Below are 131630 nucleotides of genomic sequence, written 5' to 3' on the forward strand. Positions count from 1 at the left end.
GACTCTCCTTTGTCGACGGCCGTGCAATGATGCTCCTTTATGCACGTAATCGATGGAAAGGACACTTGTGTAAACAGAAGAAGAATTCCGCGCCACTCAAGTGCTCTTCGTTCAGCTGTTGGGGAGTTTGGATGCTTTATGCACATAAACCGCTTTTGGGCATTCACAAAAACAAAAAAACAAATAACGACTGCGACTGTACAGGCATGCTAAAAGCAAAAAGGGCGTGTGGAAGCAATAGCATGATGCAGAGGGTTACGGTCAAAAGGGCTGGCTGACTGCTTTCCACCAGCTTGGCTACAGCCGACGCCATTCCTTCACGAGTGACGTCAGTGAGCCGTCGAAAGAGAGGAGTGCCCCAATCGGCTTATCGACTGTTTCCTGCAGCTCGTCTGTTGCCATCCAACCTGTACGCAGCACAGGCCGCCCGGGGCTTCACCGCGATGAACCGATGGCCGTGGCTGCTCCTCGTGGCGTCGACCTCCTTGGGCGCCCTTGCATCAACGCAATACGGGGGTGGCTCCGTACGTGGGCGAAATTCGGGGCCAAACGTGACCTCGCCTCCAGTCCCGACAGAAACCTCGTCGGAAGACCTGGCGACGGGATTCCGGCGCTTTGCGGCAAACCTGGCAGGAAGCGTACCCCCCTGGATGAGGCAGAAACTGGTGGAGGCACCCGTGTCCATGCAGTGCTCCCTGGGTCTACTCAGGATGCTGCGAGGGTTTTCCAGTCTGGAACCATGGGCGCTTCGCAGTAAGTAGCTGCCACCATGGTTTTGTTTGAGTGCCGGGTAGTCACATCATTTCAGCGTGTACGGTCACTAAAACAGGTCTATGGCGGAAAGGCTTGTCACAGCGCCTTCAAAGCAACAGGCGGTAGGTCTCGTTGGCGGTCTTTTTAATGCTTTTTGGTGCCGCCCTAAACCTGGCGATGAAATAAGTTCGTTTGCTTGCATCAACAGTGCTGAAATCTAGAGAAGTTTCTAAAAATAATTTTTCTAAGCACGGAAAGTTTTTCCTCGTATTCTAAAACGTACGAAAAATGTGAAAGTTTCTAATGCGAGTTGTAATTACAAATTCCATCCTTTGCATTTCTTTTAAACAGCCTCTCAGTGACCGTCAGGATAAGCCTAAAATTTTTGATCAACTTTTGCAACATGTTTTATGCTAAGGAGTAAACAAACACCGGCCTGTGAATATAATTCCCACTTTTATAGAAACCTTTGAATACGTGATTTGGTGAGTGCCAAATTCTATTGCAAGCAAAATTGTAATAAGTTAAGGTTTTACAAGCTCATATACTCATTTACACGCGAATTACGTGTAAAACCATAAATTAGCTCATTACGGAAGAAATATGACAGTGCTTTTCCTGGGTCGGGGCTCTATTTAATGTTCCCATAGTTGGCACCATGAAACTAATTACTTTTTATTGACAAAATAGTTCCTATCGCCCTAAACTTCCGGTATGCGGGAAAGCTGCTGCTTCTTAGCGATAATTTAATTTTTAATTAATAAAACATACACAAGTTTGAATGCGCCGTGACAGTCTGTTTTTTTTTTGTTCTTCGGGAAAGAATTATTTATTCAAATCAGTATAGATTTATCACGGCAACGTCGCACCATTGTAATAAATACCACGTTAAAAGGAAAAAATAGAGGCGATAGCATAGTGCTCTCCTGCAGCGGCCAGAGAACCTAATCTGTTCGCGGAGCCGCGGGTTCGATTCCCAGTTGCACCACAGTTTGCTTTCATAAATTTATATATTTATTTATGGTTTGGCTCGGCTACACCCACAGCGGCGACACGGCTCATGCAGCTGCGCCATTAAGCAGCTGGCTGTACAGCAATGCGAGGCACGAAATGGGCGAAAGCACGGTTTTTTGCATGTGGACACCACCGCCACGTACCTTCAAGCGCGATTGAGGTGTCCACTCTTCCGTCTTTCCGTCTCTCAAAATCAAATCAAAGGAGTCTAAATCTTCCGCGGCGGCCTGAAAAACCAATTTCCATTTTTTAAATCTTCTGCTGATTTTGCGAAAAGGAAAGGCGAATAACTGCCTCAGTTTGTAGGTGGACGCCACCGCCTACTCACAGCCCGATGGAGGTGTCCACTGACCAAGTGAGCCAGTTATACTACCTACTCAAGAGGTTTCACATAGACACAAACCGCTGAAACCTAGGGTGTGCGGCTAGAAATCTTTTTGCAATAAAAAGCGAACAGCATCGAAATCGTAACTTAACCGCACGTGTTGGGAGAACAACCTGCCTGTTCCAGCAAAACTTTGGTCTGAGCTAGTTTCTGCCGACACATAGCTACAGGAATACAGAAGCGGAAGAAAACAAGGACGAGAAAGCTTAATAGAAAGGGATGGGCGCCAACTACCAACTGATTTATTATCTCTAAGATCAAAGCGCGCGGATAGAATCATTCGAAAAGGGAATTTCTGTAGAGACACAGACGCAAGCACAACAGGCCCCGTTGCTTAATCAAGTATGCCTCCTCAGCATCGCTGTTGCAGTTTATGTCATTGCTGTTAGCTGTGGCATTGAATACAGAGGACAGGCCTTCCAATGTTTTAGAGAACGGGCGAGACAGTATAAAACGCAGGTAAAGAATGGCTATGGTAGCCACATAGCGAATCAGTGTAAAATATGTCATTGCTGTCCTCCTTCTGAAAAAGCAATATACATAGGTCGGTCGATGGACAAGGAGGAAAGAGAGATAATGGAGGCGTACATGATAAGCAATGGGGCCCCCTTGAGCGTGAGCAAGCCGTCTGTGTCTCGAACAGATGAGAGATTGTCTTTTTGCACGGTTATATGCCCGCGGTTTAATCCGTTCACTCCCTCTGTTTGTATATTGTGTTGGTTCTTTTTGTGCCCTCTGATGTGGTTATAAGTGTTTTTTAGAGATAATAATCAGCTAGTAGTCATACCTCGGCAAATTCACGTGTGCTTACTTAAGCTCACTCACAAAAGTTTGGTCAAAATGTGGGCTCACACTCACATAGGCTCGGTGTCACTCGAATTCATGAACTCAAATTCATTTAGCCTCCCAACTCACTTGGGCCCACTCAGACTCAGAAGTGATCCGGGGCCAACCACTCATAACGACTGACGTCTCAGTCAGACTCACGACTCATATAAGATCACTCACTAATTTCAACTCACGACTCATTTGGACTTAATCATTTCGACTCACACCTCCTCAGAGCTTCCTCATTTCTACTCACGACTCACCTGGACTTACTGACATATCTTGACTCACGACTCATCTGCACTCACTCATTTCAACACCTGACTCATCTGCGCCCATTCATTCGAGCTCACTCGCACGTTTTGAACTCATTACTCTCCCAGGCTCACCTTAAGTATGAACTTAAGGTGAACCTTGACTATGAACTCCTCTAAGTTCACACAACAGACAGCTGAATCGTTTTCACGCCAAGTGTCCGAAGTTATGCACCTAAAATAACAAAAAGAAACTCTGTGGTGCGACGGTGATGTGATGAGCTCTTAACTGCAGCTAGCCTGTAGCCTGGAGGCTTGTAGCTCGCGCTCGGGGGACGTAAAGGCCGCTGCATGTTTTCGGCAACCAATTAAAAAAAAACAGTAAAAGAAGTACTACAACAACCGCAATCGAGCAAGCCATAGCTAATATTCAGCGGGACCACGCGCCACAAAAAATCAGCTGTTCTCGCTTTTCAATATCTTTCTAGAGAGCAGCAACCACAAAAATAAAATTCCTCGACACCTACATCCAAACTAAAAGCCTATTCAGTATAATGAGTGACCACGAAACTCACGTTCAGGAACGTTACGAACTGGTACCCTTCCGGCATTATGGATTCACTTAGGATGATGGGATTGTAAAACCTCACATCATGGATTATTTGACTTAGGCCCACAACTCTACCTGACTGACCAGGAGGGCTCACATCCCGATTTCAATGTTAGCTCACTCTCACACGACTCAGATCATGGTCTGAATGACAGCCCGGTCTCATAACTCACGTCGTGATGTGAACATGAGTCCGCACACAATTACGACTCAGATAATAATCTGAATATGAGTCCTGGCACACTCATGACTCAGATCATTTGAATGTGAGTCCGGACTCACTCACGACTCGGATCATGAATTGAAATGAGCCCGAGTGAGTCTACCATGAGTGCGCCAGGCGACCAGTGTTGGTAGTTGGCGCCCGTTCTGTCTGTTACGTGTTCTCGTCCTTGTTTTCCTGCGCCGTTGTATTCATTTAGCTATGTACCTCCGTGTAAGCGGGAAATAACAGTATGGACAAGGCGTTCTATGCATATGCAGGAACGCTACTTCTTTCCTAGTCTGAGCAACCGGCCCTAATGCACTCAACCGTTCTTTATCGATATGAAAGTCTTGGACGATCTTCCTTGAAAGCACCTCTCTATGATCAGAAATGACAGTTATTTCGTCGAAGCGTCGCTGGTACCAGCGTACGCTGTTCAGGAGGGGTATGTTCTGAACCTTTCATCTTCCCCTCTCTAAATCTCCCCGTCCGAAGAATTCATAGATTACTTCTTCGCGAAATGGCGGTTGGCAGCTTCGCATGCGTGATTTCAAATTTGTAGCCAGCTTCTCTCTCTTTTAAACACATGGCAAATGCCCTTAAGTTTTGCCGGGAGCTAAACAAATGACGATGATGTCATCAATGACGACGTCCCCGGCGTTGGCTTAAATCATCAACACCATTTGAGCCGATGTGGAAAGTCATGTGGTCAGGGAACCATCGCCGGCTCGTAGAGCTTCCAGACGGAACGCTGAAGCCGTTTGCCACCACAGTTGCCAGACTCAATTTTAACCGCCAAGATGAAGCAGAGATTGCCTTTCATTTTAATACAGTTACAGAAATATAACGCATTAAGCAACTCTTTCTAAAACAAATATTCGCATTGCTTGTTTTTCGTACGGTGAGCGCACGAAAGGAAACATCAGCAGTCGGAACTTACTCACTGAGGCTACAATGTTCATTAACGGGGCACACCGTGAAGGATGCAGTAAAACGCCTTGCTGCATGCTTGATTTCTCATCATTATGCTTCTTTATTGCCGCCGTTAGAATTGCTCGATATAAAGGCTCTCGTGCACCGGTCTCGTCATTGCTTCGTGAAATGTCAGCTTACAATTCATCTCTGGGACACAAGCAAGGCTTCGGATGACAGGTGACATCAAATCAATATTGATACCACCATTAAAGAGCCATCGGCTTAGGCATCGCGTCCGCCGCATCATCAGTAGGCACGCTGGGCTTCGGAGGGTCAAGTCAGGACATACACATTAGCCCTGAACAGTATTTGTATACAGCTGCATACCTCACTTCAACCCATCATCAAAAACACCAGACTGAGGTTGTGCTGCATACATCGTACAAGATCACCCGCAACGGTCCTCTACACATGTCCACTCTGGGCCAGTACTTGTGTTCTTTCTATTGGGAAACTAGCTCCTGCAAGAACTTCAAGACCAGCAGATGTCCCGACTTTTCACCACAAAATAGAGGCATTGGACCCTTTAACAAGCTTGTGTCAATCCCATTTACCTTTATTATTACGCCTTTTCATGTTCAGCTTTCTTGAGCAACAATTTTGAAAACTGAAAAATTGTAAGATACTGTCACAGAAATAATGAAGGTAATGTTCTATTCTTCTGATATGTATCAAAATATTTCTTTTAGAGTGTTTCCACCGATCGCATCGAAAGTTAAGGCTGTCACAGAAAACCAATGGGGAAAGAAAGCATTTTACGATAGCAAAAACATAAGTAGAAAAAATGTTCAGGACTGCCGTAGGGTGATCTGTGGATATATAAATTTTATCGTGAAATTTTATAATATACAAAAATTGCGTTCATCAAAGGTTTCGGGCACAAAAATGCGTCCGTGCTCTGCGTTGACTCGACTCCGAAGCATATTGCAGCCGATTCTAACCCGAGCAAACGCGCTGGTCGTGTTACCCAGAACACACATTTCTTTAATTCAGTCACTGTCTACGCAGACGCTTCCTGAGCTCAGGCAAGAACAGCTGCTTACTCTATTGCCCGTGGCATGCGCCCTGCGTCCTTACGGTGATCCACCTCCCACCGCTACCCTAGAAGCCGTCGCAATAATCACCAGTGTACACGACATCTCAAAAGCACCCACTAACCCCTTCAGCTATACGATATACACCGATTCGATGCAAGCTATACGCGCTGTTCATATGGGTGGCATTATTGCGCAACTCAAATATGATTTACAAGAGGCTCTGACCAAACTTCATCTCCACACAGCCACACTGATAAGGATTCCCCATTACGCGGGGATCCCAGGAGCTAGGAGGTGCGTCGCCTGGCCAGCAAGCAGAAATAAATCTGCACTGACGAGATAAGAGAAACTCTGCATCATTCTTTTCTCATCATTTTCTTCGCAAATCTCTCACCACACCCAACAACATATTCCCCGGCGCATATCTATTTAAATACACTACTGACCCCTGCCCTTTCCTTCCTCTACCGTCTCCGATCCTTCTCTGCATGCCAAATTGCACCGGACTCTACGCTGATCTCATCATCATCATCAACCTGACTACGGCCACTGCAGGGCAAAGGCCTCTCCCATGTCTCTCCAATTAACCCTGTCCTTCGCCAGCTGCGGCCACCGTATCCCCGCAAATTTCTTAATCTCCCCCGCCCACCTAACTTTCTGCCGCCCCCTGCTACGCTTGCGTTCTCTCGGAATCCGCTCCGTTATCCTTAAGGACCAGCGGTTATCTTGCCTTCGCATTACATGCCCTGCCCAATCCCACTTCTTCCTCTTGATTTCAGCTAGGATGTCATTAACCCGAGTTTGTTCTCTCACCCACTCCGCCCACTTCCGATCTCTTAACGTTGCCCCTATCATTTTTCTTTCCATTGCTCACCGCGTTGTCCTTAACTTAAGCTGAACCCTCTTCGTTAGCCTTCACATTTCTGCCCCATAGGTGAGTACCGGTAAGATAAAGCTGTTGTATACTTTTCTCTTGAGGGATATTGGTAGACTACCATTCATAATCTGGGAGAACCTGCCATATGCGCTCCATCCCATTCTTATTCTTCTAGTTATTTCCCTCTCATGATCCGGATCTGCGGTCACTACCTGCCCTAAGTAGACATATTCTCTTACTATTTCCAGTACCTCGCCATTAATTGCGAACTGCTGTTCTCTTGCTAGAGTGTTGAAGATTACTTTGGTTTTCCGCATATTAATTTTTAGCACCACCGTTCTGCTCTGCCTGTCTAACTGATTGATCATGCTTTGCATTCATGTCCTGAGTGACTCAGCAAGGCAATCTTACCAGCGAGTCGCAGATTACTTAATTATTCTCCGTTAACTCTTATCCCCAACTGTTCCCATTTCATGCCCCGGATTACCTCCTGTAAACAGGCAGTGAATAGTCTAGGCGAGATGGTGTCTCCGTGCTGGACACCTTTCCATATTGGAATTTTATTGCTGACTTTATGGAGAACTATGGTAGCTGTGAACTGTTATAAATATCTTCCAATATTTCCACATAACACTTTTTACACCCTGATTCCGCAATGCCCGCATGACTGCTGATGATTCTACTTAGTCGAATGTCTGCTCGTAATAAATCAACTCTATATATAGGGGCTGGTTATAATCTGCGCCTTTCTCTATCAGCTGATTGATAGCGTGAATATGGTCTATTGTCGAGTATCCTTTCCGAAAGCCTGCCTGATCATTTGGCTGGTTGAAGTCTAAGGTTGTCCTGACCCTATTAGCGGTTACCTTAGTGAATACCTTGTAGGCAACAGACAATAAGCTGATCGGTCTGTAATTCTCCAAGTCTTTTACGTCTCCTTTCTTATGAATTAAGGTAAAGTTAGCGTTTTTCCAAGCTCTAGGTACTCTCGAGGTCACAAGGGCATTGCGTATAGAGGGTGGCTAGTTTTTCGAGCACAATCTCTCCTCCATCCTTCAACAAATCTGCTTTTATCTGATCCTCACCAGCTGCTTTCCCCTTTTGCATTGCTCCTAAGGCTTTCTCTACTCCCTCCTTCGTTACTGGCGGGATGTACCATTGCGGTGCTCTACTGCATCTCCCAGGAATATTCTGATTGTAATCTCTATTGTATACATTTGTGTAAAACTATTCGGCTACTTTAGCTATCTTACCCATAATGCTAATGACATTGCCTTCTTTGTCTCTTATCGCATACATCTAGTTTTTACCTATGCGTAGTTTTCTCATATAGAACATTGCCACTTTTCGAGGCCCGTCCACGCCCCTCTTCCCCAACGTGGCGGGCCTGGCAAACCTTGGACCAGCTGACTTTAGTTGCCCTCGCACAGAATGTTCTCCGCGCTTAATGCTTCGTCTATATAAAGTTGTTTCTCACTGTGCCTACGTACAGATGCCGATCATGAAAGAAGCGTACTGCGTGTTCCCTTCCGTCCTCACTTGTACGAACTGTCTTGTCCAGTAGAGTTTCCTTGTCGATGTTTTTTTTTTTCTGGCATTCTTGTTGTCCAAGCAAGGCTAGGCGGAAGTCAGAGAGATGTCCCAGAATGTACCTCTTTTTCATTGTCATAAACATAGCTACGCATGTCTAATGCAGGACAAAGGCATTACTACGAGGGGGTACCCAAAAGAAACCGGACTTATTTTTGTTTGAACTTACTTGTTCACATTTTAAGCACAGACCTTCACTCTCCTTCAAAGTATTCCCCACTTGCAATGATACGCTTGTCGAATCTTTCATTCCATTTTTCAAAACATTGTTTAAATTCATCTTTTGTGATGCTTGACAGTGCCTCCGTCGTTTTTTTCTTCACCTCAGCAACATCAGCGAAACGCTTTCCATTCACCTATTTTTTCATTCTAGGAAACAAAGAAAGTAGCACGGGGCAAGGTCGGGAGAGTATGAGGGTTGAGGAATAGGGGTCATGCCATTTTTGGTCCAAAATTGTCGTAGAGACAGGGCTGTGTGAGCAGGGGCATTGCCATGATGGAAAAACCAGTCACCCGACCGCCACAAATCTGGCCGCTTCCACCGCACACTGTTGCCCAATCTTTTCAAAACATGCAAGTAGAAAGCCTGGCTAACTGTCTGGCACTGCGGAACAAATTCTCAGTGGACGACTCCTCTCACGTCGAAAAAACAAATCAGCATTGTTTTTGAGGTTTGGTTTCACCTGACGAGCTTTCTTGAGGCGAGGTGAATTTGAAGTTTTCCATTGGCATGATTGTTGCTTTGATTCAGGATTCGATTCAGGAACACATACGTTGTCCCCATAGCATCGTACTTGTACGTCTTTATTAATATTTCAAGTTTCCATTGAACTTTTTCCCAGCAAAAATCAGAATTTCACCGGCGCACGCTGTCAACGAAAATCAGCCATTGCAAAAACGACACTCACACAAAACAGCCGTCACTCTAAAACTCTGCCTAAACTAGTCTGACCTCCTTCAACGACGGCACTCGGCTTACTGACTCTAGAATGTTAGTTCTATGCGCTCCTAGTGGCAAAACGCGGTACCGCAGAAGCTTTGCCGACCAAAAAATTTGGTCCGGTTTCTTTTGGGTACCCCCTCGTATGATCACTCCAATTAACCCTGTTGTGACGACCCCACATAATGCGCAGGTCCACACGGGACGGAGAGGCAAGAAGACACCGTATGGCTCAGTTTAAACAAAATGATGTAATCAATAATTATACATGGTACATCAGAGGCTGGGGTGTCCGAGCTTACATGGCGACGCCGTCATGGGGGCGATGGATGGTCTCCGGAGTTGCGATCCGTCGGTGGCTGGCAGAAGCTGCGCGCCGTCCGGCTTCGGCGCTGAAGGACCCTCTTCCGTGAACGATCTCGTCCTCTCCTTGCCTTTCGTCCGCACTCGCCAGCTATATCTGCTCCGCCGGCCACGCCCGATCTCCTGTTTTTCCCGACTGGAATGTTTTTTTTTTCTTCCTCCTTTCCACGGCGGCGCCCTGCGGCATCCCCGACATCCGTCGTTGGAATGTCGTTTGTCTCCCGCCGGCAGCTTTCTTCTCGTGTCCTTGTACGGCCAGGCATTCCTAATTGGGCTGGCTTTCCCTCCGGCCGGCGCCTTTGTACCATTATACCCCTTCAGTGGCTTGCCGCCACTGGGGGCTCCGTCTAGGCGGCGCCGCCGAACGCGGACCGTTTAAGGGGTGACAAGGGAGTAGGACGGTTGAGCACAAAGAAAATTCCGCCGAAGGTATGGGCCCTGGTATTTCACGCACGGAACGTCACACTCGCTCACCCTCCAGAAGAATGTTCTCAGGTATGGGCCCTGGTATTTCACGCACGGAACGTCACACGTCACACGGAACGTCACCCTCCAGAAGAATGTTCTCCGAACATTTGAGTCCAGGCAGCTCCCCTTCTTTTTCTGAATCGCCTCGCACATTCCGTCCGACAAAACACTTTTCGCTGCACACAACACCACTGCACTGCACCATATGCCGCAGCTGTCATAACTGGCGTCTCCAGGGGCAGCACTGATCTTCTTTCACAGACAAACATGAAACTCAGCACCCAAGCCTCTCCTTGCTAGTCCAAACTGGACGAAATAAATTTACCACAGTTACAAAGGAGCTCCCACTTCCAGCACAATCACGGCACAGCCAAAAAAATATATAGATAACGAAAGGAAGTCGGGCATGTTCTGCATCCTGTAAAAGTGTCACTTAATGGCAGAAAGGTTTAACTAGCAACTCCGATATTTTAACACATAAGCACATAGCAATGTTATGAGCTGCAGCATTACACAGTCTTAACCAGTCCCCAACTCCGCTCTGTTTACGCCATTAGTCCGACTTAGCTTTCCGATTTCGAAGCGGATATCGGCGTTCATGAGCCGTACCAAGTAATTCTGTGACCCCTTGTCTGCTTTGAGACTCGCGAGGGCTCGTGGCAGGAGCCTCTCTTGGCGTTATCTGCGCGGCAACCTCGCGCGCTCCTTCCTCCAGCAATGCATGAAGTAAATCCGGTGGCATTCCTGCCGTAACCTCTGGCGCTTGCCGAACAAATGCAGGAGAGGGCGTTTCTTGCGAACAATCTGCGCGCTCCGCTTCACTTCGGTCCCCATCAAAATCTGCGCTTTCCCCCTCCTCAGTTCGTGAATACTGAACCGGTGCCGACTTGAGGCGATTTGCGTGTATCCTTATCAAGCGGCGGTTCACGTCTCGGACCCTGAAGTTTACCGGAGAAAGCTTCTCGACAACCTCGCACGGTCCTCTCCACCTCGTCTGGAACTTACGAGCCAACCCAATCTGTCTTTTGCAGTTTTCGATGTACACGCTGTGCCCCACATCAAACGGCGCGTCTCTAGCACCGCGATCGTGCACCTCCTTCCTGCGCTTCGCCGCTTTCTTTAAGGCCTCCTTTGCGATGTCCCTCGCCACTTGCAAGCGCGATTCTAGCTCAACCTTATAGTCGTCCAGTGAAGCGTATGGGACACGACGGGGGCCCTCTGGCACTTCACTAGGCTGGTCCGGGTCTCGGCCGTAGAGAAGAAAGAATGGCGATTCGCCCGTGCTCTCGTGTGCTGCGGAATTGTAGGCAAACATTGCATACGGGAGCCACAAGTCCCAGTCCCGCTGGTCGCGCGAAACAAAATGCGACAGGAACCCGGCCACGGTTTGGTTCAGTCGCTCCACCGCGCCGTTGCAAGCCGGATGGTACGGTGTTGTCTGCTTCTTAGTGATCTTAAGCAGCTCGCAAACTCTCCTCATTAGCTGTGACACGAAGTTTGTTCCCCGATCTGTCAAGAGTTGCCTCGGAGATCCATGTCGGAGCACGATCTGTTCGACAAATGCTCTTGCAACCGTGTCTGCTTTCTGATCTGGGAGTGCTACCGCTTCCGCGTATTTTGAAAGGTGATCGACAAATACTAAAATGTACCTGTTCCCAGAAGTGGTCGTGGGCAATGGGCCCATTATATCCATACCTGTACGCTCGAAAGGAGCCGAAACCTCAGGGAACGGCTGAATTGGTGCTGGCCTGCGTCCCTTGGGTGTTTTTCTTTCCAGACAGGAATGACACTTCGCACAGTAGTCTCTAACATCCTGTCGCATGCCACTCCAAAAGTACAAACGATCGACGCGCCTGCGTGTCTTCGCTACGCCAAAATGACCGGCGCACGGCGCATCGTGGAACGCGCGAAGAACCCTTTCTGTCCACGACCGAGGTATGACGACTCTCTCCCAAGCGGTTTTCTCTGGTCTCCCTTTCCTGGTTGGCCTCGTGCGCCTACACAGGGTGCCGTCTTTGCCAATGAAATAACCTAGCTGTTCGGGGTGAGATGGTGCGCCCTCTAAGCTTTCGATTATTCGCTTCAGGTCAGGATCTTTGCACTGCTCTGTGCGTAATTCGGCGGGGTCGACTACGGGGACAAACTCATCTATAGCTGACACGGCAGCTGTACGGCTGAGCGCATCAGCATTCAGATGTGTCTTTCCTGACTTGTGCTCCACCTCAAAGCAGTATTCCTGCAGCTGTAGATTCCATCTAGCGAGTCGCGAGCTAGGGTCCCTGACACTCATCACCCATTTCAGAGGATGGCAGTCTGTGACTAGCTTGAATTGGCGGCCGTAAAGGTAGCATCTGAAGTGCTTTACTGCCCAGACAACGGCGAGGCACTCCCTTTCTGTAGCTCCGTACTTCTGCTCTGTGGGGCTCAGCTGTCGGCTAGCAAAAGCCACGGGATGTTCTTTGCCCTCGATAACCTGAGATAACACAGCACCAACTGCGAACTTTGACGCATCTGTGGCCAAAACGAAGGGTAAATTAAAATCCGGGTGGCGCAACAGCGGTGCACTCATTAGCTTCCTCTTCAGGGCCCCAAATGCATCCTCCTCGTTTTTGCACCAGCGAAAGGCGACATTTTTGGCTGTTAAGGCAGTGAGCGGCTTAGCGAGCTTGGCGAACTCCTCTATGTGCCTTCGGTAGTAACCGATCAGGCCGAGAAACTGCCGGACCTGGCGGACACTAGTCGGGGATGGAAAATCCGAGACACACCTTAGTTTCTCAGGGTCCGGTCGCACGCCGTCAGCTGAAACAACGTGCCCGAGGTATTTCACCTCGTTTTTGAGGAATTGGCACTTAGAAGGCTTCAGCTTGAGACCAGCTCCTCTTTGTCGCACCAAAACCTGCTCAATATCGCGCAAGTGTTTCTCAAAACTGTCACTGTATATGATTATGTCATCCATATACACGAAGCACAGCTTCCCCAGAAGACCCGCCAGGATAACATCAGCGGTTCTCTGCCAGACAGCAGGGCTGTTGACCAGACCCATCGGCATTCTTTTCCATTCATAGTGCCCTGAGGGCGTGTTGAATGCCGTTTTCTCAGCATCTGCCGGATCCATTGCTATCTGCCAGAATCCCGCCGCCATGTCCACTACCGTGAAGTACCTGGCAGAGCCCAGCTGAGAAAGCGTCTCCTGTATATTGGGAATGGGGTATGGATCGATGCGAGTTACGGCATTTAGTTTGCGGTAGTCCACCACCAATCGATACGAGCCATCTGGCTTTTCCACCAATAGTGCCGGTGCTCCCCATGGTGACTTTGAGTGTTCGACAATGCCGCGATCAATAAGGTCCTGCACCTGCCGCTCCATCTCCTCACGTTGGGAGTAAGGAATCCTGTACGCACGTTGGTAAACGGGCGATGAAGTGCCGGTTTCTATCCTGTGCTTTATAACGCCACAGCAGCCCAAATCCAGGTTGGACGCGGCGAATACCTCTGAGTAGTCGTTCAGCAAACCAGCCAGAGCCTCCCTCTCCCTGGATTTTACGTGGGAAAGATCGAACAACGCATTTGGAGGAGCCGAAGGACTAGCATGCTCTACAGTTGCGAGTACCGTATCGGTGGGCTCATGTGTCTCTATCGCAGAGGTGAAGAAAGCCAATGTTTTGTTCCTGGGAAGGCTCAGTGGCTGCTGGCTACAGTTAACCACCCGTAGGGGCACTCTGTGGGCGTCATTAACAGTCACGAGGCACGCGGCTGCCTTCAGTCCATTACTAAGAGAGTCGACCGGTTCAAGCACTCCCACGGCGCCGCTCTCTACATCTGCAGGCACATAAGCGTACAAAATGTGTTCCGACCACGGAAGGACGACAGCCTCATCGACCAGCTTCACGGCAACCCGCGAATATACCTTCTCTAATGATCCCACTGTTTGACGGGTGTCAATATCGGTACTGCGAACCTCAGCCCTGCTCCTGTTCAAAAACGGAACTTTTGAGCCCCCCGCATTAACTTCTTCTTCAGAGAATGAGACTACTACCTTCCCTTTTCTCAAAAAATCCTGCCCTAATATACCTGACACTCAGTTTGGCAGAGACACCGAGTCCGGGCATACGTAGCAGGGGTGCTCCAATGCAATTCCGCCGAGAGTGAAGTGTAACCGGTAGAGCCCACTTATGCCAAGAGGATCCCCCGTTATGCCTACAAATTTGGTTGCCATACCACCAGACGCTTCCAACACCTCGCGATCCCCTTTCCTTCGAAGCGTGTTAAAGCTGCTTTCCTTAAGCAAGGTCACCTTTGACCCCGTATCTATCAACAATTCCATGCAACAACCATTTAACTTGCAACGCACAACAGGGCATGCCTCGTCGGCCACACAAACCACCACCACCTCATTAGCTGCTGCTCCCTCCCCACACTCATCAGGATGGGGAGGACAACCTAGTTTTTTGTCCCTGTATCTGGAGCCTCGCTGTAGGCTTGCTTAGGGCGTGTCTCGCCTGCTTCTCTTTGTGGCTCCCCACGGCGCACGTTTGGGCAGAACCTTGCGATGTGTCCGCGACCCTGGCACGCGAAGCACGCGATTTCTTCAAAATCTCGCATACCGCGCCTGTAGCTTTGTGGCGGTCTCCGGTTTCCAGCGAATGGGCGCCGTTGAGCGCCCGCTTCAACCTGGCGTTCCACCTGCTGAGATAGCAGCTGCTCTAAGCGATCTAACCGCTCTGTCAAGAGAGCAACCTCAGGGTTGGGCACCGCTCTCTCTATGACGCGAACTCTCGCTGCGGCCGCCGTTAGCGCCTCATTTCGTTCCTCATCCAATGCGGCCGCCACGGCTTGGTCGAAATTGCTCGGCTTGCGCGAGAGCACGAACCGGCGCACGGGGTCTTGCAGACCAGCCAAAAACAAAGCGGTCATTTCCTCTTTAAGTAGTTCCTCCGCGTATTTCTTCTTTAGCTGGTCTCCTTCCTCCTCCCTACTCAGCGTATCGTGCGCTAGGCGCTGAAGCCGCGACGCAAACGTTCGCACGTCCTCCCCTACCATCTGTCCGGCGTCACGGAACCTCTGTACCCGCACATCTTCTTAAATTCCGCAAATGATTTTGTGGATTTTACTTTTTCGTTTCGCCAAGCAAAATCATGAGCAGCTCCTGCCATCTTACACCTCGCCATTCCCAGCATTTGAGCATCGGACCACCCCCCCATTTTCCCAATCTCTTCTAGCATGGAAAAGAAATCGCAGACTGGAACCCCTGTCTTATCTCCCGTAAACGTCGGAATGACGCTTCCTAATGCCAGCATGCTTGCTCCGAGCGACGGCTGTGGAGTGGGAGCTCCGTCAGTTACAGACATTTTTTTTTTTTTCGCTCCAGCCTTCCGGTGCCTCAAGCCTCTCAAATGGGGGTCAAAGTCCCACAATCAGTCCCGTGATTCCCCTTTCATTACAATTTTGAAGTCATGAATGTCGCAGCATTCAGAGGACATTTGCTTTTGAGACCCCACTTCTGACACCAGTGTGACGACCCCACATAATGCGCAGGTCCACACGGGACGGAGAGGCAAGAAGACACCGTATGGCTCAGTTTAAAAAAAATGATGTAATCAATAATTATACATGGTACATCAGAGGCTGGGGTGTCCGAGCTTACGTGGCGACGCCGTCATGGGGGCGATGGATGGTCTCCGGAGTTGCGATCCGTCGGTGGCTGGCAGAAGCTGCGCGCCGTCCGGCTTCGGCGCTGAAGGACCCTCTTCCGTGAACGATCTCGTCCTCTCGTTGCCTTTCGTCCGCACTCGCCAGCTATATCTGCTCCGCCGGCCACGCCCGATCTCCTGTTTTTCCCGACTGGAATGTTTTTTTTTTCTTCCTCCTTTCCACGGCGGCGCCCTGCGGCATCCCCGACATCCGTCGTTGGAATGTCGTTTGTCTCCCGCCGGCAGCTTTCTTCTCGTGTCCTTGTACGGCCAGGCATTCCTAATTGGGCTGGCTTTCCCTCCGGCCGGCGCCTTTGTACTGTTGAGGATTTGCGGGGTCGCAGCGGAGCACCAGAAAGAGACGACCAGCGTGGCAGGCTTCTAGTTCCGAACTGCGCGTGCCGGGCGTGCGCTCCGAGCACGCGCTGTCGTTCTTTATTTTCTTTTGTCGCGGGAACGCCGATCTCAGCGCCTGCGCTTTATAGCGTCGCCGGGCGCTACAGGGCCCCCCGCCTAGACGGAACGTCGGAATGTACGTGCCGACGGGGCAGAGATGGAGTAGCCACGGCAGGCAAGCAGGCAGCTAGAGTAACAGTGTCCCCATGGGGTCGCTACAAGGTCCGGTAAGTTCAGGTCAGAGGCCGGGAAGAGCAGTCGGGTGGAGTGCGCCGGCTCAGGTGGACGAGCCTGGCTGCTGCGCAAGGGGCGAATGATGCAGGGTGCCGAGCTGACAACGGACATGGGAGCAGGGGAGGCCATGGTGGGGCCGTCACCGACTGTAGTGCTGCCCGCGGACACAAGTGTCGTCGGTGTGGGGACGTTGGAGCTGGTGTCGGTGGGAATCCGGCGCGCCGAGTACGTCGGCACAAGCGCTGGAGTGGGCGAAACGGCTCCGTGGCCTGACAGCAGCTGTGTTTTGACCATCGACATAGCGGCGACAGCTGTGACGATGCCGGAGCAAGTTGCTGGGCTCAATGCCAGGTGCTTGGGCGAAGCGGGAGTGACAGTCCGGAGCGACTGGCCAGTGCTGATGCGCGTGTGGGCATGGTCGGGCTTGAGAGCAAGCGCTGACACTGGGTCAGGAACTGTTTCAGGCAAAGTGGGGCTGGAGGCGATCGCCGTGCTTGTTACTGCTGTCATCGGGTTGGCTTTCTCAGCCTGCTCCTGATGACGAGTAGTGCTCTGCGGACCTTCTGAGGGGCTGGGAGTGTGACAAGCAGGCTTGGTCGTTGTCGAGGGCTCTTTAGCATCAGCGGGCGACGGCTTCAACCTCACAGAAGAGGCCTGCAGAGCTGTTGGCGGTAGTGACGAGGTAGATGGAGATGCCGGAAGCCTCGGCACGGCTGCTGCCGCAGAGTCGTCTTTGGCTGCAGGAAGCTCTGGCGACAAGGCCACTGAAGCGCAAGGAGGCAGAGCCAGAGACGCGGGTCGGATAGTAGTGGGAGCAGGACGCGAGGCGGAGCTCGTGCGGATCCCACCTGGTGTGGCGTCGAGAGAGACAGCCGGGCTGGAGACGCTGGACGGGAGTGGCGGCGAGGCGGCGAGGGGCTGCTGAGGCGGGCCGGGTTCCGATGAAGGCTGCGTGGGCGCGAGCGAGGCCGGTGCAGGGCCAGAGGCTGGCGGCGGCGAAAACGGGTCCGCTGCGTCGTAGAGCGGCGGCGGAACGTAGTAGGCGCCGAAGTACGCCAAGACGGCCGCACGCAGCTCATCGTATGGCCGGCCGCCGAAAGCAGAGTAGGTGAGCCGACGCAGGAGGTCGGCCGGGAGGATGTCACAAAGGACTTCGTGTTTGAACGGCTGGATGGTGATGCCGTTCAGGTACATCGCAGCCTCCAGTTGGGCGAACCACCCGCCGACGCCTGCAGGCCGTAACGCCGGGAGCGGCGGGTCGAAACTTGGGTGCTGCCAGTACGCCATGCTGGAACGCCGCTGCGATAGAAGGCACGGTTCGCCAGGTCACCACTGTTGAGGATTTGCGGGGTCGCAGCGGAGCACCAGAAAGAGACGACCAGCGTGGCAGGCTTCTAGTTCCGAACTGCGCGTGCCGGGCGTGCGCTCCGAGCACGCGCTGTCGTTCTTTATTTTCTTTTGTCGCGGGAACGCCGATCTCAGCGCCTGCGCTTTATAGCGTCGCCGGGCGCTACAGTACCATTATACCCCTTCAGTGGCTTGCCGCCACTGGGGGCTCCGTCTAGGCGGCGCCGCCGAACGCGGACCGTTTAAGGGGTGACAAGGGAGTAGGACGGTTGAGCACAAAGAAAATTCCGCCGAAGGTATGGGCCCTGGTATTTCACGCACGGAACGTCACACTCGCTCACCCTCCAGAAGAATGTTCTCAGGTATGGGCCCTGGTATTTCACGCACGGAACGTCACACTGTCCTGTTTCAGCTACGGCCATCTTATCCCGGAAAACATACTATTCTCATACGCTCATCTGCGAATCTACCGCTGCCTGTTCCGCTTGCGTTCTCTCGGATTCTATGCCATTACCCTACAACAACGTAGCCGCATAGTCGCAGACAGCATAGCCGCAAATTGAGCGCAAGGAAATAACAATAAGCGTGTAGTATTTCCTTTCGCGAGACTCAAACTCATCCCTCGGCAGTTGTTAGTGAAAATACTAAAATTTGTTCAGACTCCCAGAGCATTTTTTATTACTATTTTTGGGCGCGAAGTAATTTAGAGTTTGACTGCTACGTATGCTCACAGAACATATAGTAACCTATATGTTCTAGTAGTAACCTCAAAGTTACTACTAGCTCTGATCACCTTGGATTTAATAACAAAATACTGAACAATGCCTCTCTAAACCTCTATCAAGTATTGACATCACTTTTTTCACAATCATTATCATCTGGTACAATTCCTGATGACTAGCGTACAGCGAAAGTAATACCCATTTTCAAATCCGGAGACCGCACCATTCCACTTAACTATCGCCCTATCTCGTTAACCAGCAACATCTGTAAACTCCTGGAACACATAATTCATACTCAAGTAATTAATTATCTAAAGGAGCACGATATCATTTTCAAATACCAGCACGGTTTTCGCAGGGGTTATTCATGCGACACACAACTCGCTGGATTTACTAACGACATATTTTCCGCAGTAGACGCTGGCTTACAGGTTGACGCAGTATTTTTAGACTATCCTAAAGCTTTTGATCGCGTTCCCCATCACAGGCTCCTAACCAAATTGACAAACTTAAATCTCCATCCAAACGTTATTTCATGGATAAAACAATTCCTCGATAACAGAAAACAATTCACCTCTGTCAACGGCTTTAAGTCATCTTCTTTCCCCGTAACATCTGGAGTCCCCCAGGGAAGTGTACTTGGCCCTCTGCTTTTTTTAATTTTTATTAATGATCTACCCAAGTGTGTATCGTCTCAAATTAGGTTATTCGCGGATGATTGTGTAATATATCGTAATATTACTAATGAAAGCGACCGCCACTCACTTCAAACTGATCTTGACGCTGTAACGGCTTGGTGTTCTTCCGGGCTAATGTCTCTAAATGCATCTAAAACAAAGTTAATGTCGTTTACTAACCGTTCCACTCTAATTGCTACAGCCTACTTCCTCAATAACGATAGAGTTGAACTTACAACAACTTACAAGTACCTAGGAGTTCACTTTAAGTCTGACTTAACTTGGCATTACCATATTAACACAATCTTAGCATCAGCAAATCGCGCACTCGGCCTTCTTGGGCGTAATCTCAAACACGCGCCTTCACACTTAAAAAAACTTGCTTACATCACGCTAATCCGCCCGAAAGTTGAGTATGCTTCTGCCATATGGGACCCCCAACAAACTTACATCATAAGCAACCTTGAATCCCTGCAAAACCGTGCTGTTCGCTTCATCTTTTCAGATTATTCACGCTTCACCAGTGTCACAGCATTAAAACAACGTGCCGAGTTGGAACCGTTATCATGTCGACGCCATTTCGCTCGCTTAACCTTACTTCACAAACTGCATCACCATCCCACACTCCACGATGACTTCTTTTTGCCACACCCTGCAGTCTTTCCTCGCCGCGACCACGATAACAAAATAAAACGCATCACATGCCGTTCATTGCTCTACGCTAAATCATTCATTCCTCGAACTATAATAGATTGGAATAACTTGCCATCACACATAGCTAATGAGGTTAACCTACAATGGTTTCAGCATTCGTTAAAGCAAACCATGGACTAACAGATTTGGTATTTTTTGTTGTATTATGCGCATTTACGAATTATTTTATCTGCGTTGTTTGTTGTGTTATTTGTGTACATTACTAGTTTTAATTCATTATTACGTGTATTTTGTATCAAATGCCTGTGCCATATTTTTATGCTTGTATCGCCCCCCCCCCTATGTAATACTCTCCCACGAGGACCCTTAGGGGTATTGTAAATAAATAAATAAATAAATAACCGAAGTAACAAGCCCGAAGCAAGCGCATTGTTTTTCTCCTCGTATGCTGCCGCTAAGGTGATGCGTCTGACCATCTGCTCCGGCTGAACATCTTATGAACAGCAACTAGCACATTTTCAAAGATAATTCCGCGTATCGCTACGCCAGTGGCCGAACGGCAAATTGTCATGCGATTGGCTGAAAGGCACTCGGCGCGTGCTTCTCGACATGTTCTTTGGCTCCTTCCACTCTCCGCTGAGTCGTCTAATCTTGGCAATATACAACTGTTGTATACACTACGTGCTCGCAAGGTGGCATTCATGACCTTACAGTAAATGCCAAACGCATTTTAGCTCATTCTTCTTCTCCTAGTTGTATCTCTCTCGTGCTCCGGGTGTAGACCTGCCCTGAGCAGATGTATTCTCTGACAACTTCTAATGCTTCACCGCCTATCGGAAATTCGGAAATGGTTGCGCCCTTCCGAGACTATTCAGCTTTATATTTCGTCGAATTAATTTATAAGCCCGTATTCTGCTTTACCTGTCTACGTTTTCAGTAACTGTTAAGAAGAATGTTGTGGTTGTGCAGCCGCTATATATACAGGGTCTGTTCTGAAAGTAGTAGGACTGGTTTTTTCCTGGGCGAACGGGAGGACGAAAGGTTGTCTGCGTGCACAGGATCGGTGAAAGGGGATATTGGGAATGCTGGGGAAAATCGGAAGTCTGCTCTGGGTCGTTGAAGAGAGCAGGTCGCACGTACTGTGGACCCCTGTCGAAACGCCTCGTCACGCAGAATCATGGAGTGTTGACTGGATCAGCGATACGCGATCAAATTTTGTGTAAATCTTGATAAAACGAGCAAAGAGACTCACGACATGATTAAGGAGGCCTACGGGGATGCTGCCATGGGTAGATCAGGTGTTTTTGAGTGGCACAAGCTGTTCCAAGAAGGTAGGGAAATAGTGAAAGACGACGACCGCTCCGGACGCTCATCGACCAGCAAGACCACCGAAAATGTGCCGCGATGAACAATTTACTCAACAGTGATCGTAGGATCAGTATCAGAATGATTGCTGATGACTTTAGCATTCCTCAAACCCAAGTTTTTGAGATCGTGACAGAAAACTCAGCCATGAGGAAAGTGTGCGCGAAGTTGGTGGCGCGAGTGTTGTCAGAGGAGCAAAAGGCCAGCCGGAAATCGATCTGCCAGGATCCTCATCATCACGTGAATGAGGACCCCGATTTTTTGGATAATGTAGTGACCTGTGACGCGACGCGGGTGTTTGAAAACGACACGGAGAGCAGCGGCAGAGCTCAGAATGGCCCACCCCTTCCTCCCCAAGCCCCAAGAAAGCGCGAACGAGCAATTCCAAGGAAAAGTCCATGCTCATTTGCTTTTTTGATCGACATGGAGTCATCCACAAAGGGTTCGTACCACCCGGACAAACAGTTAATGCAGTTTTTTACGTGAAAGTCCTCAGAAGAGTGCGAAAACGTATTCTTCGTGTCCGCCCAGCCATCACCAACAAATGGCGGCTGCACCACGACAACGCGCCGAGCCACACAGGGTTCCTCGTAATGGAGTATCTTGCCTAGCACAAAGTGGCAACGCTGCCTCGCCCCCTCCAGAGCCCCGACTTGACCCCGCCAGACTTTTTTCTATTCCCGAGAATAAAGTCGACGCTCGAGGTGAAGCATCACGGATCGGTAGAGGCGGTTACACAGGCCGTGACGAGGGAGATAAACAGCATTCCGGTCCAGGCGTTCCTGGAGGCGTACGAAAACTGGAAAACTCCTTGTAAGCAGTGTGCAGATGCGGAAGGGTGCTCTTTTGAAAAATGGTAATCATTTGTACTACTATCATGTATAAAATTTTGAAAAAAAAATTAGTCCTACTACTTTCAGAACAGACCCTGTATTTTCCAGTATCTATATACATACCTCTTCCACACCCCGCCTGCTTTTAACGGTTTCTACTTAACCCTAGCATCAATATGTCCCGCTTCTGCCCACAGAGGCCATGTATACAGGCATCCCCGCAGGGGCGCCCAGTTTGCACGGTGAAATCGATCAGTTTAACAGCGCTCTGCACGGCTCCTTTGGCGCAGTGTTTGATTCCACGGGTAAGATTCCCAGTGGCCTGTTCACGGGCACGGTCACGGAACTGGGCTCCTTCGACGAGTGTTTGTCGACCGTCTGGAGAGACGACAACGGCCGCGAGGTGGTACGGGCGCAGTACTGCAGTCTCCTGATCCGCGTCGACAACGACACCTCGATCGCCGAACTGCTTACGCCGGGCCTGCTGATGACGCACGAAAAAGTAAGACGATGGCTCTGCGCGCTTCATTCCTTGATCTGCGAATTTCTTAATATCACGATGATGACAGTGAAATTTTTATGGCGCAAGGGCAATTGCTGCCAAAGAGCGCCATGGCACAATGTATTTTTCTTTTACCCAAGGTGGGGTCGAAGACCCATTTCCCAAGCATTTCACCCTGATTAAGCCGAGCACCAGGCCAGGGGAAAACCTTTACCCATTGTATCACCGGTGGGTACCCGGCGGCACTGGGGATCGAACCCCGTACCTCCCGCATGCGAGGCGGATGCTCAACCACTTATTTCTTAATATGGCTATGCGCACTGTGCCAGAGATTGGGAAAAAATATGCGTGTGTAGAGGTAACAATAGCTTGGGTTGGGCTAGTTGGTAACAGTTCTTCGAAAACATAGCTTAAAGAGGACGCGGACGACAGAGAAGCGGATGGGACAGACGCTACCCGTCCCGTCCCGAGCGCCTGTCGCGTCCATTTCTGTGTCGTCCGTGTCCTTTCTGCGCCATGTGTGGAAGGCTTATAGCTTGCACGCTTCATGACGATGTGTAATCGGATACAGCTTGAGCTTGTGGTAAAACTCCCGCTACACGTCTCTCATTACCGCGCAGCGCTGTCCGCCGCGATGTACAAATTGTCCAGTCCTTGAATATTTCGAGGGCTAGCCTTTTATTCCGGAAGATACCTGCCTATGTGCAGCAGCGGCAGTGGACACTGAAGCCTCCGCGCTCGCGGCGGCCGCAGCAGGCGAGCAAGTGCGAGCAGGTGCGAAGTTTCGGAGGACCGCAATCCTGCTCTCTCGACCCCTCGGACTTGGAAGATAGGTGGCTGCCGCTGCCAAAGGATCCCAGCACAGCAATATCTCTCCGGTGTCCTGCGTATACGCCTCCGGAACCCCGCTATTAGAAATGATCAGTAGACGAATTTCACTAAGCCCACTGCGCATGCGCGCCCTTATCGGAAGCGACCAAGCCGCGATCTTAGCTGTAGCCCCTCGCTGCGCTGCCTGCGCGGCAGCCGTTTTCCTTCGCGCCTTAGAGAGCATCAGATTTTAGTTAGGTGGGCGGATGAGATTAAGAAGTTTGCGGGGATATGGTGGCCGCAACTGGCGAAGGACAGGGATAATTGGAGAGACACGGGAGAGGCCTTTGCCCTGCAGTGGGCGTAGTCAGGCTGATGATGATGATGATGATGATGATGATGATGATGATTAAACGTATTCTCTAAAGGAACCAGAGACGGGGCAGATCTGAGAAGGGAGCCGCTTCTGCGACGCGGGGAGGTCATGACCGTAGCCGAGTCACTTGGGCTTGAAGTAGTGCATGTGGCGATAAAAACGCGCTTGTCCCTCAGTGCCACGTGGTTTACTAGAGAAACATTCCTACGCATGTCGACACACGCTTTTTCATAAGTTCATGCGCTGTTAGTTCGTGTTTCTGGCCACCTGATTTCCCGATAATTTCCCAAGTGTCATTGCCTGCGGCCACGTCACCAAACTTGTTTTTTTTTTATTTTCCAGCTTGTGTTCCTTTATATATATACGAAAAAAAATGCCAGGCGCTTGGTTTTTTATTTCTATTATGGCAACAAACATATTTTATAGAATAAACACAGTGTAACTGCCTTTATTGACCGTGACCGGAAAAGGCTGGTTGTGAAGGTCGGTTAGAGCGGGCAAGGGCAGGTGCGGTCACTGAACAGTTGATGCTCTCGTACATTGACAACATGTGCTGCTTCAGCTGCCGAATCAGGATGGTAAGGAAGAATAGTGTCGAGCGGCCAGGATGGTTCACGGCCGTACAGAAAGAAGAATGGTGACAAAACCAGTAGTGCTCTGCGTAGCGGTGTTGTGACGAAGGGGAGGACGACGTCCCAGTCAGAATGGTCGGCCGCCACGTTGTTGTTGTTGTTGTTGTAGCCTACGACAGAATGGCACATACCCACTCTGGGGGATCGGCCAAGAATCGGGTGGAAAAGGTTGGTATTCACCTGTACGTAGTAAAGGCAAAAGGAAAGCACACGGGAGAGGAACACCGGGGGAGTCAACCACAAGAAGGGCACGGAGAGGATGAAAAAAAATAAATAAAAATAAATAAAAAAATCAACAAAACTAAAAACAAATAATAATAATAATAATAACCATAATATATATATATATATATATATATATATATATATATATATATATATATATATATATATATATATATATATATATATATATATATATATATATATATATATATATATAGGAGATTGGATTGGAGAGAGAAAGAAAGAGAAAAGAGACGCCACGTACATTGACAACGGTGCTGCTTCAGCTGCCGATCGTCTTCCTCTCGTCTTGCGCCGCGCGCGGTTCTGCTGCTCCGACTGCTAATCATCTTCCTCTTTACATTTGGCCCCGGGGGAAAAAGAGCCATCCTGGCGATTTAGGGGGTCAACACGACGCAGGGGTCATAGTGCGGCTTCAAACGCGAAACGTGGACGGTCTCGCGCCCACGTCGTCGGAGATCGGGTGATGGCGTCACGGGCTCAACGATGTAAGTGACGGGCGAAGTGCGCACAAGGACGCGGTAGGGTCCGTGGTAGTTTGGCAGCAACTTGGTAAAGAGACCTGGTGCAGCAGAAGGCACACGGAGCCGAAGAAGGGATTGCGGCTGAAAAGTGTGTGTGCCATGGGAGTGGTCGAAGCGGTATTTCTGGCGCCCTTGGTCGTCGAACGTGAATGACAGGGCGAGCTGGCGGCACTCTTCAGCGTGTCTGGAGGCTTCAGATACGGTTGTGGATTCCGACGAATCAGGATGGTAAGGAAGAATAGTGTCGAGCGGCCAGGATGGTTCACGGCCGTACAGAAAGAAGAATGGTGACAAAACCAGTAGTGCTCTGCGTAGCGGTGTTGTGACGAAGGGGAGGACGACGTCCCAGCCAGAATGGTCGGCCGCCACGTACATTGACAACATGTCACCTAATGTTTGATTGAAACGTTCAATCAAGCCGTTCGTCTGGGGATGATAGGCAGTAGTGGTGCGGCGAGTAATGTTGCATTGCTGCAGGAGAGATGAAACGACGCCTGAGAGAAGCACCCGCCCACGGTCGCTCAACAGTTCACGCGGTGCTCCATGCCGAAGTATGAAATGGCGCAACAGGAAGGCTGCAACATCCCGCGCCGTAGCAACTGTGAGGGCGGCTGTTTCGGCGTACCGTGTCAGGTGGTCTACAGCGACGATGACCCAGCGGTTTCCTGCAGCAGTGTAGGGAAGTGGCCCATACAGGGCAATGCCAACTCCGTCAAATGGCGTCGATAAGCAAGGAAAAGGCTGCATAGGGCCGTTCGAATGGTGATGACCCGGTTTGCGGCGCTGGCAATCGCGGCAGGAACGGACGAATTTTAGAATGTAGTTGTACATGCCGCGCCAGTAATAGCGGAGGCGAAGCCGGTTGTAGGTCTTGAAAGCACCGCCGTGGCCAGCTTGAGGGTCGCTATGAAAGGCAGCGCATATTTCTGAGCGTAAATGTCCGGGGATCACAAGGAGCCATTTGCGGCCATCAGAGAGATAATTTCGGCGGTACAGAATCCCATCGCGAATAGTGAAGTGGGCAGCCTGACGGCGGATTGCGCGCGGTACCTACACGACAGAACAGTCGGAAAGACAGCGTACAAGAGAAGTGATCCAAGGATCCTTGGACTGCTCGTTGGGCATATCGTTCAATGACAAGGGGGCGCAGTCGATGGCGGGAGTAGAGGCACATTCGCTGGCTAGAAGTGAACGAGACAAAGCGTCGGCGTCGTTATGCTTCCTACCGGAGCGAGAGGTCACGAGAATATCGTACTCTTGAAGGCGTAAGGCCCAGTGGGTGAGGCGGCCATTTGGGTCTCTTAGGGAGGACCGCCAACATAGGGAATGGTGGTCCGTGACGACCTCGAAAGGCCGGCTGTATACGTAATTCCGGTGAAAGTGGCGGTGGACTCCGACGCCAAGGAGTTGGCAATGCGGATCAACGCATCGAAACTGTGAGTTTCCTTCGTCGCATTGTTCACGTCCCTGTTCATGTGTTCGGGCCGGTAGGACAGTTGACAGGTACGGAAGGCGGTATGGAGGGTTATTTATGCCGACCCACACTCGATGTGTGGTACCAGGTGGAGTTGGTGAAGGCGCGGTTAGCGGACCTTCAGGCTCATGGAGGAAGGAAAAAGAAGGAGAGGCCCCTTCCACACAACACCATGGGAGAAAAATGTGAGGAAATCACGTGGTTTTTTCGCGATCAGGAGGCCATCTAGTCCGGGCAGCTTAGCAACGGCGTCGTAGTTGCTGCTTGCAAACCGGGCGGTAGCAGACGGTCGCGGCGTAGCATTTGCGGTGCGGCGTAGGCGTACTTTTCTCAACTGCTCGAGTTTGTTTTTGATCGTGCTCGCAGGCTGACGTTGGCGCCGTTCACTCATATCTCAGGTGGAATTCGCTGCAAAACTCTCGTTGTTGCGTGCATTGATTTCAACGTGCTCGGCGACCACGATCGCACGGGCATTTCGTCTACTGCGTCACTGCTCGGAGCCGTCGGGAGACTACCGCTGCTCACTGAGAAGCACTCGCGCTGTTCGTTCACCAGTGATTCAATACGCCGTGCGCTAGAGAGGTCGTCGGCGTATTGTGCGGACGTTTCACGTCCTGTGCGTGCAGTGTGCGTGTACCATTCGCGCTCCCGTTTCCATCGGCAGTGAATCCTCGTTGCTATTAGGCGTGTTCTTGCAACGCTCCAGTGATCGTCACTGGTGTTAGTGTAACTGTCATTTTCGTTTTTCGCGATTGCGCTTGTGTGAGCGGAGGGGGCCATGACATGGGCGGAGGGCGATATTTTAAAGGAAGCATGCAGCTGCGCTCACTTTGCAGAAACAATTATTACCCGCCCGTTTAAAGCGTGTAACGTTTGAAGCGTCTAGCGAGCTCTAGCTTCTGGGATGTGCCGGGCTCAAGTGTATTCGTTCATATCGTGGCCAAGTCTGTTTCTGGTCGCGCGCTATGCTATTACACCGGTTTCCTGTTGCAGGTTTGCAATTGCTTTTCTATCTGATGTCATAGTCAAGAAGTGCAAAAAGGCGAAGCTCTAACTGAATTAGGAGGCCTTTTCTCACGTGTTTATTGTGCCCATGTCCTGTGATTGTGTTTTTTGGGGTAAAAAGTACTTAGTGAAATGAGGACCCACATGTGCGCTGAATTTTATTGATATCTGTGGTTATGTTGAAGAAAAATAATTTGATGCATTCGATCATTACGTACAATAGATCAACTTTCATTTTATGTGTTGTCATCACGAGTAAAGTGTGCTACTACGCAGTGACATTAGAAGCTAGTATTTCATAAAGTAGCGAAAAGCGGTGCGTACAGCTGCAGCTCTGCACATTACACATGAAACACGGCATTGAAATGATGCACAACACCGTGAAACTTATACTGCAGCCACTGGGTACTCCTAAAATTCTAGAAGTCTGAAAAGCTACGGTAATATATATTATGCACAATACTAGATCTGTGGATATGTGAAACATGCTATGTTGCCATGCTACAAAGGATGGATTTGTGGAGAGGGGCAGTCGCATTGTAAACATTTATTTCTTGGACTTTTTTCATTGAGAAAAAGATGTTCAGAATGGTTATCCTGTGTAAAATTTCAGATAAACCCTCCCCTGCTGTCTACTATATGCACTTTGGCCCTCTCCGTTTGTGTCACCTGCGTGAGTGGCTCTTGGAGTTGTGAATCAAAAGTCATTGCTGGCACGGCCACCAATACAACACGTTATGATATTACATTTTGCGTTCAGGGTCAAGAACTCAAACGTTTTAGTATACTTGCCCATCCTCACTGCTGTATACGAGAAAGCAATCCTTGCATCACCAGCCGCACGGAAACATGCTATGAAGATAAGTATAGTATTTATGGCCAATAACAAAGTACTGCAGAATTTTTCCTACCCTCACTGCTGCAGCACAAGGCAACGTTGACACAGCCAGCTTCCCAAACATATGCAATGGAAGCAGATGGCAACATTCAGCAGCAAGAGCTGCATTAAAAGGCAGGTTGAACACTAAGGTGGGGTGTGACCATGCATGGCAGCATTGTTCACGACTCAGCCGAAAGCAGACAAGTGCACACTCATTCAGTATAAAACTGAGAGGTTTGTGCTATCCTCCAGAGAGCGCGATTAAAGTGCGGCCAGTAGCGGCACACTTTCATGCGAGCATAGCATGCAAACAACCCAATATCAATAACCTTGCTCAGGGATCTCATGCATGAACCTCTAAACTCATTCTAGCAAAGAAGGATTTTTTTTACAACCTCATGAGCACATTTGACAGCTGTCCACTCAAAAATCATTATGCTCTCAAATAGAAAGTGTTGAAGAGTATCATTCAAATATAAGTCTCGTGCAAGCAAGCTGTACATGAAAGGCTTCCAGGGTAGCCATATACTAAAACATTTCAGGAAGCTTCAGTTTAAAGGCAGTACTTTGCACTGCATTAAGGTGGGATAGTTTGTTCGGAAGCTTCATGAAATACACTCTGAGATCCAAGACGCACAGCATTAAAAAGAGAAAGAAAAAAAGAAAAAGGAAAGGAAGAAGAAAAAAGAAAGTGCTTTCAGGCAATCGGTATGTGAAATCTCTTAATTTTAGAACTTTCCCCAAAGCTCTTATAAAATTTGACAAAATATTTTTGCAGAAATGACTCAAAAAACCTGAGCAACTGGTGACTATTGCATGCCATACTCAGTAAAGAATGCAGGGGCTCGTTCGGTTGAATGTGAAATTTACCGTTGATTTTATATGCAACAATTGTTGCGTATACCTTTATGCACTCGCTGTAGTTTCTACCGGCATCTTGCTTACACCTGCGATTAATTCAATCCCGGCTTTACGTATTCATTGATCACACGCGCCCTTAGGTTATTCTAAACTCAAGGTAGACACGTGCGCCGAAGCAGATGAGTAAAATTCTTTCACAATACAGCCACTACCAGTGGCGTAGGCAGAAGTTTTTTTCGGGAGTGTTATACGCCGCTGGCAAAAAGAAAGAGACCCTGCGCTTAAACAATACCTTAGAGATTTTTCTTCTTTAATAAAGGCGAAGGGTTAGTTTTGTTCACTGTAATATCTATATAAAGATATGTATGCACACAGGATCCCGAGAACTTCATTCACAAAAAACATTTATTTTCTCACAAAAAACAACTCATACGGAAAAACGTGGCTATTTACAATATTTTCGCATCATATACAACAACACAAAAGCTTCTGCTCTACGACAAAGTCATCAACTGCAAACAAATGGCATTTGTCAAAACTTCTACCCCGTACATGCAAACCTGCGGGGGCCTGTGCCCATGCGGTAGCACGCTCCTTCGTTGGCTTTGAAACGCGCGCGCAATCGGCGCGGCGGCGAAACCTCAGGATGACGTCAGCCCGGACAAGATGGCGCCGAGCTTGTTTCCGGCTTCACAAAATGTCACGTGACGGCCTCTCCTCTAATTTTCCTTCCTCCAAGTTCAGGCTCAACTTGCAGAAGTAAATGGTGGAAAAGCGCCGCTACGCGGGGAAAAAATCTCTGCCTCTTCCTTAACCGAGAGTAGAGTAAGCATGAAATGTTTACGGGCATAACACATTGGTTGTAGATGGTACTAGTCAAAATCTTGAAATGGGTCTAGTGTTCAACACACTGCAGCACACCACACTATTCTTGTTGCGTCGAAGCGATCGCCTGCAATAGTGCGGGCTTAGGTAGGCAGCCGCGAACCGTGGCGGCCTTGTACTTTCGGGAGCGGCCGCATAATCATGGCGTTGTCGGCAGGGGCGAGCAGTCTTCTGCTGTGGCGTATCACTCGCAAAGCGATCGCTTTCCGCAAGACGCTTCCTATCTCTCCTTTCATCAGGCTCCATTACTCGGCTTAAGCAGCTGTGACGTTGGCGGCAATGAAATGCAGGACGATGCAGAAGCGTACGCGGACACGACGCGACGCAGGCCTGACAACAATGTATCTGCAGCGCGTTCGAATACTCCGCGAGCGAGTATACATCTGCTTGCCAAAGGGAGAACCTTCATGAGCTGAAGGCCCAACGACCGGTCTTTTACATGCGTGAGTGTGGGACCGCAGCGCCATCCTTGGGGACGGCGCGGAAGCGCGGCCCTCTCTCTTAGACAGTCTTGTTAAATCTCGTACGGTGCCCAGATGTTTTCGTTTCAGTGCCCAGATTGGTGGAATTCAGTGCCCTGATGTTGGCTCTCGGTCTCGGCGTGACGTCACCACATTGCCCACAACGGGAGCTAAAAGCATTTCATGCTTAAAACCTCAGGATGTTAAATACGTCTTGAAGGTAATGAAGCAAGACGCCAGCAGGTAGAGCAAGAAATCTCTGAGCTCAAGGAGTATAGAAGAGCTAGTGAACTAGCGAGGGGGAACTGCTCCGTGTCCCCAGAGGAGAGGCCACCTGTGCTAGGAGGCATTATGCGGGTATGCAAGAACTCTTCTTTGTTAGTAAAGGACGTAGAGGGCGCAGGAAGTGAAAAGATTCCAGAAGGGCGCGAGAAGATCACAGCTTTTCCGCCACCGCGGGCGGCTAGCAACGAAAAGGAGCAGCCAAATCCTGATGGTCCGGGGGCAGTCGAGACTGAATTGTCCGACAACAAACAGGACAGCGATAAAATTCCTGCAGGCTCGATGACGGAGGTTGTGACCTCTTACATATCAGAAGAACGAAAGAAAAACAGCCAGGCAGTAAGTGAAAAGTGAGTCAGCTTGTCGAGAAACTGGAATCTCAGGTGAAGAAAGCATCCTGAGGGAACGCAGCCCCACGGAATTGGAGGCGGTGATCTCGCACTGCGGTGATCCAGCCGCCCAGGTTATCTCTACTCGAGATGGGACCAGGTGCGACAACGCGAGTTCAGGAATGTTGGAAGTGAGTCTGACAGTTCCCAACACGCGGTCTCAAGCAAGCTGCGAAAGAGAGCAGTTCGTTCAGCATGAAACGGCCAGTGACTACAGATGTCAGATCGGCGAGCTAGTAACAGGTGAAAATCTAACGTTGCCGCAAACACACGCTGTGTCGGCCATAGGGCATGAAGTGCCCCGTAGCGTTACTGATGGCAAGAGCCTTTCATCCGAGGCAGAGAACGGAGGTGGGCCTGCTGGGCCGACCGGGCAGAGCGCCGCGCACTTGTCGAACGCACCCGATGTATGTCCGATCAGGTCATCTGAGGACAGGGGAATGCGTGGCGACTTGCCAGAAGGCAAATTAAGGCCGAGTGACTGCGAGGGGCTCATGCAGCCCCAGAGTTAAACGGTGCTACCGAGTCGCCAAGTACCTACAATGCAGGGAGCGGAAACTTCGAGGTTTGCCCGTGCAGGAGCAGTGCAAATGGCTCGAAGTGAGACAAAGTAACAGGAGGCAGGCGCATAGCTTTCACACTGAGAGTCGGCGCTTGGAACAGTACGTTCCGTGCTGCGGTACGCCATAATAAGTGTAGCAAAGCCAGCCGCACTGGTACGGTTAGACTGGCCAGGGGCTATACTCCTTACGCAGTACGCTGTTCGTGCTGGGGCGCCGGAGAGAGCGTGCCCTTAAGGGCGTTGTGTGGTCAGGGTTTTGGACCTATCGAGGACCAGGGCGTTTTCGACCCTGGGGGGCAGCAACTTTTGAGTTATCGCCCCGTTGTGGGACCAGCCTAATGAGCAGATAGACCGTTAGGCGTTAATTGTGTCGATTGAGACACGTGGTGGCTCGAACGCACACAGGGAAGCTCGGTGCGACCAAGGAGGCTCACGTGGCCGCTTACGGACCCCATATCTGTGCTACTGAACGCTCCAGTTGCGAGTGTCGGTGTGTGTGTGGGCGCGCTCGTGAGCAGGACGAGGGTGTGCATGCAGGTGCAACAGGTCGCAGCGCGACAACTTGGACTCCGTTTTACAGCGCACAGCAAGCATGCCACCGTGTGTATTTGAGAGTGCATTTTGTTTATGTTCCTCGTCCTGCGAGGGTTTTGTTGGTGCCAGTGCTGATGTAATTACTAATTAAGTGCTGCTGTACGTACGTCGCCCTCAGGGCGATTTCATGAGTTCGACCGATCCCTTCTTTGTTGTAATTTTGAAAGTGGCATTTCAGCCCTTTGTAGAATCTTGGAAAGGGCGTGTAAGTGATCGGTAGTGTACGTGGGGTCATCGGGACCGGTGTTCTCCCTCACAACCCCGCCAGCTGCCGTCTTCAATGGACGCCACCGGCGTGATGGGGGCGGCCGGGGCGCTCAAAGCGAAGCGTCTCCTTTCTCGGAACGCGGCCGCTCGCGAATTCGCCGGGAATTACGGGTGTCCCTCGCCCTGCGTGTATTTTTGTGCGCAGGAAAGGATGTTTTACCTCGCACGTGCGGGCACGACTGGGTGTTTGCACTTGCTTTTGTTTTCTTTTTTTTGCGAGGAAGAGAATGTTTTACCTCGCACGTGCTGACATGTCTGTGCGTTTGTGTTGTTTTTACTTGTATTTTGTGGTGGAGAAGGTGATTCACCCTACGGAAGCTGGAGGGCTGGCCATGCTCTCGATGAACCAATCATGTTAGGAGTATAACATGATTGGGTGCTACTAAAGGTGGGCCGGGCCTCTAGGTCTTTAAAACCGGGCCTCGGAGCCGGAATAAGCGTTCTGCGCTAAGGTCAGATGCTATGCATCTTCGGCTGTGCCGAGTAGGGGCCTCCCCTAGTGTTAGCCAGATCCACTTTTTGGTTGTTTTGTATCTTTGTTGCTTAATTTCTCTTTTTGCCGCTAAATTTCTCTCCAGTGCCTAAATTTGTATGTGATCTAAATATCTGTATATAAATCTTCAAGTATTGCCTTTTTTATCTCTGCGTCCCAACTCATCGTAAGACCGTCTCTGACGGGGCACCCCTGGTGCGAAGATAACGATTCAGTCTTCTAGTCTACAAACTGTCTCTGGCGTGCACCTCTGGTGCAAGGAAGAAGAACCTGAACTTTACTTAAACTGTTATAAATGGTGCGCCTTGTAGTTGGGTCAAAGGCCCGGCAACGCGAGAAAAGTTCTTGACAAATCGACAGTAAATCGCGCACAGTCCGAGGAATCTGCGCACAGCTTTCTTATCGGTCGGTGGCGGACACGTCGCGATAGCAGCTGTTTTCTGCGGGTGTGGGCGTACTCCTTCCTTTCTAACAATGCGGCCTAGAAACAGCAGCACTTAGGCAAAGAGGTGTTTCTCTGCTTTCAAGGTCAGGCCTGACGACTTAACTGCATCCAGTACTGTTCGCAGCCCTTTTAGGTGCTCCTCAAAGTTCGAGGCGAAGACAACGACGTTCTTTAAATATAAACGACAAGTTTGCCACTTCTGTCCCGCCAGCACTGTATCCACTGCTCGCTGAAACGTCGCTGGTGCTGAAGACAGACCAAATGGCACCAACTTGGACTCGAAGAGGCCATCCGGATTGATGAATGCGGTCTTCTCGCGATCTCTTTCATCGACCTCAATTTAGTAGTAGCCGCTATTGAGGCCCATTGATGAGAAATACTTGGCGTTGCAGAGCCGGTCCAGTGTGTCGTCAATGCTGTGGAGGGGGAAGATGTCCTTCGTCATTGTTTAAGCGGCAGTAAACGATGCAGAATCAAAGTGCGCCGTCTTTCTTTCTCATTAGAACAACTGGTGCCGCCCAATGACCCTTCGATAGCTGAATGACGTCGTTGCGAATCATTTCTTCCACTTGGTCCCGGATGGCTTGTCGTTCTCGGGGCGACACACGGTGGGGGCTCTCCCGAAAAGGTCGGGCGTGGTGGTCGGTCATAACGCGATGCTTGGCAATCGGCGTAATGAGGTGGCCTCCGGAGGTGCGAATTTGTGGACCGCCCTATGCAGTCGTGGATTTCCTCAATTGCGAGGCGAATGCTCCATTCATAGCCGAATAATCGGCGCCCGTGTCGACTAGAGCGGTAACTTTCCGGCCGTCGTAGTCACTTCTAAGTGGAATGTCCTGGCTTTTGCGTTGCACGTCGTCCTCGGCGTCGGGTCGCGGCTTCGTCGGGTATGTGAATCGCGGGTAGTTCTTGTCATCGGGGCTTTTCTGCTTGGCGGAGTCATTCTTAAGTCCTATAGTGCCGTGGTCGAGTTCTTGTTTGTGTGCGGCGTCGCGTAGCGGGTGCAGCGTCTTCATGTGGCGTGGTCGGTGGAGGATCTTCGTTGTTTTGCTGATGAGCAACCTCCAAAGGTTGATTTCTTTCGTTTCCCCTGCGGAGGAGCCGAGACCTTCTGCGAACAGCCGCTGCGTAGCTGCGGCCCGACGACGTAAACCGTGTGGTGGACGGCGACGGGGAGCGGGACTAACGGCTAGACGACACGTACTCCATTCTGCGCAGGTAGTTGTCAGATTCCCGTGGTCGCTGGCCGGGGAGCGGTCGTGGCGCGTCGATGGCGAAAGCGCGCAGGCCGATGAGTCTGTGCGGGCAGTGACGAAGTATGTGGCCAGCAGCATATCCACAATGGAAACACAATGGGCGGTTGTCGGGGGTCCTCCACTCGTCGCATTTACTATAGTCATTGCATACCCCGTAAAGTGAGCGTGCGGTAGCTAGGGGGGCGTCGTTCTTGCAGAGCGGGTTCCCGTTGAAGAGGGCTTGGGGTGTCTCGTCGGGGCGCAGGATTGCGTAGTGCGGCGGCATATGTCATGGCCTCGGGTTGTATAGTCGGCGGAGTCGGGGTGCTTAGTGCCTAGTGCACTTTTTCTCATACCACTTCCGTGAGAGTCACTGCTTGCGGCTGTGAGGAGATGGCAGCAATGGCCGTAGCTCTTTGCGGACGATATCACGGATGATGTTACGTAGGTTGTCATTGGTTGTCGCTGAGGTGCCCGCATGGCCCAAAGAGAAGGCTGGTGGTGTCGGCTCCTACTGCCGAACCCTAATGTCGAGAGTCTTTTCGATCGCAGACGCTTCGTTTGTGAACTCGGTAACGGTCTTCGACGGGTTTCGGACCAATCCGGAGAATTCTTCTTCTCTGACTCCCCGTATCTCGAAGCGCACCTTCTTCTCTGTCATGTGAGGGTCAGCGCGTCGTAACAGAAGGCACGTCTCCTCGACGTACACTGGGACGGTCTCATTCGGCAGCTGGATGCGCGTCTCGAGCAGTAATTCGACCTTTTTGCCGCCTACAATGCTTGTGAATGTTTTCACAAGTTCTTTCCGGAATTCCTTCCACATTCGCAGGGAAGCCTCATGATTCTCGTACCACGTTTTAGCTGGGCAATTCAGGAAAAAAGAGAGGACCATAGTTGTGCACAGTCGTCCCATCGGCTTAACGTCGCCACATGCTCAAATTGGCCTAACCATTATTCGGCGCCTTCAAGGGTAGACCACTGTATACAGGTGCATCACTTGGCTGTTGAAGAACGCGCGGTGATGATTCTTCGTCGCCCTCCATCTTCGGTGGCAGTGCAAGTCCACAATGCAGCACCTACACCGGATTTCCCCTATTGTAGACGGCTGTCGAAGCGGTGAAGAAGACAGGCATAAGTTGCAAAAGAAAACTGTTTATTGTGCTGACCTGCACCCAGAATGAACTTAATGACTCGGCGGCGGCGAAGCAGCAAGCCTGTTTGGCGGTCGTCGGACAGAATTACCGCCATTCCCGGTCCTGCTCAATTTAACGCTTATAGCGAACATTTAAGATAGGTGCGCAAAGTTACGGCAACATTCTGGAACAACATAGAATCGGCTGCGCCTGGATGCGATCAATCGAGATAGACCTCGTCGCGTCTTGCATCACAAACACAGCGATAAAGCGGCGTGCTGGCAGCTTCGAAGAATCAAGAAACAACGCCAAATGGCAATGTTCGCGGCAATGCACTCGAAAAATCTGCCGCTTGAGGCTTGCAAGTACTATGTCAATTACACGCTGAAACGTTTCTGGGGCAGAAGGAAGTTCAAACTGCATTACTTTGATCTCGTACAGGCCGTCGGACGTACTCTGCAATTTGGTTGGGAAGCACAATTCGAAGCCTATAATTTGTGGCATGACGCATTCGAAAACGTATGTCTCATGCGCAACAGGTGAGGTGTATAAGATTCCCCTCAGCTGTGGTCGACTTTATATCGCCCAGACTGGTAGAAGAAAGAGCATGCGCGTTCCTTGAGTAGGTCCGGATCACCTTGCATGCCCGTTCACTGCCGCAGTTGTAAAAACTGCGATCCTAAACTTAACTCGACTATAGGAAGAAGAAAAGGGCAGTTGGAAAGGGAAATTGTCGAGGCTGTTGCCATCTTGAGGTCAGAGCCAGATAAGTGTGTAGGCACCCCTTCTGTGTCTATTTTCCAGAAAGAATTAGCGTTTCTGTCTGTGTCGCCCTAAACTGTATTTGTTTGGTTGTGAGCAGGTTGGTTTTCTCATCCTTTCTCGGTTCCTTCCCTTCCACGTGCTGATTATTTTCGTCATGCTTGCATTGAACTGTTTTCTCATGTTTCTTCATTTTATGATTCTTTCCAGATTACACGCGCGACTGATCCCTATAAGCGCCGCGGTTCTTCAATAAATGTTCAGTTGATAGTACAGCCCTGTGTTGTCGCCTGCCTCTGTCCTATCTTGTTTTGCAGTTGTGCTCCTCACGATCAGATAATTCGTCTAAGAGAAGATTCGTTGCTCCTTTATTGATGTGCTGGTATTCTGAAGTCCGCCAGCAGAACGTCAGGTTGGCCATTGCGGAAAGGGATGTTGTGTCTTGCGATGCCGATTCCTTGGTAAAGAAACAACACCCCGCTTCCCTTACTTCAGTATTCTTGGCGCAGATGACACTGCGCAGGTGACAACGACAGAGTCATCGACACGTTGCTTTGTGTGTTGTCGGTGTGACGCAAGTGTTCCTCTATTTCCCATGCTCTCTGGTCAGGTTGTAGGCGTGCTGTGTCGTAGGCGAAACCCTCTGCATGGGCATAGCTGGAGAATGTGGCAGCTAGGGCTCACGGCAGGGGAAGCATAGGGGGCGGCGTTGACCCGGGGTCCTCCAAAGGTGTGGTTTCTTCAGCGACATTTACTGAAAACTGGGCAGGCGAGTGACTAGAGTATTTGAGGTGCACATAGAATTCCAGGCGCAGGCTGATGGGTGCCTTTGGCTGCGTACGGAAGCGGCGTAAGTCATCGTCTGAGGTTCTGGGGTCAGAGTCGTCGCCTCAGGGACCCCAGTGCCTGTTTAACTTCTTTTTGATGACGTCCGTGAGCGATGCCACTCCAGGCTGCGTTGGCAATGGCAGGAGTCGATGCAGTTCGGAGACCACTTCACGTATAATCTCCCGCAAGTTCTCGCTCCTTGCAAGCGCCATTTCCGGACGGATCACACAGAGATGGGCTGGGCGGTTGCATTGGCGGGCTCGGACGTCGAGGGTCTTTTCTGTGGTAGACACTGCTTCAATGAATTCAACAGATTTGAGGGAGTTGCGAACGAGGCCAACAAACAGTTGCTTCTTGACCATCGTATCAATAGCCTCACTTTCTTTTCCTCCTTCATGATAATGTCCGTGCGCCATATGAGGCGTTTCGTTTCCTCGGCGTACACTGTCACAGACTCGTTGGGCTGTTGGAAGCGTGAGTTTAGCAGTAGCTCAGCACCCTTCTTGAGTACGACACTCGTCAAAGGTTTTACTAGCTCCCTCTTCAATAGATCCCACGTAGTCAAGGATGTTTCGTTGTTTTAGTACCACGTTTTAGCAGTGCCATTGAAGTCAAAACAGTAATATATCGAGGCTTCATGTCATTCTCCCACCTGTTGAACGTTGCCACAAAGGCTATTTGGTTGAGCCATTCTTCAGGGTATTCACGAGGGGTGCTGTTTGCGTTTATGGTACCAAAGACGCTGCAGGATGACTGTGGTCGATGCTTATGGCGGCCTTATGGTCGATGGCGACGCTTCTTTCCGCTGTCGGGCGCTCTCCGGCAGGGTCCCAAACTCAGGTACCGCCCCTTGCAGACGTCGGCTGGCTTGATGTACTGGTGACAGACCCTTCATCGTCGCCACCTTCACTTGTGACAGGGGAGGTCCGTTACAAGGACTTCCACCCGGTACCTCCACCAGATGTCACATACTGGCCACGGAATCCGCCATTCAGGAAAACAGAGAAAACGGGTTTCAAAAGAAACTATTTATTGGGCTGACTTTTGCCCACAAAAAACTGAATTACTCGGTAGCGGCGTTAGCAACAAGCGTGATTCAATGTTATCCAACAGAATCCTGCCGCTCTCAGCCGCGTTCTGGCAAGGAACCATTGTGAGCTGGCAAGGAACCATTGTGATAAGGCACCAAAGCAACTACAACAACTTGGAGCAATGTGGAAGCAGCCTCGCATGGATGCGATCATTCGAAATAAGTTTGGTTTCCACAGATTTTCCACCGAGTGCATCAGTTTAGTTTTCCTGTAACCGTTTCGCACAAGTTATGTCGCTATTTCTGGTGCTTGTGTAAATATTCTTACTACAAAAACGTCCTCATAATTCTTGCCTTTCGTATTACCTCTACGGGAAATGCTCTTTCTAAACTTGCTTCTCCTTGTTGTACGGGGCTCTTTTTAACTCCTCATTATCTTAAGTTGAGATGTAATTTTTTTTTATTTACTAAGTGTCATATTTTAGGCAGTATATGCTTTTATTTATTTAACTGTATGTGTTACCACATTAAGGCAGCTTGGTTAATCCTTCGTGCAGTTATAAGCATCGATTGCGAATACAGAGACCCGTAATTTTGCATTATGACGGAGATCACAGCCTGCACTGGCAAAACAGAAAAGCAGTAATCGTCCTTGCTTGTCGCTTGCAGGCACCCGTGCTGTTGAGCTACCAGAGTGACCCGAGGCTTCCTGGATTGCGATGGGGCATCTGCGTAGTCTCAGACTGCACTGAAGAGGAGTTGCAGGCTGTTGCTCATGCACGTACGCATCTTTTTGTTTTAGTTTATGTGGGAGGTAGCTAAAGGCTAACTAAACCAGGGTTTCATTCCTTACAATGCCTTTATGTAGGAGGTAGCTAAAGGCCAAATAAACCATTGCTTCATTCCTTACAATGCATTTATGTAGGAGGTAGCTAAAGGCCATCTAAACCATTGCTTCATTCCTTACAATGCATTTATGTAGGAGGTACCTAAGGGCCAACTAAACCATTGCTTCATTACTTACAATGCATTTATGTAGGAGGTAGCTAAAGGCTAACTAAACCATTGCTTCATTCCTTACAATGCATCTATGTAGGAGGTAGCTAAAGGCCGACCAACCATTGCTTTATTTCTTACAATGCATTCATGTAGGAGGTAGCTAAAGACCAACTAAACCATTGCTTCCATCATTACAATGCATTTATGTAGGAGGTAGCTAAAGCCCAACTAAACCATTTCTTCATTCCTTACATTGCATTTATGTGGGAGGTAGCTAAAGGCCAACTAAACCAGTGCTTCATTCCTTACAATGCATTTATGCAGGAGGTAGCTAAAGGCCAACTAACCATTGCTTTATTTCTTACAATGCATTCATGTAGGAGGTAGCTAAAGACCAACTAAACCATTGCTTCCATCCTTTCAATGCATTTATGTAGGAGGTAGCTAAAGCCCAACTAAACCATTTCTTCATTCCTTACAATGCATTTATGTAGGAGGTAGCTAAAGGCCAACTAAACCATTGCTTCATTCCTTACAATTCATTTATGTAGGAGGTACCTAAGGGCCAACTAAACCATTGCTTCATTCCTTACAATGCATTTATGTAGGAGGTAGCTAAAGGCTAACTTAACCATTGCTTCATTCCTTACAATGCATCTATGTAGGAGGTAGCTAAAGGCCAACTAAACCATTGCTTCAATCCTTACAGTGCGTTTATGTAGGAGGTAGCTAAATGCCAACTAAACCATTGCTTCATTCCTTACAATGCATTTATGTAGGAGGTAGCTAAAGCCCATCTAAACCATTGCTTAATTCCTTACAATGCCTTTATGTAGGAGGTAGCTAAAGGCCAAATAAACCATTGCTTCATTCCTTACAATGCATTTATGTAGGAGGTAGCTAAAGGCCAACTAAACCATTGCTTCATTCCTTACAATGCATTTATGTAGGAGGTACCTAAGGGCCAACTAAACCATTGCTTTCATCCTTACAATGCATTTATGTAGGAGGTAGCTAAAGCCCAACTAAACCATTGCGTCATTCCTTACAATACATTTATGTAGGAGGTACCTAAGGGCCAACTAAACCATTTCTTCATTCCTTACAATGCATTTATGTGGGGGGTAGCTAAAGGCCGATTAAACCAGTGCTTCATTCCTTACAATGCATTTATGTAGGAGGTAGCTAAAGGCCAACTAAACCATTGCTTCATTCCTTACAATGCATTTTTGTAGGAGGTACCTAAGGGCCAACTAAACCATTGCTTCATTCCTTACAATGCATTTATCTAGGAGGTAGCTAAAGGCTAACTTAACCATGGTAAAACAGCGCGGAAAAAACACGAGGACGGAACAAACACGACAACACGAGCGCTGACTTTCAACTGACGATTTATTACGCACATGTGTACATATATAGCATTCCCGCCAAACACTAAACAGAACAAAAAAAAACACTGCATCATCACTGAAAATATTAAATCTACATATCTACAAATGCATGCTCCAAAAAGGTGATTTCGCGGTTAGCCAGTGATAATGAGGGCTTACTAATGCATGCTGTACCCCCTTTGTCAATGTGATATGCCTCTACTATTTCCCTTACTATCTGATCCTTCTGTTTGAAGATGACAGATGTCTGATGAAGCAATGGGGCGCACGTGTGCTCAGGTTGCCTGCAGTGAAGCGCCAAATTCGAACCGGCTGCCTTGTCCAAAGAATTATGGTGCTCCCTCAGGCGTTCGTTTAGACATCTCCCAGTCTGGCCAACATACCACCCACCGCAAGAAAGGGGAATCTTATAAACAACACCCTCGATGCACTCAACCCTCCTCTCTACGTGTGCTGTGGTCTGGGAGATGTCTGGGAGATGTCTAAACGAACGCCTGAGGGAGCACCATAATTCTTTGGACAAGGCAGCCGGTTCGAATTTGGCGCTTCACTGCAGGCAACCTGAGCACACGTGCGCCCCATTGCTTCATCAGACATCTGTCATCTTCAAACATAAGGATCAGATAGTAAGGGAAATAGTAGAGGCATATCACATTGACAAAGGGGGTACAGCAGGCATTAGTAAGCCCTCATTATCACTGGCTAACCGCGAAATCACCTTTTTGGAGCATGCATTTGTAGATATGTAGATTTAATATTTTCAGTGATGATGCTGTGTGTTTTTTTTGTTCTGTTTAGTGTTTGGCGGGAATGCTATATAATGCCACCTAGTATTGCCAGGTGGCGCATACGAAGTAGGGCGACGACGACGAAGTTGGGCTCGCGCCGTGTGGAGTCTGTCGCTGTTGTTGCCCCAGCTTGCCTGGCCTTCCCTTTCGTGCCTGCTAATAAAGCCCCCCTTCGTCAGCAAGTACGTTACAGTCTGGTGGAGGCGCTGGGTAAGATCCCTGTATATGTCTAATACTCCTCCGCATACCCTGGGCTCCAGTCCTTCGCTGGTGGACACCCCTGTGCACCGTGCTAGCCGGAGAAACCAAGGCCTACCTCCCGAACACGGGCTTTTGGAGTCTGCAAGAGCACCCACCCATCGACCTGTTATGCCAGCTGCAGCCTACTATACCTTGCAGAATCCGCGACTGCCCAAACCATTCCATGGCAGTCAGCTCGAAGACGTCGAAGACTGGCTGGTCGAGTTTGAACGCGTGGCCTCGTTCAACAAGTGGGACGACGCAGCCAAGCTTCGAAACGTCTTCTTTAGCCTGGAGGATGGGGCACGTACGTGGTACGAGAACCGAGAAGATGCGCTAACATCATGGCATGAGTTCCGCCGACGCCTGCTGGAGACCTACACCAGCACGGATCGCCGAGAACGGGCTGAACGGGCTTTGCAGTCTCGCATTCAAATGCCGAATGAGTCTGTAGCCATGTACGTGGAGGATATGACTCGGCTCTTCCGGCGAGCTGACCCGGCCATGCCCGAAGAGAAAAAGGTGCGCCAACTCATGCGCGGCGTCAAAGAACAGCTCTTTGCAGGCCTCGTGCGCAGCCCACCATCGACCGTCGCTGCATTCCTTGCCGAGGCCGCGACGATGGAAAAGGTTCTTCAACAACGTTCTGCGACTTACAACCGGCCCGTGCATGCTGCTGCAGTCACCGAATCGTTTGCCACCGCCAGGAGCCACCCTGACGATTTGCGCGAACTGATTCGCACCATCGTGCGTGAAGAGGTCCTCAAGTTTTGCAGCCCTTCGCAGTCTGCACTTGGTTCGATTTCCGCTCTTGTTCGCGAGGAGGTGCAACAGGCGTTCAGGGGTCCTACCGTCGAAACACCACCTCTGCCGCGAGACTGCAGCCGCCCCACCTATGCCGAAGTTGCTAGACGCCCGGCTGCAGCTTCGCCACCGCCGATTCCAGTAACGCCTCCTGCACCGCTCTCCCCAGTTCCACCAGTCCCGTATTTCGACGATCGCCGAGTGCACTTGCGGAAGGCCGATGTCTGGCGCACACCTGACAACCGGCCACTCTGCTTTCACTGCGGAGAACCAGGCCATCTCTACCGCAATTGCTCTTATCGACGCCTCGGTCTGCAGGGCTTTCGAGCCGATTCGCCCAGACCCCGGTTTGGCCACCGGCCTCCAGCCATTGAAGACTTCCTCGCGGAACAGCGACTTTCAGCCCGTGCGCCGCATCAGCCGCGCTCATCTTCTCCGCGGCGCTCTTCCCCGAACCCGCACAGCTCCCCGCGAGCAGTACAGGGTCGCTCGCCGAGCCCTCGCCGGGAAAACTGAGACCAGCGACCTTCGGGGGCGAGGTCGCTGGGAGTCGCTGCGCTGAAGACCTCCCGCCGCCGCCGCTACGCTCCGACCGTGAACAGATAGTACCGTCATCTGACCAAAACAGCTGCGTTTCCTTGGACATACCTGTTCTTCTCGACGGTCACAGAGTCAGTGCATTAGTGGACACCGGGGCCGACTATTCAATTATCAGTGATAAATTGGCGACTCTTCTAAAAAAAGTCCTTACGCCTTGTTCTGTAGTGCATCTCCGTACTGCCGGTGGTCATCTCGTTACTCCAAAGGGTATTTGCACGGCTCGCGTTCAGATTCAGGGATCTACGTTCGTCGTCAGTTGTGTAGTTCTGTGCAATTGCTCCCGCGATCTCATTATCGGCATTGACTTTCTGCGGGAGTATGGTGCTGTCATCGACCTCCGCCGACGAATCATCACCTTTTCGACCAGTAACGGGACCCACCTCGCCGACTCTTGCCACCGCAGTGCCGCCCTTCGTGTTTCTGCAGACAATGTCACGTTGCCGCCACGGAGCAGTGTTTTGGTTGAAGTCACTTGCAACGACTTGCATGACGCAGAAGCAGTCGCCGAGGCTAACCGTTCACTCCTGCTTACTCAAGGCATCTGCGCCGCTCGCAGTCTGCTGACGCTTCGTGGTGGCCGGTCTGCGATCCTGGTCACTAATTTTTCTAATGAGTACCGGCACCTTTTTGCAGGAACGGCTATCGCTTCTGCCGAACCTGTTACCGATATTCCCGTTTGTTTTGCGTCCGCGGCAGCCGGCACTGACGAACCTTCCCTTGAAAACGTCGACATAAACTGCCACCTGTCTCGGGAGCAACGCCTGGCTTTGGAACAGCTGCTGAAGGAATACAAGTCGTGCTTCGCTTCCTCCTCGAAGGTTCGTCAAACACCCATCACGCAGTACCGCATCATCACCTATGACGACGCTCGCCCTATACGACAGCAGCCTTATCGTGTTTCTGCTAAAGAACGGGCGGTTATCCAAACTCAGGTTCAGGAAATGCTTGACGATGACGTTGTTCAACCTTCCCAAAGCCCGTGGTCTTCACCTGTAGTCCTTGTTAAGAAGAAGGACGGCACTCTCCGGTTTTGTGTCGACTATCGCAAACTGAACAGTGTGACCAAAAAGGACGTCTACCCGTTGCCGCGCATTGACGACTCGCTGGATAGATTACGGCGCGCTAAGTACTTCTCATCCATTGACTTAAAGAGCGGCTATTGGCAAATTGAAGTAGACGAACGGGACCGCGAAAAAACCGCCTTTGTGACTCCAGATGGCCTCTATGAATTTAAAGTGCTTCCTTTCGGTTTGTGCTCCGCCCCGGCTACGTTCCAACGGATGATGGACACCGTCCTCACAGGCCTCAAGTGGCAAAGCTGTCTTGTTTACTTGGACGACGTCGTAGTTTTTTCGGAAACGTTTGACCAACATCTCCAGCGCCTGCGGGCTGTCCTCGAAGCCCTCCGCTCGGCAGACCTTACCCTGAAGCCCCAGAAGTGTCATTTCGGTTACGAAGAGCTCAAATTTCTGGGTCACGTTGTGAGCGCTGAGGGAGTGCGGCCGGACCCCGAAAAGACTGCCGCCGTCGCACGTTTTCCCGTTCCGACCGACAAGAAAGCTGTCCAGCGCTTCCTGGGTCTCTGTGCGTATTATCGGCGCTTTATTGCGGACTTTTCCACGATTGCTGAGCCGTTGACGCGCCTCACAAGGAATACCACCTCCTTTGTCTGGACCACTGAGCAACAGGCCGCTTTCTCTACGCTCCGCCAGCGCCTTCAGACACCTCCCGTTCTTGCGCACTTCGACGAAGATGCCGATACCGAGGTCCACACCGACGCCAGTAACATCGGTCTTGGCGCGGTCCTTGTTCAACACCAAGACGGCCTTGAGAGGGTTATCGCCTATGCTAGCCGTACTCTCTCCCGCGCCGAGAGCAATTACTCCACGTCTGAAAAAGAATGTCTTGCGGTCGTGTGGGCCACCATGAAGTTTCGCCCTTATCTTTACGGCCGCCCATTCAAAGTGGTCACCGATCACCACTGCCTATGCTGGCTGGCAAATTTGCGAGACCCATCTGGACGCCTGGCACGCTGGAGCTTACGGCTCCAGGAATTTGACATTACTATTGTTTACAAGTCCGGCCGCAGACACGAAGACGCCGACACACTGTCGCGTGCACCAGTTGATCCTGCCGACGCAGCGCCCGATGACGACAGCGGCTTCCTTGGTACTCTCACCGCCTCCGACCTACTGACTCGGCAGAGGGCGGACTCGGACCTTCGCCCTCTCATTGACGCCCTTGAAGGTAGTGATACGGTTATACCTCGCCACTTCTCTCGACGTCTTGGCTCCTTCTGTTTGCGGCAAGGTCTCTTGTACAAGAAGAACTCGAGAGGCAACGATAGACCTTACCTTCTCGTCATTCCAGCCGACCTCCGATCTGACGTTCTTTTCGCCTGCCACGATGAGCCCACGTCTGGCCACTTGGGCTTTTCACGTACGCTCGCCAGAGTGCGGAACATGTATTACTGGCCTGGACTTTCTGCTGATGTCAAACGATACGTTAAAAGCTGCCGAGAATGCCAGCGCCGGAAAACGCCCCCACTTAAGCCGGCGGGTTTTCTCAAGCCCGTTACTGCCCCTCGTGCTCCGTTCGACCAGATCGGCATGGGCCTCCTCGGCCCTTTCCCCTTGTCGCAGGGCGGCAATAAGTGGATCATAGTTGCTACCGACTATTTGACTCGCTACGCCGAGACCAAGGCGATCCCTCGTGGCACCGCTTCAGAAGTCGCAGAGTTTTTCATGCACAACATCGTCCTGCGACATGGCGCTCCTTCGCACGTGATTACAGACAGAGGGACGGCGTTTACAGCGCAACTAATCGACCACATCTTTCGGCTGAGCTGCACAACACACCGCAAGACCACTGCCTACCATCCGCAGAGCAATGGCTTAACCGAACGATTAAACAGGACCCTTGCGGACATGTTGTCCATGTACGTAGATGTTCAACACAAAACTTGGGATGAGGTCCTGCCGTATGTCACCTTTGCCTACAACACCGCCCTGCAGGAAACTACGCGCTTCTCCCCGTTTCGCCTTGTGTACGGACGCGAAGTCCAGAGCATGCTTGATGCCATGCTCCCGTGCCCAGAGGATGACCAACTCGCCCCAGACGCCCAACAGTTTGCCCAACGTGCTGAAGAAGCCCGTCAGCTGGCCCGCGTGCACATCGGGCAACAGCAGAGCTCGGATGCGCGCCGTTACAACCTTCGCCACCGACAGGTTGACTACAAACCCGGTGACCAAGTCTGGGTGTGGACTCCTGTTCGTCGCCAAGGCTTGTGTGAGAAACTGCTCTCCCGCTATTTTGGCCCTTACAGAGTGGTACGGCGTGTGAGTGAGGTTAACTATGAAGTGGTTCCGGACGGTGCTGCGCAACCGCGACGCCGACAGCCCGACTCTGACATTGTGCACGTTGTGCGGCTTAAGCCGTACTATACACGGTGACGCAACCGTGCTGATGTTTTCGCCCGCTTCAGTTGCGGCAGTTTGCTTGTTTTTTTGTTTATTTTTTGTTTCACCCTTACGTCGACAGCGACAGCGCTCTTTTTTTTTCCTTCATAAGGGGGGAATAATGCCACCTAGTATTGCCAGGTGGCGCATACGAAGTAGGGCGACGACGACGAAGTTGGGCTCGCGCCGTGTGGAGTCTGTCGCTGTTGTTGCCCCAGCTTGCCTGGCCTTCCCTTTCGTGCCTGCTAATAAAGCCCCCCTTCGTCAGCAAGTACGTTACAATATGTACACATGTGCGTAATAAATCGTCAGTTGAAAGTCAGCGCTCGTGTTGTCGTGTTTGTTCCGTCCTCGTGTTTTTTCCGCGCTGTTTTACCATGGATAGTAATAACCAACTTGCCCACCTTTCTGTACTTCTAACTTAACCATTGCTTCATTCCTTACAATGCATCTATGTAGGAGGTAGCTAAAGGCCAACTAAACCATTGCTTCATTCCTTACAATGCGTTTATGTAGGAGGTAGCTAAAGGCCAACTAAACCATTGCTTCATTCCTTACAATGCATTTATGTAGGAGGTAGCTAAAGGCCATCTAAACCATTGCTTCATTCCTTACAATGCCTTTATGTAGGAGGTAGCTAAAGGCTAACTAAACCATTGCTTCATTCCTTACAATGCATCTATGTAGGAGGTAGCTAAAGGCCAACTAACCATTGCTTTATTTCTTACAATGCATTCATGTAGGAGGTAGCTAAAGACCAACTAAACCATTGCTTCCATCCTTACAATGCATTTATGTAGGAGGTAGCTAAAGCCCAACTAAACCATTTTTTCATTCCTTACATTGAATTTATGTGGAAGGTAGCTAAAGGCCAACTAAACCAGTGCTTCATTCCTTACAATGCATTTATGCAGGACGTAGCTAAAGGCCAACTAACCATTGCTTTATTTCTTACAATGCATTCATGTAGGAGGTAGCTAAAGACCAACTAAATCATTGCTTCCATCCTTACAATGCATTTATGTAGGAGGTAGCTAAAGCCCAACTAAACCATTTCTTCATTCCTTACAATGCATTTATGTAGGAGGTAGCTAAAGGCCATCTAAACCATTGCTTCATTCTTTACAATGCATTTATATAGGAGGTAGCTAAAGGCCAACTAAACCATTGCTTCATTCCTTACAATGCATTTATGTAGAAGGTAGCTAAAGGCCAACTAAACCATTGCTTCATTCCTTACAATGCATTTATGTAGGAGGTACCTAAGGGCCAACTAAACCATTGCTTCATTCCTTACAATGCATTTATGTAGGAGGTAGCTAAAGGAAAACTAAACCATTGCTTCATTCCTTACAATGCGTTTATGTAGGAGGTAGCTAAAGGCCATCTAAACCATTGCTTAATTCCTTACAATGCCTTTATGTAGGAGGTAGCTAAAGGCCAAATAAACCATTGCTTCATTCCTTCCAATGCATTTATGTATGAGGTACCTAAGGGCCAACTAAACCATTGCTTCATTCCTTACAATGCATTTATGTAGGAGGTAGCTAAAGGCTAACTAAACCATTGCTTCATTACTTACAATGCATCTATGTAGGAGGTAGCTAAAGGCCAACTAACCATTGATTTATTTCTTACAATGCATTCATGTAGGAGGTAGCTAGAGACCAACTAAACCATTTCTTCATTCCTTACAATGCATTTATGTGGGAGGTAGCTAAAGGCCAACTAAACCAGTGCTTCATTCCTTACAATGCATTTATGCAGGAGGTAGCTAAAGTCCATCTAAACCATTGCTTCATTCCTCACAATGCCTTTATGTAGGAGGTAGCTAAAGGCCAAATAAACCATTGCTTCATTCCTTACAATGCATTTATGTAGGAGGTAGCTAAAGGCCATCTAAACCTTTGCTTCATTCCTTACAATGCATTTATGTAGGAGGTAGCTAAAGGCTAACTAAACCATTCCTTCATTCCTTACAATGCATTTATGTAGGAGGTGGCTAAAGGCCAACTAAACCATTCCTTCATTCCTTACAATGCATTTATGTCGGAGGTAGCTAAAGGCCATCTAAACCATTGCTTCATTCCTTGCAATGCATTTTTTTCTAGTAGAACGCCAAGCAAGGGTTGAAAGCAAGAATTGACTTTCATTATAGAAGCGAGTGCGTGAGCAATCGCTCGCAAAAAAAACATCATTTTAAACCAAGACTGCAAAAGAAACGGCCCTTGCCAACAGGCAGAATTGACGTAAACATGGCGCACTTCGAACCACTCGGACATTGTGGTTGTGCGTTTTTGGCACCTTGCTGCTGCCCGTAGAAGCAGCAATGGGACGGGCAGATGTCACAGTTGTGTACTGTGAGTTACGAGAACGCAGAACACATGAATTTACAGCATTGCGAACAATAGCCTTCTATCAAGGATCGATTTTCTCTAGGCTGTCTGCTTTTGTCCATCGGTGATCTACGAGAGATTGAGCTGTAAGCAGAGCTTTTGCGAACAGTGTTTTTCGTCGAGAACAGCCGCAGCAGTGCGAAGTTCAGAATAATTCTGACGAAACCTGTCATAGACCTCGCGCTGCTGCCGCGGGAACGCAGCAGATCACCGTAAGCTGCACAAGCTCGTTGTATGCAGCACTTCGGAAACGCATGCGGTGTCCGCGTTCAACCTCCGACGGATACACAGCGCTCTGGCATATTTCTACTCAACCTTCAAAACACTTTTCCACAGTACCACAGTAGACCAGCCGCATTTAAGGTAGCAGCATTTTACTTAACACCGTGCATAATCCGTAAGAGTTTTTTTTAGCTGCTGCTATTCCAGCTGAGTGATGAAGAATTTTCAGTTTCAGGAATTATCAGGGCAACTAGCTCGTCGTTTTGCAGCTTTGGCCTGGCCCGCGCTTGGCATTTTCCAATCTGCAAGAAGAAGGAAAGATAACAATTTTTATGGCTCAATCCGTTCTCCACCGATTGCCAGAAGTCGCTACGAGAAGGTTAGGTTTATGTTTCAAGCGTAGTCCGGAGAAACAATTATGCCTCGCAAAAGACTCTATAAGCGTGATCGACTTTTTTATGAAGCCCTGTAGAAACGGGAGTTACTCAAATATGTAAAAATAAAAGTACTGCGTTCTTTTGGCGATCAGCTCACTATTTAGTTTCCTTAGGTGCTGGCTGGTGATTCAGGCATTTGCACACGCTGACGCGTAGCCCCACTCAACTCCCGACTGCTCATGCAGTCCACTCCAGATAGAGAAGTTCATATTATAGATCGGCTGCAAAAACAATGCTGGCACCAGGCACCAGTACGGTGAAGTATCGGCGCGCCTTTAGTGAATGGCGTGAATTGCCTCGACGGATATAGTTCTTATTTAAAAAAAGCAGTAATACTTGACTTCTGCGTGCATAACCGCTATTTCGTTATTCCAGAAAAATTACTAAATCAGCCTGTCGAAATGCATGCCATAGATAGATAGATAGTACTTTTATTCATGTCAATTATCATACAAAATAAATCAGGCTTACCAAAGCCTCAAAGGGCTTGAGTGGCAGCGCCTGGCAGGCAGCGAACATTAGCAAAACAAAGGAAAATAGAGACGTTGCACCGAACTTGGCAAAAACCAAAGAAAGCTCAACAACGCGGAGAAACAAATATATAACTATTACAACATCAAGAGGGATGACAGTAATTTGAAATAAAGACAGTAACATAGATGAAATAATTACGGGGCAGGACACACAAGATGCGCCCACCATGTCATAATTTTGCCATTTCTCACGGTAACGTTACTATAACACCGTGCGTGATTCTGTGTCCATGACCAAGACTCATTCGCATGTCCCGTTGAGCGGGTGAAAGAGGTTTGTGCCTCAGGCGACTTCGGTATCCAATCGAGATAAACAGCTTTTTTTCTTTGCTATCTGCACCGAACTTGACTCGAGATCGAAGCCTGACGAATGTTCTTTTCTGCCCAATTGTTTGCAGTAATAGGCGACACGGCCACGGTCAGCGTCAGGTACTGCATGACGGACGTGACGCCGGAGCTCACCACCTCGCAGGCCAGTGTAGTGTGAGTGTTGGTTAGAAACCACATTGCAAGCTTGCATAGCAATAGACTGATTCGTGTGTTTTAATATTAGTATGGACCACAAAAGGCTCGGCTCTTTGTCCTGCTGGCCTATATATAGCACAAAAAAGTGCTCCACGATTAATTACCGTATTTACTCACATATAAGTCGACCACTACTATAGGTCGACCCTTATACACTGGGCTCGCCGAGAAATAAAAAAAATGAATCGAATATAAGTCGACTCATATCTTTTGAAAAACATGCACATACGACGTAGGACAAGCACACACTTCATTTGACTTTAATCGCTGAAAAGCGAGAAAATATACAGAAACCTAGGCATGCGCAGAAAGAAACCTGATGTGCAATCGACAGAACAGTTCAAGATATGAAATCTCAGCTTTAAAAAGGTTCACAGATGTTTCGCTGACGCAACGTTTTCCTCTTTTTCTTATGCGGTACGCCTCCAAAAACCTTCCGTGCTTTACTATCACCGCTCCTGCACAGAACGCCGAAACATACTGCTTCCTAAGCTGTCGGCCACGATAAGACCACAGAAATGAGCGAAAGAGCAATGCGGGTACACACAGCAATTCACTGTGCGCACCCGCATGATAATGATGAAGACCTGCGTCTCGAATATAGGTCGAGGTTCTTTGGTCACGAATATAGATGGATAACTAATTATGGGCAACATTTCTAAAAAAGAAAGGTCGACTTATATGCGAGTAAATACGGTAGGCTCCGTCTCTAGTTACCAGAGTGGGCTCGTCAGGGACCTTCAGGATTCCTAACAGCAGGAAGCTGAACATAGAGCATGGTAGGACAACTGATTTGCTCTCACACAGAAAAATACACACACGCGCACGCATAAGTAGTAGCTAATGTCCCTAATGGTTGCTTAAGAATAAAAATCTATTCGCCGCACTTGCAGTCTGGGCAAGGTCCTCTAAAGGTAGCTTAGTCTCTGTAAGGGCTACAAAGAAAGCTTTAAATAAGGAAGCCTTGTGTTCCAGCTTCACATGCAAGGGGCATTTCTTTTTAAACTCCATCTCAACAAAGTTTGGTGGGTGTCGCTACATGCTAAAATGAATACAAAAACGCCCCAGTAACAGTAAAACTGATGCAAAAGAACACATCTGCACCTGCATGCGTTTTTCTATGAATATTCCTCCGACACACCTCCTGTTCGGACAAAATATCACTCATAGAAATATTTTGTGAAAAACCTGTGTTGTGAAAAGTGTGGCTTTTTCTTTCCTTTTTTCCCTTTTCTTGAGCTCCTTGACCACTTCCGCCCATGCGGCGGCTGTTGGTGCACTAATCCTTTCATGTTCCTTATTGAAAAAAAAGGCACAGATTTTCGACGACCACAGCCTTTCTTATGCAATAGAAAAGTTTATGTCAAATATGGCGGATTCTGTAACGGTTGGCATACTCCATAAAAAAAATGACTGTAGGCGAACATTCCCACCAATGGGCACGCCAAATACCTATGATTGCTGCGCTGGAAACACAAGTGTCCGTGATATGGACCCCGTGCTGCCAAAAATACGAAACGGGAAGAGACGCGGCGCCAGCTGGTAGAGAGTAATTTTTGAGTGGCGGCTGTCAGCTTTCCCGCTTCTGCAGCGGAGGGCTTAGTATGAAGGGAATAGGTGCGAGGAACAAAGGGGGAAGGAAGAGCGAAAGCAGGTGCCGGCTCATTCGCCAGAATGTAGTGATGTCAGAGATGGCATCATGTTAATGCGTATCGCTTCCTGTGAATCCTTTGCCCCTTAAGCCAGACATTTTTCTTATGCTTATAGGTAGGTGACAGCGCAAGTTACAACAAAAAATTGATGAATGCTGGTTAGTTGCAGCTACTCCATACTACTCATAAGTACAAATCACTCCGACGGGCATCAGCAATCCACCGCACTGCAGTGGTCGCTTCGAGTCGTTTTATTGCGAGGACAATTTTTTCGACTGATTAATGGTTATCTTGGTGCATGCCTTTAGTGTTGTTACTTTACACTTAAATTTATAACGAAGGTGATTTTCTTTAACGTTTGAAGATTTTTCTTTCAGAACCATGCTTGATACATGTCTGTGGTCTGTACCGATAGATTGTACACTACGGCGAACATTACGAAAGTGACAGAGCCTAGCTAAAGAGGAATAATGAAGTGAAATTTACTAATCAACTTCCATTTTTTGTTTTAAGGCAAAAGTTTATTTTACTAAATTCAAAGCCAGTTCATATAGAAGACCAGCCCATTTTTCTTTAATTTATCGCAATCAAAATGGTGGTTCGAAATATAGAAGGTGACAAATGTACCTTTGAGAACTCTTTAAGTTGGCTTTCCCGCTTTTCTTATTGTTAAAAGGCATCGCTCACGTTTGCAATGCACCGAAAACAGACGCATTTAGTGCATTTTATGCCGCAAAGGAAGTGAACGTAATTTCCGCGATATTGCCACGCGCAACAACGCCATTTTATGAATGTGCAACGCAGAAAAACCAACTCAGCGCGGTTTGGGGGTTCCCAGGTGTTGTCTAGTTCATTCCTCCAATCGACGACAGCGGCGCTTGTGTACAAAGTTTATTAACATCCACAGGCGTGCTGAAGAATAGCACACAGGCAAACGAAATGATAAAAATAAGTTTAAACCTGAAAAAAAGCAGCGCTTATCGCAACCACCTGTACGCAAGAGAAAGCAGTCATATGATGGTGGCACACTTTAAGAAAGAAAATCTCACCGTCCAACGCCCCTTCATTCCGAGGTTCTCCTCGCAGTCATCTTCTCTTTCATTATAAGGATTAGGGTAATAAGGGAGTAATTACTCACTTACGTCCACCCAAGCACAGACCATACGGCTACAAAGGACAGCTATACAGCTTTCTCAGAAAGTTCGCAGGTTAAAGAAAAATTCGTCCTGGTCCGGGGTTCGAACCCGGGACCACCGCTTCACCGGAGCAGTCGCTCTACCAACTGAGCTAACCGGGACGGCAAGTTTATGGTAGGGCGAGAGCGAATTGATCAATAACTCGAAGTGGGAACAGTGTTGGTCAAATGTTTAGGGGAAGCCCCCAAGGCGACCAGGACGAATTTTTCTTTAACTGCGAAGTTTCTGAGAAAGCTGTATAGCTTTCGTTTGTAGCCGTTTGGCTGCGCTTGGGTGGATGTCAATGAGTAATTACTGCCTTATTACAAATCTATGCCACCTCGGGGGATTCCCCTAAACATTTCACCAATGATTAGGGTCTAACGAATTTGACTAGGAATTAAATACCTACTTTTATTAGCATAAAGAACGGTCTTTTTAGTTTCGCAGTAATCTTGCACCACATTTCAGCGTATTTTTACTCCCATAAAGGAAACGTAAGACAATGCATAGAAAGAAACCTCTCCCCCGCTGAATACACGGCGGTGCCATTGATACCACAGTTGAGTGTCAGTGTCGGTTGCAAATTTAGCTAACACATTTTGCCTTCCGGGAGCATTGTGGATCATGAGGAACATTCTAGTGAGAGGCTTCGCACGACGAACACTGCGTTGGGGTATACTAAGGTGAAAAATAAAGCGACAAGTCAGTATTCTAAGGTGGACACCTCTTTACCAATGGAAAGCAAAGTAAATGTACGGCAAAAAAACAGGAACTACCTGATTTATGTTTGTTATGCTGCAGCTCAAAACCGAAGTTGCGGATACGATGGTAATAAAGTTGCCCTAATAATCAGCATATTAACTGAAAGCCACGAAGTAGATATATCCGGCCAAACACACTAGTATGTGTAAACAATGGCTTCTGGTTTAGGATTGCTAAGCAGAAAATATTGTGCGGAAGCAGAGTTTTTGCAGGTGGACACCCCCGCAATGTACTTGAGAGAGCGATTGTGGCGTCCACTGACCCAGGGAGCCAGTTATGCTCGTCTTCAACTTTTTCACCGTCAATTCTAATTTACCCAACGTACGCCGGAGCCCTATGCTCTAGTGCCGTTTTTCTGGCACTACGCTGTCCATGCAAACGCAGGCAGCGCATATCTCTCTGTCACTGCCGACACATACGAATATCAGTTTGATAATATCAAGCAAAGCCGAAAGTTGGTCAAGTTGGATAACGTTCATGATTGTCACCCAGACTTCGCGCACTTTTAGTGGGAAGCTCCCAGACACCTTTAGAGCGTGTGGGGGTAGCGGTCTCGGACTCAAAGGAGATGCCCTCGACTCAGCGTGGCAAGCTCAGCGGAGACCAGCCACCAAGTGACAAGAGGTTTTTGGGCGTTCGGTGCCCAGCTTTCGCTGGTCGCAAGCCAGAGAATGGGTCGGAGCCAAAGGTTCACAAAACAAAACAAAGCTTATACAGCAATTGAGACGATACAGAGGATTACACAATCACTAGTACAGACACATACAAAGTAATTAACAAACAATGCAACTCGGTCAAAGTTAAACTCGAGAGAGAATGCAATACAAAGGCAATATTGCACCTAAAGTGCTCTAACACACGAGAGAGGGGTAAACAAACAAAACACAATTTGTTCACCGGGCACTGCGGCAGTCCGACGACCAGAGTTCCACGACGATGCCGTCCCGCAGACTGGCGACCGTTGCCTCGTTGGTCCGATGTTGGCCGAGTGGTGTTTTCCCGGGAGTCGAACGGGCGCGCTTCGATGAAGCTTAAACGGCGGTCCGGACTGACTGATAGCTGGCAGCGTCCTTCTTTTATAGGCTCGCTCTCACGTCTGTTTGAAAGCACGAGCTGATGGGCGAGTTGGTTGTACATGATATGATTGAAACAGCGCAAGGCCGAAGGCCAAAAAAAGAGAGAGAGAGCAGAGGAAAGGAGGAAAAGGACAACACAGCGCTGAACTAGCAACTGACATTTATTTGGCACGCTGCGCGTATAAATACATTCAGGCACCAAAATAGAAAACAACGCATAGAGCAATTCATGCACCAGGATCCCTGCAAGCAAACACAAACTAAGTGTAAGTGCTGCATCAGTGTCTTTATCACAAAAAGAACTTCGCTTCCTGAATCGCACTTCTTGGCACGCGCAGCGTGCCAAATAAATGTCAGTTGCTAGTTCAGCGCTGTGTTGTCCTTTTCCTCCTTTCCTCTGCTCTCTCTCTCTTTTTTTGGCCTTCGGCCTTGCGCTGTTTCAATCATATCACGTCTGTTTGTTCTACGCGCCAAAGTAGGAGCGCACATACACGCAGCATCTCCCGTGTAGTTTCCCTTCCTTTCTCTCGCCGGCCGCGCGTCCTCATTGGTTAAAGTCAGGAGTCGTTTCGCGAAGGTTCCAGCGTGTTCTAGCGTGGCGCCGTCGTGGCGGCGTAGCCGACGTCCGAGTGCAGAGGAGGGGGACATGTTTTAGCGCACGCAAGGCTTCCCCTTCTTCCCCCGGTTAGCAGTAGAAACGACTCGCACGTTCTAGAGAGATGTTCGGCGTGGATGACTCATTTCATCGGCGCACGGCGCGTCGGTGAGCGGTGGTGGAGAGGAGAGGGAGCACACGCACACAGGCTAGGCGATCCGCGGTTCCCTACTCTCCCGTTCGTATCGCGCCGGCGAGACGCGTCCGCGCGGCGCTGTTTTTCTTTGTTTGCTTCAAAAACGCGCCGAATTTTGTGACAATGATGTAACAACAGCGCACAGGCAACACGAGGGACGGAAAGGAAACTACGCAGACAAGCGCCTGTCTGCGTCGTTTCCTTTCCGCCCCTCGTGTTCCTTTTGCGCTTTTGTTACATCATCAATTTGATAGTAGTATATGATGCTGAAGAAGGCGATGCGCAATGCGCGTTTACTGAGGTAAACAACAGCACAGCGTGAGAGTGTGTTCAAGCTTAGCACGAGGTGTTCGGGTTTTAGCTTGTGGGAGAGCCACATGATGGATCGACACGCAGAACCACCTCGTTCATCTAAGTCTTAGTTTAGTGAACAGCGCGGCTTGATGCGGGGGGATTATGCTGCGCAGGAACGGCCGCCTTAACAGTTGCTGCTTCTCGACGCATGTGTATGTCTCTCGCATTTTTCGTCTGCAGATGTAGTGCAGTGTGTACTAAGACCTTAGAATGTGTGTCGGCGTTGCGGGATTGGATGTGTGTAGGTAAAGCATTTGGCAGCCCAGCGGGATTGATTTCCGCGCAATAAAGTAAAACAACTGCGACGATAGCCTGGTGCTCCAGCGCAGTGATCAGCGAAGCTGTCTGTTCGAGCCGCCATGAGTTCGAAACCCAGTCGCAGATATTTATTTGATTTGTTTTTTATTTATTTATTTATTTATTTATTTATTTATTTATTTATTTATTTATTTATTTATTTATTTATTTATTTATTTATACTGCAGGCTGTTAAGGCCCAAGCAGGAGTGGGATAAACATACAGAGAACTCCGACGACCAGAAGAAGACGACGCCAACAGCAGAATTCAGTAGGAGGGATGCAGTAAATACAGAGCATGAAAATAAAACAAGTCGCAACAAACAACAGACAATATTTAACGGTCAAGTACTTGTTGAATGGCGGAAAGCACATTTTCGAATACAAACACATGAGGGGATAGGTTGTTCCAATCTTCTATAGTTCGAGGAAAGAAAGAATATTTAAAGTTATTGGTGCGGGCAAACAAAGGAGATAATTTATGCGGATGACAATTACTTGTTACTCTAGTTGTTTAAGGTTTCATATACAATGAAGGGTCAAGACGGAACTGAGAATGGTAGAGTTTAAAGAGGAATTTAATTCTTGCTAGCTTTCTCCAGTACTCTAAAGGTTTGATGTTGTTGATTCTCATTAATTCAGATGGGGAGTCATGTCGTCGGTACCGGTTATAAATGAAGCGAACTGCTGATCTTTGAATCTGTTCAAGTTTGCTAATGTCTTTTTTAGTGAAAGGGTCCCAAACCTCGCATGCGTACTGCAATCTAGATTTGATCAGAGTGTTGTAGGCCAGAAGCTTTACATGGGAGGGGCAGTATTTGAGCCTGTGTCTTAACTGGCCGAGTTTGCGGCGTGCCGAGGAGCAGATATTGTTAACATGAGCGGACCAGCTTAAATGTTCTGTAATCGTAACGCCCAAATATTTAAAACAGTCAGTTTGAGTTATGGGGATCTGCTTGATAGTGTACTGGTGAGCAAGAGGAGACTTTTTGTTTGTGATACGCATGAAAACAGTTTTATCTGGATTCAGCTTCATATCCCAGCGATCACACCAACTGGAAACAGCATTAAGACTTTCATTAAGCACAGCCTGATCATTGCTATTTTTAACAGCCTTGAAGAGCAAGCAGTCATCCGCAAATAATCGAATACTGACGCTTTCATGTATGTCGGAGGTTAAGTCATTCACATAAATTAAAAAAAGAAGAGGGCCTAGGACGCTGCCCTGCGGGACACCAGAATTGACAGAGAGGACCTCGGAATGGTGCCCTTCGAAATCAACAAATTGCTGGCGCTTATCAAGATATGACGATACCCAGTCAACTACAGTTCGTGGTAAACCCAGCTCGTCAAGTTTGAATAGCAGACCAGAATGAGTAACCTTATCGAATGCCTTGCTGAAGTCCAGGAATATAACGTCAATCTGACCGGAACTATCGAGAACGGAGGAAAACGAATGAATTGTGGAAACTAGTTGTGTGGTTGTCGACAGGCCTTTGCGGAAACCGTGCTGGAAAGGAGAGAGTATGTTTTTACTATCGAGGAAATCAGTGATGTAGTTGGAAATGATATGTTCCATGAGTTTGCATGAAGTGCTGATGAGAGATATCGGTCGGTAGTTGGTTAACTGAGAGCGGTCACCTTTCTTAAATACAGGCACGACACGTGCGAGCCTCCAGTCCGACGGGACATCGGCACTAGAAAAAGACAAACGAAAAATGACAACAAGAAACCGGGCAAGCGATTCAGCGTAACGGCGCAAGAAGGCGTTTGGAATACCATCAGGGCCGCTCGATGATTTAGGATTCAGATTTAGGAGCATAGAAAAGATGCCCTCATAGGATATAAATTCCGGGCTGACAATGCTCGTGCCGTGAAACACACGACGTGACACAAACACACGACACGCCGTGACACAAACACACGACGACTGCAAGCACTCATACATCGCAAGATCTTGCTCGGGGTTTACCCACCGAAATAATGCTTTCCCACGAAAAAGGGTTCAGTAAACGCGCAGCCGTGGGCAAGTTCTGCTATAGCTATAGATCAAGTGATTTTTTTGCTTGGGTATCTGTGGGCTAAATGCGGATAATTTCAGGAACATAATGAGGAGAGTCCAGCAGGAGGCTAGGGAACGTTAAGGAATATAAATGCATCAGATCCACCTGATTAATATCTCATGCCCGAGTTTCGAACATTTATTGAATCAGCAAAAGCGGTTGGATGTCAATATGCAGCGAAGAACAATGTTGCAGCAAAGAAGTAAAGATGCGAAAGTTGTGCAGAAGCCAAAATGTTTAAACCTCGTTTTTCGCTATTTTGTTCGGACGGAGGCTGCTCACGGGGGTGTCTAGAGTTATTGGTGAAGCTGCGCCATGCTCATGTCAATTTTCACTCAGCATCTTAAGCTAGGGGCGAAATCGAGGAGTGGCAAACACCTGCTATGGTGTTCACAGCCTCCGAAGGCCGCGACATGTGCTGTGAAACAAGCGAGCGGTTCGTAACGCATCACAGAAAATGTTTGTTCATTGCTGACGTTCACCCACAGGGCGATCCTGGCCACTGTTCTTTTCCTCATGGTGGCCGCCACCATTGTGGATTCCTACGCGTCCGAAGACGTAAAGCGAACCGGTGAGTAGCTGTCGGCAAAGGACGTTGGCATAAAGAAGTAATGGGCATAGTTTAGTTTCGGATCATGGCTAGAATTTATACAATGGTTCCGCCGCTTTAGATACTGTTGATAAATACATCGTTTGGCTCAAGAAGCGATTGTATTTTTCTCTTGTTCAATCTCATATAAATTATTGTCTGTTCGCATGGGGAACTACCACAAAAACTGATAGCGAAAGACTATGTGTGCTCATTCGGAAAGCTGCACGTTTATTTCAGCCAACAAATAGACAACTTAGTGCTTCTGAGCTTATGAACCGCCACAATCTACCGTCTTTCACGTTTTTATATCACCTGAAACTGAGTCTCTATAAATATAAAGAGATGACAACAAATTCTGCGGCGTTTTGTAATCTGTACCTTGATAGAGATACCGGTTATTCATTGCGCCGTACTACCTTACTGACAGAAAGGCCAAGAACAAACTATCGAACATCAAATTACAAAGTTCTGTAATTCCTATCCTGATATAATCACTTTTGCAAAAAATGTTACATCTGTATATCGGTTAAGCAAAGAGCACGCGCCCTATTGTGTCTTTCATGTTCTTGTTTGTTTTTATTGTTAAATATTCCAATGTTTCTTCATGTCGCTATTAAGCATAGTGTCATTTATGTCTCGCAGCCTGTGCTTATGTATATTGCATGTAGGAGTACATAATCCTATGATCCGATCGTGATTAGGATGTATGCTAAGGGTGATAGGTTTTATACTACTGCCTCTGCTGCGCCCGGCGAGGCCAAGACCTAGTCAGGAGACCAATAGTCTCCTTTTGTCTTGCCTCGTGGGCAATACTTGTATTGCCTAAAAAATGAATAAATGAAAATGAAATAAACAACAAGTAATACAAAATTCTGAAAACGTCATCACCTAGATTTGTGGTCGATGGTCAGGAAAGGAATCACTTGTCTTATAAACATTGCCTAAAATGGCCCAATTTCATCCTCTAAAGTTTAATTTTTCCGATTTAGGTGGTCAATGAAAATACATATAACATTTGTGTAAATTACGTCTCATTACAGCCTTCAGGGTTCACTTCCCAGTTTGGACTCCCAGTTGTCTCAGTACTGCGTGGAGACTTTTGGAAAAGCCAGTAACGAACCCTCAACCTGAAAATAGAATGCATTTCTTATGTTATTTTTTCTTTTGTGAACTATAATATTATGTGTGATATGCAGACTTTTAATGCAACAGTTTGTTTAACGAACTACGATGTTTTCAAAGTGGAAACCAACTTCCATAACGTTACTTCAGGGAACTGGCGATTCATGGACAGCTGGTGTCAGTTAAATTTTTTCGTCCATCATATACTAATACTTGCTTTCCAGTTACAGGTACCGACCATTCGTTCTTTTTTTCGAATTTAGAGCAACAATTTTGTATTGAATTCGTTAGCATCGCACCCAAATATTTTAAAACCAAAAACGTGGAGCTGTCTAAACAAACACCTTTTGAATTGGGGCCCGTGACTTTGTCACGCTGTCGATTGTGACAGCTCCCGCGTCGTGTGTTTCTATTGCGCGAATAAAGGCATTATTATTGATATTATTATGCAACACGCTTTTAAGGTTGTTTGTATCAATGTTTTTTTTTAACTCAAGTAGCGAATAAAACCTCCACCTTCTAAAAACATCAGTACGAAGCTGTACACTTACGTGGACATTTTGTGAGACTCTGGCAATATGTAAAGCCTGCACCGAACTGGTTCCATGGGAACGTTGAAGCATGAACAAAAAAAAATTGAGAAAGTGCCCATTCTGCTAAATAAAATAAACCTTGATTCAGTGGTAGGTGTTCTCGAAGACCCTGCGCCATAGGGTTTAGTCCCACTGCAGTTCTTTTGTCCTGTTGTTGTTACAGTGATTCTAAATGTGCGCTTCGCTTACTTTTGCTTGTCTCCTAAAGTTTATATTATTTTTGCTGTCGGTGCGACGAAAGGTACAAAATACTGTCCAGAAAGACTTTCGTTTGATATAGTTGGTTGCAGCCTGACATAATTTACAAAATACTCTCAGACACATGTTCTTGCCTGAGACTGTGAGTGTGGCGACATTAGACACTGAGGAGCGTTCCCTGCCTGTTCCGATAAGCGGTCGCCAGCGTGCTGCGGAGTTTCTCGGTGCCTGCCAACCTGAGGCTGCTCTCGTCCACGCCCGAAAAGACATCGGAGTCGTACGAGCTCCGGTTCGTGCACGGCGTACGGGCCGTCAGCATCGCCTACATCGTCTACGGGCACTCAAAGATGGAGATGTCCTTCGCCACGAGTAAGTCACATATAAGATTAATGTTATTTGTCGCAATCGTACGGAGGTTGCAATAAAGATCAACTTGCCCTATCTCTTCCGCCCTTCGCGTAGATATTTTCGAGGGTTGAAAAGAAACAAGCTTGGTAAAGATGTTTGCAATGATCTGGAAATTCGAGATGCTAAAATCTCTGACGAGGAAATTTCCTCTCAGGTGCGAGACGTCATCTTGCGTAAAAAGAAAGGAGAGAACAAATGGCGAGCTTCATGTCTTAAACCCTAAGACCAGATTTGGCACATTTTAAAATATGAACAGTGGCCGCCAACTAAGGCCGCCATCTAGACGTGAGTTCTGGGTCAGTCTCGTCTTTGTTTTCAGGGGGTAAATACAGGAAGATTTTTAATAACAACAAACAGGCGTGTCTTGTTATTATAGAATAAGAGAATAACAGGCGTCAAGAATAACAGGCGTTTTCTGTGCTGTAATTTTTGTACACATGTCCCTTGTAGAAATTTACTGTTGCTTCAATTTGTTACATACTGTGTCCAGAATTTCCAACACATTGTACTTCATCTGTTTTCTTTCTTTGGTTTTTCTTTTTTTTCTGTGTCCGAAGCGTTACAAACTGTTGTTGCCTTGAAATTTTGAATTTGTATTTATTTCTTGCGCTTGAACTATATGCCTTTATAATATATATCCGTATATATTTTTCCTTTGTTATGGTGATGTTGTCTCCGATACGCTGCACTGTCACCATGTTTTTACAGCTTTTAGTCCCGCTCCTACCTTTTCGAGAGGAAAGGAAATAAAGAGGAAATGAAATGAAATGGAATGAAAAAGGTGAACTATAGGATGGCGGGATGTTTCTAATTCTAGCTGCGTAAAAACCGCTTTCAAAATGGTGTGTGCGAATTTCGGCCTTATGGTTAAGGGTACAAGTGAAACGAATGACAAGCAGTCAGTGTAAAAAATTTGTACCGCTAATAATTCGGTAGACGGAAATATGTTTCGCATTGGTCAAACCACTCCTGCGTCTTCGGGAAATCTGCCCTATTGAGCGCAAGAATGTGGACCTATATCTGTGTGAGCTATTGGCGCCTTGAAATTTGTCTCTGAGCGAGGAGTTTTTGTCTGAGCGAGTTTTGTCTAAAAAACCTAAATTATATTTTCATATATGCGCCTTTTTGCGCCCTTCAAAGGAACACAAAGATGAACTTTGGTCAGTGTTGTGGAATCACTCGAAAGCCGCTAGTTCTAGCTGTTTTGCAGGCGGTGTTATTATTCTGCACACGTTCAAGATCCTTGTGATATATTCTTCGTCTATGTTACTCGTCATCACGAAATGCAATGGCGACACACTCTTTCACTTTTTTTCCCTGGGATGCATCTGTGTAAATTTCTTAATCTCATCCGCCCACCTAACTTTCTGTTGCCCCTCCTACATTTGCCTTTTCTTAGAATCCACTCCGTTAACCTTAAGGACCAGCGGCTATCTTCTGTTCGCATTACCTGCCCTGCCCAAGCGCACTTCTTCCTCTTGATTTCGACTAGGATGTCATTAACCCGCGTTTGTTACTCACTCCCTCTTAACGGGGTATCCTCCTGGTCTTAACGTTACACCTGTTCTGTTTTTCCATAGCTCGCTGCCTTGTCCTTAACTTAAGCTGAACCCTTTTCGTTATCCTCCGCGTTTCTGCTCTATACGTGAGTGCGGTAAGATAACGCTGTTGTATACTTTTCCCTTCAGAGATATCGGTAAATTGCCATTCATGATCTGAGAGAACCTGCTATATGTGCTCCACCTCATTCTTGATCTTCTAGTTATTTCTCTCTCATGATCCGGATTAGCGGTCACTACCTGCCCTAAGTAGACATATTCCCTTACTACTTCCAGCCCCTCGCTACCAACTGCGAACTGCTCGAGACTGTTGAACATTACTTTGGTTTTCTGCATGTTTATTTTAATACCCACCGTTCTGCTCTGCCTCTCTAACTCACTGCTCATGCTTTGCTGCTGATCTCCTGAGTGACTTAGCAAGGCCATGTCATCAGAGAATCGCATATTGCTTAGGTATTTTTCATTCATTCTTATCCGAAACTGTTCCCAATTCACGCGTTTCGACACCTCCGGTAAACGGGCGGTGATTAGCAATGGTTCGATGCTGTCTTCCTGCCTGACATCCTTCCTTATTCGAATTTTATTGCTGTGTTTATGAAGGACTATGGTAGCTGTGCAGTCGTTATAGATATCTCCCAGTATTTTCACATAACTCTTCTGCACCCTGATTCCGCAATGCCTTCTTAATGGTTTATGGTTTGTGGGGGTTTAACGGGCCAAAGCGACTAAGGCTATGAAGGACGCTGTAGGGAAGGGCTACGGAAATTTCGACCACCTGGAGTTCATCAATTGCACTGACATTCATGACTGCTAATTATTCCACTGAGTCAAATGTGTTTTCGTAATCGACGAACGCTATATATTGGGGTTGGTTATATTCGACCCATTTGTCTATCGCCTGATTGACAGTGTGAATATGGTCTGTCGGCGAGTTTTCTTTGCGAAAACCTGCCTGAACATTTGGTTGATCGAAGTCTAAGAGTATCCTGATTCTATTTGCTATTGCTTCGGTAAATACCTTGCAGTCAACGGACAGCAAGCTGATCGGTCTGTAATTTTTCAATTCCTTGACGTCTCCTTTCTTATGAATTAAGATAATGTGAGCGTTCTTCCAAGCTTCTGGTACGCTCTAGATTATAAGGCATTGCGTATACAGGATGGCTTATTTCTATAGCACAATCTCCCCTCCGTCCTTCACGAGATCTGCTGTTACCTGATCCCCACCTGCTGGGATACGGTAGCCGCAGCTGGCGAAGGAGAGGGTTAATTGGAGAGACATGGGAGAGGCCCTTGCCCTGCAGTGGGCGTAGCAAGGCTGATGATGACGATGATGACACGTATGTGCCCTTTTTCTCCAGCTGGGTCGACGAACACTCTGTCATATATGGACCGGTACGACTCTACCCTTTCAATGGCTGCCTTTATGGCCGTGGACACATTCTTCTTCCTGAGGCAAGTAACGTACCGGGGATGGGTGCGTCTCTAGTGTGGACGGAAATGCCTTCTCATGAACGATTTCCTGTCTTCGTGTGCTTGTAGAATTGAGATAACGCCATGCCTTATTCGCGTGAGGAAGTAGAAAGTTTAGTTTATCTATATCTGCTACTAATGTGGTGTTTAAATGTGTTAATTGAACATTATTGTTTCTTTGAGACTCGCAACCTTGACATAAGCTTATTGAGGGACGAGAAGGAACGAGCCGTTAATAAACTGCCGAAAAAGTGTTTTTCCTTTGGCGAAGGGCCATTTAAAGCATACAGCGGATTTCAGCGAAGGTCGACAGTGATTTTCGACCTAGGTAGCTCTTAACCGATTAGCCTTTCGCGACCAGTCAATAATTTAATTGCAATCTGCCACGATGGGCAAGTTGCGGTGACCTCACAAAGTCAAGCAATCTAGGTGGCAGGTTAGCAACCTGCTTTTCCACGCACAACGCCAGGGACGACGACGACGCTGGATTTTCTGCAGAACGCGAGCCCCTTAACGCTATGGCGTTAAAAATTAGCTATTAGAATTTAGCTAGTATCTTACTAACTAAGAACGCACCTATTTTTTACTGTCCGTCAGCACCACGACACTATACAAATCAACTTTATGTCTCCAAAATCCTAGTTCTAACTGTCGCTCTGGGCTTCGCAGAAACGCCCAATATATACGAATAACAAACTGTATTGGTGAATACTCAATTCATGAGCGACGTATACACTTATATCTTAGAGGACTTCCCATACTAGCCCCCAGAATTTTAAAACCTTGAAAAAGCTTTTACCTGGCGCGCAGCCGAGACGAATTGCAAGAGCATCACGATTGAAAGGCGACCGATTGAGAACATTCAATTTTTCGCGGCAACATCATCTCAAACAGCATAAATTCATGGGCCTTAATGAACACTTGGCGGCAGCACTCCTAGCGGTCACACCAATACATGTTGCACATGAATGCAAGTAGTTTGAAGTTCCATGCTTTAACTGCATCCTCGCGCTACATGACAGGCTTCTTCCATGTGTTGCATTTGTTTTACCGCAGTAATGACCCATCGGAGTTTTCTATGACAGGCCTACTTTGCGAGTGATGTTTTAGTACTCTGCACGATGCGCGCTGTAGTAATCATTTCCTGCTGCCCTACTAGAACGGTATTGGTTTAATCTCTCGCTGCAGTGGTTACCTGCTGTCCCGCACACTCTGCGGCCTGAAGAACGCACGGGGTGTCAAGCCGTTCGCTGTCATCGCATTTCGACGTTGGTACAGGTGGGTGTTGGAAACCACGACTGTTGCATATGTGACCACAAAAAAATTAAAAGGCGGGAAATAGGTATAACCTAATTATCGCTTCGATAAAAGCAGTCGGGCTCATACGTGTACGAGTAACATTCTCAGGGTTACCCGAGAAGAAAGCAGCAAAAAGAACAAAAAAAAAACAGAGGGTGACAAACAATGTAAAGAATTAAAAGAAGTCAATAAAATTGTCGCAAAGCTGTAACAGAAACGTACTTTTGGCTCAAAATTTGAAAACAATTGCTGCCATCTGCCCAGTTCCTCATGAAAGCGTATTCAATAGCCACTAACACACAAAATATGCCATGTTTAGGTGAGGAGCCGTTTCCAATAGATAAGGCATAGATAAACAGTATATAATCACGCTGTACGGAAAAACAACGTCGTATCAAGCTCTCATGAACTAGAAAACAGCGGGCTTTGGTTTACTAAAGCAAAATGTGAGCTGCCGCGGTGGCTCAGTGGTTACGGCGCTCGGCTGCTGTCCCGAAAGACGCGGGTTCGATCCCGGCCGCAGCGGTCGAATTTCAATGGAGGCGAAATACTAGAGGCCCGTGTACAATTTGATGCCAGTGCACGGTAAAAAACCCCAGATGGTCATATTTTCCAGACACCTTCACTACGGCGTCTCTCATAACAAGTGTAGCTTTGGGAGGTTAAAAACTCATGAAACAAAATGTACTGACTCCGAATTTGTAATTTTTTTCTTGAAGTAGTTAGCAACGAAAGAGGCTGCCAGGATGAAACGCGCCTTTTATGATTCCACTGTCGAAGTATGAAATCTGGTGTTAGCTTCAGCTCATCCCATTGCATTTCTGGGTGTTCCCAAGGTGACGAGACATCGGAAAGGTACGTACTACCTTGCGTTCGGAGACGAAGTCACAACACCAGTGCCGATTTTCTGCTGACAGAAGCAGTCCTGTAAAGCATATGAAGACTAGTGCTCTGGTGAGAAAAGTTTATCTCTAAATGCTGCCGCGCTTAGAAAAGTTGTGCTGATCCATGTAAAAAGATATTCGTAACGATGGGTCCAAAAATTAAAATGAAGGAAACCAATTGAGTGTTCAACAGTCTAGCAAGGGAACAGCAGTTCGCAATTGGTAGCGAGGTGCTGGAAGTAGTAAGAGAATATATATACTTAGGGCCGGTAGTGACCGCTGGTCCGGATCGTGAGAGGGAAATAACTACAAGAATAAGAATGGGGTGGAGCGCATATGGCAGGTTGTCTCAGATCATGAATGGTATTTCACCAATATCCCTCAGGAGAAATGTATAAAAGTGTATCTTACCGGTACTCACCTATAGAGCAGAAACGCGGAGGATAACGTATCTTTTCGGTACTCACCTATAGAGCAGAAACGCGGAGGATAACGAAAAGAGTTTTCAGCTTAAGTTAGGGACAACGCAGAGAGCTATGGAAAGCAACAGAACAGTTGTAACGTTAAGGGAAGGAGGCGGGCTGAGGGAGGTGAGGGAACAAAAATGGGTTAACCGCATCCTAGTCGAAGTCAAGAGGGAGAAATGGGGATTAGCAACGCATTTAGTGCGAAAGTAAGATAACCGCTGATCCTTAAAGGTAACGGAGTGGATTCCAAGAGAAGACAAGTGTAGCAAGGGGCTGCAGAAACTCAGGTGGAAGGATGATATCGAGAAATTTGCGTGGATATGGGGGGGCCGCAGCTAGCAAAGGAGAGGGTTAATAGGAGAGACATGGGAGATGCCTTTGCCCTGCGTTGGGCGTAGTGAAGCTGATGATTGTGATGATGGTGAACTTTAATTTGAGTCCACTATCTTTTAATTCTGCCCATTAATAGAAGAATGAGTAGCAAAGAAATAAAATTTACTCAACACCTTCGTCTCTCGAGAAAGGTTTCGGGTGCAGAACATCACTTCGGATCACGTACTCCAGAGGTCTAAAGTCTCCAGGACGTCCGAATAGCCCTCTCGGCGTATCTCGACGGTGACTGCCAGCGTTAGCCAGAACCCTTTTCATTAATCTCCACGTTTCTGGCCGGTAGGTGAGTACCGGTAAGATACAGCTAGACGATGATGATGGTGTAAAACATTAAATTTGCTAATAAGAAATTTTCCTCATCGGCGTGGGGCCTACAATTCAGTGCCTCTACAGCGGCTGCAGCCAGCCTGGGCGTCCACCCGCTTGCGCCGGTCGTCAACGTCCTATTTGGGCAGCACGGCTTCCCATTGGGTGGGGGTGAGCTTTGGGATAGAAGAGAATGCTGGGCGGAGTTAACATGTCCAGGTGGTTTTGTACATACAAGGGTGTTCGTTGCAATGTGTGCATTGTTAGTTTAGAGTGTGGAGTGTACTTCATGTAGGAAGCTCAAATCATCCTGTGTATCGGTTTCTAGCTGACGCCAGACGATGGCTTCGCCTCACGAGAGCTGTTTGTGCATTGGTAGATATCTGTGCCTGTCCAGCCATTGATGTTGTAGCAAAATTGCGTACTGATTCGATACTGGCTCCGGTAAGCGATTGCGATCAGTGACGGTTACTGGAGCCCGGATGGCTTTTAGGCGGGCGGCATAATGTGCATGCTGGTCCCGAGGAAGCGACTGAGGGTCAGGGCTCCAGAAGGAATGACTTTGGATGAAGTAATGGCGTAGGACGGAGGATTATGGCCAGGTACAGCGATGCGAGGCCTTCGCGGTAGTTCCGACACGCAGCTTGCGGTCCAGCTCTCTAGAGTCAACGAGTTGATATGGAGTGGATAATAAGGTACGGCTGATCACTAGCGCCTGTACCTGCCGTATGGTGTCAGCCTCCTTGAGTCTCAGATGTCTGCTGAATGACCTTACATCATATCACGAAGGATCATATGCGAAGGATCTTTGCTGTGTTCTTATCGATAAGCTGCAAGGTGTTGGTAGCCCTGCCATCTTACGTTCCGTGGACGCAGAGGATGCTTAGACGCGAGACCTCAGAGATTGGAGCGTTATCCAGGGTCACTTCGACAGCCAGTGCAAAGAGAGTATGCCCGCACCTTTTGCGGCACAAAAGAAGGAGCTCTGACTAGGCTGCAGAGCCGAGTCTCCCTCTGCGGGCGTACTCGTGGAGAGTATTGTTTGCATTTTGTAGGGCTTCTTGCGTGGCACCATAAGAGTCTGAAGTGACCTCGACGGTTCACTGCGTATGCTTGACATCTGGGACCGTTTCGAGCTTTGCCGGAAGCTTCCTCATGACAAGGTTCGTTAGGGTTAGAGAGATAACGGACCTTTCTGGTGAGCTTAGTTTAGAAGTGGGAAGTGTTTGAGTAAGGAATGCGCCAATTCCGGTCGATTCCGTGCGATCTTGGAGGAAGGTTCGCTACAGTCGTAGCTGCGCTCTCCGGAATTTGTGGTAGAGGTTCGCGAACATCACTTCGTGGCTGGCATTCTCGAAGGCACCGTTGAGGTCAAGTACCGGAATGGCGCGGGGCATTACGGAGGTATTCGCTCAAAAATCTATTCATTCAGTTATAAGAGACCTGATAGGGGAAGCCACACAGAATCGGGAAGGGCCCCTGCCTCTTCCAGGTAAGAAAGGAGTTGATTTAGTTAGGCATGATCAAACATTTTGCCGTGATATGATGTAAGCGATATGAGGCATGGGTTGTCGAGGTTGGGCGGTTTCCCTGGTTTCGGAATCACGACGATTCCTTCATGCTTCCATTTGGAGGGCAAGGTGCCACTCGACCAGTGCTAGTTTAAGTAGTCGATGAGTGCCAAGAGTCATTGAGGTTGCGCGGAAGTTTGTTTTCAATGCGATCTCGACTCGGTGTTGTGCTTTGTGTGATTGTTTGGAAGGCATTAATTCTGCCGAGATAAGGCAGTCCATGGTCGAATTTTTTCCCCCAGTGTAGTCAACATAGTGGGTAATCGGGGCTGTACCAAGCACTACTGGACGTAGCGGAGTGTCGTCGTCTTGGCCAGGGCGGCGTGTAGGATGCGCTGGCGGTCTTTCTTTGCGATCAATCTAACTGATACCGTAAGCGAGACCTCAGCTTTGCATTGTGGGGGCACGCCTACGCCGTCCCCTTCGGCTTGCTTCCCCGCGAAGCGTCTTCCCAAGTTAGTTACCTTAACTAACAAGGGACTGCGCCAGCGTCGCAGCGCCACGAGGGCCATGAACGGCGAGATTGTGCGCAGGGGGGGTACAGGATTCTCTCTTCGGCTCGTGAACTCAGCGCGCGCGGACTGTTCGGCGCAGCCCTCTGCTCTCCGCCAGCGGGGCGAGGCCTCGTGGTGGGAACATTCTCGCCCCAGCTCGTCCCGTCCGGCCTCGGAGTTTTCCTTTGCCCTACGGAGCAAAGCGGGCGGAGTGGGTGAGAGAACAAACGCGCGTTAATGATATCCTAGTTGAAATCAAGAGGAAGAAGTGGGCTTGGGCAGGGCATGTAATGCGAAGGCCAGACAACCGCTGGTCCTTACGGGTAACGAAGTGGATTCCAAGAGAAGGCAAGCGTAGCAGGGGCGGCAGAAAATTAGGTGGGCGGATGAGATTAAGAAGTTTGCAGGAATATGGTGGCCGCGGCTGGCGAAGGACAGGGTTAATTGAAGAGACATGGGAGAGGCCTTTGCCCTGCAGGGGGTGTAGTCAGGCTGATGATGATGACGGGGAGGGGGGGGGGGGGGCACGGTTACCTCGTAACCGAGCTTGTGAGTTGGACAACCTCGGCTCCTTAGCATATTTTGTTGCGAGCTAGCCTTATTGTTGTTGAGGCATTTAATAGCTGTTTGTGTCAGCCAGAGCATCTTGCTTTGTCCCCTCCCACCCCGCAGATCAAGGTCCGCCGTGGTCGGCGTGCGGTCGGGAGCACTCGCAATCAATGGGCGGGGTCCGCCGGTTTTGACCAGTGTCAGCCGTGGTTTAGAGGGGAAAACTTGTTCATCCCCTCTCCCCTAGTTACAACCCCACAGCCCAACGTTCCCCGGAGTCGACTGCATAGCTGTCGCCAGTTTCTCGCGGTTATTTTTAGCTCTGTTGCTTCTTCTTTGACCTTCGCAATGCGTAGTTTGTGTTCTCGGCTGTGGCACTGACACTTCCAACGCTTGAGAGGAATTCATGTGGCTTATCCCAGATGTAGTAGGCGCATGTTTACAGCGGGTGTTTAGGTCCTGAGTGATAGGTATTCCGTATTATGTGCCGAGGTCCACAGGTAGTGCCGTGAGCAATTCTTGGAGGAAGTGTATGATCGACTCCATGTTTTCCGGTCGCGCATTAAGGATTTCATCCCGGTCGGTGAGTTCAGTGCATCGAATTGTTTGGGGAAGTTTGTCGACTGGTACTGTGCTAAAACATTTGCAGTAATACTTGCGGAAGGTCTCCCCTGTGTTGTAGCACAGGGAATGTAGTGAATTTTGGACTAGAGTTAAGTTGGGTGAAGTGTCCCGGATGACGCTGTTGCCTATGCGCGCGGATTAGATCTGATCTGTGAGAATTTTCAGTGTCAGCGGAATTGACAAACCGCGGTATGGAGCTTAGTGGCCACAGCTGTCCGTGTAGCCTATGCCGGATGCTTCTCGTAAATGTAACCGACTGTGGTCAGGTTGTCCCGTCTTTTTAAAGTGCAGGGAAACCGAATCGTTTTGGGCACTTGGCAAGTTAAATGTAGCAAAAATATGTTGTGGGCCACGGGTTTGATGGGAAGGGTTTCACTTCACCCGTGTTCGAATGAGAAGATGAAAATCATGCGCTGGACGACAGAGTTTCTACAACTAGCGTAGCTACACGAGCCGTGTTGTCCTGGATGTTGGTGTGGCAGCCGGTCTGTGTTGATGTTATTGTAGAATCTCAACATAACTTTCACTCCATCAGGTGCAGCTACCAACCACCGGCCCACAACAAACTTAAGCGTTTCAGGTGCCGCTCGCTCGTCATTGACACTTTTGTTCCCAATAGTGCATCGAATGTCATCCGACTAGCCGGTACCGAAAATGACAGTGAATATTTTTCTCTAAGCTCATAACTCACACAGTAATATTCACTGCCATTAACGCGACGCGTTACACTATGCATTCTGCAAGGTGTGGAGGCCCTCGAAAAGGTGCGTTGTAATGACCACAGGATAGGAAGTTCTTGAATTAGCCTAGACTTGAAGAGAGAACGGAAGAAACTAGTGAGACGGAACCGATTTATGAACTATCAGTAAGACGGAAAGTAGAGGAATTCAGGATCTCGCTGAAAACCGAATATTCAGTTTTAACTCAGGAGGACGACTTTATCTTTCAAGCAACGCACGATACGCTCAGAGATATCGTTACGAAGTGCGCAACACAAGCAGGCAGTAGGAAGCATCGACAGGACAGCGGCAAACTCTGTCAGGAGAGGAAACATCTGATTACCAAACGCCAAAGAATGAAAGCACCTAACCCCACAGACAGAACATAACTCGCAGAACTATCCAAGTGACTCGATAATTGCAAGGTAACCTACATAATGAAATTTAATATCGAGAGAATTGAGCGTGTTCTAAACACCAAAGGTAGTTTAAATGCGCTCAAGAAGGAACTAGCGCGTAGGCAATATCAGACCTAATATCAGAGAGACAAAGACGGCAATGTCATTACCATTATGGACAAGATAGTTAAAGTATCCGAAGTGTTCGGCTACTCTAAAGAAGCCAAAGTAGTCAGGACGTTAGTGAGAGAGGCAGTAGCGCACAGCAATTGGACATCCCGCCAGTAACCAAAGAGGAAGTAAAGAAAGCCTTAGTAGCAATGCAAAGACGGTAAAGAAGCTGGTAAGGATCAGGTTACTGCAGATCTATTGAAAGTCGTTTGGGAGATTAGACTAGAAAACCAGCCACCCTGTATAACAAATGGCTTATGACATCGAGCGCTCTATAGGCTTGGAAAAAGCGCTGGCGTCATCCATAAGAGAGAAGACTTCAAGAACTCGGTAAATTACACGCCGATCAGGTTACTAACCGTTGCCTATAAGGTATTTGCTAAGATAATCGCTAACAGAGTCAGTACAACGTTCGACTTCAATCAACGAAATGATCAGGCAGGCTTTCGTGAAGAATACGCGACAATGAACCCTATTCACACTATGAATCATGGGACAGAGAAATGCGCAGAATACAATCAGCCCTTATATATAGCCTTCCTAGATTACGATAAAGCATTTCGCTCAGTCGACACCTGATCCTTCATGCAAGCATTGCGAAATCAGGGTGTTGTAAAATACTGAAAGATATCAATAAAACGGAGAGTTGAGCTAGTTGGTATATGTTTCTTGAAAAAAACAGCACTAAACGAAAGGACAACGAAAAACAGTACAACAGCGCCGGTCCTGTTGTACTCTTTTTCGTTGTCCTTTCGTTTAGCGCTGTTTTTTCCAAGAAACTGAAAAATATCTATAACGATTGCACAGCCACCACATTCCACTATAAAGTCATCGATAAAGAAGGGTGTCACCCAGGGAGACACAATCCCTCCAATACTATTCACCGCCTGCTTACAGGAGGCATTCAGAGGCCTCGATTTGAAACAGCTGGGGATAAGATTTAACGTAGAATATGTTTATAATCTGCGCCATTCGCTGGTTATATTTCCACGCCTAAGTCACACAGGAGATGAACAGCAAAGCTTGATGAATGATTTAGGCAGGAAGAGCAGTACGCTGGGTCTGAAATTATTATTCTGCAAGCAAAAGTGGCGTTTAACAGTCTCGGAAAGGAATAGCCCTTTAGAATTGGTAGCCAAGAGCAGAAAGTGGTGAAAGGATACGTCTGCTTAGAGTGGATACTGACCGCAGATCCGGATCAAAAGAGTGAAATAACTGGAGGGAATTTGGCAATTTGGCTATGATCATGAATGCCGTTTGACCAATATTCCTGATCTGAAAAGTATATGAAAGCTATATCCTACCGTTACTCACCTATGGGGGAGAAACGCGGAGGCTAACGAAAAGGCTTCAGTTAAGGTAATTACAACGCAGCGAGATATGGAAAGGAAAAGGATAGGTGTAACGTTAAGAGACAGGAAGAGGGCAGAATGGGTTAGCGAACAAAAGCGGGGCTAATGTGTTCCCATTCGCAATGAAGAGGAAGGAATGGGCTTGGGCGGGACATGTAATGCGAAGGCGAGATAACCGATAGTCGTTAACGATATACGGACTAGATTGCAAGAGATGACAATCCTAGCAAGAGGAGCCAGAAAGTTAGGTGGGCGCATGAGATTAAGAAGTTTGTGAGGATATGGTCGCCGCAGCTGGCACAGGAGAGGACAGATATGGAAGATGCCTTTGTCCTGAAATGGGCACCGTTAAGGTGGTGGTGATGAGGATGATCATTTTACTCTGGGTGTTAGCCTGATGAGTAATTTCTTCCTTAATCCTTTGGGCGCTGTAACAATGGTGGACATCCACGCACTTTGTACTACGGCAGGCTTGTGCTGCCCCTGGTGTTCGTTGCGTGCGGCATCTCGCTGCTGCCGCTGTTTGTGACGGGTCCCACGACGACAGCTGTCTACGACAAGTTCTACGCAGATGTGCAAGGCCACTGGTGGGCCCTTGTGTTCAACGTCCGGAACATGTTCGAGGAGCTGACTTACGTAAGTACATCCATGTCCCGACGTGACGCTATCACCGCCCGCACCTAGAACTCGTAGGAAAGCCGGCTCTGGGCTGCCTAATGGCCAAGGCATTTGCTTCTGTGCGTTGGACCGAAATTTGACCATAATTTTACCTGAAACACCAGGAAAAAAAGCGTAATCAGCAGAGTATATATATATCAGCTCTTGTGTATAACACAAAAAGAGCTCGCTGAATTATTTTACTGTTATTAGTTTCGAGAGATTTTTAAAAAGCCACGCTATGAAATTTAGAAGTACTGAGTGCTCGGAAAGAGTGGAAGCACTTTTGCTCAGAAGCCTAATAGGGCATACTGGGTAGAACCTCGCAATGAGAGCAGAGAAAAAAATAAGAAGGAAACAACACAAACGAAGTCTTTATGCTGTTTCAGTGCGCTGCGCTCTTCCACCCAATATGGACCTATACCAACTCAGCTCAAGCTTCCATCTTACTATAGGATTAGACGTTCAAAACTTTGGTTTAAACCGAAAAAAAAACAATAATAAATTACACCAACTTCGTTTGTTGGAATTATGCTTTGGCCGGAAAAGGCCAGTATCTTTTAGATCTGTGCCACGTTTTGGTGGCTGCTGAGTACAAGTTCCGAACGGTCGCAAGAGCGAATGAATAGAATACGAAATCCGTGAGCGTGGTGGGATGAAGGGACAGTTGCAATAAGTATTGCAGTGATACATATTCGGTTGTTGCTGCGCTAATTGTGCAGTGTTTCCTTCGTTCACAGGTTATTCCGTGATTGGGGGTGAGAGCAGTGTGCCACTAGCAACAAACACGCTTGCATTTACCACCGAAATCGGATAAAGTATTTCTTTAAAGAAGAGAGCGGGAGAGAAAGCCATGGCTCCACTAGCCTAGGTGAACTACGCGTACATGTTCGCAGCTGTTTTCGCTAGATTTCTTATCTTTTATTTGGGCTTTCGCGCAACCTAATCCTCAGAAATAAACTTCTCTCTATGGTTTCGCCTTATGACCTATTCACTTGAGAAGAGTAGAAATCTGGGCCAGTTGGTACATGGTGAAAAGAAGGGCCAGTCAGAACACGACAAGGACGATAAAAGAGTCAGTTGTCGTGGTGTACGTCTCTCTAGCAAAGTGGAATTCAGGGCCAGTTGGTGATTTACAGGTTGGCTTAGCGCCAGACAAACGAGGACAAGAGATGGGCGCAGGACGAGCGTTCGTCCCTCTCTTGTCATCGTTTGTCTCTGCTAAGCCAACCAAGTCAAGTCAAGTCATCTTTATTTCAACATCACAAGGATGCTAGGGGCGCAGCCAAAAAGCCTATTAAAGGCTTGACGAGGGGCTGCGCCCCGTACAAAAACTTGGTAACTTCGGCTTAAGAGTTGACTATGCAATGAAATATATTTTTAACAGACATAACAGGGCGAAATGGCACTTTCATATATGTTTAACTAAAGACTGTAGAAAAGGTGACATACGATTGCGGCAAAGAAGAAAAAACATACACGCAGTGTGGAAAACATATGTACAGAAATGCACACTTTCAGTGAGGTAATAAAAATAATAATAGCGTTATCTGCACACTGTAACTATGTTGGTCAAATGTTTAGGGGAATTCCCCAAGGTGGAGTAGATTTGTAATAAGGGAGTAATTACTCATTGGCATCCACCCGAGCGCAGCCTTACGGCTACAAAGGAAAGCTATATAGCTTTCTCAGAAACTTCGTAGTTAAAGAAAAATTCGTCCTGGTCCGGGGTTCGAACCCAGGACCACCGCTACACCGGAGCAGTCGCTCTACCAATTGAGCTAACCAGGACGGCAAGCTTATGGTAGGGCGAGATCGAATTGATCAATAACTCGAAGTGGGAACAGTGTTGGTCAAATGTTTAGGGGAATCCCCCAAGGTGGAGTAGATTTGTAATAAGGGAGTAATTACTCATTGGCATCCACCCGAGCGCAGCCTTACGGCTACAAAGGAAAGCTATACGATCGATCTCGCCCTACCATAAGCTTGCCGTCCTGGTTAGCTCAATTGGTAGAGCGACTGCTCCGGTGTAGCGGTGGTCCTGGGTTCGAACCCCAGACCAGGACGACTTTTTCTTTAACTACGAAGTTTCTGAGAAAGCTGTATAGCTTTCCTTTGTAGCCGTAAGGCTGCGCTCGGGTGGATGCCAATGAGTAATTACTCCCTTATTACACTGTAACTAATTAATTGTGTTTAGAAGGAGAGGCAAGTATGTCTCTCCTCTCGTGCTTGTCTTTTTCTGACTGCTTCTCCTCTTCATCGTATTCACTTCAGTTCCAAGCTGTCATATTTTTTTACGGCTATATTATTTCATACGGCAACCACTGCTCTAAACATGAGAATTTGTGCGTCAATTATCGAGCATGAACTGCTCTTCGTAAAAAAACACCCAAAATAAACTATACACGATTTTTTTGCGCACATGTTTGCCACGTATGTCAGCGAAAAAAAAAACGCTTATTTCTTTAAAAAATTTACCCCGAAAAATTCCGTCTGAAATAAACAGCAAAAAAATGCCCGCATCATTTTAAAAAAGGCAAAACGAAAAAGACGAACTTCAAGTTAAAGCTTCAAGGCGTTCACGCTCTTGACGAGCCGGGACGATGGTAGCAGCTTCCGTGAACATTACATATTTACCTAGACTATCTTTGCCCGCAAATATCTGCACTTGTCACGTCGCATTGTAACCGCTCGTCTTATTTGGTCTTTACATTGAAATTGTAAGAAATATTTGCTCTGCATGAAGAATATACTACTTGCGGAACAGTTCTCCACATCACTTTGCCATCCAAATGCCTTAGGGCCATGTTGAGATCGCTGGGCATTTCTCCTAACCAGAAGAAGGAAGCACTTTCTCAAAATATTGAAGCGTTGCGACAACACTGCGGGTTGCTACGGACAGTTAGTGTCGCTCGTCCTGTCCGGTCAATCTTCTATTGGTTTCCCTCGTTCGGTGACTGTGATTTATGGTGTCTCCGTCATTGTGTCATTTTTACGCGGCCACTGTGCTATTAGTTACAAGTCGGAAAAACAACTGTGCACAGGAATTCTGAAGTTTACATAATTAGCACATCGTTCATATTGCCGACGAGCTGTTTCGATAGCTCTTCAGGCGCTATTCATAGCTTTATAGCAAACCTTTACTGAGGCATGAAGAAGGTAAGTAGCACAATATAAGAAGGCCGTGGGCAAAGCATTTAACATCCGTTAACACTTGAAAAATATTGTTCCTTACCCGTACGAAAACCAGTTAGCGTGTTGACAAGGTATCAGTTTTGTTTTAAACCGCGTATTTTTAACGAGTCGCAGTTAAGTTTTGTAAGCCGCGCCGTGAGGCTTCAAGTGACTGTCATTACTGCAAGGAATTCAGAATCTCGGGCCCCGTGTTTTCGGGAATCCTTTGGCAATTTTTACTGTCGCGTGTTTTGTTGCATTTTATTCTATTACGGCTATCAAGTATAACAGTTTTCATCGCCTGTTGTTGGTTTAGGCTTCTGCCTTTGGACTGAAGCGTGTGGCGAGGTAGTGATTCTTGTTTGCATACCTTTATTCTTGCGCTGCCACATAATCAGTTTCGCTCCTCTTAGGGTCTCAACGCTCACACGTGGTACATCTCGGCAGACTACCAGCTGTTCTTTCTCGCTCTCCTCGTTCATCAGCTACCCGGGTAAGCTATTTGGCAATGGCGACATCGACTGATACGATTACTGCAGCGTGATGTTCATAGTATGCGGTCAATAAAATTTATAGACAGGGATAGCAGTTGTGCGCGATTTTCTTTTTCAGGTAGAACTTAAAAGGTGCCCATCGAGCACTCTACAGCGAGGACAAGAGATCACATTGTATAATGTATAATGTAGGCGCTTACAAACTGTCTTCCATGTGTATTTGTCATACTTAGGAATATTTAGCGCACATGTTTTGAATGCATCTCTGGACATGACAATAGTTACTCTAGACGCTGCGTTTACGGTTCAATTTTCCGTAAACTTGAGTTCATATAACGTATTCCCATATGCAGTGTTTCCATTAAGCGTAGAAAGCTGGGCTAGTTGGTTGCTAGTACTATTGTGAGACATTCCAGCGGCTAAACAGACACGGACGAAGGTAGACGAGACAGACACGACCGCCGGACTTCAACTAAGGTTAATTCCACAAACAGGTAATATATACAAAGGGGGGCGCAAAGAGAAGTAATCCCTGACAAGATAAAAAAAAAACCATTATCCAACACATGCAGAAGGCACCAGGGCCATGCCACTCATGTTTGCCACATCGGCGCACCTTCTATTTATCGCCTACCTGGCTGAATAAACACGTTTGCCTTCAGGTATACTAATTCTTTCTTGCGTAGCGCCAAAGAAGGGCTGCTGACGCAGTTTTCTTTGTCATTGGTTATGATGAACGCTTGAAATATTTCTCGGCTCTTTTGAGTCTTAAACTTACGCATCACACTTGTTCTTTCTAAAAACGCCTTGCATGCTGGTTTGCGTGAGCAACGGCGAATGTGGTCAACGAACGCTTGCTAGAGCATCGCCGGACAACTCATTCGTTATCTGACGGAGGTCATCTAGTTGACCAGCATAAAATAAGCAAAACCACTTTGATTGTTTCAAATGCGCATGACTGCAGGAGTGTCATGCTGTTGACAGACTATTACATACACCTGAGGGCAGCAACCCGCGCCGATACGAGGACAAAAAAAATTGTGGACGGGACATGTAAGGTGCACTAACAACTAGAAGTTTATTTCCTGTAACACAGATTATATATCGGCGGCCAAGCGATAAACATGAAGAAAAACTCACGTCATGCACATCTCGTGAGCACACGCGCCATTCAGCTCAGAAACGCTAGCTCCTTTGCCGATAAGGACACTGATTGGTTTGGTTGGTTAATGGAGTTTAACGTCCCAAGGCGACTCAGGATATCAGAGACGCCGTAGTGAAGGGCGCCGGAAATTTCGATCACCTGGGGTTCTTTAATGTGCACTGACATCGCACAGTACACAGGTCTCTAAAATTTCGCCTCCATCGAAATTCAACCGCCGTGACCGGGATCGAACCCGCGTTTTTCAAGTCGGCAGCCGAGCACCATAACCACTGAGCCACCGCGGCGGCGATGTGGACACTGAGGGGCTACTGATGCAGGATCCGCCAAGTTTCCTGATTTCCAAAGCTTCAAGAATACTCTGGCTATTTGTTTCTTAGCTCTTTTTAGTACGCATGTGTTCTTGAAGTCGGGTTGGCGTTTATATTTTCTGCAATGAACGATTATGTGACACGATAGCTCAATGTCTATCTTATGATGAAGCTCCTGCAGTCTATCAATCCCATGTCTTCCCGTTTATCATCCCACGCATATCGAACCACAACTCAGCCGAGTGGAGTACACATTTCTTTTATCAAAACTGACATTATTTTATCCGTGCGTCTCTCTACAGGCCAGCTGTCGACGTCCTGAGTTAACATTGACGGGCATCATTCCTAGGCGCTTCGGAGCAGAAAAAAAAATACTTTGACATCTGCCCTCTGCCCTCAAGTCATTTTTTTTAGGTTGTGCGATACAGCGCGGGCATAGGGAATGACAGTGTCGGAGGTAATGCGAGCAATAAACAGCCCCGACAGAGTTGAGGTTCGAGCTGTTTTTATTGCGCTGCTCGTGTTGCGGCGGCTTGGCGCCAACCTCTTCTTCCTTAACCGGCGCAGTGCCGTGGCCTGCCCCCAGAGCAAGAGAGGTGCTACAGCCACCCCCCCCCCCCCCCCCCCCCTGTAGAGCGGACGCCACAGGATGTACCCAGCGGACATGTTTGGAGAAGGCTGCACAGAATGGCGGTACAGTCGAAGCGAGACTGACTGGAGAGATCACGGGCGGAGGAGCGGCCATGTAGGCTGGTTTTATTTTATCAGCGGACACGACGTGTTCAGGGCCGTTGACGTCCAGTGTGAAAGTCTTCGTGGCACAATGGAGCATGCGGAACGGCCCTTTGTAGGCCGGCGTTAGGCGTGGATGGACGTGGTCACGCCGGACGAAGACGTGGCTGCAGGAGTCCAGGTCCTGGCTGACAAGCAGGGACTGAGGGTGACGGGCAACAGGGATGACAGGAGTAATGTGTCGACATGTGTTGCGAAGGACTCAGAGGTCGATGGAAGCATTACGGATGAATGGAGGGGGCGCAGGAGAGAACTCTCCAGGGAGGCGCAGGGGAACACCGTAGACTAGCTCGGAACAGCGTTCCGTTGGCTGATAAGTGGTAACGGCTGCCTTCAGTTGGCGATGCAGACCTTCCACCATGCCTTTAGCCGAAGGATGGTAAGCAGTTGTATGGGTGTGACGGACGCCCAGTATGTTGGCAAGGGCTTTGAACAAGGCCGATTGAAACAGACGGCCGAGATCGGTGGTCATAAAAGACCGGCAGCCAAACCGAGACACCCCGGCTCTCATGGAGGCCGAAACAACTGTCTGTGCCGTAGTGTGAAAGAGATTTGCGCTAGACCACCGTAGCACGAGCAGCGCAGTAAAAACAGTTCGAAACTCGTCTTGCTTGGCCGGCACCGTGCCGTGACCTGCGACCAGAGCGCGTGCGAGTAGCGCTACAGCAGCATAGTTCTTTCTAGGGGCGCTTGCTTGGGAGTGCTTTGGGATTTTTGGTTCTTTAGACTTTTTGAGCTTTTTTTCGGCGACAGATGAGATGACATGATGAAGATATCCCGCCTCTCTAAGACGACCGATTTGGTAATGAACAATCCTTTGCATTAGATGCTTACATGACTTGTTACGGGCATTGGTTACGCAGGATTGAACAATGGATCTATTAATCACTTTCGCGTCGGCTGATTCGTAAGGCACAATAGGTTGCGCGCTGTCGGTTGCTACATCCAGCAAACCAAGCCGCTAGAAAAGTGAATTTCTAAATCTAAAAATCTACAAACATTTTCAACCGGAAATTCGTCCATCAAGATTAGAGGAGACAGGGCGTTATTAAACATTGACAGCACTGATTAAACTTGGTTAGAGATTTCCTAAAAACACTAAAAAATCTCAAACAAATCTAAGAGCTTGTATGACATTCGTTTCTTCTAAGCTCTCTTTCAGTAGGCTTTCTTTAGAGATGTCGCTTAGTGCGGGAGCTATACATGAGCCTATGCACACACCATCTTTTCGCAGAAAAAGCTCTTTCTAATCCAAATACGTTGAATTGAGGTAGGTATATAAAAGCTCTAGAAACGATGCCACAGCCACGCCGCATGCGCTCTGGAAGGCCACGGCTCCAAGTTTTTTTCAATGGTGTCACTGACGCACTGCATTAATCCTTTCTGCGGTATTGAATAATACAGGTCTCAGATGTCTACGGACAAGGCGTGCACCTTTTTGGCTTAATTCTGCGTCAAAAACTTCACTACCTCTTCTGAATGTTTTACACGAAGTGTCTTGATTCGGTAGTTCACTTAGATGTCGTTCGAGGTACAAAAAACTTGATTTTGCCAAGTGCCTTTTTCTGACACTATGACTCGCAGTGGGCACACCGGTTTGCGTTTTTTTGGCCGTGAAAAACACTTTTTCTACGTTTTTTTGTCAGAGTCTATGGATTTTGTTATTTTTGTCAAGTTCATCGTATCACATAGCTTTTTGACTGTTTTTATGGCTTTGTTATAGAAACCTTTCTGCATTTCTTAAAGATTGCGTTCAGGGCATCTGGCGCTTTTGTCTTGCACAATTCTTTCGGTATAACAACGAAGCCGTCTTCCTTAGCTGAAGTTAAGAGGGACAGTGAATATTCTATGAGGTAATAAGCAGTTTTCCCTGTGGCATTTTGCGAACAAAATTCTCACATCTTGCTAAAAGATCCACACCTTCCATAGTCACATCTTCCATAGGAATCCAGTGCACGCCTTCCATAGGGGTCCAGTGCATGAATGGCTCGTGTTCTCTCGAGATGTGCATGACGTGAGTTTTTCTACATGTTTATCGCCATTCCGCAGATATGCAATCTGTGTTACAGGAAATGAACTACCAGTTGTTAGTGCGCCTTACGTCTGTCGTCCAAAAAATTTGTTTGTCCTTGTCTCGGCGGTGGTTGCTACAATTATGTCGAACCAACTCGCCCAACAGCCAGTTCTGTACATACACCTTTTTTAAGCATTGCGTGGATTAACACTTTACTAGCTAACGTCCTTTGTTACGACACAGAATTATAGCCTTTCAACAAGTTGAAATCACCAAGAAATGGATTCACGAGTTGACAGCTTACAGAAATTCATTCTTTAACTGTCCGTGAAACCATATACTTATATTCATTACTGCATACCGGTGGTGGCGGTGTATACAAACTATCGCCATACGTCAGTGAAGTCAGGCATGTCATTGGCTACACGAGCTATGGAAAGAAATATGATAGGTGTAACGTTAAGGCACAGGAAAAGAGCAGAGTGGGTCGCGGATCAAACACGGCTAAATGACATCCTAGTCGAAATCAAGAAGAATAAATGGTCTTGGGTAGGGAATGTTTGCGAAGGCAAGATGACCGATGGTCGTTGATTGTAACGGGCTGGATACAAATAAAAGGCAGGCGTAGCAGGGGATGACAAAAATAAAGGGCTGCTTCCCCTTGTTGGTCTGGGATCATGCTCAGTGAATGCAGCGCGACAAATGCAGCGCACCAAAATCAGTGCTTGTCCTGTGCACTTTGTCCTCTTTTTGGTGACGCTGCATTCATTGACCATGATGGCAGAAAGTAAGATGGACGAATTAGGTGAAGATGCTGCCGCAGGTGGAACACGGGTTAATTGGAAAGATATGGGAGAGGTAGTAGTCCTCGAGTGCACGTATTCGGTCTGATGAGGATAATGGTTGTTTGGGAGCAAAACACGGTGTCGTAATATTTCTGCTAGCAAGTAAAACTAAAAGTGGTATAGTACGCAGCCCAAACCAAACCCCCGAACCCTAAAAGCCAAAACGTCAACCAAATATAACACGAAAGAAATTTGCTTTAGCAGCCTGGTGAATTAGTCGATTGCCGATCGCGAGAAGTTTTTTCTCTGGCGTAGAGCGCTTAGATTAGGCTTCGTAATTAGAGCGACCTAAACAAATGATTAAACCGACTATTAACTCGAGAAAAGTAAGTTTCACAGCGAGGTGAAAAGGCGCAAAGAGCTCGACAAGACGAGCCTGAAGCGTCGGTCCGGCTTTCGCGGCGAAACATTGCTTTCTACGAGTTCACAGCCGGTTTAACCATTTCTAGTGTTCTCTGCAAATATGATGCGTAGTGTATGTTTACCTTGTTCTACGAAAGCGAGCTGGCTTAGCGTTGTGTCCTCCAGACAGGCTCGTATGAGCCGTACACTAGGCGCTCACGAGGGATTTTGAAACATCAGCATAAGACGATATTTTATGTGGAGCACTCCCCGACTCAGATATGTTATGCCTGTGGTAGCACAAGCAACGTGAAGTGTTAATATGTCTTCTCTCCTGCATTTTTTTTGTGCTTGCCAGAAACTGCACCATCATAGCCACCCTGGTTGTGCTGTCAGTAGCGGGCAGCTCCTTCACGGCGTGGCAGATGTACGGGACACGGTATTCGCCGGTAATAGTGCACCTGACAGAAACGTACGAGTAAGTATACCATCGTCGACCTTCGCTATTCCACTCAAGGAAGACAACTTGCATGTACGCGGCTTATAGAACGACCGTAAACCATGTCATTATTGATTCTGAAGGACAGTAAGATAGCGTAAAGAGTTCAGATGAGAACAACAAAAAATCAGGCAACTTGGAGAATATTTATTCTCACAGAGCCCAAAAAAAAACATCGACAAACGGCCGAGAAGCACACAACACCCGCGCTGACTATCAACTGATCTGCTGATTCACCGAACAACGAAATACAAAATATTTTTATAAAGCCGAAATTAAAGAGAAAATAGAGGTTTCATTTTCTTCTACAAAGCACTCTTAAGAACCTCCGCCTATTACTCTAGCCTGTAACCAAAAAATACCAAGATGAAGCAATGATTATCCTCAAATTTAGCAGGATTCTGCGACCCACCTGCACGCATCTTTTTTTTGACAATGCATGCATCCACCAGTTGTCTGCACATCTCATTACGGCCATTACACGCACACTTCCAGAGTTTTCCGCTTAACTTCTTCAAGTTTAAAATAAAAAATATTAGGATATATAGTGTTGCTGCGCTGAACTTTCTTCCGAATTTTTTTTTCTGGGGCCACCATATTATGTTCATAAACGATAAGAGAACCTTTTCTAGCAAGAAAATTTGTACAGAACAAAAGTTCTCATGCATTATTATGGATTTATGTTACATGAATCAACGAGATTGTACATTTACATAAGAAGACACCAGAAGAATTCCTTTTATTTTTTCTTCAGTATGATACAACCAAAAAAGTTCCAAACCATGCTAATATAATTTTTAACAATTATTTCTCTTCTGCCCGTAATAATTCAAAGTATTTCCTCAGGTTACCCAGAAGGCAAAGAAGCGATTAAAAATGAAACCAAGGAATGAGGCTCGAACCTCACTCTGAATCAGCCAGGCCGAGCCCGCCATGTCCGAATTGAGGAGCAGCCCCGACCCGCAGCAACAGCATGAGCAGAGTGCTCACTGAGTGCATGCTGACTCTACTACACAAGAAGTGGCTTGCAAAGGTGCTCAGAATCACAACAATCCTTGAAAAAAAAAAAAGTAGAGTACAAACAAAAAAAAGATATGCAGCTGGTTCGCCCGCTCGGCTCTTTGACGCGGTAACGTTAAGGCTCCCGTTGTGCAGAATATTTCAATTTCAATTTCAATTCAGTTTATTCTCCAGTCAAACTGGAACATTCTCTGGGCTAAAAGGACCGACTGCGCCTTGACTGAGTTCCGGAGACGTTTACAGAGCAGCGACAGGCATTATATGCGGAGAAATGCTAAGCAGTACGAAATTAAACACAGTGTACACATATAAAAAGTACATACATATATACAAAGCACACAAAAGAGGACGCATATACAGAGTTAGATAACCACAAAATGCGAGGCAGAAGGCAATTCCAATTTACTGAAGTATTCGTGTAGCTTTTTGCACGAAAAGTTATTCATATCTTTATGACGATTTAATATAACAGGCAGATTGTGTTTTATAAATTGCAATTTTTAATTGGTGCGAAAATAAGGAACGAGCCAACGGTCGGTGTTACGGGTAGCAACATTGTGTTCGTGGCGTGTCAATGAAGATACACGTTTAAAAAATGATTGGAGCCCTTTTGTGGAAAAGAGAAATGACTTTAAGATGTTGGGAGCGAAAAATCCCCGAAGAAGTAACCTCGGTGGGTCACGGGATGTTGTGGCGTCGTAACAACCTGCCCACTGAATTGTGAGCAAACTAACTATTGTGGCAGGTGGCAGTTAAAATGACCAGTCGCGAGAAGTTTCTTGGGAAGCGCAACCGGGGTGGCACAGGCCCCGCCAGCGGCAGCACCTGCCATCGCAGAGCAGTGGCCCATCGCTAACCGCTGCACAACTACGCAAGGAGGACCCCCAGGGATCTATGCAAGTCGGGAGTGACCAGTGCCGCATATATGGGCATCATCCAATTTACGCCAACGCGTCGTACCCTTGAAGCAAAGCTTAAGTTTCCCCTCAAGTTGTTCTTTTATTTTGAAGTCATTATATACAAAAACGCAGTGTCAATATTAACGCAAACATTTTCACCCACATTTTTTTTTTAATTTGCTTGTTCGACGAGATTTTCCAATCATTTGCGACCGCAGAACGAGAATATTTTTTCGCCAAAAATAAACTGGAGATTATTTAACATCGTGGCGCGATATACCATGATTTCTTTCAAGGAAAAGGAAGATGGGCACAAAGTCTGGGTCACTTGGCGTGGGTGAAGGCGGTCTGTCTTACGGCAATGCAGAAAAAAAAATTTGAGACCATATCGGCATTGTACAGACCGAACCAGCCTGGCCGACGTACATTATTTCCGCATCGGAGACGGACCTCGTACCAGAGCCTTTTGAGTCGTCGTCTAATTGCGGCCCGTTGTAATTACACGTGTAGAAATCGGCAGGTCAAGGCAAAACAAGCCAAGAAAGACAACTAGAACACCATGACAAATAAAGAAAAATTAGCGACAAGATGGCTCTCGCGCAGTGCTTTAACTAAGCCGTAGCCTTATTTAGCCAAATGTATTTGTGCGCAACCGTGCACCCACTGTCCGCATTATCACCATCATGCTCAAGGTTGCTGCGCGCAGCACTGCATACCCTGTCCAGCCGATTGATTGCGTTTAAGAAAACTTGGACTCCGTACCTCGCTCGTACATTTTAATCCATAGTAAAACGCCGTTCACCTAAGGAATTGCGCGGATTCTTTAACGCGTACCATTAACTTTTCCCCCAGAACTGCACAAAATTTTCCCATCTTTGCTATTAGCAGTAGTAGTACTAGTACGAGACTTTGTTTAGGCATGGATGGCAGTTATGCGCCTAAGCCGTCGATATCCTGCTTCACGAGGAGGAGCTGTTCTTCGCCTTCAACTCGAGTAATGTTCAGCCAGAAAAAATAGTGGGAAAGATTGACATAAGGGGCAAGGCAGTTGGGGCATGAATGATCGCGACGAATATTGTACAGTTGAAGACGTACAGGTGCGAAAAGAGCATTAAGTTGTTGTATTAACTTGTATCTGTCGAGGGTTGTCGGCCTCCCGCGCAGAAAGACTGGAATAAGGATCGGGGTAGAGTTTACAGTCAAGGCAGAAAGCGTTGTAATACTCTTTGATGGCAGCGCGAAGGAATAGTCTCGACCCGCCCTCCGAGGTCCTCGGCCAGGGTATCAATTGTGCCCGGGTAAGGGTTTCACGGGCGAGCGGGTTAGCCAGCTCATTGCCGTCAATCCACAAATGTTCAGGGATGCATAAAGGAAGACGGGGCAAGGCTGCAGTGACGCAAGTGCGGCCTCAAGTTCCGTGGACAGATTTGGTGGGAGTGTCCTCAATTGAACGGAACAAATAGCTGCCTGGGAGTCAGTGTAAGTGATATAGTTAAGTACAGGCGGGAGCGAATGAAAAGGTCGAGTGGCAAGAATGATGGAGAGCAGAACCTCAAACGAAAGGATGTCAAGGGGGGGTAATAACGGACCTCTAGTGTAACAGGGGTAGAAAGAACAGGATGAAAGAGGTCGTGGCTGCCCTAGCAGCGAGGAGCAACGTAAAAGGCACTCATGTACGCCACTCCATCAGTATTGAACGGGTGAACATGATGACAGGCAGCAGGATGTCGGTGGCCAGCATGCAGGACTGGTGACATATTGCGGGGAAGACGTTAGATGCCTCCGGAGTGGAGGGAATAAGAAGAGGGACCGTACGGATGGGGGCAGCAGTATCCTGGTTGAGATGCCCGCGCCCTTGAGCTGTACTTGAGAGGCGAACGACTTGCCGATTGCGGTGACGGGAAAGAAGAGTGCCAAAAACATGGACCAGACCAGTGGCAAAACGTTTATCGCTCGAAGTGGTTATGGGGAGGCTGAGAGCAGCATCATAGAGGTCGTGGAGAGCACTGGCGAGAGTGTTCAGCTGGGTCTGGGTGAAGGAGAAACAAGGAACGAAGTAACAAATTTTGTTTGGAGCCAGTGCATGAGCCAGTCAACATGCGTGCGCTTCCTGCAGGCCGAAAGACCGCCTCACGACACGGCGAAGCAGGTGAGTGACAGTGTGACAGTTAGAAACAGCTACATGGAGACCCTACAAGTTCTTGGCGGCATGCAAAGGCTTGCCAAGAACGCGGACTGAGAAACTTTGCGGACCCAGGAACTGGCCAGGGTAAGCGAGATCAGTGAGTTGTGAGCTCGTTGATAGGCAGATTGGCTTTCAACTATTGCGGACTTGTTGAGAGCGGGAGGAAGGCCTGCCTGGTCAAGGAAGGAGGAGAGATCAGATCCACGCACTGCTGAAAGGTGTCTTGAAAATGACGAGAAGAGCCGCGCGAGCACCACAGTGCGATGTCGTCGGCATAAAACAACTGATGAACACAGGTAATGAATAACAATTGAACGGCGAGAGGAGCCACAGCAGTACTAAAAACGGTAGGTGAAAGAACGGCGCCTTCAGTGGTACCCCGAGTGAGACGATGAGGCGTAGATGTTAGGTAAGATACCCGGAAACGTGTCTTGCGGTTAGAAAGGAAATCATAAGCGTAGTTATAAATGCGGAAGCCACAGTTGGTGTTAGAGAGGTAGGAAAGGAAGTGGTCATGAGAGACATAGCGAATGCCTTGCGGATATCGAATGTGACAAGGACATAAATTCGAGAGTTGCCTCAGACGAACAAGCTACGCTGAAGGTTGAGAAAGAGGTCTTGGGTAGAAACGTGGGGACGAAAGCCGCTGGGGGTGTGAGGAAGCGAGTTAGAATTCTCCAAATGTCGGCCAAGCCTAGTGAGCTCCATTAATTTAATATCTTGCTGACGCAAGAAGTAAGACAAATGTGACTGAGACTGGTAAAGGTGGGCCGCTTGCCGTGTTTAGGAATGAGGGAGATAAGTGAGGAAATCCAGGATGAGGGCAGGGAACATTCTTCCCATGCGGCGTTATAGAGGTAGGTCAGGTGTTCCTTGGCGTTGTCAGGAAGGTTGCGGAAAACGGAATAAGTGACATCGTCTTCACCGGGAGCAGGTCGAGTGGCGTTAACGAGGAGTGCCGCGTCGCGGAGTGTGAAAGGGTCGTCGAGGTTGCTCTCCTAGGAGCCTGTGTAGTCAGGGTAAGGGGAGGAGAACAGAGGGGGGATGTAAAGATCCGCAAATGTGGCGAAGACCTCGTCAGAGGACTGTGTGACCAGGGCTTTAACGAGGGTTAGAGCAGGGGTGGAGCTGGTACCGAGCAGTGCTCGGAAAAGGCTCCATGTCGAATTCTGATCAAGCGCCGAGTCAAGATCATTGCATAGGGCAGTCCAACGAGAAGCCTCGAGGGCCGCACAAAATTCCAAGACATTGTCTTAGAGCTGGAAAAGCGAGGTACGGAGTTAGAGGATGCGGGGTTGGAGTCTTGCTGTCTAGAGAAGCTTCTCGCGGCGCTTCCGGAGCCGGATGAGATGGGGGTATGGGTGAGAAGTGGGACACGCAGCAGACTCCGTGAGGGTAGATAATGAGGTCGCTTTGAAGAAGGGCGTGTGTCCACTCTTCATAGGACGTGAAGGAGAGAGAGTGAAAGATATTCGAGTAAGTATGCTGAATTCACTGCTTAAGGGTGGGGATTCGAAGAGGGACAGAGATAGGAATCATGTAGGGTCATTGAGAAAGGCATCTGCATTGGGCGGCCTCTTAGAAGTGCGACCAGAGCAGTAAAAAAGGTCAGGGGTTGTGCAGCGCCGGGAGCCGGCACTCGGCCTGTGGGGATGTTGAAGAGGGTGAGGTGAGCCTGCTGAGCCATGGCGTGGAGTATGGAAGGCATTAAAGTCGCCTGAGAGAATTAGAGCCGTATGAGAGGGAAATGTGGAATGAAATTTACCCAAGGTCGTGAAGTATGTGGTGTGTGTAAAAGGGTTATAGAAGGGCAAGAGATCCAGGCTGACGTGAGCTTGAGGAACATAAAACAGAACCCCACCAGATAGGACTGAAGGGAGGAGGGAATGTCTAGGGGCGCAACTGAGAGGTGACGCCGAACGCAGATAGAAGAGAGGTAGAAGATTTTGAGTGAAACACCCAGTAGCCAGGAACAATGCTATAAGAGCGAGTTTCCTGGATGAAGAGAAAGTGGGGCAGGAAGGGTAGAGTATGAAGATATAGGTACAGAGGGCAAAACACGTCTAGAACAACCTAACTGCGTGTTCCGCAGCTCCCAAAGCCGCTGCGAGCAGGAAGGCAAAAAATGAGGATGAAATCCTATGAGTTTAACTGCACATGCTTACACCCAGGCCTAACCAAATGCTATGGCTAGATGTCGCGTGTTCAGCCCGAAACACGCCCAGAACGTGCTGTAGACAAGCGTTTTGCCCTCTGTACATTAAAGTGCGGTTAGTAGTGAGGTTGCGACAGTTTCACTGAATGATACTGAGGTCCTCCATAATGAAATTTAGATAGGGGAATCGCGATGGGGCGAACCATCGCGTTTATTGGCGGGTGGGGGAAGAGAGTCTGTGATGGTTTGCATGGAAGCATGAAGGGTGCAAATCATTGCCAGGATGCGTGCGAGCTGGACATTGACGTGAGTGTCAAGGCGATTGAATTTGGCACCGAGCTGGGTGGTAGCCTCCTCATGCCGTTGGAGGCGACGGTCAAGTTTAGATGGTTGGGCCAGACAATGTGCAAGGATGGTCATCATGTTAAGAAATTTTGAATGAATAGTGGTGAGAATGTGATCCCTGCGAGCCTCGAGAGCATCGCGGCGATCCATGGAGTTGAGGTCTTGTTTGAGGAGGCGGATGGCCAGCTCGAGACTAACTACATGAAGTTCGAGGTCGCGGAAGAGTTCTTGTGTAGAGCACAGAGGAGACGAGAGACCGTGGAGACGACTGGAGGGAGTAACCCGGCGTGGGAATCTTGCGTGTTGAAGACTGACGAGGTGGTCATAATTGGACTTTGTGTTGAGACCAAGAGGGTGTGTGTGCTAGTGCCGCGTACGAGCCGCGGGGGGAGTATACCGTGTCCTCAGTGCGAGGAAGATAGGCGCACGGTAGGGGGCTCGGCGGAGGAGGCAACTTTGAGGCCTGGTAGGGTGTGACACGCTGTTGGTAGGCGTTCTTACCACACTACTTATTTTTCTGCTTATAGTTTAGATAGGTAAGAGCGAAGGTAGCGTGTTAGTTTGACAATGCAGGCACCAGGGCTGCATGCACTCGTAGACAGTGGGAGGCGGGCGGATAAAAGACGTGCTCTTAGGGCACTTACCGGCGCACATCAACATTGGTGTACGCGGTGGCCTATCTCAAGACAGCGGGTGCATGCAGGAACACGGCGTTTGTGAGGGCGACAGAGAAAACGCGGTGCTACGAAAATAGACGATATGAGAGATGAGAGTACCGTTGAAGGTAGTGAGTCCATCACCCCATCATTCGCGCGGTGATTGTCGGCAGTGTACGTCCCAAGATCCTTCATGAGATGGACAGTGGAGAGGCGCGCTCAACGCCATGAATGACGCCACGGCAGGAGAGGAAAGATTTGACAGGGTAGTGTCGAACGCTGACGAGCTCACCGCCAAGGTTGATGTGGGTGATGTGCAGGGGAAGGTTGGCAGTGAGATGTGAGTGGGTCTTGAGGATGACCAGGTTCTGGACTGCCTTGGTCGGAAGGGTGAGGTCGGTACAGGTGTGCTCCGAGAGATTGGCAGCCTTGATGCTGGTCTTAAGGAGGTCAAAAGGCTGAGTAGTAGAGGTAAGTTGCCAGGAGGAAGCTGGAGGCCCACCTAGATCGTTTTCAGGCGTGAGCAAGCAGCATTGGCGGCCTTACGGGAAGCACCGATGGTCTCCCAGCCAGTTACCGGAGAACGAACAAAATCTATAGGAGGGTCCAGATCTTGTTTGTGTGTGTGGGGGGGGGGGGGGGGTGGGGGGGGGCAGAAACTGCGGGTTAACCAAGCAGTGTTTCATGTCCTTAGGGGCAGGAGCCGATTCTGTAGAAAGCGGCGGTGTGGCAGGCAGCAGCGCTGCTAGCCGAGGCGAGAGCGTCCGAGCGAGCGGCGACGGAGACATGCATGCATCAGGCGCATCTGATGCAGACGCAGCTGGAGGAGGCATGGCTTGCTAAGTTCGGCGGACTGAAATGGCGTCCATAGGCTTAGAGCGACGTGGCGCCGCTTCGATTTCGTAAACAGACCGGCCTTCATAAGAAAGGTGTCGACGGATTTCTTGGAACGTCGGGAATCGGCAAGACTGAAAGAATCCGTGGTGCGATGGTACCGACCGAAAAAACGGAGTTCGTGAAGCAGCCGTGCTATGTGGGCTGCGCCACCTCGTGGATCCCATCTTTCCTAAGATTCACTCAAAAATATGAGCCAGCGTGCATCAGGAAAACGGACTTTCCTTAACCTCTTAATCTGTGCCATCTCTCCAACAAGACCAGAACCATCAGGACGGGTAAAGGGAATTGTCAGCCACTTGGTGGCCGAAGGCATAAGACCTCTTCTTTCTGACAATCACGGTTTTTTTATTTTCATTCGAGATGTTTGCCATTAGGCATAATGTAAAAGGGAAAGAAAGTTATAAGAAGGAGTGTAAACAAGCCTCGCTTAAAAAGTGGCAAAAGTTCACGATAAAGCGATTATCATGAGCCCACTTGCGATAGTCGCCTGCAACGTCCCATCGCAGGCCTACCTTCTTTAGGAGACGTCATCTCACGGAAGCTGTAGCCGGGCAAGTCCACAGCAAGTGTTTTTCGTCACACTGGTCTGGCGCAGCACCACAATGGGGACACTTGTCAGTCACTTCGAAACGTTTGTCACGCCACCGATGACGCACAGAAGGAATCAGAGCCGCTCCTGCCCGTATCCGGCGCACAGATACCTCCTCCTCCCGAGTGACACTACGGGGGAGAGGGTACGAACGCGGAGGAATTAGAGCGCGTGTTCGCTGACGCAAAGCCTGTTTCTCGGAAACATGGGACAGGAACTGATCTGAGGGAAGAGGGGAAGGTGGCAGGATATCGGATGTGTCAAGGTGTGTCATTGCATCCACATTAATATAATGCGGATCCTGGGCATGCCTGCAAATCCAATGTATACGCACAGGACAGGAGTATTTTGTGCAAAGTTGGTGAATGGATTGTGTAACTTGGAATGTGCGCCGGACAGCCTTAAGCTGCTTAAGGGCGGCAAGGGAGTCGGTGTAAATGTGAACAATATCGAAAGTGGGTACGAGTGGAAGGGAAACAAGGGCAATGCGTATTGCTTGAAGCTCCAAGGCAAGAGAGGAGCAAGTATCCGCACTGTATGTTTGTTGCGCGCGAGTTAAGATGAGGATGGGAGGGACTGTAAACTGCGGTAACTCCCTGCAGTGCTGTGTGTGACGCATCAGTGTATATTATGCACCCTGGTGGAAGATTCGCGGCTGACATCGAAGTCAAACCAGAGGAGCGATTGTCTTTGAGTTGACAGTATGACTATGGAGGAAGATACTGTTAACGATGAAGCTGAAGCGACATCTTGCGTGCTCTGTTTGCCTCACGCTGGTCGATGATTTCGCTTAATGTATTAAGTTGAGCGTACTCTTGCAGAATTGGTATGGGTGTGATACGAGGAAGATAAGTTATGGCACGCATAGCCTCCCGATTGATTGGTTCAAGGGAGTCCCACTGTCGACGGTTGAGGCGATGAATTTGGGCCTGGTGCACTATCCGCGACTGGAGGATGGATCGCACGAGCTGACGGGCAGTATCAAAACGCGCTCCGCCAGAGCGCGTAGCTATGCGTCGAATCAGACCGAGAGTAGCGTGAGCCGATTTAAGGGTCGCGTTTAGCAACGGAGTCCCAGTCCCAGATGTATGAAGTAGAAGACCTAGTACACGCACACTTCCTACATTAACACCTCTTTTTGGGCTAGTTGGTGCACACTTGAATTAGAGAAAAAATAGCGCTCGCGTCTCGTCCTCGTTCCTTTCTAGTGGTGTGCATGGTTTGCGCTATTTTTTCTCTAATTCAAGTACACTTTCTACTTGAGGAATTGGAGAATTATCTTCCGTGAAGGTAAAAGGGGCTGCTTTCCGTAAGCCATTTCTGTTTCCAGTGCGAATGAAACAGGATTTATTACACGAGAGGGTCAGACCCAAAGGGGGTAGGCGTGATGTAAAGGCATCTAGCGCTTGCTGGAGCGCCGAGTGCTGCACAGACGCATCTGGATGACAAGACCACAAGGTTATGTCGTCGGCATACGCAAGGAAGCGTACAGAAGGAATTTTCTCTCACATTGGAACAGACGATGGTCTTGCTGTTCTGGCTGCGGAAGTACTTAACCATTCTCCCCATAGGAGAGAGAGGGTGCGGTAGATGGTCCTTGGCGATCACAAAATGAACAAGGGAGGGGAAAACCTCAGGTTGCTTGAGCCAACGTTTCGACAAGGGGACTTGTCTTCGTCTGACCCCATAGTCATCTTGTTTGTACGGTGATCGCTAATGAAATCACAAAGGCCTATGACAACGTCCTTCCCTCCGCAATTGTTGGCACCCTTGAAGATCTCGGTCTCCCGCATCGCTTTCTCCTTTCAATTCACTCATCTTTAAGAAACAGAACCTTCAGCGTACGTGTCCATGCGAAGCCTTTTTATCACTTTACCTCCAACCGCGGTGTACCGCATGGCTCCGTCCTCGCCCCCACGTTATTTAACAAGCACGGGTTCTTTGTTCTTGCACCGGGAAGAAATTTCAGCGAGAATGTTGCAAATCAACGCTTGTGGTGTGTCTTCTCTCGTCCGTCGTCTTGTTGCGCTGTTTTGTTTTCAAGATGTTTACGGGAGGTATTTAGAAAACTGCAGTGGTAATAGATGTTGGGGATAGAAGTAAATTAAAAATGTTGTACAGCCCGATTTGCTGATTGCATCCCCTTACTGTGTAACTTAGGGGACAAACTTCAAAGCACGATGGAGGACTTAGGCAAAGCAGAACTGTGAGTGTAAAAATCAATGTGAAGCAATGTTAAGTAATGTTTAACAGATTCGGAAAGAAACAACAGCCTTGTGTCAGCTATCCAGGAGCTGAAATGCCACATCTGTCCAGGCGTAGAACTTGTTCCTAGTTTCTGCTCTTAGTAATGCATTGACTGCTGCACAGTCCGGGTACTCTGTTCACATATATCTCAACAGATTCATGAAATTCGCGCGCGACCACTTGTTTAAATTGGCGCCTGTACCTCTCGTGAAAAAACGATAATGTAGGAATTCCAGTGTGTTCTGATGTTGAGAATGAACTGAATTTAATTTGATTTAAAACGCACGAAAAAGCTACATATTGCAAGCGTCCTTGCGAGCTCTGTGGACCAAGCAGGTCGCTGATTAACTATTCGATTATTCTAATGATTTCTAGTGACTACTTCAAGATGGCGACCAGAGTCTACATGCTTCCCACCTACCACGCTGTTTGCTACTTCAGCGGTTGCATCACCTTCTACGCGGTGAAAAAGTTCAAGAGCGAGAAAATTTCCAAGGTAAGCCCATTACTTGAAAGCTATCAGTACGTTATAGGCAAGAAAAGGCAGTCATATGAGTGAATAAATAAAGGTTTGCACAATAGAATGAACAAAACTTCCTTCGATTCCGATTCTGAGGTCTTTATTTGCGGATATCACCCTGTACGTCCGGTCCACAAGCCAGTGCATGTCTGCAAAGGCAGTGTTCTAGTTTAGGCAGTGCACTTTAGATCAGTATTCAGAGAAAGTACAGACAATTGCCTGAAGACAACAAATGCTGTGGACATTTGTTCCTTTAAAATGCCTGTTCAGAAAAATTGTTTAAGAATTTTTTGAAAATTTCCTCTTGTGTGCTCGAGATTTATTTATTTTTTTTTATTTTATACAGAATACCCCTAAAGGCCCTCGAGAGGGTATTACATAGGGGGGGGGGGCACAGGCAATTGAACAGAATAAAAGAAAAACCACAAATATGAAACAAACAACAAAAGCACAAATAAGACACACTGGATGAAATAAGTAAGCAAAAGAATCAATCAAAAGCACAAATAAGACACTTTGCATGACATATAAGTAAGCAAAAGAATCAAAAGAGTGGCAGCGCGGCAAAGAACGAAGATTACTGCATTATTAAAATTATACAAACAGAACACTAATACAATGAATCTTTTTAGTCACAAACCCTGCAAAAAAGGAAGCCATGAACAAATAAAATAACAATGTATGCGAAGAGTTAAGCAGTAGTTATTGAAGATATAAGTTTAAAATATTTATCAGGATCAGTGGTGGTTGCGATATGTGAAGGCAGAGTGTTCCAGTCAGATATTGTGCGTGGTAAGAATGAATGCGCATAGATAAATGTTCTGCACGTGAAACGTCTAACTTTAAAGGGATGATCGCGGTGGTCAAAAATCGAAGTAGGCAAAGAAAAAAAGTCGTTATGAAGTGATGGATGATGATAAAGTTTATGAAAAAGTGACAGTCGTGCAATTTTACGGCGGAGACATAAATCCTGGAGACCTGCGCGTTTCTTTAAGGCTGTGACGCTGGTGTTACGTGAATAATCGGAGTAAATAAAACGAACGGCGCGGTTCTGCAATGATTCAATGTTATTTATTAGGTAAGATTGGTAAGGGTCCCAAATAGCCGAGGCATATTCAATTTTAGGTCGAATTAAAGTGGTATAGGCATGAGCACGGAGGTGAGGAGGAGCATGCTTTAGGTTATGTTTTAGGAGACCTAATGACCGATTAGCAGATGCAAGCATAAGGTTAATATGGTGGTTCCATGCTAAGTCTGAATGAAGGTGAAGTCCTAAGTACTTACACGTGGTGACTAGCTCGAGTGAGGTATTATTTAAGGAGTATGCTGTTTGAATTCGAGACATTCGGTTAGTAAAAGACATCAATTTAGTTTTTGAATGATTAAGTTGCATAAGCCAGGTTGAGCACCATGCTGTTACTGAATCCAGGTCAGATTGAAGGGATTGGCAATCGGTGTTAGAATAAATTTTGCGATAAATTACACAATCATCAGCAAAAAGTCTGATATTGGAAGAAATGGAATCCGGTAAATCGTTGATAAATATTAGGAAAAGTAAGGGGCCAAGCACACTTCCTTGTGGGACGCCAGAGTGTACTTGGCTGAAAGACGAATTGTGGTTATTGACAGTTGTAAATTGAGACCTGGAAAAGAGAAAATCTTTAACCCATGCAATGACAAGAGGGTTAATATTAAGCCGTGCTAGTTTCATTAATAACCGGTTGTGTGGTACTCTGTCGAAAGCTTTAGAAAAATCAAGAAATATGGAGTCTACTTGAATGCCAGCATCAATCGATGAATGTATGTCTTGAATGAATCCGGCAAGTTGCGTTTCGCAAGAGTAGCCTTTGCGGAACCCATGTTGATATTTAAAGATAATGTTATGTTCTTCAAGATAGTTAATTACCTGCGAGTGAATTGCGTGTTCAAGAAGTTTGCAAACAGTGCTAGTTAATGAAATGGGTCGGTAATTTAGTGGTGAGGAACGATCGCCAGACTTGAAAATTGGCACAATTTTAGCTAGGCGCCAGTCCAGCGGAATCACGCCTGATGATAGAGATTGTGAAAAAATAGCGGACAAGATGCGATGAATACCATCAGATGAATTTTTGAGTTTTTTGTTATTAAAGCCAAGGTGATCTGATGCTGATGTTGTTTTAAGCTTCCCTAGTAAGGATAAGATACCGGTCTCACTGATAAATATTTCGGACATTGATGTATTAGAAGTGCTGACAGAAATAGGAGGTAGAGGGAGATCTTCACGGGTAAAAACGGATGTGAATGCGTTATTGAAAAGTTCGGCGCATTCGGCCACTGGAACACTGCTGCCTTCCGCGTTAGTAAGAGTAATGTCAGGATGATTAGCGGGGTTTATTATCTGCCAGAACTTCCGTGGATTGTTTGTTAGCATTGCCGGTAGATCGTGTGTGAAGAAGTGCCTACGTGCAGATATCAACTCAGACTGATATTCCTTATCACATAGTTTGTACCGTTGCCAAGATTCGGAGTGTCTGTTCTTGTCGGCTTGTCTGTAAAGGCGCTTTTTCTTGTTATTAAGGCGACGTAGATGCCTATTAAACCAAGGCGCTGTGTTAGTGCAAGGGATACTGATGACGGGTATGAATCTGTCAATGAGAGTAGCCAGTTTCACGCTGAACAGGTTCCAGTTCGTTTCCACGGAGCGTGACGAAAAATCGTGAAGAAAATGATCAGCAAAGACTGACAACTGAGCGTTTATTTCGCCGAAGTTTGCTCGGTTGTAGCACCTTATTTGTTTAGTACGAGTTACCTTTTTATGGGACACAAAATTCAGGTTACCCGTGATTATGGAATGGTCGGAAAGGCCTTCTAAGAGCGCAATGTTGGAGCAAAGGTAAGGATCACTTGTCAAGATAAGATCGAGAATATTGGCTGTAGTGGCGGAACGACGCGTAGGTTCAGAAATAAGTTGTTGCAAAGAGAAATCGAGACAGGACTGGAGGAAAGCCTGAGCTTCGGGATCATTGGCAGGAGCTGTTAAAGACGACCAGTTAATAGCCGGAAAGTTAAAGTCACCAAGTAAAAGTAAGCTTGAATTCGGGAAACGACAAGTAAGATCGCTTAGTAAATTAGAAAACTGAATTGCGAATGAAGAATTCATGTCCGGAGGGCGGTAAATGACGCCAATGATGGCGACCGTGGGACCACAACTCAACCGAACCCATACCGATTCTATGTACGACGTGACCTCGATAGGCACAGCAGTGAGCACTTTATTGACAGCCAGAAGAACACCGCCACCTCTACGGCCCGTGCGGTCACAACGAAATATGTTGAATTCGGAGTCACAGGCGAAAATGACATCATCAGGAACCATGTCATTTAACCAAGTCTCGGTAAGCGCGATGACCGAGGAGCAGCATGAATCAATTAAAGAAGAAAGAGCTACGTTTTTAGAAAGAACACTCCTTATGTTAGTGTACAGAAAACTGACATCGTAATTGGAGCAACGCTGCGCGTTTGGCCGCCCGGGTGGTTTGCCAGCCACTTTACGAGAACTGGAAGGGATGCGTCAGGCAAGGGACACGCGCACGGCGCTACTGGTTTGATCATCCCAGAAATACGAGACACCATTGATAAGCAGTTTATCAAAAGACAAACGGACCTTGTCCCCTTCTTTCTTTACTGATTTGGCATACTTCCACAGTTGGCTGCGTTTCTCACGAACCGTTTTCGAGTAATCTCGTGAAATGCTGAAATCGGTATTTTTGAGTTTATAGCCCTTACTCATAAGCGTTTCGACTTCTTTTTCGTTGAACAGCTTTGCAATGATGGGTCTCTTTTTTTCCTGAGAAAAACGGCCTATGCGGTGAGCACGGGCTAAGGAAGACAACGTGATACCAAGTTTGCTAGAACAGAATTCGTTCACAAGACGCTCAGAGTCTTCCCAAGTTTCAGATTCATCAGCGTCCTGAACACCATAAAAAAGAATGTTAGACCGGCGGGAACGATTTTCCAGGTCGTCAAGTTTTACTTGAATGTTGGATACATCGTGTGTACAACTCGTGGCAGATACTGTGGTAGGCACTGACTGTTTTTTAAGTTCCAGTTCCTGCACACGGGTAGCTAAAGACTGTAAGTCACTTTGAAGAACTGGAATAGACTCGATTTTAAGTTCAAGTTCATGCACACGATCGTTTAAAGTCTTCATTTCATTTTGCAAGCCAATATGAATTGTAAGAATCTTGTTAACACTTTCGAGAATATTCGTGTGGTTCATCTCAAGCCTTTGAACAGTTTCATATACCAGTTCGAGCTTTTCCTCTTGGCCCTTCGTCATAGGGCCTGGGTTTGTTTCAACGTCCCCACCCAGGACCAAAATGCGCCAAATGTACACTGCCGCCGAGCGGAAACGTTTCAGAATATGGGGTGGCCACGACACTGCTACAAGACAGACATCATCATCACGGTAACAAGAACACTCGTAATAACCAACCTGGAACAGCAGGAACGGTGAGTGGCGAGGCATTTCGTGAGCAGTGCCGTGGCCCAAGGGGGCGGTGAAATCCGAGTGCTTTATGTAGGTGTCCTCGTCAGCTGATAATGTAGCATGTTGCCAGGCCCGACCGTCGAAAGTGTCCAAAAATTTACTTGGTAAATGAAAAAAAACATTACTCTGAGAATACTGGGCTCTTTGTATTCTAACTGGCCGTTAAACACTATAGCGTTAAGGCTCTCCCGTTCTGGTCCGGCGCCATCGTCGTCGTCGGCGTACGCGTTGTGAGCGGAAAATACCCCCGGAGAAGCCACCTAGGACCTAGGTCACGTGACCATGTGGTGTCATCACGATATGCCCACCGGATTGTGAGTAAGCTGACCACCGTGGCAGCTAGCAGTTAAATTAATGATTGGTCGCAAGAGGTCGCCCGGAAAGAGAAACCAAGGGCGCGGTGTCTCCACCGGTGGCAGCATAAAGTTTCTTACTCTTACCAGGAGAGAAAGCTGGCAGCGCTGCACTTCAGCCACCATGGACGCTCAAAGCATCATGGGCTGATGATCTACTTGTTGCGGGACAGTAGTATTTTTTCGGGAAAATGGAATGGCACTACTAAAATGTCTCATTCCGAAAACGCTGTTCGCGTGTGCGCAGACGACTTTCGCGCGAACGCAGCGTGCAAAAGCCATAGTAGTGAAAACGCAACGATACACGACGCCAATAACAGGTTTCACTCTTCCGAAATGCCTTTAAAAACCTCTTATAGTGTTTAAGCAACAACATTTTTTTTAAACATATTTCCTTTTAAAAGTGCGCCGGTTCATTACGAAATATCAGTTTTTGTAGTGTTCGTTACTTGGCCAATAGGAAAGCTAGATATCTCTTATTTTTGGCGAACTTTGCATTTACATGCTTTTCTGCTCGCTTGTTGCAATTTACAGACAGAATATTCAATGTTAGGACATTCGTAGTTACCGGACAGCTTTATTTTTCTACTATTTTTTGGCCAAAAGTTGTGGTTCTGCAGTCGGTAGCTCACCGCCCCATGATGCTTTGAGCGCCCATGGTGGCTGAAGTGGTCTCGAGGGTCCTCCATGCAAACTCCCATAGACGAGTTGCCAGCTTTCCCTCTAGGTAACAGTAAGAAACTATGGGTGCAGCACCTGCCATCGCATGGCAGTGGCGCATCGCTTAACCGCTGCATCGCTGTGCCAGGACTGGTATGAGGACTCCCAGGGATCTATGAATTAAAGTCGAGAGTGAATTATTCCGCATATATCGGCATTAATCCATTAACCGTATCACGCTATACTCACGAGGCGGAGCTTAAGTGTCCTCTCCAATAATGAACCTGGCATAATTATTGCAGCAGGAAGTCCGCTCACCTTCTAAATGGCTGATGTCAATCGCCCAAAGCACTGAGCGGGTGGCGCAATGTTGGAGAGCGGCACGTCACTGCTGTCTTATCTAGAAGCGTGTTTTGCATGGGAAACGTCACAGGAAATTTTCCCCAGACAGTGTGCCTATATACTGCTTTGTAAACCGTTGTCATTCCTCGCGAAGGCGGCTGCTAGTCGCCACCAGAAAAATATAAAGCAGGTTTTAGTGTTCTCACCTCTTTGCATACGTAACGCAGCAGAGATTGGAAGGTTTATTCTTCTTTGGCGAGCGTACTACATGCAATCGATCAAAATTTTGGTATGGGCTAGTCGGTGGCTCATCTTAAGGAAAATAATATACAGCGCAAAAACAGTGGCAGCAGAGAAAACACAAACAACAGTGCCAGTCCTGTTGTTTGTGTCTTTGAGGCCCTCGCTAAGCAATTAATTGCTTAGCGAGGGCCTCGGTTCTGGCAGCCTTGACGCCATAGGAAGCATAAGAGGGTTCTCACACAGCTTCCACTCTCGCCGTTCGATGACGTTCTACGTCACATCAGCGGTAACTCAGGACGTGCTACGTCCGCCGCTTACGAGCGTGGGTGGCGCTGGTGAACACTCCCAAGGTTAGGTTATCTGTAAACATAAATACCCCCGAAAGGAGAAGAATTGACAGCCGTCGCCTTAGCTCAGCGGTAGAGCACCGGACGCGTAATTCGGACGTCGTGGGTTCGGATCCCACCGGCGGCATGTGGTTGTTTTTATGCGAAGCATACTACTTTAGCTACCACTTCAGCCCTTCACCGTGGTTATGCGCCTCCAAATCACGTGATACATGACGTCACACCACGTGACACGATGACGTCACGACAGTAGAGAAACGGGTGCCCACCTCGCGCCGTCGCTGTGGTTGTGCGCCTCCAAATCACGTGATACATGACGTCACACCACGTGACACAATGACGTCACGACAGTGGAGAAACGGGCGCCCACCTCGCGCCGTCGCTGTGGTTGTGCGCCTCCAAATCACGTGATACATGACGTCGCACCACGTGACACGATGACGTCACGACAGTGGAGAAACGGGGGCCCACCTCGCGTCGTCGCTGTGGTTGTGCGCCTCCAAATTACGCGACACGATGATGCTTCGCATTCTCCAGGCTTAACTAAGTTAAGCCTCAGCCATTTTTTCTTATGCTTTTCTAATCAATTAGCTTTAAGCGGTAACATATTCAGTAATATTCTTAATCGAACAACCGCACAAAATAAATAAATTAATTAAAATCCCTGTGTCCCTTGGTTTCTGTGGCTGTTGGCTTCTCTCATATTTATAACGAGCGCCTCATCCCCCCTCTCTTGTTTGCTTTATCATTATATACGAGGGGGTACCCAAAAGAAACCAGACTTATTTTTGTTTGAACTTATTTGTTCATATTTTAAGCACAGACCTTCAATCTCCTTCAAAGTATTCCCCACTTGCAATGATACGCTTGTCGAATCTTTCATTCCATTTTTGAAAACATTGTTTAAATTCATCTTTTGTGATGCTTGACAGTGCCTCCGTCGTTTTTTTCTTCACCTCAGCAACATCAGCGAAACGCTTTCCATTCACCTATTTTTTCATTCTAGGAAACAAAGAAAGTAGCACGGGGCAAGGTCAGGAGAGTATGAGGGTTGAGGAATAGGGGTCATGCCATTTTTGGTCCAAAATTGTCGTAAAGACAGGGCTGTGTGAGCAGGGGCATTGCCATGATGGAAAAACCAGTCACCCGACCGCCACAAATCTGGCCGCTTCCACCGCACACTGTTGCCCAATCTTTTCAAAACATCCAAGTAGAAAGCCTGGCTAACTGTCTGACCCTGCGGAACAAATTCTCAATAGACGACTCCTCTCACGTCGAAAAAACAAATCAGCATTGTTTTGAAGTTTGGTTTCACCTGACGAGCTTTCTTGAGGCGAGGTGAATTTGAAGTTTTCCATTGGCACGATTGTTGCTTTGACTCAGGATTCTATTCAGGAACACTTGAGTTGTCCCCATAGCATTGTCCTTGTACGTCTTTCTTAATATTTCAAGAGTTTCCATTCAACTTTTTCCGAGCAAAAATGAGAATTTCACCGGCGCACGCTGTTCACGAAAATCAGCCATTGCAAAAACGACATTCACACAAAACAGTCGTCACTCTAAAACTCTGCCTGAACTAGTCTGAGCTCCTTCAACGACGGCACTCGGCTTACTGACTCTGGAATGTTCGTTCTATGCGCTCCTAGTGGCAAAACGCGGTACCACAGAAGCTTTGCCGACCAAAAAGTTTAGTCCGGTTTCTTTTGGGTACCCCCTCGTAGTGTCTGCTGTCTAAGACAACGAATGCCACCGAATGTAAATGTAGAACAATGTGATTTGGTCGTTGTATCTATGTTTCGTATAGTTATAGTACATGACACAAAGAAAAGGAGGCTGTTCTCACTAGGTACTTTATGAGTAGGGTTACTCGTTTTCGGGTTTTATATTTTTTTAAATTCGGGGGGTAAAAATCGGGCTTTATTTTTCGGCTTGATAATAGGGGAGAAATCGGGTTTTTCGTGGAAAAACTTCGAAATTCGGGTTTTATCGGGTTAAATTCGCAAACTAATAATTATTTCGATTTTCTCTAATCGGAGGTTAACAATTAGGGCTATATTTTGGGCTGCTTTCAAGAAAGTATAGTATTGCAAAATTTGGCGTTCCTTTGGTAATTAATTATTACTCGCAGAGAGAGGCATCGGTCAGTTTTGAGAAAAGAAACATTTTATTCACGAGGGCTGGTCATTGATGTTCTACACGTCCTTATTAACATACATAATCATCTGCATGCACAACATCTCGGTTTCCATCCGAGACCTGTCTGGTCTCTGCAGGTACCTTAGCTGAGAGAACGTTCGCTCAACGTCACAGCTGCGATTAGCTAGGCACAGCAATGACAACGCTTCATTTGCTAGCCTTGGGTAACACACAGTTGCGTCGTTCCAATAGTCCATCACTTCAACACCTTCATTTGTGGGGCTTGCTTCCAGCAAGTACTGCTTAAACTCCTCGCGAAGCGAGCCTACATCGTCCATAAAGAGAGGTCGGTAGTCATCACACGACTGACTCAGCAGCCGCTTCTGGAACGGATCGAGTACGGCTCCCAGTTTCCACAATGTCAACTGGTTTTCTTCTTTGTCTGAGACGTTCCGTTTCAAAGTGCAGTCCCATTTTGTGGAGATTTTGGTGCAAAATTCTTCACAACAATTTTTACTAATATGGCACTGCTCTAAGCTAACATAGACAAAACAGCTTTCGCCCGATCACTTTTACCTGCAGTCAACGATTGTCTGTCTGTCGGCTGCTTTGGCCGCCTCTCGCCTGCGCGCCTATTGGAGGCACAGCAATTCCATGGGCACAATTGTTTCAGAAATCGGGAAAAATCGGGTTTTACCCGATATTTTAGGAACACTTTCGGGGTGCAAAAATCGGGTAAAATCGACTTTTACCCGAAAACGAACAACCCTATTTATGAGTTAGAGCAGGGCGAACAGTTTGATCCAACGCATACGTAAACATATAAAAGGAAGAGAGTCTAATAAACCAAAAATTTCACATCATTCTGGACTACACCGCTTTAGAATTGCCGAAAGCGCATTACAGAAGCGCCAGTTAAATTTATTCCTAGACACCAGACGTCCTTCAGTTTTGTTGTTGCCTAGATGCCATTTTCGCATTCTGTAACAAAGACAGCTTTTGGGCGGATAAATTCACGAGCGAGTACATCTCATTTTGTGTAAAAAAGAAATACAAGTATTCCGGGTTGCAAAAAAAGCGGGGTTGAACCGAGTCCCGAACCGGTTCGGAACGGTTCCTTTGAATTTTTCCCGTTGCGATTCAGCTCCAAGATGGCGGGAAAAAATGGGTTCGGTACAAATATACGGGTTCGGTTCCGGTTTCAGGTTTTGGTTCGGTTCCGGTTCGACACTGACAGAAACACCTAAAGCGCCTTTAGCAATGTCAACTCTTCTTGATGGAGGTACAAAAAAAAACGGAAGGCGTGGTAAAGCGTGCGTAGTGCATGTGCTGATTTTACAAAGAAAAATAAAGGCAACTGCTTGCATGAGCTGGGTGAACTATATATGGGGTAGAGAGAGATGACGGCAGACAGCATAAGGAATAGCGTTGCCACCTCAGTATAAAATAATAGAAAATGGGTTTATCATTCCGTGTTAATCCCATGCCGTCCATCACAGTGCAGTCAATAACGATCGCACAAAACACTATATAAAAAAGCAGCGACTCAGAGCTCGGAAAAGCATTTAAATTGTTGGAAAAGAATATATTTTTACTTAACAGGACCTTGATCTGAAAGACGCTGCGTGAGTGCCGCTTTTAAGCCTAAGTTTCATCTAAATAGCGAACATCGTGGTACCGACTGAATTACGCAATCTAAAAAAAACTGTTGTTGCCAACTTAATGTGTCTATTAATTGGAACGTAGAGTAGCGGCTAGACGTGTTAGGCAGCCGCGGCGGTCATTTTCGTTAGCGAGATTATGGAGAGTATGCGTGTGGCAGTGCCGCCGCCGCTTCCCCTTGTTGGATTATCACGCAGTAGCCGTATGTTCTCGGCGCGTTCGCTTTCCCCTCCTGTTCGCTCGTTTATACCAGTCGTCTCTCCAGTTGTTCACGGCGCGCCCTCTTAAGTGCAAATGTAATTTGCGGCAATAAAATACACCAGCAGCAAATCGAACCGGTGGATTTTTCATCGAACTACCGGACCGCTGCCGGCCGTGGGCAGAGTATTCGGAGAAGCTGTGCTAGTTTTTCGTACTTGTGACGGCACGTTACATGTTGCCTGTAAGCATCAAGGGACCGGGGAGATCTTAGGGGTATCTGTTGTTTCAGCCAGCGCTTCGGCGGACGCGGTTATTGCGACGAGCGTCTCTTCTTTCACTCTGTCTTTTAGCTCTCCTCTATCTGCATGCGGCAGCGGCGGTGGCTCGGCTGGAGCCAGTGGGCAGGCCCTCGCACTTTCCTTTTCATCCGTCCTACAGTCACAACAACAAGCATCAATCGGAAGCATTTATACTTCTTTAACTAAGTCTCGGGGGCATGATGGGCCACAAAATTTTCCCAAAGTCCAATCTCACAGAACGGAAACGGAGTCCAACACAGCAATATCTTCTCCATCCAGGTCACAGAAGCGGCGCTGTGGGTCGTCGTCATTGGTTTCAGCGCTGCATGCGTGTTCTATCGGTTTGACTGGACGAACGGCACGAAACACGGAGACCTGGCCAAGGTGTCTCTGGCCTTCTGGGACCGCATCCTGTTTTCCTTCGCCGTAGCAGCCTTCGTTTTCCTCTGCGCCACGGGAAGGGGTGGTGAGCGCCGATTGCATGCTGATGCTGACAGGCTTAAGCCGATGAGTATAAAAAAAAGGACAGATAACACGCATGTGATTGCACAAATGTGACTGCATGACTTTTATATAGTACTAATTAAAGGTAAAGACGATGTGCACAGCGCGCGAGTGTGTTGCAGTTTAATACGAGGCGTGATCGGTTGGAGTAGGCAAAATGCAACTCTTGTCATGTACAAAAACATTTTTCTTTAAGCTGCACACTGATACATTAACATTTAAAACTTGGCTAGAGGAAAAGGATATTTTCTTGTCTGCGATTAACTGTCGTCTTTGTGATGTTCCTGAAAGGAGTGAGCATTGCTTCATAACTTTTAAAGCTGCAATACTCTCCTGGGACATCATGCCACGGATATTGGAAAAAAAAACTTAATTTGACGCCGAATTCTGTGCGAGTTTTTCCTGCTATCATTTGTTGATGAACCCTTAGGTATGTTATTTGTTACTTGGATTACACAGCCTGTGGAAAACACGCATGATGGACCGACATTGTGAATCGGTTGTTTCTGCCAAAGACCATTTCTGTAGAATGATTGTACACCTAAAATAATTGTATGCCCGGACCGAGTATGAACCGGAGTGGTACGCACTCTTAATGCTGCGTTGTTCATTGCCTCTTTTATAGTTCTTAGTTGTTTAGAAGCGTTGTGTTATGATGTGATATCTACGTGCTCCAAATTGACTCTTTTCTCGTGCTTGTTTGCTTACGTGTGTCGATATCCCATTGTCTTCTTAATGTTTGTACATAGCTCATGTGCATAAAACATAGCATCATTGTAATAAATAGCATGCTGTAAAAAAGCGGCGATAGCATAGTGCTCTCGTGCAGTGACCAGCGAAGCTCATCTGTTCGCGCCGCCGTTGGTTCGAATCCCAATTGCGGCAATTTTTATTTATTTATTAATGGCTTGGCTAAGGTCACCCTCAAGGTCAAGCTTCGCACCGGTGTGGCCTTGAGAAGTAGTGCTTTCGCACTAGAAGCGATGGCCTGCGGAGCAGCAGAATGGAGACCGTTTGTCTGTTCACGCAGGCGTCATTCAGAAGACGCTGTCTGCCGCCCCACTGGCTGTTCTGAGCCGGCTTTCCTATGGCGTGTACCTCATCCACTTCGTCTTCTACATGGTCTCGAGGACTGCTTCGAGGGAGATGATGTACGTGAGCGTGTTCTCCCAGGTAAGTTCTTCCACCGAGCACCTCCGGTTGCGTGCGCTTCATTACTTAGAGGTGTGCAGTCATTAACCCTAGACTAGCATTTCTATAGCCAAAGCACCACCGGAGAAATTGCTGGCGCAGATTTCGAGAAATTCTATGAAGCTGCAGGATGATCTGAATCTGATCTTGTGTATTGGTTCGTATCGAAAAAATATATCAGCGGAGGCAACATGAAAAAACAGCGCACTCGCGATGAAACACTAGTAGTCAATATCACCGGATAAAAACGAAGTAACAAGGGAAAAAAACACGTATAAAAGCTGGAGGTGCAAAGCGCCAAACCGAGTGGAATACTAAGTGCTAAAAAACTAAAATCGATGCACGGAACAAGAGTGGCCAAAAAACAGGCCAGTATATAACAAGAATAAAATAAAAAACAACTACAGAGAACGTTTACTACATAAGAGTCAGAGTGAAAGCACGTATTTGTGCTGCGTAGAAGACGACGGTGAGCAGGCAGTTCCGCGGGACGGAGCAGATGGAAGTTGATGAAGACGACGCTCTCCAACACACAGCGTGAGAGTGTGGTGCAGTTTAACACAATCCTGAGAACATCAGCATCATCATCACCACGAGGCGTGTTGGCGGAAGCGGTAGCTTTGTGGTGCCGCTCAGCGGCCCTTAAAGGACATCTGTTCGCGCAGCCACGAGGTCGATCCTCAGTCGTGGATATTGATTCCATTTCTTTTTCTCTTTTTAATGGTTTGACCTCTAGCTGAGCTGAAGGTCAAAACTAGGCACCCGGCGATCGAACACCAGGTCCCTAGTGAAGTTTTCGCTTCAAAATCTTTAAAACTAAAACAATCCTTAGTCATAAAGCAATTCGTGGATCATTAAAACGTGTGAAATTGTCCACGGTGTTTTTTTTCTCTCTTTCGGCGAGGACTGTGGATGCGGTACTGATGCAGGATTCTCTGCTCTCTTTGAGTGCAACAGCTCCCAGCACTTCACCTGTTAACTGCTCGCTCTTTCTGGCCAAGGTAAACCCATGCAACCGCGATACATACCCGGTGGGCTTGCAGTGGTGCGGCAAATGTCCCCCGCAGGCGTTGTTGGCGAATCTTGCACGCTCCATCGCGCTTTCATTGATGCACCGACCCGTTTGTCCAATATAGACTTTTTCAACATGACAGAGAAAACATGTACACAACGCCTACCTCACAAGACGCGTACGGCTTCTGGTAACTCACATCACACTTGTGCTCCTTTCTTGATCTGTTCACCTTCGCGCACATTGAAATAGCTTTTCTGGCCCGAAAACAACTCTTCTATTTCTTCTATTACTTCTATTTTCTTGAGGTTGCGGGAGAGCCCCTGTGTGTAGGGAATGACCACAATACGTTCGCTCAAGCTCCCTTTCGTAAAAGGTACGTTGCTTAGGCCGTTCGGACTGGCTTTGTACCTCAGGAGCAGCGCTTCACAGATAGCAGAGATGAGTGTTGCAGGAAAGCCGGCTTCCTGAAGCCTGTCGATTTGAGTGCGGAAGCTGTTACTCATTTGGCGTCCACATGAACGCTCCAAAGCCGAGGACAGCGCCGCAGTTGCTAACCCTCCCTTAGCGATTTCTGAGTGACTGGAGTCATACGACGAGTGATCAGCCCTAGTCGGTTCCAGAAATCATTGACGCAAGAATGACGCAATGCATAAGTATTTTGGTTTCGGTCGCAGTTCATTTACTGACCGGAAACGATGCCAGCTGTCCGGTCTGAGAGTTTAATGGAATTGTTCATGTAGTTACTTGCATTGTTCGCGAACTGTGGTCGTTTAGCCAGGTTGGTGCATGATTTCACGAACAAGGAATTGCTCTAGATAACAAGACTGAAGAAGAGACACACGCTCGCACACTAAAAACCGAATGAATTTCAGTCTGCCAACAAGAAATACCCACCAAGTAATTCTTCATGCTAACGAAATTCTCGCTAAGCTATAAAATAGTGGACAGAAGAAAACCTTTTAAAAATAAATGTACAAAACACAAAGGCAGTTTTATTTCACGCCAGACAGAGAAGCATTGCAATAAATGAAAGTTGGTTTGGTTGGTTTTATGGGGTTTGACGTCCCAAAGCGACTAAGGCTATGAAAGTGTCTTACTAAATTCAACCCCAGTTGAAATAGTACCTTGTATTAAAACATTAGGTGTTGTTTTTCACGAGACCTTTAGCAAAGAAACTCTCACATGTAGTTGGACTGATATACCGAAACAAAAGTATACTACCCTGTAATGTAATGATGTTACTGTATAATTCCTTATTTTGTTCAAGACTTAACTACTGCCATTTAGTTTGGGCCTCTACAACACAAGGAAATCTTCATAAAATTGATATTCTGCAAAAAAGGTTCCTACGTGTTGTTTCAAACGCTCCTATGTGCTATCCCTCTGAACCCTTATTTGCAGCATATAATGTATTACCTGCTACTAAGACATATGACTATCGCCTCGGCAAACAATATAAAAAAGAGGTGAAGAATAATATGTGATGTTTAAGCCACCTAGCAAAGCTAAACACTCACTCCACTACATATAACACGCGAAAGTTTGAGCGATGGCAAGTCGACACGTGCAGGACTACGTATGGTTTCAGTAACACGTTCTGCCGGGCGAGTTGGTTCATCTTGGTAATGTAAAGGCTTTTAGCACAAAACGACTAAGAAAGGACGGGGATATAACACAGACACAAAGGAGACACAAACAGACAGAGACAGACACAAACGCGCTCCTTTGTGTCTGTGTTCTATCCCCGTCCTTTCTTAGTCGTTTTGCGCTAAAAGCCTTTACATTACCTACGTATGGTTTGCAAATGCTAAAAAACCGGCTTCCAAGATTGTTAAACGCACTGCATAAGGACAATATAGAACCCGAGAACATTACTTTCAAAAAACTTCGTGATCACTTTAGTCATTGAAAAAAAATAAACTTAATATCGCTGGTTCTCTGGTTGTAGTTTCATTTCCGGCGAAAAACATTTGTCGGAATTTTATGCTCTCTTTCCTAATTATGCTTTATATAGGTTATCTGCTTCAATGTAATAACTCTTGTTTTGTTGATTGTGAATTCTGACTTTCATTTATTTATTTTTTTTTTCGATGTATGGTGCAATCTCAATACATGTACCTTGTAGTTCTTGACCTGTAACGCGGTTTTCTGAAACGTTGAAAGCCGTCGTTTTGTTTTTCCCCTCTCTGTGCTCAAACTAACGAGTGCGAATTTCTGTGTTTAGTTATATATTTTTCTGACCCCTGTGTGATGTTGCCAGGGCGGGGGCCTGTGGCCTTGTCATGCTGCCATTGTGACAGATTTTTCCGCAGGCCTCCGGCATCATGTATGCTTGTTGTGAATAAAGTTATTATTGTATACGACGCGATGTGAGCACGAGAAAGCAATACAGCCAGCAGCTTAATTTCAGCTGCTTGTAATCTAACGCCATTAATACCGTTGTTTCCTATTATTTTCATACACAGTGTTTCGATATGAATACAAAATAAGAGAGGGCTGAGGGGGCCGCCCTGACGCACCGAACGCAGCACGCTAATGGAGGCCCCCAGACTCTTGGTAACGATCAACCTTGTCGTGCAGTTTCGATACGCCAGGCCTACACCCTCACGGATAACAGAACCAACGTTCACATGGTCTAAAACGGAATCACAATCAAATGTCTTTTCGAGATCAGTCTGAACACGTTGCGAATGCTCGTTGGTTCGGAGTGAATAAAAGTAGACCTAGTGAATGCGTTGTGGACTTTGAATTACTGAAATGTCTGTGTACTTTTGCGTACATGAGTAATCATATGTATGCAGATTTTGAAGTGAGACCCGATAACAGTGAGGTTCTGTTATATAAAGCATTTCAATTGACTGCCGTGACGCACGGACGGATGGACGGACGGATGGATAAACGGACGGACGGACGGACGGACGGACGGACGGACGGACGGACGGACGGACGGACGGACGGACGGACGGACGGACGGACGGACGGACGGACGGACGTCCCCTTTGAAACAGGGTGGTGGCAATTGCCACCATGCTCAACTTTTTTTCTTTAGTTTCGAGCTGTGGGAAAACAACGCCATCAATGTTGCAGAGTTGAAAGTAAATGCGAATAGCTTGCGCCGAGGTACAATATGTGGTGTTACGACCCTGTTCGGTTTGAGTTTGGGTTTATGGAATTCTGCGTTGCAAGGCGACTCAGGCTATGAGGGACGCCGTAGCGTAGGCTATGTTAGACGCCGTCTCCATATAGCCCTGCAGTTCAAGGATGAGAAATCCTTAAAGTGACGCGTACTGCACATTCATTAACAGTGAGCGCCAGGTATCGAGAGGATAGGAGAAGGGACGCGCCAACCAAATTGATGAACAAAGGCAAGCAGCTGGACGGCTGGACTTTGGGCAAGGCTACAGCAATGGAACCAAGAGTAGCTAATGCCGGTATTGTGGAACGGTGAAGCTGGGAAAGAACAGAGAGAGAGAAATATGAACGCAAAGGCAGGAAGCTTAACTACGCGGCGCCCAGTATGTTATCCTACACGTAGAGCGAAATTCTACAGGGCTGTGTACTGTGCGATGCCAGTGCACGTTAATGAACTCCAGGGGGTCGAAATTTCCGAAGCCCATCACTACGGCGTCCCTCGTAGCCTGAGTCACTGTGGGACGTTAAAGCCCATAAACCTAAACCTAAACATGGGAAGGGGCACGCAGTGATAAGTAGAAAGGGGAGAGAGGAATGGGTCATCACTTTTACACGTGTCCGTAGGCCATTACGAACGGTACACAGGGCACACACTGAAAGTTTACAGCCTTGAATTCAGCCCTGAGTCCTTCAAGAACTTGACAAGCGCCTTCCTAGTTGTCCTATGCGATGAGGGTTTTGTCCAATGACTTAGAGTCACGGATTCAGTAAGGGGACCAAGGATCTAAGCGGTGGAGCGTTGCAGCCAGGCCCACACGCTAACGCTCATACCGAGGGCAGTCACAAAATAGGTGCTCTATTGTTTCGTCGCACCTGCAGTTCTCACACGCAGGAGGGTCAGCCATAGCGATTAAGCGGGAGCAGGCATTTGCAAACGCCACTACCAGCCACAGGCGACACAGCAGCATTGCAGTGTGAAAGGCCGGACCAAGGATTTAGTTAAAGTAAGAGGTTGAGGCGGTGCAAAGGGCATGCCTTGTTCGCAAGGGGTACGCCACGACGCTAACATCTTTTGCCGGCCAAGCACTCGCAGTTGACTTGCTAATTTGGCTCTTGTCAATGGTCTCCGGACAATGGTGATGACAGCAGTGCCTGCTGTGTCTCAGATCCCGCAAATCTCGAAACACCGAATACTGAAGGCTGATCTAGTCACTGAACGCGGTAGTGGGCGTGTGCAGGGCGGTAAGCTAGGCTGGATAGTGCAATCAAACAGTGCTCTAGGTAGTGGCCTAAGAGCTTCATTCTGTTGTGTCGCCTGCATGAAGCAGACCGTGGAGGAAACAAACGTATGCAGTTCCTAAGCTTTCCGCACACTTAATTGCAGTATACATCAAAGAACCACTAATTATATGTATGGTAAATTGGTAAATTGGTTTCTGAGGAATGGAAATGGCGCAGTATCTGTCTCGCATATATCGGCGGGTACCTGAACCACGCCGTAAGGGAAGGGAGGCAGGTTGGATTGAATGAAGAAAGAGAGAAAGAGGTGCCGTAGTGGAGGTCTCGGGAATAATTTTGGTCACCTGGGGATCTTTAACGTGCACCGACATCGCACAGAACACGGGCGCCTTTTGCGTTCCGCCTCCACCGAAACGCGCCACCGCGGTCGGTGTATGCAGATCTAGCTTTCGGAATTCAGGTAAACAGAATGATGGCCTTGTTCCATGCTGTTCTGTGAAGGGTTCAGTTCAAGCGAGCGAGTGCAAAATATAACATATGTCATGTTGAGACAGTATTTGTGAAAGCGCATTGTTTTCGTTCATAAATCGGGCAGACAATAAATCAGTCACACAAAAACACCCTTTTTGCGGTCTGCGCTTCTGTCCATGTTTAGACAGTAGGCTATCGGCCGTGGACAATGATCCACAATGTCTACTAAGCAGGACACATTACTTAGCGGCCATGTTCACGGCATTACTTGTAGGAATGGGTATAATTACTGAAGCCACACCAAGCGAGTTGAACTTAACCTCCTGTTCTCTTCTGTCCGCAGCTGACGGAGAGCGTGCAGGTATTTGTATGGAGCTGCATGCTGTCCCTTGTGCTCTTCCTGGCGTGTGAGGCTCCTGTCGGTCGGCTGGACAAGATCGTTTGGAGTGCGCCGAGAAAAAGCAGAGATCAGCACGCCAACGGGGAACACGAGATAGAGCTCGCAGCACGCCAAAAGGATATGCCTGAGTAGACAAATGATTGTGAAAAAATAAAAAGGACTGTTTTGAATGTGTCACCCGGATGTACTTGTCACATTGTTGCGCGTACTTCTGCGCCTTCCAGTATCACATGAAGACTACAGAACACTTGCTCTTTCAAACATGCTCAGTCACACTCGTCTCCTGTGGCAATTTCCTCGTGGGCTTAGGTCTTTGCCCTATAAACTTGATAAGTGCTCCAGAACTCCCTATAAGAGCGAAAACGAATCGCCAATGTGCGTGAAGGACCCCTGAGTATTCGGCATGCCTGGGCTACTTTCAAACCGAAATCAATGTACGTGAATGCTACCGTAGTGTCCCATATTTGGATGGTGAGTGCCCACACTGGAGCGGTACAAGCTAAATATAAATGAATCCGGTTCATGAGACTGAAATAACAAGAATAAGAAGAATGGGATGAAGAGCATTTGGCTGGTTCTCACAGATCATGAATGGCAGTTTAGCAATAATCCCTCAACAGAAAAGTATGCAACAGCTGTGTCTTACCGGTACTCACCTATGGGGCAGAAACGTGGAGGCTAACGAAAAGGGTTCCGCTTAAGGACAATGTAGCGAGCAATGAAAAGAACAATGATAATTGTAACGTTAAGATACCAGAAGCGGTCAGGGTGGGTGAGGAAAATGCGGGTTAATGGCATTATAATGGAAGTCAAGAGGGAGAAATGGGCTTGAGCAGGTCATGTAGCGCGAAGGCAAGATAACCGCTGGTCCTTAAGGGTAACGGAATGGATTCCAGGAGAAAAGAAGCGTAGCGAGGGCGGCAGAAAGTTAACTGGGCGGATGATATCAATATACTTAGATGCAGCACTTCGTGCAAGACATCCTGAAACCCTTCCGATTTTAAGTGTATGCTGCCACTAGACAACTCACCACAGGCTTCCTTAGGGCATCACAAAGCAGCGCCGCCGTGTTGCTGCACGTGTCTCATGATTTGCTCCGTTGCCGCTGAGCTTTAAAGCTCGGGTGGTCTTCGTGTTCTTCGCACTTTCTCTCACGTGGAAGTCGTGGTTTCTTCCACCACAGGCCATCTATGGACGATGAGTTCCTCCACGACCTTGCCCTTCTTCCGGGGATATTAAACAAAATTCCACGTCGTACGTAAAAAAAAGAATCGATACGAATTAACGGTGTGCCTTTTGAAAAGCAAGGTCGATGTACATTCCCCGTGGGCGGTGTGTAGGGAAATAACTTATGGGGATTCAACCCGCTGCGGTCAGCAGGCGTTGCAGCATTGCTTCAAACCGCTTCAGCTTGGGGAGCTCTAACACAAGAGCAGCTTTATGCACGCGAGAATGGACACTTTACAAGCTAGACGCAAACACGAGAAAAGAGCGACTGATTAAACGCGCGTACTCGGCCAGCGTGCATTTGGGCACCTTGACTAGCAAGCAACGTGCTTCCGGCGGCAAATGACTTTTATTGGAAGGCAAGAACTGAAATATCAAGTTTGCGCGGTAAATGGCTCACGTAAAGTGGGTTTATGGGATTTAACGTCCCAAAGCGACTCAGGCTATGAGGGACGCCGTGGTGGAGGTCTCTGGATGGTATCGATGACCTGGGGTTCCGTAACGTGCGCTGACAACGCACAGTACAGGGGCCTCCAGAATTTCGCCTCCACCAAAATGCGACCACCACGGCCGGGATCGAGCACGCGTCTCATTGGTCAGCAGCCAAGCACTGTAACCACTCAGTCACCTCGGCACCTAAACTATGGCAGCTACGAGTTTTAAACGCGGAGGAAAACCGCATCGCTCATCGTCTGCAGTGTTTGCTTGCAGTGACCCGCTGACAAAGTTACAAGAGGGCATTTAAAACAACACGTCGTTTGAATGCAAAAGCCTTAAGGTCTCATATCGAGTTCTGCTGCAAGGTTCATTAAAAATTTGCTCTTGCATCTTGTGCGTTTGTGTGCTTCGTTTTCGTTCGCAACCAGACCGCAAGCCATTCGAAACGCCTTCACCGTAAAAGCATTTGATCTAAAGGTCCTTACACGACTCTAATGGCCTTCACCATAAATGCCTTTGCCCTAAATGCCCTAAACGTAAAGATATTTACCCTGAAGGCCTTCACCCTAAGGCCTATAATATCTAAAGTTCATCTTTCATTGCCCATTGTACACCGCTGACTACCTTATGATCTGCTGTTGCCCGTCCAATTAAGAAGAAAAAAAAGAAAAGTGTCTGCCTCTGCGAAATGATATCGAATCGGGCCAGGCCAGACAAGGGACCTATTAAAGCTATAGCGTGATGACCTTAAAGCGGAGCTTAAGAGACCTTCGAATTTTGCTGAGACGTGGGCGCTTTTGGCTGAATTCGGCGACGGTGTTGGTTGAATTTCGTATGAGGCCCGGGAAAAGATCTTCCTTGACGCCTCCCATCAAGCGCTTGGCCACGTCTAAACGAGATAGCTTTAAGGCTCTCGTTCTGCAGAAAATTCGCGATCGTGGTCGTCGTCGGCGCTGTGAGCAAAAAATCCCCGGAGAAGCAGCCTAGGTACGGTGACCTCGTCATCAAAACTTGCACACCGCACTGCGAGCAAAATGAGCACCGCAAAAGGCGTCAGTGAGGTCCGATCATGATGTGTCCATTTCGTAGCGTTTGCTGCAGGCTGGTATGCCTCTGTTCGTGTGTGTGTTGACGTGTGGTCTTGAGGTGTGGTCAGAATCCGAATTGGATGTAGGCGAAAACTTCGACTGTTTCAAGGTTGGGATCCAGGCGTCTCAGTACGAAGCTTTCAGGTAGTTTCTGTGCACAGTTGTTTAAGAAAATGAGAAGTAGGTTGTCGAGGGAGAGAGGTTTCTATCGTTTAAGGAAGAAGTTAATGGCTGCATGATTCCATGAGCTCAGTAGCATTGCTGCCTTCCAGTATTGTTATAGTATTCCATGAGCTGCTCTATAGATGCTTCATCTAAGTTCTGAAGGACACTGCATTTGGTCGGGGCCTGGGGCCATATGCCGGGCAATTTGGGCTGCCGCTACCTTAACTTCGTCTGGTGTGATGTCTTCGTCTAGCTTTGGATTGCATGGTGGGGCCTGAAGAGGGCAGGTTGGCGGGTATGTGCTGCTGTTAGCTGGTGTGTGATGTCTGCGCCTTTCTGTGACTCTATGTAGGTGAAGTGATGTGTATTCGTTGCTGTCTGTCTCCTCGTAATGGCGCGGCATATTAAAGGCCAACTCCAACTAACTTTTACTTTGACTGGTGTGCTTTTTAATATGTTGGGTACGACATAAAACTAACCGTAACTACGTTCTATGTGTTTTAGGGAACCGGAACTGTTGTTATAAACGTTAAAATTCTCCACAGCAGACGATGCCTGCACCTGGCGGCGTATTGTGTAGTCAGGCAACTTACCGGACAAGATGTGGTATCGATCGTTTCTTCACGAGGAACCCTTTGGGAATGATCGAATTACGGGTGGCGTGGATTAAATGGCTAAAATGTGGCGTGGCAGTCTTAGTGTAGTACTGTGCAAAAGTGTTTCGAAAATTTAGGCACAATTGCCCTTCCGAAAGGCTGTGTAGACATCGGCGGCACGAATGCACATGCCGCATACGAGAGCTCAAACCATATGCGTTTTCGAAATATCAATCAATCAATTTATTTTCTCATAATACGATAAAACAATATTTCGCATAATACGATAATAAAATGATGACTGAAGAAAAAGGCGCTTTGTTGTGGCTTCACTAAGCTCCAGTCACCCATAACCTATCGGCAGTGACGAAAAATGCATTTACATGAACATACATAAGAAAAAAGAAAACGTGCATCATCAGAAAATATAGGAACCAGAAAAAACAAACATGGCACATTACATGAGTACAGTGTTTAGTGGTGGTTGTACATGAGCTTTATATGACCAGTTCGATAATACGTTTATGGATAGTTGTTCGATATCAATTTCTGATGCACCTAAATATTGATTTATTATTGTTGGTAATGTATGCTCAGTCATCATTTTGCCGTAATTAGTACGTGTTGATGGAAACAGCCAAAGTGATTGATTACCAAAGCAGCAGTCGCTGAAAGGATTTTTTAGTTCATGGTGGAACTAGCCCAAATGTCTGCTTTGCTACAGTTAATTTTTTAGTTGCGCTAAATCTAAAAAATAAATCTAAGGTCTTTAATGGTCTTTTTGTATGTACAAAGTAGTTTATGCAGAGACATATATTGCACCTTAATGATCTTATGTGTATGAAAAGTGGTGCTGTGTGTTCCGATCGAGAATGACACATTTTCAAATGCGTGGGGGGCTCGTTTCTGGAGGACTGAAATTTTCTTCATATTCGTTGCAGTAGTGTTGCCCCTTGTTAAAACATAATAATTTCGTAACATCACTTACGCATTCTCGCTTCCTAGTCGATCGGCGCCGCGCTGCCTTGTTGATTGCTGGCACTGTTAGCACTACCGAATGCCGCAACTGCAAAAACCGCTTCCTCTAGCCGCCCGTACGCGGCAAATTACCACTACTAGCTAGGTCCCGCGGAAATCACCTTGTGTGTCAGCGATGTGTTCGAGCAACTTATGCGCAACACAACTCCCAAACGATTTTGTCATGGTCGCATGTTTGCTTTTTGTTTTCTTTATGATCAGAGCTCGTCGTTTTCACGCGGGAACAAGATCTACATGTTCCGAGCATTCTCAGGAACTTGTATTTATTGTCCTGTGCGGCTGATTTCTTTATTAAGTCGAATTAAACGTCCCGGCTTCCGCCGTTTTTTTGAACTCATCTCCGAAAAGAAGAGCAGTAAGCTAAAGCGTGAGTGTTTTTAAGCCAACCGAGTAGCGGCTTGCCGCTCTGCCATCGGCGGAGTGATACGTAGTGATCGGGGAAAGCAGAGTCCGCGCGTATTTTTATTTCCGTCGGCCTCATTTGCAGCTACGTTGTCTCTGACGGGATCTATTTATTCACGGAAACCTAGAAAACAAAATAAAAGCGAAAGCAAAGCCGCCACGCGACTGGTCCAAAGCAACTCAACGCGCTGGTGGACACCTTTTTCGGAGCTGAGTTGAAAATAAAATATGTGGGAGCCCACACGTTTAATTCGAGTTAATAGGAAAATCGGCCACACAAGTCAATAATTCGAAGTTTTTCAGAATGCTCGAAGCATGTAGATCGAGTTCCTGCGATAAAAAGAGCGTTTCAGATTCCTCTTTAGTGCGCCTTTAAGGGACCGAAAGCAGGCAGAGCGACCGAGGAATCAAACTCGGGTTAATGACATCCTAGTCGAAATCAAGAGGAAGAAATGGGCTTGGGCAGGGCATGTAATGCGAAGGCAAGATAACCGGTGGTCCTTGAAAGTAATGGAGTGGATTCCAGGAGAAGGCAAGCGTAGCAGGGGGCGGCAGGAAGTTAGGTGGGCGGGTGAGATTAAGAAGTTTGCGGGGATATGGTGGCCGCAACTGGCGAAGGACAGGGTTAATTGGAGAGACATGGGGGGAGGCTTTTGCCCTGCAGTGGACGTAGTCGGTCCTACGATCTGATTACTTGGCTTTCAGCTGTCACAAAGCACTGAACTCACCATCACACTCCATTGCTATTTTTCGGCGATTTCAATTTTCTTACAATAACAAGGTGTGACCTCCCTTCCACTACATACAAAGGTAATTGCGAAGGAGACTTTGTCAACAACTGCATAACGTTTGGCCCCTCACAGCTGGTATCAAACCCTACGAGGGAAAGTAATCGGCCGTATAACATACTCAATCACGTTCCAACTTCTCACCCTGACAGCGCCTCGCACCTACTTCATTAATGTGACTAGATTACCATTCCATTATTTAAACCACATTCTTTGCGAATTTTCACGCTACCTCCGCCAAAAATCTTGAGGCGATCAACTGGATTGATGCACAAGGAAGTGCGATGGCATTCACCTTCTCTACTCCGCTTATGTAGCAATGAAAGACACATTAAAGTCAATTATGGGTCCAAAAAGTGTTTTGTATATTCGGTTAAAAGAAATTCGAAATAAATTGAATTAAATTGAATTGAACTGAAACATGCTTTGAAACCACTTTTACGACGAGCCCGACGGGCTGCGTCTGGGTCACTGCTAGGCGGTCCAGGCTCCATGGTCGTGTCCCTACCGGTTGACCTTGCATCGTGGTTCAAGGAGAAACGCTTCACGCACGCACAAAAACCGTTTCGGCCGCTTCACCTCATGGTGAGGCATTGCTTAGTCATCTTCAATTTTAGGAGTCATTCTTACAGGTCTTTAATTTTTCTGAGTCATCTTTAGACACATATTTGTTTCGGAGACGTGGAGAGGGTGGGAGGACAGACAGGCTCTGTAACATGTCAACGGCGGCGCCCGCTCCTCCAATTTCTTTTGACACTTTGAAGTGGTCGGACCTATACTGAGAGCTCGCCTCCCGTTCTGAAGCCGTTAGCCCTGTTTCTAGTAGGTTTGCGCGAATAGTACTTTTTCCGAAATGAATCGAATATGAACAGCGAAAAACCGAATCAAAAGCGAATCGAACAGAGATAGAGTCGAGTACGAATCGAACATAGGTGCGGATATTCGCTACTAGTGCGAATGTTCGTACAAAACCAGCAATCGTACGAAGCACTGAAGCGCAATCAGAAAGAAATAGTCGCAGGCGTAACCCAAGGAAGTATTCTTGGTCCGTTACTCTTTAATTTATACATTAATGACATAGTATGTATATCATCTGACCTGAAGTTTGTTATATATGCAGACGACACTAGAATATTTGTGCCTTCATCCTCTTGTGCTGACGCGTTCGTTAAAAGAAACATAGCCTTAAAAAAGTTGGAAGCTTGGACAGACAGTAATCAACTCAATATTAATACAAAAAAAAAAGCAGTAATTTTTCCCCCAAGGGTAAGCAGCTATCTACCGATTACGATCTTCTATTTAGAGGCCCGAGGATTGCGGTGGCCGAAACTATAAAGGTTTTGGGCGTTTTCTTTTCCAAGACGTTGCAATGGGATTACCACGTAAACCATATCTTGCAGAAATTGTGTTCCATAACAGGTATACTCAATCGAAATCGTTATGTCTTTCCAATGTCTGCAAAACTAGCCATTTGTTATGCCTTATTTTCCTCCTACATAAACTATTCTAATTTAGTCTGGGGCACAACGACCGACAAAAACCTCAGTAGTCGTTTAAGGATTCCAAAAAAGGTTTTACGGATCATTAATATTTTGCCTAAGTTTCACTCAAGTAAACTTATCTTCAGAATTCTAAAGGTCATTCCAATAACTAAAGTGCATCAATATAAACTCCTACGCGAATATAAACTCAGCATCAAGGAAAATCAAAGGCTGTTTTTGGACATATCGAACTTAGAATTAATAGGCAACGCGGCCTACAACACAAGGACAACAGACCGTTGGAAGGTGCCAAAATGCCGTACGAACTATGGGTTTCAGAGTCTTAAGAATAACCTGCCACGATTACTAAATGAACATATTAAAGCAGAAAGAGATATTTTAGAACTAAATTTCCGGAACCTAAAGGCGTTGTTTTATTAATTTGCATGTCCCCAATACGTACACACCACGCATTTCATAAACAAAACACCTTGTACAGATATTTCGCCACTGTTTCATTATAACTGTCTTTATTTTCCGACCGTGACATGAGCTTGTCGCCATATCATTCATAAAAATGTCAAGTTATAATTTTGTTTGTTTCTGTATATTTCTGTACATTTTGTTCTGAACATTTGTTTCTGGATTGTGTTGCTTCGTTGCCGTCAGTACCAGGGGGACCAAGTTTTAAGGCGGAAGCCTTTAATGTCTCATCGTTGTAAGCAGCAGTTGTCGACAGAAAATGTCACGCTTTTCAATTGGTGGAAACGGTCGTGACGTCACAGTGCGCGAATTTCAAACGTGGCCAATTGCACTTTGGCTAGTAACCATACAACCAATTGAAGGGATCGTATAGTGATGCTCCAAGTAAGTGGGACTGAGCTTAGTTATAATTGCTTAATTACCCAATTAGCCTCATTAGCTTTACTAGTCAGGCCATATAAATAAATAAAAGCGATTAAGAAATTGGTCGAGCTCAGGAATCGAACCCCGGTCTTCGGCGTGACAGACGAGCACGCTATCCACTCCGCCATGCCTGCTTTTTTTGTCTTTATTGCCGCTCCGCCATGCCTGCTCGATGGTTTGGAATGAACAAAGGCGCGTCTAGTGAATACGGTGTCTTCACTCACTGCCATCCTCCTCCCTTTCCTTCCGGCGAGGTTTAGGTGTCCACCGACAAATGAGAGACAGATACATTTCCTTTCCTCAAAAACCAATTTACCGACGAGCGAGGCGTAGAACCGAATGGGCGATAGCGTTCTATGGACTCTTTGGCAGCGTTGCAAGACGCTGTCGCGTTCCACTTTTAGGGGCGAAGCTTAGCATCTTAACCACACATCAGTGACCACACTTTAGGTCAAAAAAGTGCCCCCTGAATTTTGACGGCTGTCCACCGAGATATGTGAGACAGTTACTGCGTAATTTCCTTTCCTCAAATACAATTTTCATTTTCTTCATTACGGCTCCTCTTTATCTGTCTTCTTTCACTCCCACCTCCCTTCCTCTACGGTGCGGTTCAGGTGTCCACCGAGATGACAGAGAATTACTGCGCCATTTCCTTTCCTCAAAAAGCGTTGCGTTCAAAGGGCAAGGCATCGCGCCGAACGGGTGGTGGCGTTCCGTGGACTCCCTGGCAGCGCTACAACGCGCTGTCGCGTTCCACTCCTAAAGGCGAAGCTTAAGCGTTAGTAATTAGCAGTTAATTAGTATTCAGGCATTAATCAGCAATTAATAATTAATTAGTGATTTGCCATCACTTAGTAATTAGTACTCACATATATGTGACGCCACCAGTGCCACAGAAACAGTGAAGGTGGTGCGGAAAACGCTTCCGCCTCTACCCACTTTAGACAGTCAAAGTGCCCCCTGAATTTTTTTTTTCAAGCCGTAAAAGAACGGCTTTTCTTCTTGGCCCCTTTCACAATGTGTACGTCACGTTGTGAAGAACAAATGAAATGAAATGAATGAATGAATGAATGAAGTGTCGGCGCTGTGTTTTAGATGTTAAAAGACGGAACACTAATCTTCACTCACTGGTCACAACATGAAATCAGTATACCAGCTCTTGGTGCTCATCGTGGTTAATGACATTAAACGTTTCTAAAACTAAACTAATATCTTTCACTCGCCGTACAGCTCGCATTCCAACCACTTATATTCTAAATGGTAATACTGTGGAACTAACATCAGCATACAAGTACCTTGGGGTGCACCTTCACTTTGACCTAACATGGCATCACCATATCGACCTCACCCTAGCATCTGCTAACCGCTCACTTGGTTTTCTTAAACGTAACCTCAGATACGCCCCTAAAAACGTTAAAAAGCTTGCTTATATAACTCTAATACGCCCTAAAATCGAATATGCTGCGGCCATTTGGGACCCTATTTAAGCCTACGTTATCACTAACATTGAATCCTTGCAAAACTGTGCTGTTCGTTTCATATTTTCAGACTGCTCACCCTTCACAAGCCTTTCAGCATTAAAAAAACGTGCCGAACTGGAAGATTTGACATATCGCTGTAAACTTGCTCGCTTAACCCTTTTCCGTAAGCTTTATCACCACCCATCCCTTCGCCATGATTTGTTTCAGTCACCTGATGCGCTCTTTCCGCGCCGTGATCATTCATTCAAAGTTAAACGCATAAACTGTCATTGATCGTCTTATGCCAATTCATTTATTCCCCGTGCTATCACTGAATGGAATAGTTTGTCATCAGTCATCGCCACAGAAACTGACAATAAAAAAATCCAAGAGCTTCTTCGCTGTGACGGAAATGTGTAAATGTTTGCTGTTTTTGTTAGTGTTCAATTTTTCTTTGTGTGATGCCTTATGTTTTAATTAACGTTTTTTTTGTTACACTTACTTGTTAAAATGTATCGCGATTACTTATGATTGTACCCCCCCCCCCCCCCCCTATGTAATACCCTCTTCTGGAGGGCCTTTAGGGGTAACTTGAATAAATAAATAAATAGATATGACCGTCAAACTATACGTATAATAACATTACCTTTTTTTTATTGGTGGCGGAAGAGGATAAGCTAGAGCCACACCTCAGGTCACGAGACGGGTGAGAGCTACGAATGAGCCGTGGCCTCAGAGATCGGGTATCAAGGCAGGGTTCTCCGAAATTACGTGAGTCCTGCCGCCTGCTAGTTCTGGTAACGTTGCCTGCCGCGTTGTCCAATCTTCCACGTTCGAGCTTTATAAACGCATCCACACAAACGGACCGCGTCGCGGTGCTGAGCCCTTCATATCCCCCGCATATTGACAGCAACAGGATGGTACGCGGCTTTGGTGTGGCCCCGGATTCTGGAACAGGCGTCCAAGAAAAATACAGCCGGTGTTATTCGAGCCTCGTGCCAGTTATTCGAAAAGTTTTCGGAAGCGGAGAGCATATGCGATTCGTTATCTAATAATTTTGGACACACACTGCTTGACTCGTTCTAATAATCGAATCAGAGGATATTATAGGATATGTTTCATTCGTTATTCGAAACTTCCAAATATTCGCACATCCCTAGTGTCCAGTGAACGATGCTGGTTTAAACCAGCACCGACGGGCAGGGGACCCGTGATGGATCGCCCCCCTTCGGTTTGGTTTGGGTTATTTGGGTTTAACGTCCCAGACAGACTCGGGCTATGAGAGACGCCGTAGTGGAGGGCTCCGGAAATTTCGACCACCTGGGGTTCTTTGACACGCACTGACATCGCACAATACACGGGCCTCTAGAATTTCGCCTCCATCGAAATTCGACCGCCGCGGCCGGGATCGAACCCGCGTCTTTCGGGTCAGCAGCCGAACGCCGTAACCACTGAGCTACCGCGGCGGCTAGCCATGCAGAAGCCCTCCGAGCACGGCGATCTGAGGTACAGAAGCTTAGAAGGGAAGAGCAGCGGCTTGCTGGGGATCCCACCAATCGGAGCAATAGGGATGTCACGCGCAGGCAAGCGACAAGCGGCAGGCAGCGTCGTCTAGCCGCTGAAGTTGAGCACAGGAGACGCAAACGACAGTCTATGGCTCTAAGGCTAACGCATACATCGCCGCATAAATCGCATTGATCGACCGTGATTTTTTTCAGCACCGCGTGCAGACTCACGAAGTCATCATCATCATCATTTGGGTGGGTTGGGGGAGGGGGGGGGGGGGGGTAACGAGTAAAATATGTTTGTGGTCACCTAATTATACATCGAAATAAAAAGCAGAGAGGCAAGGTAACGTTATACATTTCCATAAAACCGTGGGTAATGAGGGGACAATACGGGGAAAAAAAGACGAAAAGAACACCCATGAACATCTCCATATGTTTACAAGGCATTCAATGCAGTTTTATACAGAAACACAGAAAGAGGAAGAACGCACAAGGCAAGGTAGAAAATATGACATGTACATGGGCTTAGGGAAGAGCTACAAAGCAAAATTCGCGTTTGATATGAGTCAAGCAGGAAATGCTTATTGATAATGATATTTAGCAAAGTGAGCTGATATTAGCTGCCTGAATTTAGAGTTATCGCGTTCATGGACTATTGGTTCAGGAATCAAGTGCCATTCTTCAATGGCCAAGGGTAAGAACGACTTACTAAATGCGTTTATCGAACCTGTTACGCGCTGCACGCTCGTATGGTACTCTTCTTCTGAAGTCAGTGAAATCCCGGACAAAAATGTAGTTGGACACTCGAAAAAGGCTTTCATTCATTTATTGATAACGTCAGCCTTTCTCAGGCTATTACAGGAGTGGAAAACCTAATAAATTCACATTCAAAACAAGGTACATTTCACAACTGCGATATCGACAAAAACAAAGGAAAAATCAAACAGTAGATAAGAATAACGCAAGCAAGTGCTGAGGCAAAACTATTACATTGGTGTACTACGGTCCAGGTAAGATTTTAGGCATTCTAGAAAGGCGTCGAGGGAGTTAATATTGTCACCGACAAACGGGTGAAGAAATAGCCCAGGTTCTAATTAGACGAGGTGGGCGTGCCAGCCAGCAGGCAGCTCGAGCGAGGAAGACGACGATCTTCGATCACCTCGAATCATAGAGTTTCTTACTACTACCTAGAGGGAAAGCTGGCGGCGCTGCACTTCAGTCAACATGGACGCTCAAAGCATCATGGGGCGGTGAGCTACTTGTTGCGGCACAGTCGTAGTTTTTCGGGAACACAGAGAGGCAGTACTAAGGCGTTTCATTCCGAAAACGTAGTTCGTCTGTGCGCAGACGACTTTCGCGCGATCGCAGTGTGCAAAAGTCATAGTAGTGAAGACGCGACGACAGACGACGCCAATAAGAGGTTTTACTCTTCCGAAATGCCACTAAAAAACCTCTTAAAGTATCTAAACAACAACATTTTTTCTGAAAACATATTTACTTTTAAAAGTGCGCCTGTTAATTACGAAATATTAGTTTTTTTAGTGTTAATCACTTGGCCAATAGGAAAGCTAGTCATGTCTTATTTTAGGCAAACTTTGCACTTAAATGCTTTTCTGCTCGTTTGTTGCAATCATTAGACAAGATATTGAATGTTAGGACGTTTGTAGTTATCAAACAGCTTCATTTTTCTATTATTTTTTGGCCAAAAGTTGCAGTTCCGCAACAAGTAGCTCACCGCCCCATGATGCTTTGAGCGCCCATGGTGGCTGAGGTGGTCACGTGGGGTCTCCATGCAAACTCCCATAGACGGCTTGCCAGCTTTCCCTCTAGGTAATAGTAAGAAACTCTATGCCTCGAATGCCCAAGGGTTGGGAAGTCCCTGCTTAAACAGTTCGGCCGCGGTACGGCGCCACTGATTAGTCGGACGGTGGCATAGAGGCCCAGAAAGCGGCGCACACTTCGCTTATCGGTTGGCATGGGAAAAGCAGCGACGGCGGCTATCTTATCGGGATCAGGGCTTACCCCCTTAGCGCTCACGATGTGGCCCAGAAACTTCAACTCCTGGAAAGCGAAGTGACACTTTTCGGGCTTGAGGGAAAGACCGGCTGAACGAATGGCGGCGAACACGGCGCGCAGGCGCCTCAGGTGCTCTTCGAACGTAGCGGAGAAGATGACAACGTCATCCAGGTAGACGAGGCAGGACTGCCATTTTAGGTCGGCAAGCACGGTGTCCATCCTTCTCTGGAAGGTGGCAGGAGCCGAGCACAGTCCGAAAGGGAGCACCCGGAATTCGTACAGACCATCCGGTGTAATAAAGGCGGTCTTTTCCCGGTCGCGCTCGTCCACCTCGATCTGCCAATAGCCACTACGTAAATCTAGTGACGAGAAATACGTGGCGTGGCGTAGCCTGTCCAGGGAGTCATCAATCCGCGGCAGAGGATAAACGTCCTTTTTGGTGACTTTGTTGAGACGCCTGTAATCAACACAGAACCGTAGGGTGCCATCCTTTTTCGCCACAAGAACAACAGGCGATGCCCACGGGCTCGTCGACGGCTGTATCACGTCGTCCTGGAGCATTTCTTGAACTTGTCGGCGAATAGCGTCACGTTCCTTCGAAGAGACCCGATAAGGCGGCTGGTATAACGGTCGCTGGTTTGCGTCAACAATAATGCGATGCTTTGTGAGCGGAGTCTGCCTAACTTTAGAGGTCGAGGCAAAACAGTCGCGGAAAGAGTCGATAATGCTCTCCAGGCAGCGTTTCTGATGAGACGGGAGGTTCGGGTTGACGTCGGTCTTTATGGGAGTGGTCTGTGCCTCCACTGACGCCGGGATTTCGGACAACGCGTGCTGTCCCGCGAATTCACAAAGTTCTTCGAAATACGCAATAGCTGTTCTGCCAGGCAAACACTGAGGTTCAGAACCAAAATTGGTCACCAGAAGTTCGGTTCGCCCACTGTTCAATTCAATAATTCCGCGAGCAACACAGACTTGCCGACCAAGGAGCAGCGAGATGTTGGTTTCAGCGATGCCACGAGTGCTGGGGCTGTTATCGCACTCTACGGTAACAAACATGCTGGCTCTTGACGGGATTACTACCTGGTCGGCACAGACGCATAGCTTAGCCTTGCGTGGCTCGGTATCGTCGTCGACAGGGCCTTGGGTGGAAAACGACACGATGAGCTCCTGTAGATTGATAACGGCACCGTACTCTTGAAGAAAATCCAAACCGAGTATGAGGTCCTTGGAGCAATCGGGTAACACAGCAAAACAACCAGGGAAAGTAACTCCGCGGATCTGGATTCGCGAAGTGCAGACACCGATCGGAGTTACGACGTGGCCACCAGCTGTCCGGATCTGCGGCCCAGATCAAGCGGTCAGCACCTTCCTCAGGGCCGTGGCTAACCGACTGCTCATTACAGAAAAATCGGCGCCGGTATCCACCAGTGCAGTAACGTCGTGGTTGTCAGCGGATACCGGAATTTCGGCAGAAACCAGTCGGTCGCAGCGCGTCGTTGAGGTCGTCGGGTCAGGTCGTCGTCGGTCGGAGCGTCGCGGCGAATCTTCGAATGGAGGCTCTTGACACGGTCCAGTAGCGGCGGCCCTACCCCCGGAGGACGCCGTCTTCAGTTTTCCCGACGAGGGGACGCACCTCTGAACTGGCCAGAGGTCGATGGGCGGCCGGGCGAAGAGAACCACCTTGGGGATGGCGATCTGGACTGACGCCGCTGCGGGGTCGAGGACTGCACGTTATCAGCCAGGTACAGCTCGATATCCCGTGGCCTTTCACCATAGCGCGGTCGAGGTGCGTCAGGTGAAAACCCTCTTAAACCCATTCTGCGGTAGGGGCAGTGGCGGAGGATGTGCCCGGGCTCCCCGCAGTGATAACAGAGCGGCCGATTGTTTGGCGTACGCCACACGTGCGCTTTGTTCATGCGGGGCCTGTACTCCTGCGGCACAGATGGTACTGCTGCGCTCGGGTACTGCAGTGATGGCACTGGCATGGGAACGACGGGGGAAAAGGCTTGCATCGCTGGCCCAGGACTTCGCAGTGCCTCGCTGTACGTCATAACAGAGGGCGCCGGGTGTGGAGCTGGGGGCAGCTGCACAGCTCGTCGGATTTCGTCACGGACTACGTCCGTTACGGCAGCGACACTGGCCTCTGGAGCTTCCAAGCGAAGTTTCGCCAATTCCTCGCGCACAACGCTTCTTACAAGCTCCCGAAGCTCCTCGGCGGGCAGCGACGTGTACTGGGAAGCGGCTGCTACAGTAGCCTCACGTCCGTAGTGCGCGCCCCGTTCCTGCAGAGAGCGCTCAATACTCGTTGCCTCCCTTGTGAAGTCGGCCACTGTTCTTGGCGGGTCACGGACAAGCCCGGCAAATAGCTGTTCTTTTACACCGCGCATTAAGTGGCGCACCTTCTTCGCCTCTGGCATAGCAGGGTCGGCCCGATTGAATAGACGCGTCATGTCCTCGACGAACATCGCGACGCTCTCGTTGGACTGCTGGGACCTCGAGTGCAGAGCGCGTTCAGCCTTTTCTTTTCGTTCGCTGGTGGTAAACGTCGCTAGGAGTTCTCGACGAAACACTTCCCAGGTGGTAAAGGAGGCTTCGTGATTTTCATACCATGTTTTAGCTGAGTCCTGCAGCGCAAAGTAGACATTGCGCAATTTGCGCTCGCCGTCCCATTCGTTGAAGCCCGCCACTCGGTCAAAGCTGGCCAACCAGTCTTCTACGTCCTCGAACCTGTCCCCGTGGAACGGCGGCGGCGTCCGAGGTGCGTGAAGGACGAATGGCGGGGCATTCCCGGAATGCTGAGTCGTCTGGCTAGCCACGGTTGAGGTCATTGCTCTTACCGCCCTTACCGGCGTGGTCAGTTGGCTGAACTCCGGTTGTAGGCCTCGCAGACGGCGGCTCGCTTTGTGGACGGGTGTTGTGTCCACGCGTGGAGAACAGGTGCCGAGAGTGCCCTCGCAATCCGAGTACATGGGACGTTACCCAGCGGCTCCACCAAATATGTCACCGACAAACGGGTGAAGAAATAGCCCAGGTTCTAATTAGACGAGGTGGGCGTGCCAGCCAGCAGGCAGCTCGAGCGAGGAAGACGACGATCTTCGATCACCTCGAATGCCCAAGGCTTGGAAAGTCCCTGCTTAAACAGTTCGGCCGCGGTACGGCGCCACTGATTGGTCGGACGGTGGCAATATTTACAATGGACTCTGGCAGCATGTTCCATTCTTTAATAACACGAGGAAAAAAACTGTACTTAAAACAATCGTAATAAGAACGCGGCACAGAAATATACATGGAATGGCGATGTCTTGATGTTTCATTAGGGTGTATTGTAAAGTGTGGTGATGTGTTGATATTCAAGTGGCCATGGAT

At 47.6% G+C, this 131630-nt stretch overlaps 1 protein-coding gene across 1 annotated transcript; it reads left to right on the forward strand.

Moving 5' to 3' along the window:
- Positions 1-443: 443 nt before the first annotated feature.
- Positions 444-115283, forward strand: LOC149337736 (nose resistant to fluoxetine protein 6-like). The gene is made up of 15 exons (XM_089554940.1): positions 444-753; positions 22508-22719; positions 39563-39674; positions 51160-51244; positions 59948-60030; positions 62160-62333; positions 65290-65383; positions 66590-66679; positions 75096-75261; positions 78870-78949; positions 84775-84894; positions 96284-96404; positions 107479-107665; positions 108734-108876; positions 115095-115283. The coding sequence occupies exons 1-15, from the start codon at positions 444-446 to the stop codon at positions 115281-115283; spliced, it is 2166 nt and encodes a 721-aa protein (XP_089411066.1).
- Positions 115284-131630: the final 16347 nt, after the last annotated feature.

This window comes from Amblyomma mixtum, chromosome 7, assembly GCF_055824585.1.
Source record: "Amblyomma mixtum isolate Tamu chromosome 7, ASM5582458v1, whole genome shotgun sequence".
NCBI classification, from domain to species: Eukaryota; Metazoa; Arthropoda; class Arachnida; order Ixodida; family Ixodidae; genus Amblyomma; species Amblyomma mixtum.

What these genes read in the sequence shown, in the direction of transcription:
- LOC149337736 (XM_089554940.1), top strand. Translation starts at nt 444, where the DNA reads ATGAACCGATGGCCGTGGCTGCTCCTCGTGGCGTCGACCTCCTTGGGC. An exon ending in ACCTCGCAGGCCAGTGTAGT is followed by an intron (nt 51,245 to 59,947) that starts GTGAGTGTTGGT and finishes GTTCACCCACAG; the next exon opens with GGCGATCCTGGCCACTGTTC. An exon ending in GGAGATGTCCTTCGCCACGA is followed by an intron (nt 62,334 to 65,289) that starts GTAAGTCACATA and finishes CTTTTTCTCCAG; the next exon opens with CTGGGTCGACGAACACTCTG.